This window comes from Phragmites australis, chromosome 2 (assembly GCF_958298935.1).
Source record: "Phragmites australis chromosome 2, lpPhrAust1.1, whole genome shotgun sequence".
Taxonomy (NCBI): domain Eukaryota; kingdom Viridiplantae; phylum Streptophyta; class Magnoliopsida; order Poales; family Poaceae; genus Phragmites; species Phragmites australis.
In genome coordinates this window covers 7158733-7299937 of record NC_084922.1, presented here as the reverse complement: position 1 = coordinate 7299937, position 141205 = coordinate 7158733, and the positions used below count along the sequence as shown (strand labels likewise).

At 43.6% G+C, this 141205-nt stretch overlaps 11 protein-coding genes, 1 non-coding gene and 1 pseudogene across 16 annotated transcripts; 10 read left to right on the top strand and 3 right to left on the bottom strand.

The window, feature by feature from the left end:
- Window positions 1-27043: 27043 nt before the first annotated feature.
- On the top strand, window positions 27044-28085 carry LOC133909812 (transcription factor MYB57-like). The gene is made up of 2 exons (XM_062352361.1): window positions 27044-27265; window positions 27364-28085. The coding sequence occupies exons 1-2, from the start codon at window positions 27103-27105 to the stop codon at window positions 27960-27962; spliced, it is 762 nt and encodes a 253-aa protein (XP_062208345.1). The 5' UTR covers window positions 27044-27102; the 3' UTR covers window positions 27963-28085.
- A 4934-nt stretch (window positions 28086-33019) lies between these two features.
- LOC133897143 (uncharacterized) lies at window positions 33020-35801 on the top strand. 2 transcript variants are annotated; one of them, XM_062337752.1, is made up of 4 exons: window positions 33020-34246; window positions 34860-34949; window positions 35059-35126; window positions 35243-35375. In XM_062337752.1, exons 1-4 carry the CDS (start codon window positions 33563-33565, stop codon window positions 35286-35288), a joined length of 888 nt encoding a protein of 295 aa, XP_062193736.1. In that variant the 5' UTR covers window positions 33020-33562; the 3' UTR covers window positions 35289-35375. The 2 variants fall into 2 exon arrangements, with proteins under 2 accessions (XP_062193736.1, XP_062193727.1); XM_062337743.1 differs by having other exon boundaries at window positions 33038-34246; window positions 35359-35801.
- Window positions 35802-35940: 139 nt separating this feature from the next.
- On the top strand, window positions 35941-36012 carry TRNAC-GCA (transfer RNA cysteine (anticodon GCA)). The gene has a single exon. It is a non-coding gene; the product is annotated as a tRNA-Cys (tRNA).
- A 1177-nt stretch (window positions 36013-37189) lies between these two features.
- Window positions 37190-40701, bottom strand: LOC133897136 (rhamnogalacturonan I rhamnosyltransferase 1-like). The gene is made up of 8 exons (XM_062337729.1): window positions 40248-40701; window positions 39574-39641; window positions 39365-39453; window positions 38957-39119; window positions 38580-38869; window positions 38288-38492; window positions 38051-38208; window positions 37190-37881 (listed from the first exon to the last, which is right to left on the bottom strand). The coding sequence occupies exons 1-8, from the start codon at window positions 40477-40479 to the stop codon at window positions 37635-37637; spliced, it is 1452 nt and encodes a 483-aa protein (XP_062193713.1). The 5' UTR covers window positions 40480-40701; the 3' UTR covers window positions 37190-37634.
- A 2097-nt stretch (window positions 40702-42798) lies between these two features.
- On the bottom strand, window positions 42799-47605 carry LOC133897127 (autophagy-related protein 18c-like). 2 transcript variants are annotated; one of them, XM_062337706.1, is made up of 6 exons: window positions 47379-47605; window positions 46633-46698; window positions 45800-46578; window positions 45361-45619; window positions 44278-44401; window positions 42799-43282 (listed from the first exon to the last, which is right to left on the bottom strand). In XM_062337706.1, exons 3-6 carry the CDS (start codon window positions 46559-46561, stop codon window positions 43171-43173), a joined length of 1257 nt encoding a protein of 418 aa, XP_062193690.1. In that variant the 5' UTR covers window positions 46562-46578; window positions 46633-46698; window positions 47379-47605; the 3' UTR covers window positions 42799-43170. The 2 variants fall into 2 exon arrangements, with proteins under 2 accessions (XP_062193690.1, XP_062193699.1); XM_062337715.1 differs by lacking the exon at window positions 47379-47605 and adding an exon at window positions 46893-47372 and having other exon boundaries at window positions 45800-46698.
- Window positions 47606-49497: 1892 nt separating this feature from the next.
- Window positions 49498-53466, bottom strand: LOC133897119 (uncharacterized). Its single transcript, XM_062337693.1, has 8 exons — window positions 52646-53466; window positions 52416-52492; window positions 51527-51695; window positions 51066-51154; window positions 50763-50927; window positions 50607-50684; window positions 50370-50473; window positions 49498-50003 (listed from the first exon to the last, which is right to left on the bottom strand). Exons 1-8 carry the CDS (start codon window positions 53103-53105, stop codon window positions 49898-49900), a joined length of 1248 nt encoding a protein of 415 aa, XP_062193677.1. The 5' UTR covers window positions 53106-53466; the 3' UTR covers window positions 49498-49897.
- Window positions 53467-66993: 13527 nt separating this feature from the next.
- LOC133897109 (uncharacterized) lies at window positions 66994-70457 on the top strand. Its single transcript, XM_062337686.1, has 3 exons — window positions 66994-68149; window positions 69194-69466; window positions 69956-70457. The coding sequence occupies exons 1-3, from the start codon at window positions 67577-67579 to the stop codon at window positions 70286-70288; spliced, it is 1179 nt and encodes a 392-aa protein (XP_062193670.1). The 5' UTR covers window positions 66994-67576; the 3' UTR covers window positions 70289-70457.
- A 2327-nt stretch (window positions 70458-72784) lies between these two features.
- On the top strand, window positions 72785-77237 carry LOC133897099 (thioredoxin H4-1-like; annotated as a pseudogene).
- A 12398-nt stretch (window positions 77238-89635) lies between these two features.
- Window positions 89636-94938, top strand: LOC133897089 (protein NETWORKED 4B-like). Its single transcript, XM_062337665.1, has 3 exons — window positions 89636-89754; window positions 92636-92781; window positions 92960-94938. The coding sequence occupies exons 2-3, from the start codon at window positions 92679-92681 to the stop codon at window positions 94711-94713; spliced, it is 1857 nt and encodes a 618-aa protein (XP_062193649.1). The 5' UTR covers window positions 89636-89754; window positions 92636-92678; the 3' UTR covers window positions 94714-94938.
- Window positions 94939-100419: 5481 nt separating this feature from the next.
- Window positions 100420-103825, top strand: LOC133897075 (protein NETWORKED 4B-like). 2 transcript variants are annotated; one of them, XM_062337654.1, is made up of 4 exons: window positions 100420-100520; window positions 100759-100861; window positions 101697-101852; window positions 102425-103825. In XM_062337654.1, exons 3-4 carry the CDS (start codon window positions 101747-101749, stop codon window positions 103567-103569), a joined length of 1251 nt encoding a protein of 416 aa, XP_062193638.1. In that variant the 5' UTR covers window positions 100420-100520; window positions 100759-100861; window positions 101697-101746; the 3' UTR covers window positions 103570-103825. The 2 variants fall into 2 exon arrangements, with proteins under 2 accessions (XP_062193638.1, XP_062193632.1); XM_062337648.1 differs by having other exon boundaries at window positions 100476-100590.
- Window positions 103826-104436: 611 nt separating this feature from the next.
- LOC133897064 (uncharacterized) lies at window positions 104437-108331 on the top strand. Its single transcript, XM_062337641.1, has 6 exons — window positions 104437-104561; window positions 105064-105746; window positions 105838-106895; window positions 107023-107320; window positions 107436-107841; window positions 108003-108331. The coding sequence occupies exons 2-5, from the start codon at window positions 105069-105071 to the stop codon at window positions 107829-107831; spliced, it is 2430 nt and encodes an 809-aa protein (XP_062193625.1). The 5' UTR covers window positions 104437-104561; window positions 105064-105068; the 3' UTR covers window positions 107832-107841; window positions 108003-108331.
- A 764-nt stretch (window positions 108332-109095) lies between these two features.
- LOC133897055 (pentatricopeptide repeat-containing protein At5g66631-like) lies at window positions 109096-111912 on the top strand. Its single transcript, XM_062337637.1, has one exon. The coding sequence runs from the start codon at window positions 109636-109638 to the stop codon at window positions 111502-111504; it is 1869 nt and encodes a 622-aa protein (XP_062193621.1). The 5' UTR covers window positions 109096-109635; the 3' UTR covers window positions 111505-111912.
- Window positions 111913-112408: 496 nt separating this feature from the next.
- Window positions 112409-120619, top strand: LOC133897038 (uncharacterized). Of its 2 annotated transcripts, none has more exons than XM_062337632.1 (20): window positions 112409-112741; window positions 112991-113013; window positions 113129-113298; window positions 113470-113574; window positions 114084-114096; window positions 114177-114310; window positions 114621-114716; window positions 115144-115198; window positions 115748-115829; window positions 116199-116397; window positions 116514-116673; window positions 116754-116791; window positions 117669-117750; window positions 117820-117924; window positions 118049-118074; window positions 118209-119352; window positions 119440-119549; window positions 119646-119797; window positions 120071-120131; window positions 120259-120619. In XM_062337632.1, the coding sequence occupies exons 1-19, from the start codon at window positions 112700-112702 to the stop codon at window positions 120125-120127; spliced, it is 2793 nt and encodes a 930-aa protein (XP_062193616.1). In that variant the 5' UTR covers window positions 112409-112699; the 3' UTR covers window positions 120128-120131; window positions 120259-120619. The 2 variants fall into 2 exon arrangements, with proteins under 2 accessions (XP_062193616.1, XP_062193611.1); XM_062337627.1 differs by having other exon boundaries at window positions 120246-120619.
- The last annotated feature ends 20586 nt before the right edge of the window (window positions 120620-141205 follow it).

Sequence of the window (141205 nt, the reverse complement as noted above, 5' to 3'; positions counted from 1 at the left end):
TTTTTGGCGAAATTGAAAGTCAATGCACCGGAAGGTCCGGCGAGTGTGGTGGCTACACTAGAGGGTATCACCGGAGCATTTTTAGTGCTGAAGCAGAAATAAAAGCAAACACCGGATGGTCCGGTGATGGACTTTGAGAGCGTCAGAGTATTTTCTGTAGAAAAGAGATTTTTGGTGGCAAGTTTGATTATGTATGCCGGATAGTCCAGTGTTGAGATTGTGAACATCGGAAAATGCACCAGACCTTTTGTTGCAGAGAGGTTGCAGAAGGGTAGTTCGGTGGATTAGCACACATCGGATTATCCGGTGATAAACATGAGATCATCGGAAGCTTTCACCAGACCTTTTCTTGCATAGAGTAATTTTTTCCTAGAATAGATAGTGTTACACTCATCGGATAGTCCGGTATTTAGGAGCAGAACACACTGAAACAACCGATGTTCACTTTTTCTGTAGGATGTTCTCTGAGTTGAATATTTTGATTTAATACTAACCAGGAGATGTTTTGAAGTTTGGAGAAATGTGTTTGCTTGTTTCAAGGTGTGCAGGTGACGGATGCAACTTGACAGTCGACGACAGGTGATTAGGGCTAAGCGAGTGTTTGGTGCCGAACGATCAAGGAGGCCCGGACGGAGTCAAGGGTAATCCTAGTTATACACATGAAGGTCAAAAAAAAGCATGAAATAGAGAATAAAGATGGCGTATTGACAAAGTCAAGCGAAGGGGATGCCGGTGCAAGTGATAAGGCGGTCTGAGGGATCGAGAACGAGAAAGACTTACCGGCAGTCAAGATTGCAAGACGGACGATACGCGTCATCATCGGAGCACTAGCTTTAGGTGGAAGCAAGTGGCGGCTAGTCAAGCTTTGAGAAGCATGCTAGGGTTTCACAGTTTGGCCTTAAAACCGTGAAAAGACTAGAGGAGTACGTGGAAGCATCGTGAAGCTTGCATCAAGGTAAAGCTATGTCGTAAAGCCGCGGTCGTCCTATGAGTGAAGAAAAAAATAGACTAAAATGCTCTCGATGGTAAATAAAAATGCACTATAAGAGTGAGATATTTTGGGAAAAAGCTAGAAAATTTGAAGATCAAGTTTCCTAGGCCTATAAATAGAGAAATCGGGCTATGGGAGAGGATGAATCAGCCATTTGAGCCTCTTGTGCTACCCATATAAGAGCATTGTGCTAGAGTTTTAGTAGAGAGCAAAATGAGTGCTTAGCCTATATAATAGGTGAGAGTTTTGAGAGGAAAATCTTTGTAATCCGTCTAAAATAAGACCGTACTCTTTGAGTAATGAAGTTTATTTTGTTTCATATACTTGAATTCCCTTCATTCTAGTTTCTCTCTCTTGGTTCCCTTAGCTTGTGTGTAAGTTTTTCTTTTCTTGTTTTATTTTTCATTTTTGTTTTTGGGCTAAAATTTTAGCACATTGTGAGATTATTCTTCTAGTTGCTAGAGGCATAAAATTCACATACACACGCTTATGTGATAGGGTCTTGAATCCCTTGTCTCTAGACAATCAACTTGAAGAGTTTCATTGCTCAGTATTCATCTTTTCTTGTTTCTTTGCCAGTTGTGATCTTTCGAATGCTAAGACATATGAATTGATCTTAAATGGAACATATGGTTCATATACCATTCATGGTGTCGTATTGTCTCGATTATCTTTTGTTAAAATTTCTCTCGATTTTTACTTTCGCTTGAGTTTAGAGGTGCATTGGATGGTCCAAATAGGAGAAAATCATCTATTTCACAAGAAATATGTTAAGACGTCTATTCATCTCCTATAATTATCAATTTTGTTCTTACACCCCTCTAATGATGCTGCTTGGTGAGCTTCTCGATCAGGCTTACGAGACATGTTCCACTATGCATTGCAATATAAAGTGTGCTCTTCTTATTCTTCTTCTCTTTAGATAACGGAAGAACAGCTCCTGGTCTTTGCACCAACAAGGTATGCACACAACCAAAATTTGATTGCTGGTCACATTCTGATTCTGCCATAAAAGAATTTAATATAGGGCAATCTGGTGAGAAATGTCAAATGAAAATCAAAAAGGACGTCTATTTGCAAACCAACAAAAACGACTCTCTAAAATGACATCTATTTTAGACTGCAGGTATAGTTCATGGTAGTATCAGCATGATACTGCTGTGTGATGGCCAGGAAACAATTAAGACTATGATTAGTATGGAATGTGCATGCATGCATCTCCATTAGCTTTAGGTGTGTCATTCCTTGCTGGATTCGATAGCTCACTTTCTTTTGAGGGGTGCTGGATAAATATTCTAAGACGTGCTGCATATATATGCATGGTTGGTTGTGCATGCATGCTGATTGCTGATGTAGGAATTACTGGAAAATCTTGTCTCTTGCGCAGAACGTGTTAAGCCTTTGGAAATGTCTGTAGGGTCGTAAATACGTAATATGTGTAGGGCCGTTATTACCTAACCTCTCCATCACATCGCATCGTGGAATGAAAACTTTTTGCATGCACGCATGTTGATCGATTTGAAGCATCACAACACACTTTTGGCTCGTGATGCTATCATCCACTTGAATTCCGGGAAAGCTACGGGATTCTTAAATATCGATCCTCTCGATTTGTTTTGTTCACATGAACGCGGTCCCATATACTTTGACTATGGGTAGCAAGTTAAAAGTATTTTTTTAGATAATGGAAAAACAATTTCATGTGATGCATACAACCCAAGTCTAAAGTAATTAACATCTATTTCAGATTGGAGGGACGGATGGAATAACTATGAACTATTGATTATAAAGCATTCCATTCATTTCTTATAAAAACTATTTTCGTTAAGCAGAGGAGTTAAGTGGAGTACGAAACCAAGAGAATAAATAGTACAAGAAAATTAAGCGTTGGTATAACGCATGATATTTTTGGAAATAAAAGACCGAATGCTAGCTCGTGTGTGAGTGTTTACTCATAAGTGTTGAAGAGAGATGAAAGATGAGAGGGAGAGAGAATCAATAACATTACATGTACATCTTATAGCCTGAAACAAGATGACGAATACTGTACGTCATACTATATATACAATTTGAATCGGAAGGAGTAATCACCGAGACACAGTAGGTACCATGCATGATGCATATGTGTGCTGTGATCGTGAGTTGACGGAGAGAACTTCAGTCATTAATAATTTCCAATGGATCGTGATGATCTATGGCGGTTGGACATCCAACGGCTAAGGTACTTGTCGTGTGCGTGTGTGTGCGCGCGCGCGCGCGCGCGTTGTTCGATCTGCGGACTGACGTGACTCAAACTAACAAAGCTGTAAGAAGACCTCAGAATCCAACAACATGCTGGCGGCGGTGCCCGGTGACCATGTGCATGCATGGCGACGAAGCCGACCGGCCGGGAAATTTTCCATGCATGCATGGGCCATCGACTCGTATTTAGAAAGCCATCCTTGATAGGTACGCTCTACCGTAATTTCACGTGCCAATGTGCCATGTGGGAGCTAAAATAAAGATAAAGGTGCTGTCCCAGGCGCGCGCGCAGACACACAGAAACATGCGTATGCGTCCATGTCACTTTCTTCGTGAGATTTAGCTACTCCGGTCCATTATTCGATAGTCAAGCACGGTCCCGTGAGCGTTTTCAGATGGCTATGTTGAGCTCAAAGTTACATGCACGAGCCACAAGTACTTCCTGATCAACCAGTTCCGTTGTCACGGAACACTGTCGGGAAATTACCACGGCAGAACACGCTGACCACACAGCCCTTCACCGTCAAGAAATTACAACGACGGAACCTTGAGCACGCGAGCCTGAAGGGGCACGTAACGCCTGACGAAAATTCCTTGGTAGTGGTTCATAGTACACTCTCCTTGGCATGCAGTGCCATATAATGAACCCCACCACTGCTGATCTCAATTGCTCCCCTAGGCAAGATTTTGATCGGATCAGCTAATGACAATTGAGATCAAGTTGATGCGCGCGTTTACCTACTACAAAAGCATCATTAGATTCCAATTAGTAATCCTAATAATCCCGAACCGCAACTTGCCCCTAATCAGTACTCCAATAATTAATTTGCCCCCTAAAAAGTGAGGAGACAATAACAAGATCGATGGAAGAAAAAGCTGCGATCATATATTGCAAGGAATCTGACGCATCTTGATAGACGTTGAAGCTTTTCCTTGGGATGATTCGTGTGGTACTCACATGTGTATGTGCGTACACCCAAATAGCTCGAAGTGCAGTCTAGTGTTCATCCAAACAGCGCGAATACGTGCCTGAGGGAGTGTGATTTGATGGAGGATGAGTATCGCCAATTGGCGCAGATTTTTTTCGAGAACACGCAGGCGCAACAAATCTGGCATTTTGTGACCAAGAAAAAAAGTCAAGAATGGTAGGATTTTCGTCATGAAATATATTGTGGATGAAATAGTGCGAAAAATCTGTTTGGAGCGCACGCTAGGATAACAACTCACGTATGATGTGGATGGCCCAAGTCGCACGTGATGGCCCGAGCGAGACGGCCTAAGCGACGATAGCCAAAGCTTACACGTACGTGCGCTCACGATCAGATCGCCTGTGACGGTTCGTGCGCGTGAGAAAATTTTTGTCTCAATTTGAGTAAAACTTTTTCTCATTGATTTTTTCTCAAAATTTTCCCGTTAATTTTTTCTCAAAACTTTTGAGCAAAATTTTTCTTATGCAAACTGTTTTTTAAAAACTTTTTGAGCCAAACTTTTCTCGTGCAAAATTTTTCAAAAAGGAAAAAATGTGGGAGGAAAAAGTTTCTGAAAAAGGAAAGAGTAGAGGCTGTCGGGAGATATGTGAGGAAGCTTACTCACGCACACTAAATAGCAGGACTTAAAATAGTGGCGTCAGGGTGATAATCACAAAAGCTGTGTCACATAAAAGTATTTTGAGTTGTAAGAAAATGGTTGTATGTACAACACTGCTTAAGGGAGAAAACAGTCAACATAATCAGCTTAACGACTGAACAACCCACAAACAACCAACAACAAAAAATGAAGACACAACGAAATTAAATCCATGCAGCTAATTATCTCTTGCAGTGCCAAAAAACATATTGTATTGTACTCTTACACAATAAGCTCTCAGTGGTTGTCTCACTTAAGAAGAGGGGCTGGAAGGGGGAAAGGAATTGCTATTTGTGTGGCTGGTCTGAGAATGTCAACCATGTTTTTTTTGGGTGTGTGATTGCACAATTTTCGTGGAGTGTTCTCAGAGATGCCTTTGACTAGAATGGGTTCTCTACCTCGGTTACCGACTTATAGGCAAGCTGGTCCTGAAATCCTTTAACATCTCTCAAAACCTAGAGATCTTTCTTTTTGCAGGTATGGCTTGGGCTATGTGGCGGACAAGAAACATCATGGCGAAACGCTACCCCAAGGGGCCTGTCGAAGTTCTGATCCTTGCTATATCATTCCTGCAGAAATGGAACCCCCTCCTTCACAATGACGATAAGATGAAAGTGGATGGTGCCGCGGCTCAAGTCCAGGAGTGGCTTCGGAACTTCTTCCCTGGCCCTGATTCAATGTCTGACATTGCAGATTTATGACCTGGTGCTGTGTGTATCTGATGTAATAGGGTAGTGTTTGTTGTCAGTATGGTCCGGTTGTTGGCCGTTCTGATGTAATAGGGGGAGACTTTTGCGTATGTTCGCTCTAGAACGCTGGTATCCTAGCTTCCTATGTTTGTGCTCTAACACTCCTTATGCTTTTTCTTTTCTATTGTGAACCTGTTATTTGGTTTTCAATAAAAACCGAGTTGATATCTGTTTAAAAAAATATTGTACTGTACTTCGCTATTTGCAATGAGTTGTGTTCCCAATAGCAGGACTCGAAATTAAACATATTGTATTGTACTTGGCTACTTGCTCAAATGCAGGATAATATTCAAGCAGAAAATAATCAATTATCAGCATTAGACGAACGAAGCAGAGATTATTATTAATTAATCAATCAAACAACCCCACCCATGCTATAATTAAACTTCTGTGATGTCTGCAATACGCGTATGCAACAGTAGCATGAAGCAGCGTGAGACAAGGACGAACGCATACGTCACTACGTCAGCCATCGCTGTACAGTGCTTGCTAGTGGCCATTTTGAGCATCTAGTACACATGCTAATTTTTGTCTGCCCATGATTAACTACTGCTCCTGTCAGTTAATCACAGCCTAATCAATCAATAGCACCAGAGATCGGCCAGCACTGCAGCCCATGTTGCTATAGATGCGTATGCATACGTAAGGTGATGTACGCGCAATTTGTTCATGCAACTTGCATTTGTTCTATTTGATCTATAATTTCTTTTAATTCCGGTTGGGTAGCTGTAGCTTGGCTCTTGTGCATTGCAGCACTACAGTAGCATATCTCGAGCATGCAGGCACATAAACAAAGGACTGTTAGCATTATCATATGTTAGATTATTGCAAATACAAACAGAGGCCGCCATAAGTTTGTCGTGTATGCATGCAACCCTATCTCCACACATGCATAATGGAGCCTTATTAATTCACTAAACAACTTAATAATTGAATAACATAGGTCATAACAGCTAGAGTTTCTAATTCGGTAGTTTGGGGCATATTTTATATATCTGTATCCTTCTGGAATAGGACGTTCACCTGAAAATAACACAACTTGCATCATCTTAATATCCATCCACGAACATATAATCTCTACACAGAGTTGTTTTTATATATGTATCTCTTTTTCTTTGATTAGGTTGTAGCTTGAACTCACTACGTGAGAAAACTCAAAAATGACGAGTTACAATTATTATGGGTTCACACCTGTCACTCCAAACGTGTCACTGATGATAAATTATAAGTGACGGGTAAAGACTCATCACTAATGATGTCATTGGTGATATTAAGGTTATAAGTGACGGGTTATAACTGCGACCCCTCACTTATTACAAGTCATAAGTGACGAACCATAGTTGTGACCCGTCACTTATGATTGACGAATGTTTTTCCTATTTTTTGACACAAAAAAATTAAAAAAATATATTTTTTTTCATCCGAGAGCCACCCTAATACAGGGCCCATCGCATATGCCCAATCCACATCATTTTCATACATATTTCGGTCTTTGCATTTCATTGGACTCGAACCCGCGTGCGACTCCCTTACCACCTCAGCTATCACATGCTTGTGATAGAAACTATATATGCTATCATTTTAACATTCATGGGCGAAGGTTATATGCTATCACTTGCATAAGTGACGGATCACAGTTATGACCCGTCACCGATGACGTTTTTTCAGAAATATTGACCCAGAGTGCTTTTAGTAAAAAGGGCATAACTTTTGCTTACAGACTCTGATTTCGATGATTTTTTTTACTCTACGAACATCTATAATGCCGGTTTTGGTGAATTTTTTAGGCAAAAAATGGCTTTAAAGATTGAGTTCTCAGCCCCAGAAGTTTATGCACCATTTTTAAAATGTACGTTTGTGTCCATAGCCATCACCTCTTACATCAAACTTGAGCAAAATTGTACAATAATTCTTTTTCTAGTGCTGCTGAGGTGAGAAAAAATAAAAGAAAAATAAAAAATTTAGCGTCATATACATGAGGTTGTATATTATATATATACACACACCTCTGATGAATAGAGAAAAATAACAGAGAATACACATATATATGAGTATATATTTATACTACTATACATATATACACACACATAGCATAAACCAGGAGTACATGCACTTTTGCACCACATGAAATGATAGCTCTATATATCGGTCATGTATATCTATAAAAACAACCATAAATATTGTGTATATATATCTACAGAAACCTAAGTATATGAATACCTTGGGGTATATATAGACACAATACATGAAATGATAGCTTTATGTATTAATCAAGTCATTGGTGACAGGTAAGTTATGACTCGTCACCAATGACTAGCTGGGATAACCCATTACTTATGACTCGTCATCTATAACTGACTTAGGATGTCTTGTCACTTATGATAAGTTATAAGTGACAGGTCAGAACTATGACCCGCCACTTTTATTATCAGTGATGGCTTATGTTATGACCCGTCACTTATTTCGTGTCTCCTTTATCTATTTTTCACGTAGTGACTGTTAATGAGTTGCAAAATTATATCTCTTGCATATACTTCACCCGTTCAGAAATTGTAGGCGTATTTTATTTTATGAAAGTCAAACTTTGTGTACTTTGACTAACATTGAATCAAATTATAAGAACGTCTAGTGTATAAAAATTATATAGCTAGGTTCATAATTTAAAATAATTTCACACTATATAGATTTTGTAGCTATAAATGATATATTTTGTAAGAAAAACTTAGTCAAAATTCAACTTCAAAAACTGAACCCAAAAGAAGTACGCCTACTATTTCTAAATGGAGGGAGTATATGATTACTTGTATAATTGTGTTGATGCATTGGAGGCTTGAGTTTGGTTAAATTATGCATCAGAGCATATATGTAAGGCTACAGAACAATAGAGGGTCGTCAAGTTTTAACTGTTACCTTGTAGAAATACTAAAGCTCAACCCATCTTCGCGGTCCCCTTTATTTACCGGCTTAGTTATGTGGTTTTGAACTTTAATCATAGTACGTACATAGCTGTACCCTGTAAATCTAATTGAGATTTCATATATACCAGGAACAAGCAAGATTGTTGGCAACTAAATATCTAGTGCTAAAAATGTAGTAACAAGCTATTTTCGTGACGATTGCCTAGTAATTATGCATGGTCTCCTCTTCTGAATGTGCCAAGCCACTTGTCTCTCAGGGGGTATGCTTTTGTCTCTTTCTAGTGCTGCGTGAAGTGGGAATACAAGGAGACGGAATAGTTGGGTGCATAGCTAACATCCAGTGCATTATGACCATGGAATTGATCATCATATTCATTTCACTACTAGAGAAAACATTTATACACTAGTTCAGAACCTTATACAGAATATGTTTTTAACCGTATGTGAAAAATAGTCTATACAAAATTTGTACATATGAATTTTGAACCGTCTGTATAAATATTTATATAGATGGTTCCACTCATGAACCGTCTGTATATGGAATATCACAGATGACTCGAAGACTCTTTTTTGAATTATCTGTGAAAAAATGTCTATATAAATCAGATTTGTACAAACGAGTTTTAAACTATTTATACATACAGCTCCAATCACGAGCCGTCTGTACTATGAAATATCATAGACGGCTCAAAGTTTCAAGCCTTCTGTGATATAGTAATAGTACAGATGACTCCATTAACAAAGCGTCTGTACAATGGTATAATATAGATGGCTCGAAGTTGCGAGCCATTTGTGATATTGTAACAGTACATACGACTCTAATAATGAGCCATCTGTACTATGGTACAATACAGACGGCTTTAGTTTCGAGCCGTCTCTGATATAGGAACATGAGCCGTTTGTTGTGATTTATACAAATGGTTGTAGACCTAGAACAGTATGTACTATCATATATACATGTCGGAGGATGAACTCCTCAAGCGGGAATTCGGAGGGACCCCCTTTGAGATTCGGTCAGGGGGATGATTCTGAATCCGCTTAGTAGGTGAAATAAAATGGGAGTAAATGAGATGCAGGTGGAGGTGGAATGATCGGATGCAGGAAGGAGTAAATGCTCAGGGGATTTTTAGACAAGTTCAGGCCGCACTGAGCGTAACACCCTACTCCTGTGTGTATGCTATAAATGCTCTGAGAATGTCTCTCTGAGGATCTGCTGTGTTACAAGAATATTTGTCTAAGTCTAGAGCTTCGTGCTCCTTGTTCTTCGGCCGATTCAAACTCGTCGATGTGTTCCGTGTCTTCCTCGAGAGCCCTTTTCTCCGGGGAGCTCGCCCCGCTTATATACCCGCCGGGGCGGTAGCGTGCCCAGAAAGGATGGCGCGAGTTTCAAGGCATCATAAATGGAAAGTAACCATCATAGGCTGCTGCGCGAGGTGACAGGGAGGGTTGAAAACGCGCCCCCGTCCGATCTTGTTGGTCATCATTCGGCTTTTCGGCGAGTGCTGCGGGGAGGGCCCACCAGGCAGCCTCCGAGCAGCCCCGTGTGCCCGCCCGGTCATAGCAAGCCTGACACAGCAGGGCGGCAGGTGGTGTGCCTCGAGCCTTGCGACGTTATCCCGAGGTGCGTCGGATGACGCGCGATGGGACTTGTGCATTAAATGGCCCCACGCCTCCCTACCAGACTGTGGCAGGGACTGACAGCAGGCATGGGGGGAGTGGTTAGAAGTGACAGGCCACGCGCCCTCTTAAATGCAGCATCAGGCCTCTCACCGGTTGACACCTCACCGCTGAGCGTCTGTGGGGACCACCGGCGAAGGACTTCTCAGGCCCTCAGGGAACTGTGAGTGCTCGGGGATTACTGTTCACGGCCTCGAGCATTCTCTCCCTGATATGCCCTCTCTGGGTCCTCGGGGAACCAAGTGCTCTGGGGCCACTGTTCACGGCCCCGAGCACTCTCTCCCGGAACTGACTGTTCGGGTCCTGGGGGAACCGAGTGCTTGGGGGCCACTGTTCACGGCCCGAGCACTCTCTCCCGGAACTGACTTCCCTTGGGTCCTCGGGGGACTAGGGTGCTCGGGGGCCACTGCTCGTAGTCCCGAGCACTCTCTCCTGGAACTTGGCTTTCCTTGTCATTGGGAAACTTGGGTGCTCGGGGACCACTATACATGGCCCCGAGCACCCTCTTCCCGGTACTTGGTCTACTCGGGTCATCGGGGAACTCGGGTACTCGGGGACCACTGTTCAGGGCCCCGAGCACCCTCTCCTGGAACTTGGACTTCTCGGACCTCAGGGAGATAACCCCCGAGGGATTGTGCCACATGGTACTCTGCTGTTCTGGCCTCGGGACTCGGGGACCCCCGGTTCTCATGTCACCGATAATACAATACTAAATTTATATATTTCTAAATGTAAACTGACATATCAACAACAGATCATACACACAGTAGGTTATTTACATTCAAACTCCATACACATAGTAGATCGAACATATTCATTCAATGTCACAAAGTCATACAAATATCATGTCACAAAGTCATACAAATAAACAGAAGTAAAATGTCAATATTATAGAGCCTCATAACATTTGCAAAGCATTCTTCATTCTTGAGTCAACCTCGTGTATGACAATATATAAACCAACAAATTAGCTTTAGCACATTGAATTAAAAGGAAGAACTCATTTGCTTCATTTTAGCTTAACACATCAATAGACTGCAAGATGCAAGCATTTTCAATATATTGAATTGACCCGTTTTTGTTGAGATTACAAACCTTGACTCGTAAAGTTCTCTCGATCATGAAATTCTCTGCTCTCCTTTAAGATCTTCGTATTTATGAAATGGATGAGCCGTTTTTTAATATACATGAGATCCACCTTCTCTATACTATTTGTAGGAAATTTATATGTCTGTAGAAGAAAATTTAAATAGTTAGGCACAACGATGAAAAAGTATTTTAATATACCATAATTACACTAACCGACAGATATACTGGTGGACTAGAGCTAACGATTTACAACATATACTGGGCAACATAGTACCCACAAAGGTTGGTACCATGCGGCTACTTATGACACAGCAGAAATTTGTGCACGGTAAATTTAGTTCTATAGAATATATATTATAACCGTAAATTGATTTGTGACGGAGAAATTATTGCCGGAAACTTATGTTAGTGGGTCGCTGAAGATTTATCTCTCCGTACAAGCCCGCCCATTGAAGCATACTACTCTAACGCTCTTGTCAGCAAGTCTGTCAGATCTGAATACCTCTCTGGGTCATAGTACATCAAGTCGAGGTATATGTAGTGTTGTTTGTGTGTATAGATACAAATTAGCATTTAATGGTCTCGGTAGTTGTATGGTAGAAGAACAAGGTCCTTCGATCTATAGAGAGCGACCATGATATCCGTGACGTATTTCTCGACCTCCACCGGAAACCAAGTGATTGTTGATCCACATACGACCTGTGGGTCAAGGAATCCAATTCTCGAATGCACTCTCTTGGCTTCTTGAATCATATGTCTACACATACGAGTAACGTAGATTAATAAGAGTATCAATGAGTTAGATGATTCATTAAGTATAGACCGCGATTAATAACACTTATAGTGTCCAGCATCTCATTAGGCTGATATCCAGCGAATCACAATGGTAGAGGAGGAATAAATCTACGAAGGTGACGACGAAGGTTCTACATAGTTTCAGGAAATATTGCCACTGGTACTTGGCGCTGAAACAAGGAGAAAGATGTTTCTCCTCATGGAACCTCTTCATGTATATGTTGTGTAGAATCATACTTGCTGATCCCAATTGCTCTAATGCTCGCCTCCCACGTAGGTGTTTGACAGAGGTTCTTCTTCTACCTCCTTGTTCTTGCCCTTCTATTTGCTAGCTCTGCACTTTCCGGGAGGTGCCATTTTTGCATACTGTTATCTAGATTTGTTGGACAATTATTGTTGCTTATGTGGTGCAGAAGGAGATTTGACCTTCGACAAAGCACAACGAAAAGAGAAGTCACTGCCATCGCATATTGGAGATAGAGGCCGCGGAGGCGGTGGAGGTGCAACCAATGTTATAAACTTCTTCGACCACTGCATAAGGAGTGGGAGGCCTCCCCAAGTGTCCAAATGTCATCCTCTGGGGGAATAGAAAGTGGGAGGGACGTGCAATTCCTATAGACCATGTCCACTGACACCCTAGCGTAACTAGAGAGGGACTCCATGAATCGTCTATTCCCCACCACATGGGAACACCAAGCCCATGCCGACCTCACTGTTGTTATCAGAGCCAACAATGGTGGGCAGTAAGAGCTTGCACTTGGTGTCCGCCTCTATGTTGTCGATGGGGTATCTCTCGCTAAGGACCTCTTTTGGAATGTCATCAACCGGGGGGGGGGTGGGGTCACCTTCAAGTCCACCGATAGGGAAGTCATGTTGATCGAGCATGTTATCTGGATCATTATCTGGTGCAGATGCACAGCTGCTCCAGTGCCGAGCTGGTGGAGATTAAAGTGTCATGGCTGCATCCTGCTGCCTCATTGCCCGTACTCGCTCCTCGACCCGTTGTTATATCCTTTTTGCAAGCATATCCATCTGTTCTTTCATCCTTACTTCAACCTCAGCGACAATCTCCATTCTCATCCGTTCACGCTCGACTGCTTCACGCTCAGCTTTGTTTCTCCTTTTGCTCCTATATGAATCAGCGTCGTTAGAGAATCCCAACTTCCATGGAACAGAAACACCTATGCCACACATGCGACCCGGGTGCTCTTTGTTCCCCAGAGCTGAGGTTAGTATGTCTTTTTCTTGAAATGATTGGAATGATCCTTGAGTGGATTCTTTCGAAAGTTGCAGGATACTTTGAGCCACTTGCTCGATTTCTGGCTTCCTGAAGGTGACAGAATCATCGACCGAGTGAACGGCCCTTCCTCAGAACCATTTCTGAGCCCTCCTCTCCGGGATATGTGGAAATGGTATGGAGCGGTTCTCCCGAGCTGCCTGCTCATCCTGCTTGTCCCAGTCCAACTCCTTGCATGTGTACCCACTTATGTTGAGCATGTGGGAGTGCATGTTGCGTGACTCACGCGCCTTGTTAGCCTGACTCTGCTACTAAAATTCATCAGACTGGCACCTCACCACAAACTCTACCCATTGATCTGCCAAGTACCCATAAGCAATATTATTGGAGACGAGACCATGGTTCACATATATATTACACAGTTTGCTCTTGAAGGCCTGACATGCCTTGCCCACCTTGGTTATTGCCTGTCTTTCCACGTCCTACAAGGAGCATCCTTCAGGGAAGTCAAATTGGGCTTTAATTGTTTCCCATAAGAAGGTTTCGTAACACCCCGATTTTTCAAATTTTACTAGAATTAACTAGGGTTTAAACAAATAGAATAGATAAAACCTATCTTCTAAAAACCAAATCCAAATTTGACTTAGATTATATTTTGTTTGAATGCATTTATGCTGGAGATAGGCATTTAGGGTTTTTGTTTGGTTTTGTTTGTTTTAATGTTGCTTTAGAAATAGAACAAAAGTTAGAAAAGGGAGTAGAATTGGTTATAGAAAATAACAAAAAACCCTAACCCAAGCCCAAACATTTCTCCCTCTCTTTTTCTTCCCTAGCCTGGCCCACACTTCTCTCCTTTGGCCTTAGTCCGAGCCAGCCTGTCGCCGCTGCCTCCCTCCCGCTCAGCCTAGCTAGCACAAGTGCACCCGCTCAGCCCAGCCAGTCGAGACATAGCTCGCGCCCCGCACGCCTACCGCTTCTCTCCACCGAAGACGCCCGAGCCCAACCAACCTTCACCAAGCCAGTGACATGTGGAGCCCACATGTCAGGCCCATCTCCTAACGCCAGTCAAATTCCTACTTCACCCGAGCCGCATCGGCCATCAAATCCTGCTCGGTTTCATGCTCAAATCAAAGGGGAAAATCTTCTAGAAGCTCATCATGTGATCCCCTCTATCTCTTGCCCCCTTATCCCTAAGAGTATCGCGTTTAAAAAAGAAAAATCAAGCTCAAATTGTGCCTGCCACCGCCGAACCCTAATCAAACTCGTCTCGGCCTACCCGAGCCTCCCCGCCTATATATGCGCACCCCTATGCTCTCCCTAAAGCACCACACAACTTTTTCCCAACTTCTCTATGAGTTCCCGAAGCTGTTGCACCCTCTTAGCAAAGCTCCACCGCCGAAGTCGCTGTCGCCTGTCACCGAGTTTCTCTGGTGCTCTGTCGCACCTGCCGACGCCGTAGCCATGTTGCATAAACCTCCATGCCCCTGTTCCACTGCTCACCGGAGCCCCACACCCATCGGATCCAGATTCTGGTGAGAGTCCGGCCGCCTGCCACCTGCCGCCGTGTCCAAGCTGCCACCACCCTCTAGTCCACGGTGAGCCCCATGAGCTGAGTCCACCTCTCCCCTGTCTACTCTTCTTTGCACCCGTTCGATGAGCCGAGACCGTTTGATCTAGATCCAATGACCCAGATCAATCCGTGAATTATTAATTTGATTTTATTTTAAAAATAATCTTTAATCTTTATTGCGCAATAAACCCTCCGTTGATGCAATAATTCAAGGATTTCAGTAATAAAATAAATTTGTTAAACTCTGAAATTCATGTAATTTTGCACAAAAAAAGCCCTAATTTAGTAAAATCATCATAACTTTTTTGTCGTAGCTCCGTTGTAAGCGATTCTTGTGCCGTTAGATTCGTTTATCTGAGTCTATATTTCTAGATAAGTTATGTCCTATTGTCATTTTTGTTTTGTGATCTGTCCTTAGTGTGTTATGTTTGTGTGCTTTGTCAATAATCGTGTGATTAGACATCAACGCCCTGAATCAATCTGAGAAACATCAAGACCAGGAGATAGAGTACACTGAGAAGCAACAAGGAGAAGGCAAGTGTTCTTGATAATTCTGAACCTATTTTTTAAAATGTTTTGATTTATAAAACTGCATGCAATGTATGTCAACTTGATGGGTAGTCACCTATGTTATGGTTTATGTAGTTCTTCTTTTACATTCCTTGAAGCCTAAGTGATAGTTGGTATGATTCTTTTGGGTAGAATTACTTAGCCATGTTGGGAAGTGTCATTTAATTGATTTGCAACTATGGTGATAAACATGACGTAGCAACATAGAACTTAGGACTTGGGCAAAGAGATGGCTTTGATAATGTTGGTACTTGTGGATACGTTCCAACTATAATGATAGGTTATAGATGTCCTTAACATTTTCTACAGTTATGAATATTCGTTAACATTTGTATAGGTTCTAAATGTCTGTTAACACCTAATGGTTATTACCCAGTTGGATAGTCTTTGCCTAAGTATGAACAAATAAATCATGCGTAACCTGATTAAGGACCAGATCGTGGAGCGACAACCCAAGAAATACCATATAAAACTTGAGGCCGATATGGGTAAGGCTTAGCATATGGATTAAACACATGGCTGGCATTTGTTGGAGTACCAGGACCTAATTGATGGACCATGCTTCGTAGTGATTCTCGTGACGGCACACCACTGGCGTGTGTTAAGTGTCTTGCAAATATAGCAACAAGGATATCATGACTCGTGGCTAAAAGTTGAACAACATTTGCAGAGTGTAAAACTATTATAACAGTCGTACCCATGGTTATGGGAAACTTGGATCCTCGAATGATTAGTTGGTTATGGGTATAATTTTGGTGATGGTTAGCTGGTTATGGTTTGCAAGGTGGTTATTCTCAGATAATAATGGTTTGGATCATACAGGTATAATCACTTAAGAACTGTTTAATGCTTTTCAATTACATTACTATTTTTTTACTCGCATTTATTCAGATATACCATGTATAAGCCTATTCTTGTTATAAGACTGTATATCATTATTTTCTCACACTTGCTGAGTACTCCATGTACTCACCCTTGCTATCTCCCGCGATTCATATCCTTCACAGTTGAGGACTTTCAAGACTTTCAAGATGATGACCTGGTGTTCTAGGTGCACGTTCCCAAGTCAATGCATGTGGAGTTGCTGTGGTCACCGATGCTTTTGTTCCGCTGATGTCATTTAGTTGCTATAGTTTGGTTATTAGAGTTGTTTAGGTGAAGTCTTTGTGTAAGAGTTAAATAGTTGTAAGTTAAAGTATTATTTTTGTTACTTCACCTATAATGTCTTTATGTGTGTTAAATTTTTTGGCCACAAATAAGCCGTACTTAGTTTTATCTATTAAAACTGGGAGTGACAAAGTGGTATCAGAGCAATCCTGATGGTAGGACCGCAAGTCTAGTTAGAATGGTCGTTGCTAAGGTTTCTCCTAGTTCGTAGAAGATTTTCCTAGGTCTTTTTCTCGTCTCTTGGTATCTTTTAAGGCTATCTCTTATATCCTATCTTCACTTTTATAGATGGTTTGTCAACTGCTCACTACTCGCAAGTTAACTAGAGGCCGTCCGCCCATTCTACAACGTGTCCCAACCAAAGAGAAGATTGATGATCCCACTTTCTGCAACATAGATTCCATTCCCGATGTCTATGAGAGTGATGGTCTTCACGCTATATACCTTCCTCGTTTGCTATGGGGAATACTTTCTGGACTTGAACATACGCAGAAGCTGATCTACAAAGGAATCAAGAAGCAACGAGCTAGATATGTGGAATCGATGCTAGAAGTCACTATCTACGACTATGAGTGAAGCGAAGATGAAGGCATGAATGTTCGTCGAATTGTGGGCATTCACTCTGCAATGTCCCCAAGAGCCACCTTCATCTCCAGTGTTCAAGATGCAGTACGTCAAGCCATATTCCGTGTCTATGATCAATACAACAGCAAGATGGTCGATTCACCTTATGCCTACTATCCCCAGAGAACTCGTGAAAGTGATGAACCGTTCATGAAGCACACCTTTTGGGGAAAGTCTCAAGCTACGTGAGAAAGTGGCACTCACTATGGCCTTGGAAGATGAGCTGTATTGCGCCATATGGGAGTTGGTAGATGTTCATGGTCACTTTGCTTTTGTCACTTCACCTCTCAAGGATGAACAACGCACCAACCAAGAAGAACCTGCAGAAGATGAAGAAGCCTTGTCTATCCACTCACCTCTGCACAAGAGAATTTGCCTCAATGCCCTTGCCATAGAAGAAGAAGGATCAACCAATTCTTTGTCAGAATCCCACACTAGAGAGGAGTCCATGTAGAAGAGCCCTTTAGTAGATCGTTTTAGTGTCGCTAGAGTCGAGCGTCGATGTAATCGTTAAGAAAAATAATGATATTGTTATTGTGCTAAGTGTATGATTTGGATCTTTTGTTTGAGTGTCGGTGTGTGATGTGGAATGCTTTTGCACCTTATCCACAGTCGCATCTTTACTATATAATATAGTTGGGTTTTCTTAGTTAAATCTTTTTCAATCTTATATATAATATAGTTGGGTTTCCTTAGTTAAATCTTTTTCAATCTTACTTATCTTCCCTTATCTTTCTTTCCAACCCTGATCAGATGGTTAACACAAGAAGAAGCCTTGGTGGCAACAATAAGGATGATAGTAACATAATCAAAATCCACCCCCGCCTCCTCAAGTGACCCTAGAACAACAGATAGCTATGCAGACTCAAATCTTACAAGCTTTAGCTCAAACTATGGTGCATATGTAGCAGCAACAGCAGCCACCAAATCATGTTCCCCAACACCATCAACCATCAAGATTTGGAGAATTCAAGAGAACTCAGCCCCCAATCTTCAGTCATGCAATACAGCCTATGGCTGCAGATGATTGACTGAAGGACATAGAAAGGAAGCTACAAGTTGCACAGCGCACTGATAAAGAGATGGTTCTTTATGCTTTGTACCAACTCTCCGGTCAAGCTTTGGACTGGTGGGAAGCATACTGTGTCGCGCATGACAACCCCTCAACCATCACCTAGATGGAATTCAAAGCTAGTTTGCGCACTCACCACATGTCATCAGGAGACGTTCGTCTAAAAAAGAAGGAATTCATGAGCTTGAAGCAAAGACCAATGATTGTGAAGGAGTATGTGACTAAGTTCACTCAGTTGTCTAGGTATGCACCAAGTGAAGTGGACACAGATGAGAAGAAGTAGGAACATTTCCTGGAAGGTCTGAATGATGCTATAGAGTATGCCCTGCTACCTCAAGAGTTTGCAATTTCCAAGCTCTGGTGAACAAAGCTTTAGTGGTTGAACACAATTGTCGTCAACTGGATGAAAAGAAAAGGAAGATGTCATTCCAAGGGAAAAGAAGCAACACATGTCCCCATGTGACAACTCAAGCACCTCAGCAAGGTCCTATGTTCAGTTCCAACAATCAGTACAGGACTCAGCCACAAGCACCTGTTTAGCGCTCCAATTTTCAAACACCCTGTCCTACTCCACTAGCCACTCTTCAAGTCAAGAATAGCCCAGCTACTCTCGCCTCAAGCAAAGCATGTTTTCACTGTGGAGAAGAAGGATGTTTTGTGAACAGATGCCCCAAGAAGTTCCCAAATCAAGTCAACACCAACACTACAGAGCTTACTCAGTTTCAATTCCAAGCATGTAATGGAAATCAGACCCACCCCCACCCCCCCCCCCCCCCCCGCTTAGAACAACTGTGGACAGCAGAACTTCACCCATGGGAAGATAAATTATGTCACCGCAGAAGAAGCTCAGGATGCTTAGGACATGGTATACAGTATGTTCTTCATCAACTCTCGGCCTGCATCAGTTTTATTTGATTTTGAGCTTCACATTCCTTCATAACTACTCAGTTTGTTGCAAAGCATGGTTTGCCTATGGTTATGATGAAACACCATATGCTTATTGGTTCTCCTGGAGGTGATTTGAAAGCACAATATATGTGTCATAGGATGAGTCTTAAAATAAGGGGGGGTAGACTTTTCAGCAAATCTTATAGTTATTGAATCTAAAGGCGTCGATGTGATCCTTAGAATGGATTGGTTAACCACGTTCGATGGAGTTATAGAGTGTGCCAGAAGGGTAGTTCACCTAACCTATGGAGATGAAACCAACGTTGAGTTTGTAGCTATTGTCCTAGCAACAGAATAATGTTCTCTCAATTTACTTGAAGGTACACCCATTGAACAGATCAGAGTTTTTTGAGAATTTCCCGATGTCTTTCCCGATGAGTTGCCATGTATGCCTCCAGATCGAGATATTGAGTTTGTTATTGAATTGGTATCTGGTATGACCCCTATAGCTAAAAGGCCATATAGAATGTCCGCTAATGACCTAGTTGAGTTAAAGAAGCAAATCCTAGAACAGTTAGGTAAAGGTATTGTTAGACCAAGTGCGTCACCACGGGGAGCTCCGGTTCTTTTGTGGATAAGAACGATGGTTCTCGAAGAATGTGTGTAGACTACAGAGCACTCAATGATGTGACTATTAAGAACAAGTATCTGTTACCCCATATTGAGGATTTGTTTGATCAGATGAGAGGAGCATGAGTGTTCTCCAAGATTGATCTAATGTCTGGATAATATCAGTTAAAGATTCGATCATCGCATATACCCAAGACTCCCTTCAGTGCTCGATATGGATTATATGAGTATACTGTCATGCCTTTTTGATTGACCAATGCAATAGCCTATTTTATGAATCTCATGAATAAGATGTTTATGGATTATCTAGACAACATTGTTGTGGTGTTCATTGATGATATTCTAGTTTTGTATAAGAGGGAAGAAGAATTCGAAGAACATTTGAGAATAGTGTTACAAACACTCAAAGAGTATCAGTTGTATACCAAGCTTAGCAAGTGTGAGTTTTGGTTGGATCAAGTCGCTTAGTCACATCATAACAACAGGTGGTGTAGCAGTAGACCCAAGCAAAGTGAAGGATGTATTGAATTGGTTACCACCTACAAGTGTGTTAGAGATCATGAGTTTCCTTAGTTTAGCAGGATATTACCGCCGCTTTATAGAAGAATTCTCAAAGATAGCTCAACCTCTTACCTCGTTACTACAGAAAAATATGGTTTTTAGATGGAGCCCGACTTGTCAAGCAAGTTTTGAAGAGTTGAAGAAGAGATTGACCACAAATCCAGTGCTAGTTCTGCCAGACATTAACAAAAACTTCGATATCTACTATGATGCTTCGCGACAAGGACTTGGTTGCGTTTTCATGCAAGAAGATCAAGTTGTGGCTTATGCATCAAGACAATTAAGGAAGCATGATGAATATTATCTTACGCAAGACCTGGAGTTAGCAGCAGTGGTTCATGCATTGAGGATTTTGGAAACACTATCTTATTGGAAAATGGTGTGAGATTTATATGGATCATAAGAGTTTGAAGTTTATATTCACCCAATTGAATTTGAACCTTCATTAGCACTGATGGCCAGTACTAATCAAGGATTATGATGTTGGAATCCAATATCACCCAGGAAAGGCTAATGTAGTAGCTGATGCTTTGAGTGTAAAGAGTTATTGCAACTCGATAATGGTTAAAAAAAAGGTCAACCTAAGTTATGGAAAGAGTTTGAAAAGCTTAACCTTGGATTTGTGGCAGATATGGAAGCAACTACCATGGAAGTTGATCGCACATTAGACCAAGAAATTCCTAAAGGTCGACTTGAAGATGAAAAACTCAAGGAAATCCGGCAACTTATCAAGAATGATAAAACATCAGGCTTTACAGAAGACAGTCAAGGTACTGTGTGGTTCAAGAAGAGAATCTGTGTACCAAATCAGAAGGCCATTAATGAGTTAATCTTGAGAGAAGCTCATGATTCAGCATATTCCATTCACCCTGGAAGCACAAAGATGTATTGAGATCTTAAGGATCGCTAGCTATTGGTGGTATAGAATGAAGAGAGATGTAGCCGAGTATGTAGCTTTATGTGATACTTGCGAGAATGTCAAAATAGAACATCAAAGACCGGCAGGATTTCTACAACCTTTGAAGATACTAGAATGGAAATGGAAAGAAATCGGTATGGATTTCATTGTCGGGTTACCCCGTACACAAGGAGGATATGATTCAATATGGGTTATAGTTGATCGCCTAACTAAAGTTTCCCACTTCATCCTGGTTAAGACCACATATATTGGAGCCACATTAGCAGAGTTGTACATGTCAAGAATAGTGTGTTTGCACGGAGTGCCAAAAAAGATTGTCTCGGATAGAGGAACTCAGTTTACTTCCAAGTTTCAGCAAAAGCTACATGAGTCTATGGACACGAAGCTGAATTTCAGTTCTGCATATCATCCTTAAACAGATAGTCAGATTGAGAGAGTAATTAGATACTCGAGGATATGTTAAGAGTGTGTGCCTTGAAGTATGATAAAAGTTGGGATAAGAGTTTTCCATTTGCAGAATTTTCGTACAACAATAGTTATCAAGCAAGTCTTCAAATGTCTCTGTTTGAAGCCTTATATGGAAGAAAGTGTAGAACATCGTTATTCTGGAATGAAACTGGTGAGAGTCAAGTTTTTGGTCCAGAAGTTTTACGAGATGTAAAAAAGCAAGTTTAAATAATTCAGGAGAATATAAGGATTGCTCAATCAAGACAGAAAAGTTATGTGGATAATCGATGTAGGGAATTGGCATTTGAAGTTGGAGATTATGTCTATCTCAAAATTTCACCCGTAAGAGGTCTTTGTAGGTTTAAGGTCAAGGGAAAGTTATCAGCCAGATTCATTGGACCTTTCAAGATACTGGACAAAAGAGGCGAAGTAGCTTATGAATTGGAGTTACCGCCTCAGCTGTCAGATGTGCACAATATCTTTCATGTGTCTCAGTTGAAGAAGTGCCTACAAGTGCCTGGAGAGCAGTTACCAATGGAAGAATTGGATGTTAAAGAAGTTCCCTCCTATATAGAGTATCCGGTAAGGATTATTAAAAGATCAGAAAGAGTGACCAGAACTAAAGTTATAAAAATGTGCAAGGTGCAATGGAGTCATCACTTAGAGGATGAGGTAACTTGGGAAAGAGAAGAAGATCTGAAGATGGAGTTATCCCATCTCATTTCCAATCTGTCCGAATCTTGAAGGTGAGATTCATTCCAAGGGGTAGGTTTGTGACACTTTGATTTTTTTCAATTTCTCAATTTCTTAAAATTTTCCTAGAATTAACTAGGGTTTAAACAAATAGAATAGGATAAAACCTACCTTCTAAAAACCAAATCCAAATTTGACATAGGTTATATTTTGTTTCAATGCATTCATGCTGGAGATAGGCATGTAGGGTTTTTGTTTGGTTTTATTTGTTTTAATGTTGCTTTAGAAATAGAATAAAAGTTAGAAAAGAGAATAGGATTGGGAATAGAAAAAACCAAAAACCCCTAACCCAAGCCCAACCATTTCTCCCTCTGTTTTCGTCCCTAGCCTGGCCGCACTTTTCTCCTTCAGCCTCAGTCTGAGCTGGCCTATCGCCGCTGCCTCCCTCCCGCTCAGCGCAGCCAACCCAAGTGTGCTCGCTCAGCCTCTCTCGTGCCTCGCACGCCTACCGCTTCTCTCCGCCGAAGACGCCTGCGCCCAACCTGCCTTCATCGAGTCACCAACATGTGGACCCCACATGTTAGGCCCATCTCCTACTACTAGTCGGATTTTGACTTCACCTGAGCCTCACCCGTCATCAAATCCCGCTCAGTTTCACGCTCAAATTGAAGGGAAAAATCTTCTAGAAGCTCATCTCGTGATCCCCTCTATCTCTTGTTGCCTTATCCCTAAGTGTGTCACGTTTAAACAAGGAAAATTGAGCTGGGATTGTGCCCACCACCAAACCCTAATCAAACTCGTCCTAGCGTACCCAAGCCTCCCCGCCTATATATGCGCACCCTATGCCCTCCCCGAAGCACCACGTACCTTTTCCCCAGCTTCCCGATGAGTTCCCAAAGCCGTAGCACCCTATCCGCAAAGCTCCGCCGCCCAAAGTCGCTACCGCACGTAACCGAGTTTCTCCGGTGCTCTGTCGCCCTCGTCGACACTGTAGCCATGTTGTCTGAGCCCCCATGCCCCTGTGCCGCCGCTCGCCGGAGCTTCACACCCGTGGATCCCGATTCTGGCGAGAGTCTGGCCGCCCGTCGCCGTGTCAAAGCTGTCGCCACCCTCTAGTGAATGGTGAGCCCCATGAGTTCAGTCGACCTCTCCCTTGTCTACTCGCCTATGCACCCGGTCCATGAGCTGAGATCGTTGGATCTAGATCAAATGGCCCAAATCAATCCTTGAATTATTAATTTGTTTTTCTTTTAAAAATAATATTTAATCTTTATTGCGCAATAAACCCTCTACCAACACAATAATTCAAAGATTTTAGTAATAAAAATAATCCTTTATACTCTGAAATTCATGTAATTTTGTAGAAAACCCCTTATTTAGTAAAACCATCATAATTTTTTTTCGTAGCTTCTTTTTAAGCGATTCTTGCACCGTTAGATTCATTTCTCTGAGGTCTATCTTTCTAGATAAGTTTTGTCTTGTTGTCCTTTTGTTTTGTACTCTGTTCTTAGTGTGTTATGTTTGTGTGCTTTGCCAATAATCATGCGATTAGACGTCAATGCCTCGGATCAATCTAAGGGACATCAAGACCAGGAGCTAGAGTATACTGAGTAGCAGCAAGGATGAGGCAAGTGTTCTTGATCATTATGAACCTATGTTTTAAAATGTTTTGATTTACAAAATTACATGCAATGTATTTTAACTTGATGGGTAGTCACCTATGTTAGGGTTTACCTAGTTCTTCCTTTACATTCCTTGAAGCCTAAGTGGTAGTTGGTATGAGTTTTTTGGGTAAAATTACTTAGCCATATTGGGAAGTGTCATATAATTGATTAATGGACATATGCAACTATGGTGATAAACATGACGTAGCAACATGGAAGTTAGGACTTAGGCAAAGAGATGGCTTTGATAATGATGGTACTTGTGGATATGTTCCAAGCATAATGATAGGTTATGGATGTCCTTAACATTTGCTATTGTTCTGGATGTTCGTTAACATTTATATATGTTCTGGATGTCCTTTAACATTTGGTGGTTATCACCCGGTTGGATAGTCTTTGCCCAAGTATGAACAAATGAAACATGTGTAACCTGATTAAGAATTAGTTCATAGAGTGACAACCTAAGAAATACCGGACAAAAGATGAGGCTGATATGGGTAAGGCTTAGCATATAGATTAGACACGTAGATGGCATTCGTTGGTGTACCAGGACCTAATTGATGGACCATGCTTCGTAGTGATTCTCCTGGCGGCACACCACTAACGCGTGTTAAATGTCTTACAAACAAGGCAACAAGGATATCACGACTCATAGCTAAAAGTTGGACAACATCCGCAGAATGTAAAACTGTTATAACAGTCGTACCCACGGTTATGGAAGACTTGGATCCTCACACGATTAGTTAGTTATGGGTATCGTTTTGGTGGTGGTGAGCTAGTTATGGTTTGCAAGATAGTTATTCTTGGATAATGATGGTTTGGGTCATACAGGTATAATCACTTAATAATTATTTAATACTTTTCAATTACATTAGTATTTTATTTACTCGCATTTATGCAAATATACAATGTGTCATCCTATTCTTGTTGTAAGCCTACATAGCATTATTTTTCCCACACTTACCGACTACTCCATGTACTCACCCTTGCTATCTCCCACAATTCATATGTTATTCAGTGAAGGACTTTCAAGATGATGACCTGGTGTTATAGAAGCGCTTTCCCCAGTCGGTGCCTGTGGAGATGTTGTGGTTGTTGATGCTTTCGTTTCGCTGCCATCGTTTAGTTGTTATAGTTTGGTTATTAGAGTTGTTTAGGTGAAGTCTTTGTGCAAGAGTCAAATAGTTGTAAGTTGAAGTATTGCTTTTGTTACTTCACCTATGATGTCCTTATGTGTGTTAAACTTCCAGGGCGCACATAAGCCGCACTTAATTTTATCCGTTAAAACCTAGTGTGAAAGCTTTTCTCGCTCCACGGTACGGCCTTCCAGTTTGAGTAGGTTATCCTAACCCTTGTCCGTATAAGTGAGGCACATGCTCTACAGAATGTCGTCTGAGCTTGTTGAGGTTGTGTTGGCACGCCTGCCTCATTGACATGAGTTATGGTGTAGTGATCCGTGGGCATTTAGTTTGTGCCTCGGCCACCTCGCTTTCACTTATGTGCCTGAGTTTCCTCTATTTGCTCCTGAGAAGTGGCCTCCACATCTTGTTGAGTAGTGACCCCTCTTGTTGTTGAGAAGAATAGGCTGGAGACAGTTCAAGTTCATCTCCAGATGTCATCTTCAAAATAGGAATAGTCACATGCTCCCAAATTGATAGTTCAAAAGCTTAGAATATATATATGGCAATAGAATGTGTATCAATCTCAGAAAGTAAATAAAAAGATAATGAGATGTGGATATATAGTATAGGCTTACAATCAACTACCCTTGACAAACATACACCCTTTTTCGAATAAATGGATTCTACAGTCTTTTGTTATGGGTGCTACTTCTAAGAATCTTCCCACAGTTAAGATTGGAACAAAGTTAAAAAAAAACTACAATGTACCATTGTGATATTATGGAGTTGGCTAAATATGCATTTGTAACTGTCATAAATGGTCTCATAGACTATAACCATCCATACCAGATAATGGCTGATGCACTTACTATGATTCAACACATTGGTCGAATTGAAAATACCAATGTAGATCATTCTATGCACCATTGAATAACTTATATGCTCTTTTTGTCATCTTAATTGTGACTGGTGCAAAGACTGTGGAGATTGCCATGAGTGCTAGAATCTGTAAGATTGAAAAATAACTATATTGCCAAGAGTGCAATTGTAGATGGTAAGCTGTAACATCTAGTTTCAAGGAACAAAATAAGGTACAACATATGTATGTTAGGATCAAATTTTATACATGCAATATGCGCAACACATGTACGCTCCGTACATTGCCCTGCCCGCTGCTCAGCACCCTCGAGCCCGACTCCTTCCTCGAGCCAGCGTTCGAGACCGAGCTGGCCACGAGCGCCACCGCCTCCGAATCCCAACCAACCCAACCGAATATGGACTCCAACCTCAGGTGCCGAATACAGATGAGCAGTGCCGTATTCAGCACCTCAGGTGCCGAAAACAGTGGGTCAGTCTTTTTCGGTGTTTCAGGTCTGAAATCGGATTTTCGGATTTTGAGGTGCCGAATACATGTGCTAGATTTACAAATGAGCCGATATGTTGTTTATTTTAGTAAATACACCGACATATATTGTCTACTTTTATGTTTTTGCCGACAACTCATGAGTCATGGACGCGTACCACGCCAAATAGGATATATAGGAAAATTCTTTCTACTACACATATATATAAATTGTACACAAGCGCTGCTTGTCGGATGCACCCTACTTGCTCCTGCAGGAAGGGCAATGTACAGGAGCGTACACATGCTGCTTGTCGGATGCACCCTACTAGCGCCTATAGGAAGGGCAATGTACAGAAGCGTATACATCCTGTCCTGTACTCCTTCGTGTACATATATTTACATATATATAGTGCAGGTGCAGTCACACACGACTAACACCACCTGCAAATCTGAACTTGCCAATACAGAAGTAGTAGCTAGAGCTAGCTAGCTAAGCCACCAGCTAACAATGCTGCGGAAGCCAAGCCATGTCGACGCCGGTGCCGGCGCCAACTGCGCAGATGCGAATGAGGAGAGGAAGGGGCTGTGGTCTCCGGAGGAGGACGAGCGGCTCTTAACCCAGATCACCCGCCACGGCGTCTCCACCTGGAGCTCCGTTGCGCAGCTTGCAGGCAAGATTAATTCTTTCGAATTACTAATGTTACTTTTTGTATCAGTTAAAACTTATAATTAATCTGTTCTCTCCTTGGCACGAATGCTGAATGCGCAGGGCTGAGGAGGAGCGGCAAGAGCTGCCGGTTGCGGTGGATGAACTACCTGCGGCCGGACCTGAAGAAGGAGCCCATCTCCAAGCGAGAGGAGAAAACCATCATCTCCCGGCAGCAATCGCTAGGCAACAGGTGGTCGACGATCGCGGCGATGATGCCGGGCAGGACGGACAATGAGGTCAAGAACTATTGGAACTCCCGCATCAGGAAGCGCCAGAAGGCCGCCGCCAAGGCAGGCTGCTGCACCGGTAACGGTACTGAGCCAGCGCCGGAAGCCGGAGAGAATGAATCAACCAATGCGGCCACGGCGGCGCCTATCCCGGCGCGGTTCCCGGTGTTCGCGTGCCAGCTGTTCGATGGCAGCGCCACGGCTTCTGCAGGCAGCTACGCCAACGGCGGCAGCACCCTATCAACTACTACTGAGCCGCAGAACGCCGATTCGGAGAGCGAGGCGAGCGTCGGCCACGGCGGCGAGGACGCTCATTGCGCCGACAGCGACAGCGATTTCATCCGTTATTTCCTGGATGATCTCGAGTACCCGGCCGATTTGCTCATGGATGTGCCGGGGTTCATGGACGCATTGGAGAGTGAACTGTGTTAGATACATGGCTTTAGTCTAATATATATAGAATTCCAAATAAATCTTAAAGATCTAACTAAGTGAATATGAAGGAAGAACAATTTAAAATGAATTCTTTTCTCTATTCACTTAGTATGTGTGGATAAGGGGACTATGAGAACACGCGTGCATGCTCGTCTCGCTAGGGCGAAGGGTGCACCTGCATGATATCTATGTGAATGTTCACCGAATTCAGATCCAGCTGCTTGCGTAGGTGCGGCCCCTTTTACAGTTTTATTCTTTTTCTGCGTGGCCAAACACACACACACACAGATATATATATATATATATATATATATATATATATATATATATATATATATATATATATATAGGAAAACTAGTATGTACTCCTGGGTGTATGTACTCCCATCTCTCATATACCACTTTTACACATGAGTTATACTTCTTTATCACTTTAAATATACTTCATTAGTAATTATAAGATACTACAATACAAATCCCATGAAAAATTTTATGAAATTCCATGATTTTTATCTTAATTTGCGTATATACTTCTTTTATGTATAAAAAAGAGTATATAGCAAAAATGAAAGGCTAACATTGAATTTTTTTTCATACAACTCATATTGGAGTATCTTAGAATTAGTATTAGAGTATACTAAAAATGATAAAAGAGTATAAAGTGTTTGTTTAGGTGGTATATTGCATGTGGGAGTACATACTCCTAGGAGTATAGAATAGGTGTCCTATATATATATATATATATATATATATATATATATATATATATATATATATATATATATATATATATATATATATATATATATATATATACACACGATTAGGGTTTTACTTATTTTCTCTGTTGCACCACCGCATATAGTCTACTCTATCCCGTTGCATCTGCGTGCAACGACGAATGGGAGAGCAGGTCTCTAGAACTCGTTGTTCTTGGGCTTCTGCACCAGGAAAGGGTGAATAAGGTTTTTGGGAAGCTCTCATCGCGACCGCTCAAGATCTGCTTCCTCTATATCATCGTGATTTGCTTTGTCTACTTCATCTTCATCACCGTCGACTATCAGGCGCAAGACATCAACCTCAGGATGACCCTGTAGCAACGTAAACCAAAAAACCATAACCCAGGAGAAGGCCTGGAGGTGAAAATTCTGAGAAAATATCAAACATAGCAGTTTGATCCGAGCCCTCTCCGACAAAGGGAGATCACACAGTGGGGGAGCACCACGTAGAGGGCCATCTTTCCTCGGAGTGACCATTATTAAGAATTTGACACGCGACTCGATGGCTTCGTTAGGAAGATCTAGGTAGTAGGGATACTTAAGATGTTGCACGATTAAGAACGAACGCAAAGGAAGTGGTTGCGGTATTACCTACGAAGCTCTCCTAGGTAACGTCTTCACTCCTGATGTACGTGTATGACGGATTTGCTCTCCTCCGCAAGGAGAACAACCGGCGTTTGATGAAGTCGTGGACAACGTCTGGTCCCAATAGTCTAGCACCTGTAAGCGTATTGACCCATGCATCAAGGGTCAGCAGCTACGGTATTGTCACAGGGGCGCTCCCCCAATTCTCATTACATACACCGGTGTGCCCGGCACACGAAGGTTATCCAAGGAATCTTCTATCGCGAGGTAGAACCAGTGCTCCCTCCAGCCCGACCACGATGACTTGAGACCCATCTTGAGGTAGGCGCCCGCAACGTTGCGGAGGCGAAACCAGTAGCTTCTGATGGCCGGCCTGGTCTGTAACCTGGCCATGTAGAAAAAACTAAAGAAGTCGAGGCACGGCTCTACCCTGATGAAATTCTCGCACATGTGAGTAAAGACGCTCAGCATGGTAATAAAATTAGGGTTAAAATGGAGATGGCAGATATTGTAGAAGGAGATAATGGTGGTGAACAATTTAGAGAAGGATGGCATAAGTCCGGCCAAGAAGAATGAGATGAACATCACGATCTCCCCCTGGTGGGGAGCAGGCACACTCTCCCCAAGGCAGTACCCAGAAGATAGGCGGTGAGGGAGTAGGTGGTTCTCGTGCATGTGCCTCAGCTTTGCCGTATTGCACTAGAATTTAGGGAAGTTTGGCTTGTTGCCGGTGTGCGGTGCCATCGGAATGTGCAAAGGTTGCGACGGGAGTAAGGACGTTGATGGAGGGTAAAGGCTTTGTAGCAGGAGCATGGGTGAAGATAGAAGGAAAGGGCTTGGAGTCTAGGGGAGGTGATGAAAGAATTTGTGGGGACCCATCGACGCTCCATTTATAGGCCTGTTGTGGTATCTCAACCGCCGTGGGGACCGATCTGTTCAAAATTCAAAAGGCCGTGCATGGGGAACCTAGATTCCCTCGGGTCTGTCGGCAATCAATGTTTCTCTCTCACACATCCTCTCTCTCTCTCTCTCCAGATGTTTAACCTCCCCTCGGGATGCAGTTTCTCGAGCCGACCACGAAAGTGGACCACGTCGACAACCACTCCCCAGGCGAACTTATGTCCCCTTGGGGCCCAAGTGGTGCGACCACACCCAACCATGACTACATGGCAAACCACTCAGTCTCCCACATCCACAAAAGAGCTTAGGGGCTATTGTTGGTGTAAAGAGTAAGGGGTACCCTGTCATGGGGTTTACACGGCAAATCCTACCTAGTAGTTGATATTATTAAGATCATGGCCCCACCACATGACCAGGAGGGCTCGTGCAACCAGTCCCTTGATTGCTAAAGAAAATCTCACTACCAGCCCTTGCTGGTCGCGAGGTAGATACTCACCTAACCCGTCTAATCTCATTTAATGCCATCCACTCAAGTATTTTCCTTCCCCTGCCATCTCCTCTAGGCGAGCAAAGTCATGGCCGACACAGAGGTGCAGTGTGCCATCATGTAGAATTAAATGTTATGGGATAGCCTTGCAGACGAGCGTGCAACGGGCAGTGATGGGACAGCCTCACAAGTGAGCGTGCAGCGCGCGGTGATGGGACAAGGCGTACCGATCGACCAGGGTAGGGCGAACCTTGCCTACCATTTGTCATCATAGGCTAGGAATAGTTGGCTCCATCGGTTTTAGGTTGGTCTCGGGGTTTGGCATGGTCTATTTGATTGTATCTCTCTCTTTCTACTATATAAATGGAGGAGGATCGAGCTTATAGGGGGTAGGACTCATTTGTCTGTAACAAATTCTTCAAGGGCACAAGAAAATATACATTACATAGGAATCTTATCCTATGGAAGTTCTGAACCTAGATAATTCTTCGTGTTCTTGAGTTTCCTTTGGCACACACATCCACCAAAAACATTGATCATGTGCTCGTCATCCGGTACACCACAGAAGCATTGTCAGAGATTAAACCTCGATGGTCCTCCCAGCTCAACCCCTTAGCGCTCTCTCTCTCTCTCTCTCTCTCTCTCTCTCTCTCTCTCTCTCTCTCTCTCTCTCTCTCTCTCTCTGTCTCTCTCTCTCTCTCTCTCTCTATTGGACTTGTTCCACATGGGTTCCAGTCCTACCGATGTGACTTCAGCCTCCAATGGCGAAAGTAGAGAGAGACTCCGAGAGGGAGAGAGCGAGTTTGTAGGGGAGGGAGAGAGAGGGGAGAGATTTTAATAATTTAGTGTTGTTTGTGTAATACAATTCAGATTCTAGATTGTGAAAATCAAAATCTGGATAGTTAGAATCACAATAAAAAACAAATAGGCTCTAAGTCGTAGGTTAAGCTTAGCCAAGGACGAATCTAGGACATGCCCAGCGAGCGCACATGTCCCTGCTCAAATTCATATTTTTGAGTGGACTTGAACATTTCTTAGTAAAATTTCAAAGACCAAGTATCTAATATGGTAAAGATTTTGTTTGCTCACACACCTGCACGCCCGTGCCAACCGTCCAATCCAACTCCTCTGCAACTCTATCTATCTTATCCATCCCCTCCCATATCCAATCCTCTCCTCATCACATAGACTCATCCCCTCTATCTCTGCAACAGACATCGACTCATCCTCTCCCTCATCAATCCCCTCCCCCCCCCCCCTCTCTGCAATAGATCAAGGAGTTTGAGGGCTCGCTGGCCATTCCCCGGGCACGAAGTAGCTGTATCCGGCCACCCTCATGGTGCAGTGCTGCCTGAGCTCTCCCCCCCCCCCCCCCCCAATAGATCCAAACGCATGGGAGCTTGCCGGCCACTCCCTGCATCCAGTTTGCTCAATCTCGCTGCTCTCATGCCTCAGTGCTACCTCAATGCTTCCACCGTCTCATGTGCGCCCTCGACTTGCCCTCTCTCTCTCTCTCCAACAGATCCAGACTCATGGGGGCTCACCGGCCATCCCCCCATCTAGTTCGCTCTCTGAATGTGTATGAATATGCTTGTAAATTAGGAAAAAAAAACTTGCTTTCAAAGTTGATACTGATTTGCTTGTAAAATTATCTAAATTTACTCTTTGTGTCTTATTGATTTTGCTTTTATAAATTATGGCAATTTTCCCTATAAAACAGTGGTAACGTCTTGTAAAGTTGATAGAGGCATCAAGAGAGGGAAGGCAGCTAGTAGAGAATGCACGATGTCTAATTTGGATAGTTTGCCTAATAAAAAATACAACTAATTAAGTATAGTTTTCTAGTTAAAAATATATGGATGGATAAACATTAGCATACACATGTAATATATCCCGCTCAATTTTTAGCCCAAGTCTGCACTGAGCTCAGCACAGCACAGCACAGCACAACCAGTTGGTGCGAGGCTTCGCTTTCGCCAACCGCGAGGTAGGTAGAGACCGCTTGGTAGGAATAGAAGTGGGTGACACCACACGCAGACACTCCGCTTCGTTTTTTCACCCGCCATGCAATCGACGTCCCAACTGACAAACCTTCTAGAAACTTTACTGCACTTCCATGATTCGTGGTGTTGACTGTCGAGCGAGGAAGCCTTGCACAGACAGACGACGTGGGGCACGCTCACGATGGTCAGAGTTGGACCACGCATGGGGCTTCCTTTTTACTCATCACCGGAGAAAATTAAGCTCAACAAAAAGTTGATGCGCGTCCAAGAAAGGAGGAAGCAAAAATGCAGCACCTGCCAAAGGAAACCTATGGAACGAAAGAGAAAGCAGAGTACTCTGCTCTGCTCCGAAGTCTTGCACGGAACCAAATGCGCTACGCGCGTACGCCGACAGAGAAGAGGAATATGGAAGAGGAAGCCCAAGCCACCCTTCAATTTTTGGATATGGAAGATGACAAGAAAGAAGAGAAGATGAAGATGATTTTTCGAACATGAAAGAGGGATAGGAAAAGAAGATGAGTAGGAGAAAGAAGTAGAAGAAGCCCCTTTTACTTGGTGTGTGCTGAATCCGCCGTTGTCTCCACACCCAAATACCCAAACAGTATGATAAAAAAAAAACTAACAAGCCCCACCCACCAAGTTACCAATCTACACTACAAACACGAATTCAGAGACTAATAAACACAAATAAGGCTGATATCTGAGCCCATATATCACCACACCACCATATCACAAAGAAGACACCTGCTCATTAGGCCAAAACCAGTAAAGCTGAGAGGCAGAGCGTGCGGAGAGAAGAGAAGCAGCTGCCGTTCACAGAGAGGTCGAAAGAGCTATAGAGCAATGGGGTTCGGCGTCGTGTCCCTGCTCAACGCGGTGTTCCGCCGCATGTTCACCTCCGCGGGCCTCCGCCCTGGCTCCGCCGCCGTCGACGCCGACACCACCATCCACTTCTGGGCCTGCCCCTCCCTCCTCCCATCCTCTTCCTCCTCAGAGGAGAAGGAGCGGCGGCCGGTGGTGGTGCTGATCCATGGCTTCGGCCCGGACCCGACGTGGCAGTGGGCGGCGCAGGTGGGCCCGCTCTCCCGCCACTTCGACCTGGTGGTCCCCACCCTCCTCTTCTTCGGCGCCTCCGCCACGCGCGCGCCGGCCCGCTCCGACGCCTTCCAGGCCGCCGCCCTGGCTGCGCTCCTTACCGGCGGCGGACACCTCCCCGGCATAGGCCGCCGCCGCACGGTGCACGTGGTGGGCACCAGCTACGGCGGGCTCGTGGCGTACCACCTGGCCCGCGCGCTGCACCTGCACCGCGGCGACGGCGCAATCGAGTTGGGGAAGGTGGTGCTGTGCGACTCGGACGCGACCAAGGGAGCGGAGGACGACCGCGCGCTGGCCGCCAAGGGCGGCGTGACGGAGGTGACCGAGCTGATGGCGCCCGCGGACACCAAGGCGCTGCGGCGGCTGATGGCGCTCTGCGTGCACCGCCCGCCCAAGTACATCCCCGAGTGCCTCCTCCGCGACATGCTCCGGGTACGTACGCGCTCGCCGGCAGTCCATGGCCGACCACCCTGCATGCATACGTACGTATGTATACCGTACAATACTTTCAGAAAAAAATTGTCCTGATATATTCGGTTTATCAGATTTACCGATGAACTCCAATAGAGAAAAAATACCTATTTAACAGTATTTTATTTAAATTTATAAATTATATCGATGATCAAAATTTACCGGTATACATAACCTGACTGCGCTGCAGCTCACATGTAGTAAAGTGTATCGCATCGCATTCACCATCAATCAAAAGCGGAGGCAATCATCATGGCCAAGGTTTGGTGGTGATTAGACATTGTTGTACACTTGTACTCACAACTTATTTGCAACGCAAAGATTTGGAAAAAATTAAAAAACAAAGATTTGGTGGCGAATCACATCCGCGACCACCGACCGCTCAATTATCTCGCGCAAAGCATGATTCGCCACCATGACGCAAGCATCACGTCTTGCGCTGTTGACTTTTTCTCACTACTACTTTCACACAGACGAAGAAAATATATCGACTTATTTTCAGACAGCAAAAGTAAATCAAATTATCATTTGTTTGATCTCAGTAAATTGATCGTGTGATGTGTGATGAATGCAGAAATACTTCGCGGACAAAAGGGAGGATAAGATAGCGCTCATCAAAGGGATCGCCACCGGGGAAGGCTTCCAGCTCACTCCTCTCCCTCAGGTCAAAAACTAATCAACCCATCAATGAACATGTACACTCTGATGAGTTGGTATAGTGATGGACACAAGCACTGACACATCGTCGTACGATTAACGGATCATAATCGCAGGAGGTGTTGATCATCTGGGGAGAGTTCGACCAGATCTTCCCAGTGGAGAAAGCGCAGAAACTGAAAGAGTAAGCTCTTGTTAACCACTTACATTCAGGCATTCAGTTCTTCAGTAGTCAGTCAGTCAGTACTCCTCCTGAACTTTTGTTTGTTCGACACAACTTAACATCAATCGATCTTACAGGCACGAACGATTAGTCTCTTTCCAGGTTGACGGATTGAGCAACTAACAATTAACGCAAACTAATGGATGCCTGATGCTTGATGAGAAGAAGTAAATGAGGTTTCGGATGCATGCAGGAAGCTCGGGGAGAAGGCGACGGTCAAGGTAATCCCGAACACTGGGCACTTGCCGCAGCAGGAGGACCCCAAGCTCTTCAACCGCATCCTCCTCGACTTCTTCCTGCAGCCCGCTTCCACCTACAATGGCGCCACCGCTGCTGCGAAGTAGAGCACAGTGGAATCGAGTTCTTGGATATCCTTCTGTGTTTCTGGCACGAGCTTGCACCTCTGTATACGGTTGATTCTGCTTTGCAGCTGGTTTTGAGACACTCAGAGAGAAGTCATTATTGCTGTAATTGAAGGTTTAAGGATGCATGGAATATTTCAGCTTCAAGCACTCCGCGTCCTTAATTTTTTTGGAAATGGGGATACCCCAGATTCCATTACTATGAAGAAAACAGAACCCATGTTCACGAGATTACTGACATACGAGATAAAGTGAGATTTTGAGTTCAGAATGATATTTTTCTGTCAAATGGAGCTCGTCCAATGTCAGAGAGATGCTGATGCTCTGCACCCTCGTCCATTCGGTTGCAACAAAACGGGGAAGTAAGCCTTGCCAAAAAATGCTCAAAATATTTAATAAATTATGATCAATCCGGGTCCATAGCTCAGTGGTAGAGCATTTGACTGCAGATCAAGAGGTCACCGGTTCGAACCCGGTTGGGCCCTTTTTCTCTTTTAAGAAACCGATCGTGTCAAAAAAAAATCATTTTTTATTTCAACTTCTTTTTTTGTGAGGTTTCAACTGAAATCCTTCGCGATAAAAAAATTATAAAGCTCGAGGTGAACCAGCACAACCTGAAGTTATTCTCCAATGTGTCTAAGCTTTCCGAACTTAAGATGATCTCCACCTCCGTTTTGCCGAAAGTTTGCACAGTTATTACTCATCTAAGGGTTCGCAAAAATATTTACAGACGTGGACGAGTAAAGTCATCAAATCGGGAGCAGTAAAAGATAGCAACTTGCAAATCATATTACTTCCTGCTAAGTAACGAACTCCAAATTGATCTCCATTAGGGATGTGTTTGGTTGGAGTGAGAGGTTAGATGAGATAGGGACATTTCTATTTTTTAATGTGATGATTCAATTTTTTAATTTAGTTGAAATGGATAGGATAAGTTAGTTTTCTGTTTGATGGATGAAATTATAATAAATAGGATGAGCTAGTTTTTTTTTATTAGATGAATTGGATAAGCTGTGTTAGTTATGGTAATTTTTTTTATGAACTTACATCTTGATTGTACAGCATTTAGATGAATTTATGTATGTTTTAATTTATTTGAATTTAAATTGAATAAAAAAAATATCACATGAAATGATACAAATACATATAAATAGAGCATTATAAAGGAACTTATTTTGTTTACAAAATAACTAGGGTTAGAAATATTTTTATAAATTAGTACATCATATGAGAATAATATTAATAAATTTTCTCAGATTTTTTAGAATTTATTTGAAGTTATAAATATAGGTTTTTTTGATAATTTTAATTAAATATTAGCTCAAACTTTTTAAATCAAATCAATTAAAATGAGTTGTTAGTGAGCTCTAGTTTACTTATGAAAACGTTTAAAATTTTTAAACAACTCTTATACTTCTGAATAAAATAGAGAGTTAAATAAAAAAAAAACCCTAAATACACGTACACACCTCTGATCAACAGCAGTCCGCGCAAGTTAGATGCCCGGTCCGACTGTTTTTACCGGTTCCGGCCATTCGGCATCTTAAAAAATATTTCTTTACAGTAACCACCCGATCCATCCAACCAAAACACCTCCAAAACTGATGACATCTCTCGTTCTCCAACCAAATATACTTTTCGCCAGAAAATCTCTGTATCAGCTGGGGAAAAAAAATCTTCCATTGCTTTTGGTGACTGACTAATAATACAAGAAGGTTTCAGGAAACTGAGCTACTAATGCATGATCATTGATCAGAGCTGCTGCCCCTAAAAAATGAAAATAGAAGCATCAAAAGGGGAATGGGGAAAATGGAATGAAAAAACTGACTGGTTAACAAAAGGATCACAACAACTATAACAAAAGGATGCTTGGGCGGTATGTCTTATTTCTGAACCCGGTGGTTTTCAGCTCCTTGTCCGCTTTATTCTGTGAGGAAATCTGGCTGTAATCATTGACTTGTGAACCTGCCTGTGCCTGAAGTAAATGCTCAGTATGCAGAGAGATCTGTGGTCAGCTGTACAAAACTAATGGTGTCACCGAAGGAATATGCTATGCCATCGGGTTAAGGCACCAATACTCATCGGCAATGCTTTCCAGGAAGCACCGTCAGGAAACAGATCTTAACCCCCCATTGGAACCAAGGCATTCTTGAGGATTAGCATAGAAATAGTCCTCTTCCTTGGGCTGGCCAGGGATGATCCTTCTTTCTGTAGGTTGCCCCATGCGGTTCTGGTGTGCCTCCTTCACTGCAGCTGAAAATTCATCCCAGGACAGGACACCTCCTTGGAAAAGGTCCAAGAGTTCAACCAGCTTCTTTCTGTCCAATAAGATGGTCTTGCGAAAGCCCGTATACCTAAAACGAATCAGCAAAGATACGATATTTCATAACCATAATGGTGGTAGTTTCGAAATCATGAAAGCAGAGACAGCTTTTACCCCCAAAGAATTCAAAGTTCTCATTGACTGATACTATAAAAGACAAAAGACAAGTAAATTTCCCATCAGATTTCAAAGAAGCAGACCTGCGGTGACCTTCAACAACCCTTGCCATATTCCCATCATAACTGGGGATGAAAACATCGCTTGCTATAGAAACCATGTAGTCCAGTGCAGCCATCTGGGTTGAATGGTTCTGGTATGGCCGCAATTCATCAGGAGATAATAGTTTCTCCTTCTTTACCTAGTATAATATAAAACTGAGCAAATTAGCACCCCGTAAAAAATCTTCAGGATTATGTAAATGATAGTAAAGTGCTCACTAGTTTAGGATATGCGGCCTTCAGAGAAGCCAAGCGCCTTTCACCCCCATAGATTTCACCAGAAGCAATATATATCAGCGTATCCTTTGTGAATCCTAGAGCTTTAAGCAGTAGGGTAATTTCCTCTGGTGTGAGGGGGCAAAGTCCCTGAAGCCTCTTCTCTTCAGAATTGATCTCCTTTTCTTTCCACCATGGATAAGCGTATCTACAGTACATACTCGATCAGTTTATATCTAGTGAAGCATCGAAGCAGCACAAAGCGTAGCACCAAGTAATAATGCAAAGCATAAACCTCATTCTAGTGAGCTCCTCAGTTTCTTCACCAGAACAGCCATGTGTGCAGCCTGAAAACGAGAGCATATCCATTTCATAACGTAAGTGAAGCACCACAAATTGCCCACTTCTCTGGAGGGTGGAGACAAGTTTTCTGCCAAGGGCCTCAATCTGTGGGGTGAATCTCAAAGCCTCAAAGTTGACACGGCAACGCAGCATCTGGAGCTGAACAGGAAGGCCATTGTTTGCAAGGCGGGCATCTGATTTATTGAAATGGATAACTTTGTGCTTCCTTGCAAGAGGTAATATCTGCAGGAGAACAGCTTTCAGATCAATTGTTATAACTTTTTTCAATGCTGCTAATTGCAGCCTGTAGTATGAAAGAGCGAACATTACCCGCTTTAGGTAGTACGTTTCATTCGACCAGCTGATAGGAGGCATTGAGTAAAGTCTCCGCTTAGTTCTTAACTTGAGTTTCGGTGGAAGTTCTTTAACAATCATCAGCTCATCTCTTAAGGAATTAATGAAGTGATCCACATAAAAAATATCTCCAAAATCACTGCAAATCAAGATAGTCAATCATTTTTTTAAGAAACTATAAATGAAAGAACTGCATCCAAAATAGTAACATTTTCACACACGCAAATCCTAGATTATTGTGAAATATTATATGAGTGTGGTTCACAACAGCACAAGATGATAACTCATGTTCAAGATATTTGCAGGAAGCAACTTAGGATATACAGCTCATCGAACATGTACAATATTGATCTCATTGAAACAATGTTATTTGGGAAATCATACCTAGGATCAGCCCAGAAAGACCTTTTATCCAGTTCAGGGACCACTAATGTTAGATTCAGATGGCGTGCTATGGTCACCATATCACATATCTGCAACATACCATTTCATAGAAATTCAGAATCCAGTGAAGACTGAACAGTAGTGCTCGCTCGCATCACGTACCCAGGTGATACTGACAAGCTACTACAGTTGAGGTACAAAGTACAAACCCCAGCTCGCATTTGATTGAGGCCCCCATTGCAAGTCACTTGTAGATAGCCATTGCTTCTATAAACTCCTACAGAAAATAACAAGGCCCTAATCAGCTATAGTGCCAACAGAAGGGCTGAGAGTCTGAGTCATCAGGATATGCCAATTGCCTTCTAGTGATGCATCTCTAAAAGCAAGCTGCCTGATCGCCGCTTGTCTCAAGGGAGTATATCCAGGGTACCAAGTTGAACTATGGAGCAAAGAAGTCCCCTGATCATTCCACGGTACTAGCAATTACATAGCTCTTTCTAATAAGCGTTGGGCTAACAAGTAACAACTAAATATAGCATATGCTGATACGCAAGATAGAAATCAAGGCATGAACCCGCATTTGGTCAGGTTCACTAAAGACACCTCCTTCGAGCAACCAAAGGCTAAACTGGACTCCTATTAACAATTGCAAATTCAGGACGTTTGCGCTCCAAGTCAAACCCGAGATCCCCAAAAGGGCACGAAATTCGCCATAAAACCGCCAATTCGAGGCCGCGATTGAGCCGAATCGCCAGGAAATGCGCCTCCTTTGACCACGGAACTGCCGCATTTAAGTCGCCCTCCGCCCAAATACGAGAACCCAGAGCTCCCCCGGATCGCCGCAAGGAGGGAAAGCGAGGAGACGTACGGGAGAAGCACTCACTCTTTGGCACGAGCGCCGGCGGCGAGAGCCGCGCCGCGCCGCTTTCCTCTCCGGCGAGCGCAGCGAGCCCGGCGGCGCCACCTCCGCCGCCGCAGTCCGCAAGGACCCGCGGCCGAAACAGCCCGGCGATGGACGCGAGCTGCACCACCGCTGTCCACACGACGGCGCTGGCCGCCGCCCGCATGGCCCACCGCCACGCCCGCCTCCGCCGCCCCCCGCCGACCGTCACCATCCGGTGGCCCCGGCCTCTCCCCCACCTACCTCCCTCCCAACTAATACTAGCACTGCTACTACCACCACCAGCAGCGGTGGGAGGCGAAGGCCGATCAGCGTGGGGGCCGCGACGTTGTTTATGCGAAAGAAATCAGCTGAGCTTTTTGGTGATTAGTTTAATGCGAAATTGGGTTTCGGGCATCGTGGTGCGATGGGACGAAGAAGAAATCGACGAGTGAGACGAGCGGCCGCGTGCGGCGGTAGGCACAACGTCAGCACTCTCCGGTGGGTAGCAAGCCGCAGAGTAACCCGTAATCACGGCGATTAATTAACAAATCTCTACTATACAAAACATAAATAATTCCTATACCACCTCTTTTCTTATTCTTCTCTTATCTAATAAAATTTATTAAAATTCAAATAATTTATTTATTTTTACCGTCCATTCTCGTTATTTAGCTTTCTCGTCTCATTATCGGCTACAAATGTATAACTTATTTTATTAATAAAAATAAATTAATTAATTAAGTGGGAAATTAACTATTCATTTTCGAATCTAATCTGACATCAAACTACGATATCACTCATATGATACATCCACATTTTTATACTTTAAATTTATATTTGATATTGCCATATTCAATATATATATTTTCGTTATAATATATGAGCACTTAGCTAGTTAATTATTAATTAATTGGTTAATCCGACCATAAGCGAGGAGTGACAAAAGTGCTCCCGGTTTCCATACGCTGCTCGTCCCCACTGCTGCACAGGTTATTAAACTAGCATGTGCACAGTGTGCTCTCTCTTGTCAGTGGCCTACGTCTACTCATCGTTGGACCACGTTTACTCGTCGTTTAGATATTGATACTGTGTTCAAATACAATTTTGATGATAACTTAATATATTCATAAAATTGAATGGATTTATGATATTACAAAAGTATTTTTGAGACAAATATTAATATATTGTTTTCATATTTCTGATCTAAATATTAAAATGATATTAACAGTTAAACTTTCAAAAGTTTGAATGTGTCCCAAAACGACGCATATTCGTAATGGAGTATTAAAATTAGATTAGAGTACATTAGTGCGGTAATTACGATGGTTTTATTAGGACTAAGCAGGGGTTTTTTCATGAGTCGGTTCGACCACGGATGTTGCTTCATGTGGTTATGTGCGAATTGAGCGGATCAGGTCGCTAAACAAGTGTCAAGATTGCGTTGAGCTGCAGGCTGGCCGCTATTTTTCTATACGCAGAAGCTTCGGACTGTGTAGGTGTGTGCTTTGCTTGCTTGGTTCTGAATCTTCCCTTTGTTTTTGCCCCAAATTTCAGTGATGAGAAGTTGCATCTACAAGTCACTGTCCTCGTTGATTTCCTAACTGTAACTGATCACTACCTATCAGTAAGGTTCATTTAGAGGGGCGTGGAGCTCGTTTGGTATAGCAGGCCGTCAAGCCGGACGCCACCCCGGACAGAATCCGGTGCCCATCTAATTTTTTTGAATATGCGAGTGCTCCCTCGTCAAGGGCAAATATATCGATACACGTCAACTTGCAAAAAAAAAAATCACGACGAGGGCAAATATATCGGTACACGTCTACTCATGCAATCTCACACAGATTTTTATATGATATGGAGCAGAGAAAGATGTAGTTATTTCATAAAATAATAGTGTCATAAACTAAAATTTAATATTACGAGACTACTCACATGATATTATACGACTTGTCATTATCATGTAATTCATAATATTTATTTGTTTACAAACACAAATCTTTGGGCCTTAATCTAGTGTGTGATCTGGCTTTGGGCCTTAATCTAGTGTGTGATCTGGCATTGATGCGATTAGCACATCGCAAAGAGAGAATGGTAGCGACAGAATATATATTAAACGTAACCACTGGACATGGACACGTCAGAAATAGGCTGCCCGTAAGCGATTATATATCACGTGATGAGGAGAGCAACTGATCAGATGTTCTTTTCACGAAAAAATTGTATCAACAGTACTAGAACATTGTACGGCACCTCGATCAGATGGGGTCAAACCTTAGTCGTGTTGTTACTTTTTAGTTGTGAGATAACCTCATCGAATCATTGTATTTCTCAAAAAAAAAGATCGACCCATTTGCTCAATCAGGTTAACAATCCTCATCAAACAGACAGACAAAAGAATCGCAGACCCACCAGCGAAGCAGTATCACATGACGAATTTTTTCATTTACAAATAGATCTAAATCATAGTCAGTTCTTCAGACTTCAGCATCGCGTATTAAACAATCTATCAAGCAGCAGACATAAATATCGGTGACCTACCAGCAATGCGATATCACAACATGCAGGATCCGAAGTGGTTGCACAATAAGGAATAGTCAAATCAATAAGCTACAGGCAAGAGTACAATAGCAAGTCTCGGAATTGCTACGGCCTTGCAGAGCACAAGGTCAGACTTATATTCATTCCTGAACTTGTGTTTACAAATATATCAAGGGGTGTTCTCGTTGGTAGAAAGAAAAGGCATCAAATAATGATTGCGATTTGGATGGAAGGACTTCTTCAGAGCGGGGATGGAAGTAGGTTGCGACAGCTAGTTCTCCTTATTCTGGCTGCCTATAACTTCACCGGCGAGAAGATGATATGTACAATGGATTGAGCACAAACTTGGATATTTACAGGGTGATATGATTGATCTTCATGCACTTCAGATGCCTGGGGTCCTGAAGGGTGGGCTTGTGTCGGCCTTCAGAAAATGAAAGTATTCCTTCTGCAACATCTGCCCTCCATTAACTTGGTCGAAGCTGCACCTATAGAAGCTGAATATGACAAAAGGTGACGCAATTAGTAAAATCAGCTAAACTTTCAACGAATGGTGGACCAAGATGCTAGGGCAGTCACTCGCTTGAGAGGAACAGAATCTGCCAAATAACTATGTTACCAACTGACATTGTTATATTCCTTTAATCTGCCAACCAATTATATTACCAACTAGAACTGTTCTATGCGTAATGTAAACTGTTGTTACCACTGGCTGGTGTATTTTCCATAGCTAAATATGAGGCAGTTTGTCATGGCTGCTCAGATGGGCCCAAGAAGTACCACGGCAGCAGCAGGCCAAAGGAGCACCACATCCAGGTTACCTTTTTAATTAGGAGATAAGTTTGGTATGTTAGGATTCGAGTTGATTTGTTTAGAGATAAGTTTGGTAGGAGATAAGTTAAGAGTCGGATTGAATTAGGACTGCTTAGAGATAAGTTTAGTAGGAGATAAGTTAGGAGTTGAAATCTCTATACAAAGGGGCACATCATTGTAATCAAGAAAGAAAAGAATTAATCTAAGTCTCCTCCAATATTCTAAGTCCCTCTCATCTATAGTCTAATATCCCCTAGCAGCCAACACCACCCGGCTATCCTTCTGAGGGATGTTTATCCCCCCTATGATCTTAGGATCATAACACAGTTGCTATAACATTCTGAAGTGAAAATCCCACAAGGGTACATAAGTACACCTGCACAATGACTATTGACAGCAAAGGTTGATTGAATGACATGGGCTCCACTTATACCTCAGTGGTTCAGTTTACAACATGCATATTTCACAAACAGGACAACATGCAATGCGACAAGGCCAAAAGTGTCTGGGTCCAAAATAGAAAAGGCTCCTAAGTTTTATATTTTATTTATGTGTTTCTTTTGCAAGATTAAACTCAGATGAAAAAAAAAAAGATCCAGCAACAACAAGCACCATCGAATGTAGTCATTTGCTGAAAGGACAATCTTGAAAATAAAATTCAATCTGTACAGGTGAGTACCTGCCATCCAGGCCAACCATCATTACAGTGTTCTGAGCACCAAAGGCTACTATGTAGCGTGTGACTTCTGGTAAATGGAACTGAGCAAATGACCACTCTGAACTGAAATATTTTGGCAGAATACCTGAAGAAATTTAACTCAGATAAGCCAATGGCATGTGTTCTCTGAGAAGCAAGCTCCAATACTTAATGAGACAAAAGGATATGGCAAACATGTAAATATACGATTCACTAGGTTTAACAAGGATTATGGTTCATGGAGAATGTATAATAATACATGTGCTTTGGCTGCTAGCAAGTAGCTTGTTTTATAGTTTTTCATATTAAAAGCAGAGGAGGAGGTCGCGTGATTTATGTGCGAGTCTTGACATGTCTTGACATCATTCCTTAGTCCTTGCACACTTCACAGAAAATTGCCCATAAAGTTGAAATCTTCTATTCTCAGATACCAGGAAAAGATAGGTTGGATATTCACCAAATATTTGTTTTATATAAGCAGCTCGCGGCATTGCATTTTACAACCAGTGAAACTCTTCTGTTAGCTAACTATGAGAGTATAATGGCTTCCTTATAACGAATGCCGGATGAGTAGGTCATGTCAAGCCTTCTGCTAGCGGACGAATTTCAATGTTTCATTAACTGTGCAAGAGGTGTATAATCCCATGAGTGCATGCATGCAAGTTCTGTAATGATACGACCAAATAACATGAGGTCAATGCTGTTGTCAATGTAACGAAATCACAAACAAGCAGCATATGAATAACAAATTAACAACCATAAAATGACTCCCAGTTCCAAGAAGAGTACCACTGCCTCCAATCAGGTTTAAGAAGTTTACAAGATCATGATGTGACTGCCCACCTCCAAATGACATTTAAACAAATAAGATTACCTAAGATTTCTGTGATTGAAGATAAAGAAAATAGCCACTAATTAAGTTAAAACTAAATTTACAGATTGGCAATCCCAGAGGAATTGCACTGATTCTCATCCAACTTTGCAACAATTGTAAGTTTTTATAATGGGACAACTTCCAGTAATCAGATCCAGACCAGATCAGCGAAGAAGGACTGAAAACCTTACCTCTCATGAAAGACAATGATGAACTCGCATTGGATCCAGTGTTCGTTTGAATAAGAGGATCAATAGAACTGGAAGAGTTCTGGTGATCCATTCGTGGACCTTCAAGAGTGCGTTGCTCATTGCTTGCATCCTCCCCAGCAACTCTGACTCTCAAAGAAAAAATATGAACAGTTCCCTTGTCACTGGACACTGCCAACCACTGCACATTGGGTGATAGTGCAATGCTATAGATTTCTGCCTTGTCAAGCCCTCTGCGTACCTACATTTCGTTTAGATTTTAGACAAATTGATCATTATGGGCTCATGCAAACCATCCGTGAATTATAATATTACAAAGACTTGAGAGGCAACAGAAATAAAGTAGATGCACCTGCCCTTAATTCACAAAAATGGATCACCCAAGATATCATCATGGAAAGCAATAGAAAACATTGCTCACCTCTTGTAAGCGAGTGCCATCCATTGTGTTGAATATTCTGATCAAAGTGCCCTTCATGCTTGCTGTTGCCAGTAGGAGACCATCCATAGTTAAGGACATGCAAGAAATGTGTGAATCATGAGCCGTAATCATCTTTGTCACCTTCAGCCCAAAATGCTCTACACGAACATGCCCCTGGTGCACCCCAGGGCAGGCCAGCACTGAAGTATTGGAATGATGGGAGAGGCAACACAATCCTTTGGGATTTGACAGGGTGTCAATCTGGTGGAGCAACTTCAAATCGGTGAAGTTGTAGACATATATCTTCCGCTCAAGAACAATTACAATATAGTCCTTCCCCAGTTTTACAGCCCGAACATCAGAGCGAAAGGCAAACTCTCCAATGCAACGGCTCTGGTGATCATCCCAGATCATCACCTTGTTAGGCGGATACTGTACATTGGAGCCACCACCAACAAGGGCAAGGATGTTGCAACGGAACAGCATCTCGACAATCCCAAACCCCCCACTCTTGAGATCCCTCCTGAAAGTCTCCTTAAAAGGGTCACAATTGAAGATCCTGAAGCCATTGCTGGTACCAGCAGCAAAGCAACCACAGTCCTGATTCCAAGCAACTGACAACAGCCTGACCTCCTGGTCGTCACCGCGGCCTGCTTCGGGCTGGCTAGTAGGTGCCGACAGCGGCCAGGAGTGAGGGGACTCGAATGTCCCAAGCTTTCCCGGGGGATGCAGACCCCGTGATGTGGAGACTTGTGAGCTCATGAGAACACTGAAGCCAAATCAATCGATTCAAAATGCAATGAGCTCAGCTACACCGAAGGTTGTTGCCTTGGCAGCAAGAAAGATCCGACAGTGAAGTTTCGGAGATCTTTTTTTCTATCAAAAATGTTGAGGGGATCCTGCAGCAAGTAGAAAGCATTATTAGCATGGAATGAATACCTCACAATGAGTGTAATCAACTCATCATCCAAACTGGCCGGGGAAAAAAAGGAAATAGCTGCAGTCCAAAAACGGAAAAAATTACAATTTTTTCATCGGCAACACAATACCAAGGGAAAAAAAATACAATTTGCTCAACATCAGGCTGTCGAACCTCGAGTGCAACGATTCGGTACTCAATTTTACTCCCTAGTGGTTGTGGGGGCATGGGGTCCAGTTGATCCCACAACAATTTCGGTAATTGCATTAACTGCTCCGAATTTGAGGGCTCACAGGAAATAACAGATTTCCGGAGACGAAAGCGAACGATCCATCCAGGAAAGCTAAGGGCTAGGGCTTCCTTATCAACATAAGAGGAAATCAATTCGCGTCCAGACGGATCTCCACTCCCGCGCCAGTCCAGAGGGGACGAGCACGAGGACGCGACGGGAGAGGGACGCGAGGCTCCTCCGCGGCGGAACGACGCCGGGATCTGGGCGGAGCCACCGTGCTCGGCGCGGAGGGCGGCGGCGATCCTATGAGAGCTGGGGAAACGAACGAGCGGGCGGTCGATCGCCGCGGAAGGTTCGAGAAGGCGCGAATCCCCTAGGAATAATCAGAGGAGGATGTCGGGGTGAGGAAGCGACGGAGCGAGTGTTACCTTCCCCTTGGGTCGCGCCCGCGCGGAGGGAGGGAGACGACGGGGACGCGGGAGGAGGTGGGGCGAGCCACGCGAGGCGACGGGGGACGGGAGGAAGGAGGAGTCGGGAAGGCGTCCGCCGGGATGCGTGCGTCGCAATTAATCTCCCCGTGTTAACTTAATCTCGTCGCGAAATCGTCATTACGGAGACCTGTTCTGCTCCCAACAGAGGTTCTTCAGCTTTAACAGTTTAACGGCGGCCTAGGCCTAGGAGCGGGGTACGGGAGACCACAGACCAGGTAGGGCCCGTCGGCAATGGCCGGACGCGCACGGCACGGGACGTATCATATTTCCGAATCGCGGGATGATTTTCTCTAGATAAGAGAACGTTTTATTATTTCGGTTTTTTGCATAAGGTATGCACAGAATCATCATTATTGTAGTCTATTATAAAATCATCGTCTTAGTCATTCATTGTAAATAAAAATCTAATAAATAGTAAATACTATTATAAAATCAATTATAAATATGATAGAAATCTAACTTTAAGAATTGAGGCTCCTAATAAATGTTTACTTATGTTTGGTGAATATCTCTATTATTGTAGTCTACAAGATACAGCATGCCCACTTTATTCAATTTCTTGTCTCCTCTCTTTTCAGTAGGAAGTAATGTCGAATCCAACGCATTCTGCAGGATGATTTGTAGGATGAAATCGGTTCATAAACGACGGGAAAAGACGTAAACCACTTTTAGTTTCATATTTTTTTCTCCGAAACTAAGTCGATAACGATAATACCGAAAATAAATACGATATCGATGATTAGAAAAAATAGAAACAATGTATCAGGACAGAAACATGCTAATATCAATCGGAAATCGATAATCCAAACTTGAAAAACCTGAACCATAGCACTAACGCTAGCTTCAACTATTATCGCACCACGTGACCATACTACATCTACCATGTACAGTTACTCTTCTCTAACTCTGTACGTGAGTTTGTGAAAAAAAATATATATAATGTAGCAAGGTTCTTTGAAACCTAATATTTGAAGGTGTTATTTTTTTACTAAATTAGTGTTGTTTTGCGAAAATTACTTATAAGATCACCTCAAAAGGCAGTCGCATTAATGCTGAATCAGCAGAGTACATTCAAGCTGCCATTGTTATCAAGTATTATTGGCACCATGAATGAGAGAAACATATGGGACTTTGCTGGTAATTAGCTATTCGTACGTGCTAAGCAACCCAATGTAAATTAATCAGGCTGCTCGATTACAATCAGACGCGCTGCAGGCAGCTCTGGTTGCCGATCGACATGTCGGCGACGGCGATCCGTCGCGTTGCAGTTCATCTCCAGCACCACGCCGTCAGGCATGGCCATGGTCACCGCGACGGCACCCGCCGGCACGTCCCCCAGGAACGTCGTCGTCCACCATCACGTTTAGACGCACCGTGCGCGCGTCGTTCCTGGCGGGCCCGCAACCTCCCCCATGTGCCGCGCACGGTAGTACACCGATGTCTCCGTCGGGCCGTACCACAGCGACGCCGAAGAAGATTCAAGAATCCCGATGATAATTTTCGGATTAAAACGGAAGAACTTAAAAATAATCGGAAGTGATGTAAAACATTTTCGTTATCATTTCTTAAAGTTTTATCATTTTCTTTTTTTCAATATATCGTTTTCAACTTCAACGGTAAAAGAATTCGAAAACGATATCGTTTTCATCTCCAATGATTGCAGTCCAGGTACATGGTTCCCTAGATATTAGTGCTCGTGGTAAAACCGTCAATCTGCGTCCAGATTTCCTCGGTTTACAAATAACTGACACTATTCGATGTCTAACTGTTAATCTTTTCCGCAAATATTTGTGCAAACTTTAAGCATGCTTAAAGTACTTTGGATAACAAATCTAGTGATACTTTTTTTTGCTTTACATAACTAAATATTTAAACAAATATTGTTAGTTAAAGTTTAAACCGTTGAAGTTAAAAGTGACAATTATTGATAAGCGGAGAGAGTATCTGTTCTTGGAGTTCCTTTCACGTCACTCTGTTAGTACGAGAGTAACTTCGCCGTAGAAGCAACTCTCCGCAACAGGTGCGTTATCATAGAACAGCCAAAATAGAGGTGCTGTTTGGAAGGGAAATCACATGTTGCCCTTTCAATTCAACCCTGAGTATAAATTAGCATCATTACTATAGTTCATCACTAGATGCATGTCGCAAGCTCAAATTGTACTATACACTCGCCATTTCGATTTATGTAGTAACCCGTATAAGGTCAGGTAATAATTCTCAGGTGCTCCAGCATCACGCCGGAGCCTATACAGGAGATGATAATATGCACATTCAAACACAAACACGTGTACTCCTTCAGCTTCAGCTGGAAGGGACGTGCAGACTCTTTCAGCACCGCATTGGGCCGCTCTGCTCGCAGGCGCGAGCAGCAACACGCGAGCGCTCACCCCTAACATATGCCTTCTTATCTGCACACAGCAGAGAGCTGAAACTCGCAGCTCTTTCGAGATGGTTGTCTAGAATAGCTGGAAAAAGAGGCTTGTCGAACCGTCACCGAACGACCGGAGGTCTGCTGGCTTCACCAATGCCCTGCACAGTGGGCAAGTCCGTTCCCTCTCGAACCTGCCAGCATTGAAATCAAGTTAAGGAGTACAAGATAGTCTAGGCCTGTTTGGATCAAGGAATTTGAACGCAATTCATACTATTTAGTTAGATTTGGACTAGAAGTTTACAAAGCAGTCCCTTTCATTCATACATCCCTAAGGAGTACAAGATAGTCTAGGCCTGTTTGGATCAAGGAATTTGAACGCAATTCATACTATTTAGTTAGATTTGGACTAGAAGTTTACAAAGCAGTCTCTTTCATTCATACATCCCTAAGTGTTAAGGTAAAGAAATCATTGACAGGTCACAGATGTAAAAAGAAAGTAGAAAAGAAAAGGTCATATGGCAGCTAGAAGGGAAGGGGCCAAGATGCATATGGCTTACCATTCGGATACACAATCTTCGCAGAAGATATGCTTACACCGCAAAAGAATGGGAGCATGCATCTTTTCTTGGCATATCGCACACATATCTCCAGCAGCAATAACCTGAACAAACGCATACAAAGTAGTTAAGCGCAGCAATAAATATCCACTGTGGAATGTATAGCCCAAGACAATCCATTAGGTCAGACATTTCATGGCAGTGACAACCGACCACTGCTAAAAACATATTAGCTACCTGCTCACTTGTTGCTAATGAACCATAATGGAAGTCTTTAAGTGATAATGCTCTCAATGCCGTTAAAAATGATTGGACCTGAAAAAGGAACAGTTGAGCGTTAGATGTCATCCACTCAGTATCACTTCTGAAATTGGATAGACAAAGTTATAGCACCTTTTCCACGACAGATGTCAACTTGAAAGTGAGATATAAGCCAGTGGTTAGAGAAGAAAATAAGCTTCCATACTCCTTGTTCAGAAAAAATCGGTACCATACAGGAGCAGGCAATAATGCACGGTACAAAAGTAGAAAATATTCCACAATTGTCAACATTTGACCCTGAACAAAACAAAGAATTAGTTATGTTGCCCCCATATGTGATCATGCAGAAATAACAGCAATACATCAGGAGCTATCAAGGAAAATCACCAAGGTATATCACAGAAAATGTGTGATAACAAATGTAGAGTGGCTTACCTGCCTACGATAGGTACGGCCTCTGCTGTTTTTATAGTACATGAGCAGTACACATTTGATGACCATAGCAGTTTGGCGCACCATTGTATCTGCAGAAGATTAGAGGGAACCCACATGATTACAAACTATACAAGCACCACCTTAAGACAGTATGGATGGTTGCACTATGTCCCTCGGTGAAGATAAAATGGCCATGACATTAAGTGTAAGGGACAGGTTACCCACTTACCACCTAGGAAACGACCTAACTTATGGGGACAGGTTACCCACTTACCACCTAGATCATGACGTAGAAGACAAGTACGCTCGTCAAGTAAAGCCAAGCAAACATTTGAGCCCAGTTGACAAAATGAAGAGACGCCAGTGCCAAAAACTAAATTGTGCTTAGGCAGTATGACTTTGCAACCATGCCCGATATGAAAGCGAAATATGTTCAAGAACCATAGGAGAAAAGAGAATACCATTCACCAAGATGATGAATATTGCATGCCAAAATGGTGGTATTTCCTTTGGAGGAAGCATCACGAGAGGTCTTATAAGGTCCCCATTCTTGTAACACCAATAAAATCCGAATACGTGAACAACAAATAATATTGTAATCCCGACAAGGACTGGAATTCTTCTCTCCCTCTGCATGACATGGGACAAGAAAATCAAAATTAATCAATTGGTAAAAGGATCACCGATAAGCACCATATTGTCAATAACAGAGAACATCTTTATAAAAGGATCGAAAGCAACTAAGTTTGCAGGCTTCTGTAACTTCTGGGCGCACGGCAGCAACATGAAGATACTACAATTTCCCAATACAAATAGAACTCCCAATAAATTTGACAAACTGATTAATTGCTCCAGTAAAGCTCAAATCAATGTTTCCTGCTATTGTATACACACACGTCATTTCTGCCACTTGTTGGGTGTAGGATAGAGGTCGTAAAGCATCCAAGAAATCCACATAATTTATCCTTGAGCAAAAGCACAAGTGCTAAGCAGTGAATTGACAGGATAGCCCTTGTGATTACTTATACACACGCACAGAATTATAATGGAGATAATCCATGGAACTTGTCAATACAATGGCGATGTGACCAAACAACTCAACCTTCACTATCGCATTCATTTGCAGATTTGCTACACTCAAATACTTCCATGTTTAGAAAACTCAAATACTTCCATTGGATAGACAAAATTAATTCTAGGCAGAGCACTGGCAATCAATGAAAACAGAATCCTTTAATGAAACTAAATTAACTCTCAGAAACATAGTGTCATTCAACAAAATGAGTTTCTTTCTACTCAGTACTCTTGCGGCACAGAGATGTAGTAAAATTCGACAAAACAAGGACGAACCTTCAAAGCAGTCTGCTTGCGCAGGATATCATTGGACTTGAACATCACCGCGGCAATCCAAATCGTCACGAAGAAACCTGTGCAAAACAACCAAAAACAAATTTAGGCAACATTCAACATTTCATCTGGACTTCTTAAATTCGCAAATAACAAGACACTATGTTCTAAGCATCAAACATGTGATGTGTATCGACTTGCGGTGTTGATAGGGGAAAACAAGTGAGCACGACCTTGCAAGTGCTGTCTGATGAAGACGACGAGCAGCAGCAGGGAGAAGGGCAGTATCTGCTCCACCCACCTCGCCACCTGCTGTATGTCGTACCTCTGATACGACGACGAGGACTCCCTCCCGCCCTCCCCGCCGCCTGCAGCCGGCGCCGGCTCTGCGGGGTGCGCCCTCGCCGCGTTCCCCTCCTCCTCCTCCACGACCCTGTCCTCCCCCCTCTCGGACGACGTCCCCGCCTCGCCAGGGCGCACAATCTGGATCGACACCTCGCCTCCCCCTGCCCCGGCCCCGGCCTGGTGTGGCCCGCCGCCGGGGTCGGGGCGGAGGATGCCGGAGTACTCGAGCAGAGCGGAGAGCGGCGCCTGGATGAAGCTGGAGGCGGAGAAGTGCACGCCGTACCTCCTCGACGGGGCGGGCGGCTGAGGCGGGGGCGGGGGAGAGGGAGGCCGGGGCGGCGCGTCCATCGGGTGGGGCGCGCGGGGGTAGGGGAGCTTCCAGAGGCGGCGGCGGCGGCGGCGGAGGGCGGGCGGCGCCGGGTCGGAGGGTGAGGGCGGCGGGGACGACGTCGGGGCGGCGCGGAGGCACGCGGCGAGGAGGAGGCGGAGGCGGTGGAGGGGGGCCGTGCTCGTCGCCGTCGTCGTCGTGGCGGTCGCGGGGGAGGAATTCCTGGAGGCTTTTAGGATATTTTTCGGTGCGCTTTTGATCTTTTCTTTTTTCCGCTGCTGGGTTTCGTGCTTGTTGTTTCGTGGGAGTAATAACACTAATAACACTAATGAACGGGCGACGTCCTCCTTTTGCTTTGCTTGCGTCTGCGTTCGGTTTGCTAACTTTGGTAGGTAGCTGTGTTGTTTAAAGTTTAATTAATGAGCAAATTTCAAGGAACACCAATTTTTATTAACACCATTGCAACACAGAACCACGTGTCACAGATTTCTTTCCATAAAAATTAAAACAACGTGTCCTTAGACCATTTAACACAAACCCACAGATTTTAGACCCGCCTTTACTCTATGGCTGCTCTAGCCAGATGATGTGGGGAGCAGCGCCACTACCTGCCGTGGTCGTGGGTTCCTTGCCCGAGAAGCAAATTTTAATGAATCTAGTAGCAAAAAATTCTTACGAGATATTCTCCTATATGTGATATCTTAGCTGTACTGATCTCAATATCTCATCCTGCACTATGTAAGAAAAAACCTATATCAAAAGCAGGATATAATCTATTTGTAAGACTTAATTCTATAAAATTTATTTTCCTGTACCTACAGATTTAGAGGCTGTTTGATTTAAACACAAATTTGGTGGTCAAGTTTTTTTCTAATATTATCCTCTAAAATGAGCTACTCTTTGAAATGAAGGAAATTTATAGGAATTATGGAGGATCCAAATCCTTAGAAATTTTTTCTATATGTGTTGTTTAGAACAGAGAAATGGAACATGTTATATTTTTATGGAATGCATTACTATGCCCCAATTCCATAGGAATTTTAAACTGCCCTCAAACCTCGTGTTTAAGAAGTCCAATGCAATATATCTCTCTACTCTCTCTTCTTTCCTCCAAAATCCCTTCTTGTTTTCCTACGAACTATCCAAATACATTACCTTTAGCATTCCTATGTTTTAAAATCTTAAAGGATTAGAGAGTACGAGGCATTTCATTCCTGAGTTTTTTCAATCTTTTGTTCAAAATGCTCTAAATTTTTACACTCTCCATCTGCTCGCGAATGCGCGAACAGGGCGACAGAGTTCTCACAACCGGGCCTTATACGCGAGCCCGTGGCCACGTCAGTTAGCAGGCGTGACGTTCCTCCCCAAATCATTCGGCTTGGGAAGGGACGGTGCTAATTAGCATACGCGCGCAGTCCTGCTAGCTCACGAGCCGACAGCCTTCAGACGGTAACAGGAACCGCAAGGGGTTGACAGAAAGTTTGGTTTAAAAGTTTTTAAAAAAATAATGAGAAAAATTTTAGTTTAAAAATTATGAAAAAATATGGAGAAAAATTTTAGCTGAGAAAAAATTACCTCTAAGAATTAAAAAAATGGAAAAAAAAAGTTTTAGGTAAAAATCAACTAGAAAAAAATTAGCTTAGAAAATTTGAAAAAAAAAATACCAAGAAAAAATTTGGCTTACAAGTTTTGAGAAAAAATTAACAAGAAAAATTTGGCTCAAAAATTTTAAAACAAGTTGGTCCAATGTATCAAGATGCTAGTGATCTTCTGCAGCAGTCTCACTCGGACAACCCACGTCATGTGTGACTTGAGCTGCTAACGCATGCCCTCATGTTAGAGCATCTCCAGTAGAAAAGTTATTCGGCTTGTTATCGTTAAAATTGGCCAGAAGATCGGAAAGCACGGCTCTAGCAGAAGAGTCAAACTTGGCGTTCGCCTCCCCGCTCGCCGGCCAAACTTGGCTTCGCCCCTCCGCTCGCCAAATTCTTGTAGTGACTCTGTAGAGAGATAAGAGAGAACCCAGCTAGCTTTTGTTTCAAAACACCATTTTTTTCCCTCCTCTTTTATAAATTTAAAAAATAACTTTATTGAACTTTTAAAAATTATACCGATTTTTGTGCTCATAGAATAAAAAACAGAGAATCCATTTTAAATAGTTTCAACTAAAAAACTCTTACAAATTTTAAATAAAAATTTCTCAAATTTAACTACTTTTGAGATGGGATCGTAACTCCGGTTATTATACCTATGGCGGGATCGTAACTTCGGTTATTATGCTTATGGCAGAATCGTAACTGCTTTTGTAGTGAGATCATAACTCTGGTTACGATGCCTGTAACGGAATCGTAACTCCGGTTATCATGTCTATGGCAAGATCGTAACTGCTTTTGTAGTGGGATCGTAACTCCGTTTACCATGCCTGTAGCGGGATCATGACTCGGTTATCATGTCTATGACAATATCGTAACTGCTTTTGTGGTGGGATCGTAACTCCGGTTACCATGCCTGTGGCGGGATCGTAACTCCGATTACCATACCTATGACGAGATTATAATTACGGTTACACTATGGTAGATTCTGTTACCACACAAGCATACGAATTGTAAATTTCTCTACCACCTGTCCACATACATTGCAAGAAACAACCGTTACAAAAAATTAGTTATCTCAAAAAAATAGTTGTTCGAAAAAACTAGTCGTTACGAATAAAGTATAGATAAATGGGATATGAAGAGTGAGATTTAACTAATATGTTGAAGTGTACAGAAATATAGAGAGAAAATCTTTTGTAGTGGATAGCCAAATAAAAATATAAAGAATAAAATTTAACTAGTCTACTGAAGATGCTCTTAGAAGTTGAGCTTGGGAATTCATGTAAGTACAAGTGGGCCCAGACATCAAAGTGAGGGGTGGTGTAAAATATGTGGTTTTACGTTAAATGGTCCAAGTGCACGTGGTTCTGTGGTACAATAGTGCTAATACCTTGTTTCCCTTGAAATTTGCTCTTAGTTGATCCTTAGTGTGCAAAAAGTAGTAGTATTTTCATTCTTTTTCATTCCATGTTATGGCCTTTTGCACATGCAAAAATATAAGAGCGGCCACGATGCAGACGAAGCTAGAAAATCTACGTCACTCATGGATCACACATACGCCAATTTAATTTTTCCCTGCAGAGGTTAGGATCACTTATTTTTCTCCTCCTCCTCTCATTCATTTCACTTACATGTGGTCACCCGCATCTTCCTTGCCGGCTTGCCCCCACCAAGCATCCAAGCAAGGTGTTTGCACCGATGCCGAGAATATTTACATGGCATTTTGTGTTCCAGAGTGAGGTGCACGAAAGCAAAAGGCTAATAATGGATTCGAAGCATTGGTCCTGGGCACCATTGTGGTTGCTCTAGTAAAGACAACCTCGTATTGACATTGTGTTTCTTAGAGCGTGTTTGGTTTTTTTCATGTTAGTCCCCCTCGGCAAGGTTAGCCTTGTCAGCGTTAGAAAGCGAATTTAGCTTTTTTTTACGCTGGCAAGGTGAGCACGGGTATCGAGATAGTTGGTAAGCATCCAAACATGTGATTTCTATCGAAAACATCATTAACAGTATAATTTATAAAGTTCTCATCTAGTTATTAGAACTTAGGTAAAGTTATAAAAAATCAAGCAATATCATCATGAACAATGCTATTGTACCAAATTATAAAGAACACAATTTTGAACAGAACTAGAAATATACTACCGAGACAGGGATAGAAAATGAAAAGCAAGATTCAAAATAAGTATTGACAGTAGCAAACAAGCTGAATCAACTTCTTTATCCATAATCAATTATGGTAAATAATCTCTGAACTAACAACAGCACATATTCCACGAATCAAAATTATAACAGGTAGCCCACTGAAGAGCCAACACATATGAAATGTGTCTCGGTATATAGGTGCAAACTAGTAAGAACTAGCAACAAGTATCACCAGGGGCTACCACAAAAATTAGATAATTAGAGAAGCACATGTCTAAACTATTGTACTCAGTAAATTGTCCTCTCTCAGTGTATCAATTCATCATTAAGAAAATACAAATATATACCAACATTGTCTAGAACATATGAGGAAAAATACTCACAAAGTGATTTGCTAAAAAGGACTGATGACCGAGGTGAGGCACAACTATCCAGCTGTTGTCCCGAAAATCCAATCACTCGCCAGTTAATACCGACGAGAAGGAAAACAAAGATACAATGCCTCAACCGCATTGCCACTGCAAGTGCGGGCGAGCCTTAGCAACCAACACCAACACCCGACCACTTCAAGCACTGAAGCACCACATCCAGAGTCTGAGATTCACTCGGCTCCAGATCAAAGATAGTAATCAAAATCAAAGAGGAAGAAGTGAGCAAAGGAGGGAGGGGGGGGGGTTCTCTGCATTGTTCAGGGAGAAGGAGATGACCTTCAAATAGATACGACGACGATGCCCTCCAGCCCTGCGAATCCAAGGGAATCAGGGGGCGGTTACGCCACCTCCCATCGACTGCCGCCAGCCCTCTCTCTCCCCCTTCACCTGTGATTTTTCTAGCTCTTTCTAGCTTCGCTGACCTAGCCAAGCTGCTGCCTCTTTTGTCCTTCCCATCATGGCCACGCAGAGACTAAAGGGTTAGCAAAACCGAAAAAGGAAGAGCCTATGAAACATTAAAATTCATATATTTCCTAACAAACAATGCAGATGTAGAAAGAAACCTCACCAAAGAGAAGAAAGGATATCAAATGGTTGGAACACTAAGATTTTCTTCAAACGGCAAGCTGAGTGCCAAGCGGGGTGCTACGGCCACTTGCACCATTCCATACAAGTTAGTTAACAAATGTGGCAGCGTGATGTGAGCCGAACAAGCTACTAGTAGCAAATTACGCCGAGTTAACCCCTCCAGCTTGGATCGACAGAGGCTTATTTGGCTGAACTTTAGGTCTAAGATTTTTTTTAAACTAGCTATTACTAGCTTTAAAAATTTATAGAGTTATAGTTATGATTACACTCAAAATATTTAAATAAGTCATTTTACTTTAATTTTAATCTAAAAAGATATTTAAACTATCTTATTTTAACCTATAAATTCAAGATTTAACAGGAAGCTTCTAAGACATAACAAACAGGCCTTAACCGCTTCGGTTTGGTATCGGCACGCGGTCAACATTTCATTTGGACCAGGCAAGCCTAGCTAGCAGAGCTCCCTGTCCAATGGAAACGAACTCAGCACACCCAACAACCTTTTGTAAACATAAAACAAAAGGAACCGACACTGAAAACACTCGCCAACAACCTGATTTGACAGCCGCATGGTTTGTTTGTATTGTCTAATAGGGTTGCATTAAGATACTAGCTAGAAGTACTAGCTCTTAGTCTAATCCAGGTCATCATTTTAGATAGTGTTTGTTGTCTGTACTAAGTGTAAGCTTGTATTAGACGATCTAGGGCGAGACCTCGTCTAAGTGTTTAGATGTCTAAATCATCCATCGTCCAGGATGAGGTCTTGTATAGGTGCCAAAATCAGTCGCACTGCAAGCCGTACAGGACCGAGTCGCCGTGTATAAAAATTTCCCTCGGTTCAAAATGGTGTTCTTTTATTGCTAAAAAATTCTAATTTTTTTATTTTATAATATATGTGCAACCCATTTTAATTAGATTCACTTAAAAATATTATGTTGAATTGAAACTAAAATTTAAAAAACTATTTTTATAACTTCAAACAATTGCTAGGATCTTAAATAAATTCCCAAAAATATAGAAAAAATCACTAATATTCTTCTTATGTAATGGACTAATTTCTAAAATTATTTTTACTTCTAGATTATATGGTGAAAAAGTGAGTTCCTTTATAATACTCTATTTATATGCATTTTTATTATTTAATTTGATAATAACAAATATAAAAAATATTATTTCTGTAAAATAATTAAGTTATACATTGTAAATATGACTTTTAAGTAACTAAACACGTTCTCATATCATCTCGGTGACAAAGAGAAGTTCAGAGTACCGGACGAAAGTGGCATTGGTAGGGTGTGAGTTCGGTGATGACTCCAAGGTGTAGATCATGGGCTTAAGATCTATCCTATTCAGCTGTAAGAATGGCAATCAGTGGCTATTTCAGGAGGTCTACTACATTTCAAGACTGTGCAACAATATCATCAGCCTAGGACAACTTACCGAGGTTGGATACAAGGTGATCATAGATGCTGAACATCTACGCATATATGATAGCAGTCCTGCGCGATTGCTGATGAAAGTGAGGTAAACCGCAAATCGCCTCTACAAGATCAAGGTGCATCAAGCAACGCCGGTGTGTCTCTTAGCCAGTCTTGAAGACCCGGCATGGCTATAGCATACGAAGCTCGGTTATGTCAACTTCACTGCTATGAAGCTGCTCGTTGATAAGGAAATGGTGATAGGAATGCCACCGATCACGTACCCAAACCAACTATTTCAAGGGTGTTTAGTGGCGAAGCAAGCGAGGTAGCCGTTCCCAGGAGTGACAAATTTTAGGGCGGAGAAACCACTTGAGATGCTACATTCTGACCTCTATGAGCCAATCACACCCTCGACTCTCACCGGTAATTGTTATTTTATGTTAATTGTTGATTATTACTCACGGTGGATCTAGGTATATGTGATCAAGTCGAAGGACCAAGCCTGCTCCGTGTTCAGAAGGTTCAAGCTGCAGGCCGAAAACATGAGCGGGCAATGTGCTAAGACGTTGAGGACTGATCGCGGTGGGCTCTGTTGAGTTCACCCGGCTATGCGAGGAGGCAGGGATAGAGCGGCTCCTCACCGCGCCATACACACTCTAGCAAAACGGTTTGGTGAAGCGGAGGAATAGGGCTGTGATGGCGATGGCGAGGTCCCTTCTCAAGAGCATGAACGTGCCTGGAAGATTTTAAAAGAGGCAATGCGGCACGCAGTGTACTTGCTGAACCGCTTGCCAACGAAGGAGCTGGACGATAGCACTTTGTTCGAGGTTTGGAACGTAAGGAAGCCGCATCTAGCACAACTTCGTGTGTTCGGCTGCACGACGCACGTGAAAGTGATAACACCGCATTTGAAGAAGCTCGATGACCGAAGCTAGCCAATGGTGTATCTTGCCATCGAGGATAGGTGCTAGGTGCACCGTCTCTTTGATCCATAGCACGACATGTAAGTCATGATGTCAAATTTGAAGAAAATGTGGAGTGGAGTTGGAGTACAAGTGTAGATGACAAGGATTTATCAGATTTCACCGTCGAGGTGGAGTTTAACACCGAGCCGGGTGTGGGCGTCTCTGTGCCAGCGCTCGTGACACAAGTTGATCCAGCTCCTTCATTAACTCCGCTGGCCAACGAGGTGATGCCGGGAGGACCAGTTACCAGGGCACGGGCTGATGCACGCATGACACTGACTGCTCTGACATCTCCTACCACACAGACGGTGATGTTGACCCCTGAATCACTGGCGGATGATCAGGTTACACTGTTGCCGAGTGGCAGCAACATCACAAATGAAGGGCCTGTTCGTTACAGGCACATCGACGACATCATGAGAGATTCTTAAAGGGTGGACCTTGATGAGGAGAACATGGAAGAAGAGGCTATGCTCGTAGAGACGGAGGAGGCATCTTGCTATCGCGAGGCTGCTAGGTAGCAGGTTTGGGAGGATGCCATAGCTAAGGAGATCGAGTCCATAGAAGAAGAATGACACATGGACTCTCTCGGCGCTGCCGGCTGGTCATAAGTTGATTGGACTCAAATGGGATTACAAACTGAAGAAGAACACTGAAGGAGACGTGATCAAGCACAAGGCGAGGCTGGTCGTAAAAGGATATGTGCAGCGGTAAGGAATTGATTTCTAAGAAGTGTTTGCTCCAGTGGCTAGGCTGGACACCGTGCGTGTCATCCTTGTTGTTGTAGCCAATCGAGGTTGGCAGGTTCATCACCTGAATGTCAAGTATGTATTCTTAAATGGTGAGCTCGAAGAGGAAGTATACGTGGCTTAGCCGGAGGGATTTGCAGTGAAGAACAAAGAACACCTCGTGCTCAAACTCAGAAAGGCATTGTATGGACTCTGGTATGCGCCATGGGCATGGAATATTTGGCTTGACAGGAGCTTGAAACAGATTGATTTCAGGAGATGTTCACAAGAGCAGATCGTATACACAAGAGGATCATGTCTTGCTAGTGCGATAGTTGGAGTATATGTTGATGATCTCATTGTGATAGGAAAAAGTCCAGAGGAGATCATGAGATTCAAGCAGCAGATGATGAGTGAGTTCGAGAAGACCGATCTCAGATTGCTCAATTACTATCTCGGGATTGAGGTAATGCAAAAAGATGGAAGAATTACAATCAAGCAAATAACATATGTGAATAAGGTCCTTGGTCAATTCGGTATGCTAGATTGTAATCCCATAAAACTCCCCATGGAGCAAAGGACTCGGCTGCATAAGGATCTAGATGGGCAGCTGATTGATAAAACTGAATATCGTCACATCATTGGTTATCTAAGTTATTTACTCCATACAAGACCTGACCTTTCATTTGTTGTCGGGGTAGCAAGTAGATTCACGTAGAAGCCCACGGTGATGCATCACAAGGCATTGAAGCAGATTCTTCAATATTTGAAGGGCACCGTTCATTACGGATTTGTGTATTCGAGAGGAGGAAGAGAAGAAGTAATCATCGGTTATATTGATAGTGATCTGGCTGGTGACATAGATGATAGGAAGAACACCAAAGGATAGCTTGGTGTTATGAAATCGCAGAAGCAGAAAATAGTGGCTATGTCTTCGTGCGAGGCTAAATTCATGACAGCAACGGTGGCAGCATGCCAAGCTTTGTGGCTTAGAAGTCTGTTGGAGGAGACAACATGAGAAGAGTCCAAAGCAGTGAAATTCTTGGTTGACAACAAATCGGCAATTGCTTTGATGAAAAATCCAGTGTTTCACGGCCGTAGAAAACATAATGATATCAAGGTTCATTTCATTCATGAGTGTGTTGAAGTATGCCATTTTGAAGTGGAGTTCATTTGCACACAGGAGCAACGAGCCAATGCTCTGACGAAGGCATCGCCAGTGGTGAAGCTGGCGGTCATGCGACATCTACTGGGAATTCGTGGTCTTAGTCCACGTCAGGATTAGAGGGGAGTATGTTGGACTAATCCTAGCATTGGTCTCAGGGACTCATTTCATGCAAAGCGGAAGCAATCAAGTCAGAAACTTTAGTTCGTATATGGTTCTTATACTGGTTGGTTGTCGTATGTGTGAAGGAGTACGTATAGTTAAAGTTTGAGTTGGAATTGATTTAGTTTAGAGTTTGATTAGCAATCACTTTAAATATTGAGTTGTAACCCATGTATTGTAGCGAGTTAATAGAGTATAAATTTTCCTCTAGAGAAGTTTCGATCTGCTCCTGAGTCTTATTTATTCTCGACAAGATTGCAGGAATACGTTCTCATCAAATTTGAGTTATGAGTGTTAGATCTGTCTTTTCATCTTGCCGAGTAGGTCATGACTCGTGTGTAGCTACACGAGCACATATTCGGTGGTCGCATGCTCGAGCGCCCGCGTGGCTGAACGCCTGTGTGATCGAGAGATTATGTGATCGAGCACGCACCGTTGGTCGCTCACGTGGTCGAGTGATCAGGCGTAAGCTAGTCGTGGTCGGGTACGAACTCATCACACACGTACTGATCATGATCAGACATGTTCGTGATCAGACACGAACTAATCACGTGATTATAATCAGACGTGTTCATGATAAAATATAAACTAATCGCACACGTACTAATTATGATCAGGTGCGTATGATTATGAGACAGAAGCCAACACTCGCTTGTCACTTGAATGCCAAGACCTCCTAACCCATGCTTGCAATCAAACGCCATGGCCCAGATTGTACAACCTGAACGTGCAGAAGCATCAACGCCACGCGTACACTAGGTGACGAGGACGCTGAGCAGCGCCTAGCTTTCGTGTTCGGCTAGCTGCTCGTGGTTTCCACTGTACAAGCTAGGCCATCGTTTGGTAATTCGTCAGGATCATGGACATTACATGGAGCGGATGCTGAGCCGAAACAAGCAAGGGTTAGGCAATGCTACGTACGTGCTGATATGGTATGTGGATCAAGAGGGCAATTAGAAGCTCTGATGATCTTTTTCCAATGACCAGCACACTAGGAGCATTCGTTCAGGCTGATGGTCCTGGATCCCTGGTCAGCTGAGCAGGAGGTCTCCGCTTCGTTCTGCTTGGTTGGAGGTCTTCGCCTTTCTTCACCCAGCGCGGCGCCACCTCCGTCGTCGAACAGAGGTGCGATACGGGAGGAAGGAGGCCACGTGAGCTTAATTTTCTTCAAATGGCTTGGGCTGGCCGGCGGCGAGGCCGGAGGTAGGAGAACGAAGATTGCCATTGTTTCGGTGGGTACTTTCGCGCGCGCGGGGACAATGAGAAAATTTCCAGGGATCCTGAAATATGACTGGTACAAGGAGAAACAAAATAGATAAATTTCAAGGCTGAAATTTGTTTCTCATTTTTCATGACTATAAGAGCTAAATGATAACATCATCTACATCATATAAATATTATATAATTTTTAGAATTTTTTTATAACTATTTTAATAGTGTTTTAAATTTTAAGAGTACTAAAATATAATATTTTTATTTTTAGACCTGTTATCCGGCGACATGAGTCTGGATCTTTAATTTTTTAATATATATATTTATAATTTTTATTTAAAAAATATAAATAAAAAAATCGACGGTGGAGAACAATGCCGAGGAGTGAAACCAGCCTGTGCGGTGAACTTGGGCTTTTGATTTCTACGTCTGCTATGCAATTGGACAGGGCCCGTCGAGGATGAGTCATAGAGTCGGTTTGTTTTATTTTTGATTCTGAAAAGCTCCTTTTAAAAGTTAAAGTTAAAACAAATAATTACATTATACAATCTATTTTTTAATATATGATTCTCTTTTTTTATCATAATCTACAAGCTATTTCTCACCAGTTTTTTACAGGTTATGACTATAAAAAAAATAGAAGTGCTCACACAAGCATCATATAATTAATCGCCAATCCATTATTTTTTTCCTGAAACTTTTTTTTTTGCATCCTTCTATTCTAATCGGTACCTCTTCCTAACCATGGCTCTCTCCGGATCTCCCAGCCACCGACAGGGACCTCTTGTTCCAGCATGACTTTTCCGTGAAGGAAATCAACCGGGTTGGAGACTTGGAGCTGAGCTCGTGCACCAGGCCCGGCAGGTCGTCGCAGTCGTCGAGGAGGTAGATGTACATGGAGAATCGCTGCTCACACATGCCAGCATACATCATCCGTAGCCCTTTGAAGCCAGTATAGCAGCCGATGTGCATGTTGTCGTTGAGGTCGCTCCCCTCCATGAAGGGCACGGTGACCTCGTGGTCGGGTGAGACGTAGAAGGTGACATCTTGTGCCATCTCCGGTAAGAAGTGGTCGTACCAGTAGCCTCGGAAGTAAAGCACGTTGGCGAGGGCGACGAGCGTGATGGCACTGTTGGAGCTCTCGATAGGAGCTACCGTAGTAGGGCATGCGCAGGACCATGAAGCTGGGGTGGCAACCAATCTGCATGAATTGGTGGTCCCCCGTCATGAATGGCACGCAAACGGCGTTCTCCGACGAGGTGTCAAGGTAGAACGTGTCTTCCTCGGTGTAGTTCGGGAAGAAGGGGCTGCACCAGTAGCCGTCCAAGTAGACCGAGTCGCTTCCTCGGGCTTATGTCTGAAGTTCATGGATCCAACCTACCCAGAAAAACTAGGGTATTACGAACATTACACAAGCAAAATAAACATCTAACCTGTCGGGGGATTAACTCCAGTCGCAGGGATCCCGAGAGACCCCTTTTTAAAGATTCGGCCAGGGGATGATCTTGAATAAGTTCATCGGAGAAATAAATGGGAATGAATGCAACGGCCGGTGGTGAGGGTGTTGACCTAATGCAAGAAGAAGTAAATGCACCGGAATTTAGACAGGTTCGAGCCGCACAGGGGCGTAATACCCTACTCCTGTATGGATGCTATAACTGTCCTGAGGAAGTCCCTCAAGGATGTTGCTGGTTACAAGAATATTGATCTATCTAAGAGCTTGAGGCTCCTTGTTCTTCGGCTGGGACTGGGCTCAGCCTTCCTCACGGTGCTCTCTTGCGCTGTGTTCTTCGTGTCTTTTCCTTTGTCTCGCTTTCTCTATTTCTCGTCGCCCTTTTTTCGCTCATCGTTGCCGGTTGGTCGGTCCGTTGCTTCTGTGCCGCCGGCTGCTTTAAGTACTCGCCGGTCGTGACATGCCCCGAACGGAAGGAGGGGGGCTCGGATTTCGAGACGTCATAAATGGAAAGGGCGTCATCATTTCCTCTGGGCGAAGTGACCGGGGGTGGAAAATGCGTCGCACGCCCAGTCACCCGTCGCCATAAATGCGCTGGCAACGGGCGCCGTGGAAAGGGCCCACTGGGCAGCCGCAGAGCAACCCGGCGTGCTCGCCCTGTCTTGTTCCCCTGCCACAGCAGTGCGGCAGATGGAACGCCTTGATCCTTACGACGTTATCCCGAGACAAGCCAGATGGCACGGGACGGGACCCGTGCAATTAATGACCCCACGCCTCTCTGCAAAAATATGGCAGGGACTGACGCTGAGCGCGGCGGGAGCAGTTGGAGGCGTCAGGCCACGCACGCTCATTAAATGCGGCCTCGGGTCTTTGACTGGTCGACACCTCACCGGTAGGCCCCTCGGGGGTCTTTCTGGGTCATCGGGGTACCGTTCGCCTCCCCGAGCACTCTCTCCCGAGAATGCCTTTCATTGTCCTCGGGGGACCGAGTGCTCGGGGGCACTGTTCACCTCCCCGAGCACTCTTGTACGGACCTTCGGGGAACCGAGTGCTCGGGGGCTGCCGCACGCAGCCCCGAGCACTCTTGCACGGATCTTCGGGGAACCGAGTGCTCGGAGGCTGCCGCTCGCAACCCCGAACACTCTCTCCCGGAACTTATCTCTTCTGGGCGTCGGAATACTAGGGTGTTCGGGGTGACTTACAATACAACTTTTTAAAATCTATAATTAAAAAGCCACTTTTCTAAATCATAAGCTAAAACAAACTGGCTCTGGCTCGTCATTCTTTTCCCTTCCTCTTTTCTTCGACTGATTTCCTCTATAAATATCGACAGAATTTTTTTGAAGGACTGGACTCAAATAATTCACACATCGAAGTTCAGAGTACAGAGAGGTGGACTGACAACACCGAATTTTCTTGTAGTGGAGTGTTGCGTTTCATACGCTATCAGTTAGGGAAGAGCTAACCACTTTATAACATCTTATTTAAATTTTCTTTTTAACCGTTTTAAAGTGTACAAACCAAATTTTATGAATGCCGACCATAAATTTGTATTTTGCTTTCCTCTGTTCCTCACTTAGTACTTCCTTCGGTTAAAATATTTGACGCTCTGAATATAGCACGGTCTTCGATACATATCTTTGATCACTATTTTAAATTAGAATATATTTCTAAAATACAATAAGTTTATGAAATTACGAAAGTGTTTTAAAGATAAATCCACATATATGATTTTCATATCTTGTAACTAAATATTTTAAAAGTTATTGATAAAGTTTTTAATAATTTGATATGACCTTATATAAAATATAATGTATTTATGATCGAAGGAGATATAACTCGCAAGCCAAGTTCATTTTGCTGGTCTTGTTTCTTAACTTTGGTGTGACATTACTTATTTTCACACCGGGTCTTGTCAGGGACTGCCCCTGCCGGCTGAGCTGGACTGGTGCCCCGTGGTCCAGGCTGGCGCCCTTTCCCCCTCTTGGCGCAACCAACAGTAGAAAAGGAGACTTGAACCGGCTTTCTTCTTCTACCTCAGCTCCACCGGTTTCCTACTGGGCTCCTCCTCCTCCATTCCTCCTCTTCTTCTACCAGATCACCAGACCACCTCTTCTCCTTTGTGATGATTCTCTCATTACCACTTGTATTCCATTGTCCGTGCTTGACTTGGTTGAGGCAATACACATACTGAACTTGAGGAATTCGATGTTTTGTGAGTTGAGTTGGTGTTTGATTGAGGTTCGTGACAGGTTGCTATTGCGGTATTGCCTGGTTACAAAACCAAACAGCCACAGTAGACTAGCACAAACAACAGCCTTGATGATCATTGCTTAAAAAATGAGTATCGCTTTGTCGAGCAGTTTGGTTTGTAGACATAATTTCATCGAATTTTGTATGATTTGCCCCGTTATCATGGTAAAAATAACCCACACAACTTTTTTTACAACCAATTCTTTTCGCACAAACCAGATCAGCACCGCAGAAGCTACGCCGTGCCGATCAAAGCACGACCGGAAAAAGGAAAGGAAAATTCATCACGAGTCCAAGCCGCCGTTCCCTTCGTCGTCGTCTCTCCTCCCCCTGCCCGCAGGCCGACTGCGAACCCGATCTCTATTCGATTGCTCCCATGGCGGCCGCCCTCTCCTCCTCGCGGCGCGCCCTGTACACCCTCCACCACCGCCGCCTCCTCCTCCACCCCTCCCCCTCCCCCGCCGCCGCTCGCCGCCCACTTCCCACTCCCACTCCCACTCCCACTCCCACTCCCATTCCCCGCCACTTCCCCTCCGCCCCGACATCCTCCTCCACCTCTCGCTTCTTCACCACCGCACGCCCCGATGCGAGGCTGCGGCGCGAGCTGCTACCGCCGCCGCCGCAGCGGGTGCAGCGGCTCGTGGGCGGGGTCAGGTCGGTGGCGAGCGGCGGGTCGAAGCTGGCGCCGCTGGGGCAGGGGTTGAAGGGTCTGGAGCGGCCCGTGAAGGCGGCGAGAAGCGCGGCCGCGCGGTACCGGCAGGCCGTGGGGCTTCAGGTCGAGGCCTTTTGGCAGCGCAACTACATGGTGCTCGTCGGTGCGGGGTCCGTCATCGTCTGCGTCGCGTTGTGGAGGATCATGTTCGGCATCGCCAGCACCTTCGTCGGTCTCTCCGAGGGCATGGCCAAGTACGGCTTCCTCACCCTCGCCACCGCCATTGTCGCCTTCGCCGTGAGTTTTCGCTCTTAGCTCTAGGCTGTCTAACAATGGTATAATGTGTATGCGGTGTGAACTTGGCGTTTGCTCTGTGGATGAATTCTGGTTGGTCTAAATTAGGCTGGAACGGTAGTTTGAGTGTAACTGCTTCTGTTCTGATGTTTCAGCTTGCTGCTCATAACGACTGTTGAGCTTATACTCGTCCCAAGCGGCTATATTCACAATATAACTTAATGCAGTACTCTAGGTGACCATTTTGTTGATCATGTGAATGACCTACATGGCTTGATGTCTGGGTCTATGAAGCAACAGATTTTGTCAATAATATGAACGGTCATCATGTCTGAATGTGTCACATACCATGCTAAACATGCTGAGATTGTCTTCTTGGATGTCATTGCATCTGAACTACCGCTAGCCATTACTTTGATCCTGAACCAAAACCTTGGGTTGCGTAAGAAGTAAGAACCTACTACACTAGCTACTGCTGATAGTGCAAATGCACATTTCATTCAACTTTTGGATTGCATGAGAACTAGAATTCTCACTTAATTATGGACATTACAGAACAACCCACAATGTCAACACTAGTAGACCTGTTATGCAGACGGCATTTTACCATGTAGGGAAATGTAAAGAGAGCCCGTATCCCATAAGATGATAGTATCAATAGTACATAACTATGCAGCCAGAGTAGTGGGTAGGTGTGCCGATATTATTGTCCCTTCCTTCATTTTTATGTCATTTTGGGTGCTCGTGTCCTAGGTAATTAAATTTGTTGAAAACTCGCAAAGAGACTGTTGAGCTGCAGCGACAGAATATGAAATGTCTGAGAAGTGTGAGCTTAACTGCAGAATTCTTTTTTAACTGGGAAAATCATCGACAGACTAGTTTACTTTCTGCACATTATGCCTTATTCCAAATTTTTTTGTGTTGTGTTATCATGTTGATTGTTGAGCACTCATAAATAGTGTAATCGACAATCTAAGCATTTGAGTGACAGATTGTGCCTCATTCTTTATGGAGCAAGTGATTCTGATTTATCTATCCTTGTTGTAGGGTATGTATGTCCGTGCAAGGTTGACCATAAATCCTGACAAGGTCTATAGGATGGCTATGACAAAGCTCAATACATCAGCTGCAATCCTTGAAGTCATGGGTGCACCCTTAACTGGTACTGATGTCAGAGCATATGTTATGTCTGGAGGGGGTCCTAAGCTAAAGGACTTCAAGTTTAGGCTTGGTGGCAAGCGTTGCTTCCTCATCTTCCCCATCAAAGGATCAGAAAGAAAGGGTCTTGTAAGTGTTGAGGTCAAGAAGAAAAACGGACAGGTATTTGGATGATCTTTGTCTATTTATAGAGATACTACTTCAGTGCAGTAGTATACTAGCCCGAACAAACTGATGCTTATGTTTGCACAATATGATGGAAGTCTCAGGCCTTTAGTGAATGAACAAAAGTTTGGGAAAATGGTGTGAAAGCAGAGTTATATGAAGTGTCCTTCATTTTCATTCATCTTCCTTGATGATATTAGTAGAGCAAAAAAAATTTCCCTCCAAATGTACTGGTGCTATTTTTTCTTTGTGTAGAATCATCAACAGACCTCCTGTAGAATTGAATGACAATGGAGTAAGGGACAAGTGCATATGGAGTTAGGCATCTGGAAAGCACTATTTTCAGTACTATCTGAAGAAAGCTAACGGATGATCGAAATGGTGTTTACTTTTTTTTTCCCCATGACAGCATTTTTTACCCTTGCCCCCCCCCCCCCCCCAACAAATTGCTGCATGTTTTCTGACCTTGTTCTAATTCTTCTGCAGTATGACATGAAGCTACTAGCTGTTGACATACCAATGGCATCAGGGCCTGACCAGCGTTTATTCCTTGTCGGTGATGAACAAGAGTACAAGGTGGGTGGGGGTTTGATATCTGAGCTGCGAGACCCGATCGTAAAAGTTATGGCTGCAGAGAAGGAGTTTGATTATCTTGATGAAAGAGAGGATGCAGAGGACGAGCGCAGGGGTCGCGAGGAGGCTGAGCAACGGCAACGGGAAGAGGAAGCCGAAGCATTGAGGCACGAGGAGGAAAGATTGCGGGAGGAGGCTGAAGAAAGGAGGCGGAGGGAGGCTGAGAATCTGGAGAAAGCTACTTGACACAGTTAACTGTATCATTTTTTTCACCTTGTGCATTGTTTTGTTTCCCTTCACTCCACAATGTAGCAATCAGCGTTTCCACAGTAAGAGAAGATTGCATCTGAGTTTCCGGTAGGCGATTCGCCGTCACAATTCACAGCGTGTCAAGAAAGTAATAATTTTGGCTGCTCCACAGCGGATTACTGCGGGGTCCACTTGAAGGCTAATCTTTTTTCTGCACATCTGGTGCTCTGAGAACTGAGATGGCTTCAGCAGGTTTACCTGCTTCTAGGCATGTTGCTGTTCTACTTAAGTGGTTAAGCTCTTATAATGGTCTTTGTTTAATGCCTGCAAAAGTTTTTTCCCCTCAATGACATGACGACGAAATAACATTATTTTCATATAGCCCTCTTCAGGCGATGGATCTAACCAGACAAATAGGTTAAATTATTTAACACTTTCAAAACTGAAAGCGAAATATTGACGTCACGCTCCAGTTGCAAAGCATGGAAATGCTCTGATTGCAAATGTCAAATTGTTGGTGTGCTATATACACACAACTCATAATACTTTTATTTTAGAATGAAAGCAAGACATTCAAACATAGAACAATATGCAATCGCCAAAGAGAAAAAGAACCTGCAGAAGAAATGGCATAAAAAATATTAAAATACATCCTTTAGGAAATCTGGAGCAACGTCACTGGCTGGTTTTACTACCCGTCCAAACCACCCAGAAGAAGACTCCACATAGTACCAAGCACCAAACCAGCCACAGCCAGTGAAACGGACAACACTTTTTTTCCTTTTCTTTTAGTTTTAGCGCGAGTTTTAAAGCACGTCATCATCATCTAGGTTAGATTAGGGTGTGTTTGGTTGATGATATATCCTAAGGGGTAATTGTCTTCTTACCCCTATCTTAGAGTGTAACTATGATTTTACCCTTGCTTTTTAGATTTTAAGATTTTGCTTCTCGTTTTTATAAGAACGAAAAAGCCGTTTGTTCCTGATTTAACTTCCATTAGGAGCAGCCGGTTAAATGAATTGTAAAACAAAGAAAATAGTTAAAAAATGACCATAATTCCTTCCCTCCCTACCTTCTATGTCACATGCCCCCCTCTCACTCATCCCTCTCCCGTGCTCCTCTCTCTCTCATGACCTAGGTGCAGGGCGGGGCGGGGCGGCGCGGCACGTGGGCGAGCAGGAAAGGGGCACGGGAGCTCGGCCTGGCCTGGGCGCCTCAGTCGAGCAAGGTGACGCAGCCTCGTGACAGGGCTAGCGCATGGCCTCGGGCGAGCAGTGCTCGAGATCGAGCTCGAGGAGACGAGGCTGAGCAGGGGAAGGCTCAGATCTGGAAAGGACCTTGTGCATTGCTGATCTGGGGAGACACGACGGTGAGGTCCAGGCCGTCCTATCCCCTTGTTCATCGACCCTGAAGACCAAGCCTAATGCTCAGAATGAACGGTGAAGATGGTGGGGGCTCATCAGGAGACCACGATGATCGGTGCAACACCCTCTTGTTGCTGCTATAATACCTCTCCCTCCATTACTGTCAAAAATCGATTTAATAGGTCAACTCATTGCAAATCTAGATATCAATTTTATTCAATTTCTGCTCCGTGAGCACATAAGGAAGACCAAATCGGAGTTGGGGCAAGGAGTGGCAGCTGGGTGGTCGCATTAGTGCTGGGATGAGGGGTTGGCAGCTCGGGGTCGTACCGCACAGACAGCGAAATCTTTATAAATACATTGATTGCTTGTGAAAAGATGACAGGAAAAAATGATGGAAGAGACTATGTGTATGAGTGTAGGAAATTATTGATGGGAGGAATGTTTAAGCTTCTAACTCATCTTCATGTTTAAGCTTCTAACTCATCTTCACACATTCTCGCTATTTTCTTCCTCCTCTGGTCCTTCCACTCATCTTCCTGTCAATACAAACAAGAGCAAATTTGCAAAGGTATACATGCTTTTTTATTGCTAAATTAACATCGTTAAATGTTCTTAACAGAATGAGGCAAACACAATCTTTAGTTTGAAAAAAAAAGATAAAATCATGCAGTCTGAAAAATATGGGTAAAATCAAAATTGACCTCCTAAATAGGGGTAGTAATGCAACTGCCCCGTATTCTAAATATGACATAACTATCCAGCTTTTAAGTGTATTTGTTTGATAAGCAGTCTTAATGAGATGGCTAGTTTAAAAGAAGAATAAATTTTACAAAACTACAATTATTTGTATTTTCGTAACGTAAAACTACAATTTTTAAAATATATTTTACAAAACTATAATTACATATCTATCTTTAGTAACACAAAATTACAAACATATTACTCGTTTCTCCATGCTGAAAATATATGGTTGGCAGGTGAGACTAAATTAAAAATTATTTTTTTATTGCTAAGCGTACAAATAGCTATAGTTTTATTAAATAAATCTTAAACATTATTGTTTTACGTTATAAACCTATAAATAATTGTAGATTTGTAAAATTTAATTAAAAAAATATACCACAAACGTGCTGGATGAGTTGATCCGTGAAAAACCCCGACGAGCTCATCCACGCGACGAGCCATCGAGGCATCGATTCGTCTCACCTCCCCTCCATCCAGCCGCCGCCTCGCTCTCTTCTCCATCCAGGGCCGCCGGCCTCCTCCATCCAGCCGCCGCCTCCCTCCTCCATCCAGGGCCGCCGGCCTCCTCTGACCCCCGCCGGCCTCGGCTCTCGCTGGAGCGCCACCCGGGCAGAGGCTCCCCCGCACAGTCGCCTCACGCCGCTCGCAGGTGCGGTGAAGGGGTGGAGTGCGCCGCTCCGAGGACGATCGATGGGCCTGTGTGCCGTCCCGCCTCGCCGCTCGCCGCCTTTCCAATCCGCTGCGCATGCAGTTACGCTTGCACACACACCTCCTTGCCTCCGTCGATCCTTGCCAACCGGCCCCGGCGGCTCGGAAGTTTGTCCTGCTGCGTTGTGAATCTATATCAGGTTGTCACTTGCGGGCCTGCCTAAACTCGGAGAGGTACTGACCCGGTGACACTAGTCTCCAATTGTTTTCATTATGATCGGCATTTCAAACCTAGTTCTGCAATACACAAATCACCACAAATAAATTTTGCCGTACATGTATCCACTAGTTTTGTTCAGTCACCGGCGACATAGATTTGCTTTGTGCAAGATGTTATGCTAAGGTATTCATCTTATGGCTCTTGTAGATAGCTGGAGGTGAATATGTTTCTGAGTCATTCTAGAGGGGAACATGTGATCCTTTAATTTCGTGCATTCTATTGTAAGATGAAATTTCTAAATTATCTTTATTGGTTGAATGGGTCTTTTGCACTGCTTGTTTACTGTCAGTTTATGTTGTCGTATCGTATACAGCTTCGTCACGTTCAAATATTGCTGAACCACCAGTGATTTCTCTAGGGATAGCAGGAGATTTGCATTTCATTTCTGTGGAACTGTGTAGATACAGGCAAATGCTATATGATTTCTTCCAGTACTATTGATGTACAACAGATAGCCTGTCATATTTCTAGCAAGAAACTGACATGTAGCTGTCCATTTTATTGGAAGTTACAGAAATCTGACGGAGACTTTTGTCATATTTCTAGCAATAGATCGGTAAGCTTCAGCCGAGCAGAAAAACAAGGCGCAAATCAAATCGGAAACGCAAAAAATAAATCGGTAATATTGCATGGAGATAATGACATATCCATCCTTTCTTTTATGTACTTCCGTGGCAATTTCTGTACACATGAAGCCTCATCCTCAAACAAGAACATGACCGCCCCTGAAAAACATGCTAATATCATCGGGAAATTGATTTATGGAGCAGCTTTCAAAATGGGGGTAAGTTCACCGAAAAGTCATCACAAACAAATCAGCTCATTTCATCCATCTAACGAAACAGAAAAATAGTTCATCCTATCCACTCTAATTCATCCAATCAAATAGAAAATTGGATTCTCTCACTAAAAAAAAAGGGATTATCATATCCTATCCAATCTTGCCCTCCAACCAAATATACCCTTAATGTCTGCTAATATGTCCATGTGACGAGCTGAGCTATTCTCGGTTGGTTAGGATTCTTGTAGTGAAAGTTGCTTGAGTTCTAGACTTGGCATGGGTGCTCGTATTTTCGATCAAATCCATACTGCTACTGCACGCGGTTCTTGGGAGTTCTCTTTTAGTCATGTGCAAAATTCATGGATTCATGATGCTTTTGATGCCCCGATTGGTTGGCGTGGTGATTATGTGGATTCTGGGATTCCAGTTTAGTTGAATTATATATCTTGAAGAGTGACTAGGCAGTTAAACTACAAGCAATCTTTATCAGACTGCTTTGGTGTGTCTGTGTAGTGCTGGCCTCCTGGGCTGTGCCTACTGGGTCGACCCGAGGCACGACACTGTAGACATGGCCCAGGCACGGCATGACCTGAGAGGTAGGCGGGTCGGGCCAGCACGGTACTGCTAGCCGGGCCTTGCCTGGGCCTACGCCTCGGCACGACCCAGCCCGGCCACCATCGCCCCGCCGCTCAGCCCCGCTGGGCGCCCCCGCCCTCACCCCGACCGCCCTCGTTTGCGTCGCCTGGCCGCCCCTGCTCTCGCCTCCTCCCGGTCGGTCGTCCCTACCGCCCCTCCCCGTCTGGTCGGCCTGTCGTGCCGCAACTATGCCCGGGTTGGCCCGACATGGCACAGTTAGCCACGGGTTGTGCCGTGGGCCGCACCTCCGACAAGCGGGCCGGCACGGCACGGCCTGTTTGCTTAGCCGGGCATGTCGGGTCGTGCTTTAGCTGGGCCCATGCCGGGCTGGCCGAACAAGCCCATTTGGACAGGTCTGTGTCCATATATAGAGCAGAAAAATAGGGAAGAAAGGGGATAATGACTATGAGATATGAGAGTTGAAATGTCTTGTTCTTGTGATGTGTTGGAGGCGATTAAAATTTTGATCTGGACCAACCGGTACCACCACACCAACTAGGACCTAGGCTCTTTCGGTGGCTGATACGTCAAGCAGTCGAAGGTCTAGAAGTTGGTCCTGTGATCTTTACAGCAACAGATGTTTGGAGGGTGGATGGATCATGGATGTTTGGATGGTATCTTCAACTAGGACTGTTGCTTGAACATGCCATAGTATATATTCTTGGTCGTGAGCATCTTTTTTGCTGGTGGTTGGCGACCTTATATTATGTTGTGTGCACTTCATCCTCACGTGTTGCTGCAGTTCAAAGGTCAGACTTCTTGCAAACAGGCACAATTCTATCTAACCGAGTACTGTGCCATTTGTGCATACATATTTATTTTGTCTGTTTTCAAATCCACGAGGGGTTTCTGATGATTCTCATGTTTCATTAACGGGACAGCAACACACTGATGATGAAGACAAGAATGATTTCGGAGGTGGCAATATTCATGTCGTTACAAGCAACGAGAACTGGGGCCAAAAAATTCAGAGGCAAATAAGGATGGGAAAATTGTGAGTAAAACCTACTCCAGGTCTTAAGAGAAACCGAGAAACCATATGTTAAGTATAGCATACAGCAGATGCTTGAGGATTTTCATGATGTCTGTAATCTGATGCAAGGGTCTAGGTCATCGTTTACATTTGCTCCGTGTTATACTACTACCGATGCTTTTTATTTTTGAAATAAAATCTATCTATACTTTTAACCACAAAATTAGCAATATACTCCATCTATTTGCTCTAGGTTGCCATTTTGTGCAAACAATAATCGATAAAATTTAATCGTGAGTCCTGTTTTGATGAGTCTCCTGACAGTTCAGAATCGGCCAAATCGACCAATATGAACTGCTGTCCATATAATATGCATAAAGCTTCTCACTTCCATGTTTTATAGTTATTTAGTATGTAACTTTCTTCTTGTAAGGAATTAAGATTTAAGAGTACATCACCAAAGCTACTAGTATTTCTAAGGCAAACATGACTAGGTACTTTAGAAAATTGTGGCCACTGTAGTCATTCTATTCATTGTCTTGGTGGAACAGATACATTAACTCTTTAAAATTTTAGGAACAGTTGTACTTACTTTAAATTCCTGATATGATTTTCACAGCTACAAAAACCTTATTTATGGATCTTTTTGTAGGTGGTTGCAAATTTCAGTGCTTCCTGGTGTGACCATGCTGGGTCATTTCGCGTGTTTATGCTGAAATGTCACAGACATACCCCCAGCTCATGTTCTTGACAATAGATGCCGACGAGTTAGTGGTAATTGATGTTTTTCCAAACCTTTATCCTCATTCTCATATGCAAGTGGTGTCAGCTCTGTTGACTTCTTGTTACTATGAATATGCCATCATGCCTTTGGGGACTGACAGTTTTGCATCTAGGTCTATAGGTTATCAAAAAATAAGAAAAAAGAGACGTTTCTCCATAGGTCATTTTAAAATAACCAACAGCTGTGAGTTGACTTTCCATTAATGCGCCAATATTAGCATAGTTCTAGCCCATTTGCTTATCTGTTGTACATCTGAATATGGGCACTGAGTGTACTGTAAGGTGTTCAGACTTTAGATATCTTGTCGTCGTTCTGACACAGTTTTATCACCTAAGAACAATTGATAGACACTAAATTCGAATGCTTATCCGAACTATGTTTTATCCCGCGTTGTTACAGAAGGCTACATTTGAGAGGTGAAACAATTGATCATTTCTCAACTTTTTTTTTCTCTCTTCAGGACTTTAGCTCTTCTTGGGACATCCAAGCGACGCCGACGTTCTTCTTCCTGAAGAACGGGCAGCAGGTGGACAAACTCGTCGGGCCAACAAGCCTGAGCTCGAGAAGAAAGTCACCGCGCTTGCCGAAGGCAACGTCTGACCGACTCGATCTGACTCAAGTGAGTACACAATGTAGGCAAAGGCCATCATCCATCAGCTTGTATCATTCTATTTTGTGTGTTTCTTCTCATTTTGTGCATGCATTCTATTTTGTGTGTTTTTTCTCATTTTGTGCATGCATCTGTCTGCGATGTGCAGACTGTACAGTTCCCCAGTAATGATATCTTAGTTTCTGTGGCAACCATTGTCCATTGGTAATGGTAAGTACACTTAGTAGCTCATGATATGCCATTTCTCTGGTGCTTAGTGAAACAACACATACCGCGAGGTTCTAAGTATGAACTTGTCGGTGAATCAGGAACCAGGGGTCCCCGAATCACGAGGCCAGACCAGCAATCCGCCATGTGGCGCCCTCCCGCGGGGTCATCCTCGCAAAGGTAAAAAAGACTAAGTCCCGGGAGAGGGCGTTCGGGGCCACGGTCAGTGGTCCTCGAATACCCGGGTTCCCCGATGATCTGTGAAGACCGGTACCAAAAAGAAAGTGCTCGGGGAGGTGAACAGTGACCCCCGAGCACCCAAGTCCCCCAAGGACCAGGAGACCCGAGTACCGGGAGGGGTGTGCCCGGGGCTGCGAGCAATGGCCCCCCCAGGCGCCGGAGTGCCCCGAGGACCCAAGGAAGGAAGTTCCGGGAGAGAGTGCTCGAGGTTGCGAGCAGCGGCCCCCAAGCACTCTGTTCCCCGAGGATCCGTACAGTCAAGACCGGGAGAGAGTGCTCGGGCCATGAACAGTAGCCCCCAAGCACTCGGTTCCTCGAAGACCAAGAAAGGGCGTTCTCGGGAGAGTGCTCGGGGAGGTGAACAGTGACCCCCCGAGCACTCGGTTCCCCGACGATCCAGGAAGCCCCCCGTCAGTGGCCCCCACAGGGCCCAACGATGAGGTGTCAGCCAGTGAAAGACCCGATGCCACATTTAAGAGCGCGAGTGGCCTGTCACCTCCAACTGCTCCCGCCACGCTCGGGTGTCAGTTCCTGCCATATTCTGGCAGAAGGGCGTGGGGACATTTAATGCACGGGTCCCATCCCGTGCCATCTGGCGCGTCTCGGGATAGCATCGCGAGGCTCGAGGCGTTCCGTCTGCCGCGCTGCTGTGGCAGGCGAACAAGACCGGGCGGGCACGCTGGGCCGCTCTGCGGCTGCCCGGTGGGTCCTCTCCACGACGCCAGTTGCCAGCGCCATCATGACGACTGAAGACCGGGCGTGGGACGTGTTTTCAACCCCCATCACTTTGCGCAGAGGCTATGATGACGTCCTTTCCATTTATGGCGCCTTGGAACTCGCGCCCTCCTATTCGGGGCACGCTACCGCCGGCGGGTATTTAAAGCGGCCGGCAGCGCGGACGAAGACAGGGTGAATTAATTGATAGGCAACGCTCGAACTCTCAGATAGGCGCACACAGGGTCCAACAGAGATCGAAGAACACATTCGTACGAGCATAGAAGCCGAAGAACAAGGAGCCCAAGGACCTAGGATAGACAGACATTCTTGTAACTAGCACATTCCTGAGAGGCATTCTCAGGGTATTTATAGCATCCATACAGGAATAGGGTGTTACGCGCGGTGCGGCCCGAACCTGTCTAAAAATCCCCCAGCGCATTTACTCTTTTCTACATTGGATCATTCCACCCCACCTGCCATCGCATTTGCATCCATTTATTTCTCCAACAAACATATTCAGAATTATCCCTCCGACCGAATCTCTAAAAAGGGGTCCCTCAGGATCCCTGCGACAGGAGCTAACCCTCCGACAAAATTGGTACACGTTTTTTTTGCTGGATAACAAGATCGAAAGATGCATGAGCTGATGAGCATGGCATATCTTCAGAGATATTGGCCTAGGGACTTCTAGCTACTGTATAGAAATGAGCTCCTGAAGTTGAACATAGAAATTGTGCCAGACACGTATATGCAAACTAGAAGAAGCAATTCAGGAACAAGGAGTGGCAGAAGAGGTGGTGGAAGTGTGTCAAGACACCTTGCACCATATTGTTCAACTTGGCAAGAGCAAAATTGGCTAGAGAAACCAGAGAAGGAGCTGAACACTCACCCTCAACACTAGAGCAGAGTTTGGTTCAGGTCAGGCTCTAACTGTGACTCAGTAGATAACAATGTGTGAGTCATTCAATAATTGGATCATTGAGGCTAGATTATTCCCAATCATCACCATGCTAGAGACAATTAGAAGAAAAGTAATGGTTAGGATCCAAGAGAATAGGAGTAAATCAGAAATATGGACCACACAAATATGCCCCAACATATATAAGAAATTGAATGCCTATATCACAGAGTTAGTCTTCTATCATGCAATTCATAATGGTGTTGGGCAATTTAAAGTTAAGCATCATGAAAATAGGTTCACTGTGAACTTGCACAAAAAAGAGTGTTCATGCAGGTATTGGCAACTCTCAGGGTTGCCATACCCCCATGCAATCTCTGCCGTATTTTTTAGGACTAACACCCTAGATGATTATGTTGCCAACTGTTATTCAGTAGAAGCATTTCTTAACACTTATAGTCACTGTCTACAACCTGTAGAGGTCATAAACAATTAGATAGTGTCTGACAGGAAACCACTCAAAGCTCCTGGGTATGTAAGGATGTCAGGTAGACCTAAGAAAGAGAGGCGAAGGGAACAAAGTGAGGGCACCAAAGCCACTAAAATGTCAACGGTAGGAACAATGATCAGATGTAGAAAATGCAAATATATTGGTCACAATAGATCAACATGTGAGAAGAGAAGTAGTGGTGCTCAGTCAGTTGCTGCTCGAAGTGCCACTTATGTTGAGTCTATTGCTACTCTAAGTGCCCCTCATGTTGAGTCTATTGCTTGTCCAAGTGCTAGACATGGCTAGTATATTGCTTCTGGAAGTTCCACACCAGCTAATTCAATAGTTGCTCCAAATGTCATGATACTTCTATCAAACATACAACAAAGCTCAACCAACACAAGGAAGAGGAAGGCAAGTTCAGCTATAAGCTTGCAATCTGAAAAAACTTGTACTTCTAGGAAACATGTAATTATTGTCACTTGCTTAATTTCTGTCTAACAACTTGTTCATTCTAGTAATTCTTTTTTTTTTTACTATAGCCAACCAAGAAGATGATGTCAAACAGTGCTAAAGCTAAGGTTGCAACAGGATCTGGTGGCTCAGCTTCTATTAGCCTAAATGCTCTTGTGCTCTTGTCACAAGCTAGTTCTAGTATAACCATTAAGATCAATTCCAGCAAAGCAAGTGTTCAAGTTTCAACTCATGAGCCAACTGGGCATCAACCTAACAAGACCAGGATTGGGCCACTCCTTATGCTTCCTCCATCGGAGTCTGCCAAACTGTGAGATGTATTTTAACGCACCCATTTCAATCTATTTATTAACTATGTTGTAATGCCTCACTAAAGGCTATGTGTTTCAATTCATTTACGAACCGTGTTGTAATACCTAACTAAAGGTCTATCTATTTCAATCCATTTATGAACTATGTTGTAATGCCTGACTAAAGGCATATCTATTTCAATCCATTTGTGAATTGACAAGTGCACACTGATCACACATGGTCATGACCTAATTTATTGGAAACAAGTGCACACTCAACATTCATTGTCATGTTCTGGTTCAGATGATACATTGCCACAATTTTATTCATTTGTGCAACATCATGACTACCACAACAACAAAACATGCAACAAACGCAACAATCATCAAACATCTCTCCTGCTTTAACCTATGGATCCTAACTTTGAGTACAACATTTTCTTCTTCCTTCTGCCTAGCAACATTACTGGTTGCATCAACCACTCTTATCTGCTCATCCATTTTTGTCATCGCATCGACCAGAGATTCAGCGAGTCCATCCTTTTCCTTCAGTAGCGTCCACACCGCGTCGCGCAAATCGACTAGCACCTGCCTCAAGATGGGAGTTGTGGCTCCATCGTACCTGCGAAAGAAATTGCAGTCGTCCTCCTGCAATTGCTAAGGCATGAACTCAATCAAACAGATAAGGCACAAAAAAAAAAACAGCAGGAAACACAACTGATTGAACTCGCCGTGTAAGCTAGCACTTAGCTACCTCCGTGCAGGGTTGACATCACTCCATGAGATTCACATCGCCACCTTTCTTCTGCATCTGCACATCATCGGTGGCTCGTACTTCAAGGGATGCTCCCGATATGGGATTAGGGTCGTCAATCTGCATCCCTTAGCGGCACAACGAGAAGAGGCTGACGAGCTGGAGCTCCATGAACTGGGCATCTCCTTTCGCGTCAAGATTCCTCGCTGTTCTCCTCTGTTCCCACCAACACTTACACTATCTGCTCTCTTCCAACCTCCTTTGCTACTTTATAGCCATATGCCACCGCTGAGTTAGCAGGGGGCGAGTGACACGTCACACGAAACTACTCTAAAAACTAGTGTGGTGAGTCGAAACGACTGGTTTCGATAGTTGCAGAGCAAATAAATCTGGTTTTAAAGTTGAGAGGGAAAAAACGGACCGCGGGAAGAGTTAAGGGAGATACATTGGATTTATTACTCTTAGAAGTAGGCCACATCTAGGCCCAAGGCCCTTCCATACAACTTCTTCTCGGTAGCTTCTTTTGCCAGAAAACACTGGAGCAGTCTGCAAAGTTTCCATGCAAATGGATAGATACCGGAGCGATCGATCGAGCGAGCTTGATAGTACGGAAGAGTGCCTCCCCCCTCCTCCTTGTTTAAGGGAGTACATGGGGCGTCGTGTGCCGCATGATAATCTGCTGGAGATAAGTGCCAAGATCCAAGGAAGAGAGGTACAGTAGTACTGGTGCTCTAGTAGTCTAGAGCAGCATGACTGGCTGCACAGCATGGGCGAGGCTGGGATTGGTAGACGATGAATTTGCAGTCCGTCAATCAGGAGGAGCACGGCTGCTCCACGGCCGCGACACGTTCCGTAAACGTGGCAGTCCAGCCATGCTACCACGAGTGTGTCTCTACCTTGTACGATATGTTTTGTACCTACTAATCAACACTATATGTGTATCTGTCCGTTTTCTCCGGAGGCCGATGACCAATGTCACTCCACATTTATCCACATTCAACGATGTCGCTACCTTTCGTGAACTCTTTTGAAGCACACACTTATGTTCACGAACTGCCCGATTGCACTTGCATCATTCTCTATTTCAGTTGCACCTAAGATGGATCCATCTTGTGTCCATAACGTGTACAAGACACCAAATAAATTTTTCGTTTTTAATGACCCATCATATATACGATACTCAAACTGCTAACATCTGATTAGTTTTATTTTAAGCCGTCATTTTGCACCCTTGCTCGGGAACAGACAGATGGAATTCACACAAGCGAAGAACCAAACAAACTACAAGTTTTCTTCTCTCCGTCGAGATAAAAAAAAAAAAAGAAGAAGAAGAAGACCGAGCAGTCTGCACTACTGACCGTGTGTTTGGTTGCAGGTACCGGAGCCCGTCCTGGATCGGCTGGTGCATCTTTAGAGTACGTGCTCTGGTTACTTGAACTGAACCACATCGTTCCGGATGAGTCCATACAGATTCTCCGTATGGATCTTGTTGCACCCGATAACAAACATATTCTTGTTAGATGCTGCATCAAGCGGTACGCTCAAATCGGCCGAATGAAGTTGGACGGAGTAGTATGTGAACAGTACTCGTTTTTAGTGTTGTTTGATGCTTAAAAATCAAAACGGTGATGTTCTGTTGCTCAAAAATTCTAATTTTTTTTACAATTATTATTCTATAATCCATGTGTAATCTATTTAATTGGATCATTAAAAAAACTATGTAGGATTGGAACTAAAATTCTCAAAAAGACTATTTTTATAATTTCTAATAATTGTTAGGTTCTTAAATAAAAATTCAAAATATGAAAAAATCACTAATATTATTCTTATGTGATATACTAATTCTAAAATTATTTTTAACCCTAGATTATATAATGAAAAGTGTGTTTTTTTACAATGCTTCATTTATATGCATTTTTATTCTACTATACAACTCATCCAACATCGATCCATTCAAGCAATCAAACAGAATCTAAATACCAAGTCATATCATTTCATACAACCAATTAAACATATTTCCGTACCATCCTATGCATCTAACCAAATAATCTACTTGTACTACCTTATCCAGTACCATCCCATCCAAAATTATCTCATCTCATTTAACTTTATTCAACCAATCAAATGCTACCTCAATGGTTACTCAAGAAGTAAACGGAGACATGGCCGAACAGTCTACAAATGCCCCCTGGTCGTGGAATTTTTTTACTTCCGGCCCTTTTCAAAAACAAAGAAAATGTTTTGGAGAAAAAGACAAAAAAAAGTATTTTCTCAGCCGTAAATGTTTATTGTTTTGATTGAGATTTGAGTAAACTTTATAAATAATTATCGTTTTGACTAAGATTTGAAGAAACTTTTAAAAAATTTATCATCAATAGTTTTCAGAATATTTAGTTTAGAAACTTAAAAAACATGCGTGTAGGTTTGTCTTAAAAATAATTTTATATTATTACAATTTTATTAAATATTATAATTATATTGTAATAAAAATAATAATTAAAGTTGTATATTGAGGATCGTGAAAAATCAAAAACGTATTTATGACAAAAAAGTAAAATCCACCCCGCGTCGGTCCTACCGTCTCCCGCCACGGATTTCGAACAAACATCCCGCGTGCCGGCCGGCCAGCCACGAGAAATCTGAAAGCTTGCCACCGTGCCGTGGGCCTGGTGCCACCTGCCGCTAGCGACGCTGCATGTGGGCCCCGCCTGCTCGCTCTCCCGCGCCTCGCCAAGGAGTCTTCCCGGCCCACTCCTCGGGCCCTTTCGGCCCCACCACCTGCGCCTGTTTCCAAAATTGCCCCTCACGGAGTAGAAAACGGAGGGAGTACGTTGCCATGGCTGTTGCGCTCTACGTTTTGTCGCGTTCTCCTGCGTTCTGCTTACGCTGCCTGCCTGTCCAGTCACCAATCACCATGTGTTTCGTGTGCTACTTTAAGGTTATGTTTGTTTCAATTTTTTATTTAGGCAAACTTTTTATTTGTCATTAAATTTTTTTACTTTCCCTCTATTTCACTTCAGAAAAGAAGTACTTATCTGCCATTAATTTTAATTTTTTTCCTTCTATACACTCTATTACGTCTAGATCAGTTCTGCTGCCGAATTTCACTGTTCATCGATATTATTCATATGTGTATATAAGTAGAGTATTACAAAGGAACTCATTTTTTCACCTTATAACCTATGTCTATAAATAATTTTAGAAATTAATCTATCACTTAAGAAGAATATTAATAATTTTTTCTATATTTTTAGGATTTCATTTGAGATACAAACAATTGTTAGAAGTTATAAAAATAGATTTTTTTAATAATTTTATTTTAAATTATACACTGGATTTTTATGTGAATCAAATTAAAATGAGTTCTAAGAAATAAAAGTTCTAAGATCAGTTCTGCGTACACGTATAAAAAGTTCTAAGAAAAAATCACTGAGAAATAAAAGATCACTGTATCTGTAAACAGTACTTATAAACAGTGTGTATGAACATTGAATTTCGATGGCAGAACTGATCGAAACGTAAAAGAGTGGCATAGAAGGAATGAAAAATTGAAAGCGATGGCAAATAAGAAAATTTGTTTTTTAAGTGGTGCAGAGAGGAGAGTGAAAAAATTTTATGGCAAATAAGAAATTTGCCTTTTTTATTTTGAATTCTCAGGATCAAAAGCTAAAACATACCTGATGAAGTTAGAAAGCGATTCTAATAATTAAAAGCTGATTTTATAATTAGAATCTAAAAGCCGGTATAAATGTGCTTTTGTGATTCTAAGTGACCATGTTCTGAGACAGAGAACAGGATATCGTATATATTATATATTTCATTCACATCAAAAGTTAATCTCATAATTAATTTTTTGAAAATTATTTTTTAAAAAAAGTCATAATCTAGAATCGGATTTTATAAAAGCTACGACGGAAACAAACAAACACTAAAACACGTGATTGAAAAGCTCATCCGCGACACTTTGTTTGTCCAATCCACGTGGAAAATAAATGATATACTTAGGACCTAGGAGTACCTTTTTGTCAACTCTTTAGCTATCTTATATTCGTCAAGTGTATTACGATTCAAAATCATTGAGATAAACTAATCAAAAATATTCTGGGAGACAAGTAAGAACCAATGGAAAAGCCATATCGTTTAACATCATTTCATATTCAACCTACCTAATCACAGGGCTCAACTTATTAACAGTTATCGCTTAAAAATCACGGTAACCGAGCTTACCGTTTCATATCGATAATAAAAACCGATAGATTTTCGAATTTAAATTCAAAAAAATTTAAAAAATAAAAAAAATCAAAAAAAATCTTTAAAAACTAAGAGACAATTCTAAGACTTCCTGTGAATTTCTTTTTAAAAAAATAATATCATTTGCATCATATTCTATACGGAGGAAGTTTAAAAAAAAAGTTGAAACATGTAGTTCATTTATTAACTTATGTTAAAAAAGCTTAATATATAAATGCATATTTTTCTTTTGTAGGGAGTATCTTAAAAGGATCTACAAAATTAGTTTTACTTCATTTAGAATTTTATTAATTTCTCCATAATTTTTAGAAAGTTTGCAAGCATAAAATGAATATGTTAAGAAACAACACTGTAATTAAACTTTTCATGTCTACCATTATTTTTTCTATATAAAGCATAGTATAAGTAAACTAATAAAAGTGATTTCACTAATTTTGGAGGTGTGATGGGTTAGTTATAAATTAATCTAGTTGCAACACATTTACACAATCTTGTGTGTAACAAGAACTATTTAATGAATTCATATATTTTTAGAAGACATAGGATCATGTAAGAATACTAAAAAATTAGTTTCATGATTTTTGGATTAGCAAAGAGTAAACTATGCATTTAACTAGGTTTAGCCAATACATTTTTTCATAGAAAATATTCAACTATTTTATGAGTATAAATATTTTTATCATGTATATCATGTTACAAAGAAATCAACAAAATTTGTTGAACTTGATTTGAAGCTCAGATAAATTAGTTATTGATTTTACAAGGTTGAACCATTTTTTGGTTTTTTATTAAACCTCACTAAAATTCGAAAAAAATGCTTGATAATTCGCTAAAACCGAACCGTTACTGACGAATTCTAACGGTTACTGTCAGTGACATGGGAACCAGAGGTTCTTGAGTTCCGAGGCTAGGACAACAGAATACCACGTGGCGTCTTCTCTCGGGGACTATCTCTCCGAGGCCCGAGAAGATCCAGTTCCGGGAGGGGTGCTCGGGCCATGAACAGTGGTCCCCGAGTACTCGAGTTCCCCGAGGATCCGAGAAGACCCAATTCCAGGAGAGGACGCTCGGGGCCATGAACAGTGGTCCCTCGAGTACCCGAGTTTCCCGAGGATCTGAGAAGACACAGTTCCGGGAGAGGGCGCTCGGGGCCATGAACAGTGGTCCCCGAGTACCTGAGTTCTCTGAGGACCCGAGAAGACACAGTTCTAGGAGAGGGTGCTCAGGGTCATGAACAGTGGTCCCCGAGTACTCGGAGTTCCCCGAAGATCAAGAAAAGACATATCCGGGAGAGGACGCTCGGGGTTATGGACAGTAGTCCCCGAGCACCCAGAGTTCCCCGAGGACCTGAGAAGCCCCTTGCCGGTGGACCCCACAGGGGCTTATCGGTGAGGTGTCAATTGGTGAGAGGCCCGATGCTGCATTTAAGAGGGAGCGTAGCTTGTCACTTCCAACCACTCCCCCCACGCCTGTTGTCAGTCCCTGCCACCTCTTGACGGGGAGGCGTGTGGGTATTTAATGCGATGGGTCCCATCGCACATCATCCTGCGTGGCTGGGGGATGTCGTCGCTGGGCTCGAGGCTTATCGCCTGCCCTCTGCTGTGTCAGACCCGCTCTGACCGAGCGGGCATGCAGGGTGGTTCGGCGGCTGTCCGGTGGGTCCCCTCCTGCAACTGCTAAAACTATACGCAATAGGCGACAAGACCGACCGGGGACGCACTTTTTAACCCCTGTAACGCCGAGCTGCAGCCCATAATGGTTGCTTTCCATTTATGGCTCATAGGGACTCGTACCCTCTTTTCTGTGCACGCCAAGCCTCCTCAACAGGATAAAAGGGGGTGCACTCCGGAGAAGAACAGACTCAGATAAGCTAACGAGGTCACGACATATGAAGCACGAAGCCAAGTAGAAGCTCAGATAGATCGGCGCTTGAAGACCGAAGCTCTAGATTTAGATAAAAATCCTTGTAACACAAGAGATCCATAGAGAGGTATTCCCAGAGCAATAATAGCATACACACAGGAGTATGGTATTACGCTCCGTGCGTCCCGAACCCGTCTACAATCCCTCGAGCATTTACTCCCACCACTAGCAGTCGATCGTCCGTCCTGTATATATCTCACGTACTCGCATTTAATTCACGTACGAGGTAGATTCAGAATCATCCCCCCAACCGAATCTCAAAGGAGGTCCCCAGGATCCCCGCTTGAGGAGTTCATCCTCCGATAGTTACCGACAATTCAAAAAATACGGAAAAACCGCTCGATAAGTCGCTAAATGCGATAGGTAACTGTAGCAAACCGACCGATTACTGTTTGATTGATTCGGTCCGAATTCTCGTCGAATTTTAAATTTGATCAAATGAATTTTGAGCGAATTCTCATCGAATTTTGCTCGATTATCGCGGTAACCATGATTTTCCAATAACCGAAGTCGAATAGTTTTTAGGATCCAAGCGGTTTTGTGAACCTTGCCTAATTGATGGCAGTTGTGCGTGAGGGTCGGCTCAATCCCGCAGATCTCCAGTTTCTGAATTTTGAAAACCATCCTCCAGCCTCATGAGTCATGACCGACCATGAATTCACACTTGGATATTAACAAGTTGAACATCACTAGCGAACTGAGCTCAGTTTGTTAGAATCTTTTGGTGGAACCGGCTCACCCAAGTTCTAGCTTAGATTTGGTAAATTTCGAGATGAACAGTAAATACATATACGGATACGTTCAGTAATAAAAATACGTGCTCATAGACATATGCTGAGACTCACTCACGTAAATGGATATAGACATAAGTTTGATGTACGTGCCCGTGTATGCGTCCGCCGTGCACGCTGAAAAAAGAAGTTGAGGCATCATGTTACATGAGTTGTTGGTCCACGTGCATATGCCTGCATTGCATTTGTTGGTCAATGACGGACCATGCATCTACAGGTCACCAACATCACGAATTAAAACTTTAGTAAAATTGTTTAATTTTCCTACAATACATAGACGAGCTACACATCATCTGTTAAGCAGTGCAATTGCTAATTTAGCACAGAAAGATACACGCAATTACGAGAGACTATGAAAAAGAATAATTACACACATGCACGATAAAAAATGATCCTGCTAGGCCGGACGCATTCTTGAACTACCCAGTATCATTCTCGTTCTCAAAAGTCAAAATGGACACGAAATTCTTCCGAGTATCGGGGACCGTTAGCCTAAGTCTCCCCTTTCACGTAAACTGGAGACAACTTTTACGAAAACCCTTCAAAATTTCGTATTCGAAGCAAATGCTAACTAATCATCCAATGCATTGTTGCGAGAGGTCAAGACGCGGCACCAGAATTCAAACCCTCCGGCAGTCCAACCAGGGTGGACCTCGCGGCCGCGCCGCGTGGGTCCCGCTCCCATCCCTGGTGTCCACCACCCGGATAAATTAAGCAGCCCATTGACACTAATCACCCTGGTAACCCACCTGCTCCGGGGCCTAAGCGCGTCCAGCTCATCGTCCCGCCCCGTTTCTGGAAACCGAAGGCGCTTCTGGGACACTTTTTTTTTTTTAACTTTTCTGAGAAGCTGGCTTCATGAGAAGCCGCTGTCCGGAAAAACTGATGGTTTGGTAATCCTAATTTTTGATGGAGAGATGGTCTGTTATAAGTGTGTAACTATTAGTATACTCTTGAATCGTATGATAACTTATTCTGATACTGAATAAGCGCAATTAGCTTTATTTTCAATAATTTTTTATATTTTAAGATGGAATTATTCTGAAATTAGTAATATCATATGAGAGGTTATTTATGTAGTGGCAATTGATGGATAATTTTCATCAATTTGAGGGGTAATCTTGTAACCCCTAACCTGTGGAAATTGGTTGCTTTTCCCACTGGTAATTATTAAATTTTGGTTATTAATTTCTATACTAAATTTTTAGTTTCTCAACTTACCAAAAACCAGAAAAGCAATCAGAACCTAATTCTAAGTTTTTAGTTTATTTCGCTTACTTAACCGGCCAAACACCACTAAAAATAAAATCAAAAATCAATCATTTAGATAGCTTCAGACTTAAAAAAAAAAAACTGAAAAAAGGCCGAAGTCTCAGCAGTGAGCAGTTATCACCAGGTCACCCTCTCCAATTCTCCATGCATTTACCCTGCGGAGGGCAAGGTCGTCATTTCGTCCGCACAGGCCATTCTTCTCTGCAGTTTAAAGAGCCCGCTGCTCTGAAGTCTGAACACCCCCGACTTTAAGGCCGTAAGCACTCTCGCAGGGTCTCGCTCCTGAGCGTCCTCTCCAGGCGGGCAAGGGAGACCTGCTTCATCTCCTCTTCGGTAACCTCTCGCATCCTTCGCCCTCTGTGATCTGCTTCCGGTATTGTTCCGTGGCTCTTGGCAAGAAACACCGATTTCTGTTCCTGTGGTTTCGAGCGGAAATGTTTTGGGTTCCAAAAGGAATCGAATCTGTGCTGAAACCCTTTGTATGTTTCGTAGGATTGTACGCTCCTTCAATGATTTTCGTTCAATTTTGAATTTTTCCTCACTTGTGCCATGTGCTACTGTCGCTAATTGTTCACTCCAAGCTCACGATGCCCGGGGAAAGTAGGCGTGATGATTTCTGACTTTTGGTGCGCTTAGTGTGGTTTCTTGATTCATCTGGCTGATTCTGCATGACGCCGAATTTTAAAAAAGAGAGAAAATATTTGGCCGGCTTAAATTTGACCTCTTTAATCCCCATCCCTTTCAGCTGACCATCAAAGAGTAGTTGGTTCGTTGATTATACTGAGCTTTCGTAACCCGTACATGAAGAAAACTTGCTTCGAGTTACTCAGATGTTACCATTAGAGAGCTTCTCTCATGAAGCTGCTAGATTCGCGCATAGCAATTGCTGACTAAGGACCTGATCACCATTTCAACTTCTTCTGACTGTGCTATGATGGGCCTTCCCAGGGGAGAGCAGTCTGGTGTAGTGCAAATATTGATTTTCTTCAAGATTTTTATCCTTTGAAAGATCCTTTAATATTTTTATTTTTGCCAGGTTGGTACCAGAGCATGCATATAGTGACCATCTTATATTAGCCGGTGCATGTACTCATTCACAGCTGTTTGGATTAGGAGACTGCAAATAATTTTATTTTATTACCGTACTGATGTTAGCTCTTTGACGACTGTTAATTCTGGGAAATTGACAACATGGATGAGTCCTCAGAAAAAAAACATGAATGAATTCTTTCCCCCAAATATCTGTGATGCATAATGATAATCCGGCTTCTTGAATTCGTTGCGTGTGCTAAGGTCCACTGGTCGCTCGATATTACAAAATTTTCTTGTGAGTTTTTTTTCTTCACCTGCATGGCTAGCTGTGCTGTGCTCGTCAATTATTGCCATCTCCACATGGATGGCAAAATTGTATACAAGAAATGAATAAACAATGCATTTCCCAGAGATCTAGGATAGGTGTATCCTTCTTGGCACTTCTTGAAAATTGCAGTTGACATGAGAATGTACTTAGATTATTCCTACGGTGATTCCCCCTCGGCCCCTCCTCATCCCCATCCCTGCATGTGTCTATCTAAGTGTAGGCTGGCCCATGTTACGTGGATCAGAAACAATTTATTTTTTGCTAAATTGACTGGTCTCAACTATCATTTCAATTATTGGGTGGATAGGGGTTGACAATAACTGAACAACATCTGGTACTGCAGCTTTCAGTTTGAGTCCTGGGCTTCTGAACATGTGGGGACAGAACAAATTTGCTGTCGATTCATTTTGACTGTGCCAGTTTATTCGAGATCATCGAATTAGGCTCTCTTTCATACCTTACAGGGGAGAGGTAGTTGCCACGTCTTTTTGCGCTGTAGTGTGTGACAACCAAGTCCTAGCCATGTCTGTTACATGAAGAACTTTCCCAACTAATAATCATACCTGAAAGATTTGATCAACTTCACTTTCATTAGTTTTCACAACACATTCTTTTTCTTGATTTTTACCCAAATCACTTTAGTTTACCGTGCGAACGGGTACTAATTTGAGTCAACTACTCCACTTATCTATATGGGAGATATGCAAACTGACAACCTGTGTCAAAAAACATGTATGGTTAATAGCTTTTACATGCCAGCTAAATATTTCTACGTGGGTTGTGGGGACAGCACAAATTTGCTGTCGATTCATTTGGCTGTGTCAGTTTATTCGAGTTCATTTAATTAGGTTCACCCTCCTGCCTAACGAAGGAAAGGTAGTTGCCACATCATTTGTGCCGTGGTGTGTGATAATCAAGTCCTAGCCATGTTTGTTCCGTGAATGAGTTTCCCAACTAAAATTCGTACCTGAAAGATTTGATCAACTTCACTTTCATTAGTTTTCACAACACATTCTTTTTCTTCATTTTTACCAAAATCATATTAGTTTACCTTGAGAAGGGGTACTAATTTGAGTCAACTACTCTACCTATCTATCTGGGAGATATGCAAACTGTGTCATAAATATTTTGTACCATAAATACGAAATGCTCATAATTCATTAGTCTATAGCTGTTATATATCTTTCATAAAAGAAGGTACGTGTGTTCTTTCGTACACCAATGACTTCAGTGAGGTAGGGATGTTTTTCTTTCTATTTGATAGGTTAACCCTTTCACTGCCAGTTGAGCCGATGCTAACTAATCCTTTTCTAGTCATTTCTTTTTTTCCACGAAAAATCAGTTTTGGACTTTTGATTGATTAGCTGATAAGATCATAATTCATGAACGATATGATGGTTTTGCATTTTTTTTTTTGTAAACTACCAATGTTCTGGTCCCTTTTTTTTGGAAGCTGAGATGCTCAGTCCTTTTCATCATCCTCTTTTCCTACTTCACATGCATGGCAAAATTCATGAACTTTTGATTAGTTAGCTGATAAGCTGAGAGGCAGCACAAGACCTACTTCTTTTCCTACATGCTTGCGAGTTTATCTATCGCGGATTAAGCTTGTACCATGCATGGCTTTTCCGCATTCTGTGATGTTACTGGTTGTGGTTTCTTGTTTAATTTGACTCCAGTATTCTGATAGTTCTCTAGTTGCCACATTGTAAGAATTTTCATGTCCTAAATTTTACTGCAAAGGTGTAGATCAAATATTTGTTTCGGAATTGCAGATTACTCTTCATCATAATACTAATACTAATCCACTTGTAGTTTCACATTCTCATATATCATTTATGCCTTCTCTATCAGTCGTGGCCAGGTCTACTTGGAGATTTTCTTATTTTTGGTGAGAATGAAGCGCATGCACAGAATGCCAACGAGGAAGTCCCATTCATGGTGGTGGGACAGCCACATTAGCCCCAAAAACAACAAATGGCTGGCTGAGAATCTGGAAGGTAACAACTCTCCTTGTTTCTTGAACAGCAGTAAGGACTGAAATACTTTTATTGCTTGCAAGGCATAGCAATCTGCAGGACCTTGTTCATTGTTGAAATATGTTGTTTATGTTTCAACCTGCAATGTAATTATACATAGCACATTCTTTTCTGACTACCACTTTTTCTTGACAAACAGAGATGGATAAGCAAGTTAAAGAGATGCTGAGGCTCATCGAGGATGAAGGTGATTCCTTTGCAAAGAAGGCTGAGATGTATTTCCAAAGACGGCCTCTGCTTGTAACTCATGTTGAGAACTTCTATCGGATGTACCGTGCTCTTGCTGAACGCTATGATAATGTGACTGGGGAATTGCGCAAGAATATTCCATCATCACTGCAGTCTCAAGGCTCTGGTATATCTGAAGCTGATTCCGAGACACATTCTACTTCCTCATCTCCAGAGCCTAACACGGAACAGAAGACACCAAAACAGAAGCGCAAAACAAGAGCAGCTGGCTTTGATGTCTTCCTTGGTTCTGGTGGAAGCTCAGACATTTCCAAGAAGGGGAGTGATGGATCATCATCTTCTTCAGATTCTGATTCCGAGGTTGATGAAGAGAGAGAAGAAGATGGCAATGGGATTTCTTATGCACTGAATGAACGGATTATTGAGCTAGAAGAGGAGCTTCAGGAAGCAAGGCAACAACTTGAGGCACTCGAGGAAAAGAACATGCGTTGCCAATGTGAAAAACTTGAGGAGAGTTTCAAACGAGTTAGCAGTGAAAAGGAAGATTTGGTAGCTGTAGTTCTGGCAAACAAGAATGAGATTGAGGGTCTAAAAGGAGATATGACCTCAGCAGCTAAGCATTATGAAGCCCAACTACTGCATCATGACCATGAGATTGAGAAGTGCAAGCAGGAGCTTGAGCAAGTTTCTGAGAAGTATTTCCATGAGAAATCTACTCTTGAGGCTGAAATCAGAAAGCTCCAGGAGGTCGTCATGAATTTTGAAGGGGACCTAGCGAAAGTGTCAGGAGAGAAATTGCAGCTTGAGTCCCAGTTAAAAGAGCTTGAACAAGCTTCTCGCAGCTTAGATGATTCTTCTGCTGAGATGATGAAGCTACAAGAAATAACCAAGGATCTGCAAGCAAGACTAGAAAATGGTTCAAATGAGAAGACTGTTCTTGAGGAACGTGCTATGGAGTTTGAGCAAGTTCATAGGCAGCTGGAGGATTCATGGGCTGAGGCCAGGAAGCTACAAGCTACAATAGATAGCCTGAAAGATGACCTCGACAGAGCTCTGCAAGAGAAGTTAATGCTTCAGGACCGTGCCAAGGATCTGGAACAGGCAACGAGTGACTTAAACGCCTCAGTTGCTCATAATCAGGAGAAATTCTCCATGGAGAAGTCCTCTCTTAGCTCTGAGATCCTAAAACTGTCAGAAGCTAACGCTTCTCTCGAGGGCAAGTTGACATCCACAGAGTCACAGCTCGAACAACTTCACGCTGAGAAGGCAGAAACATCCCTCGAGAGTGAGAAACAAATATCTGAACTGAATCAAGCCATTGCCGATCTTAAGACAAAGCTCGAGCTGCTGTCTTCAGAGAAATCTGCAGTTGATAACAGGGTGTACACTTTGCTGATTGATGTCACTACTCGTGATGAAAAGATGAAGGAGATGGGCAGCCACTTGCATCAGCTGCACCTGGAGCACGCGAAGCTGATTGAAGAGGCGGATGTCGCACGAAAGGCCGTTTCCGACCTGCGTGCACGGGTGTGCGAGCTCGAGGAAGAGGTTGAGAAGCAGAAGCTTATGATCTCCGACAGCGCAGAGGGAAAGCGGGAGGCAATCAGGCAGCTGTGCTTCTCGCTTGATCACTACCGCCATGGGTACCAGCATCTCCGGCAGCTCCTGCAGGGCCACAGGAGGCCTATGGTGATGGCAACTTGAGCGACTGGCTTGCTGGATCCTTCTTCCTGGATTTCCAAAATCGGTCTGTCGATGTAACGCGGATTCTGAATGTAATGTGAACCTCCTTTTTTCTCCTTTCCATTTTTCATGTACCTTCCTTCTACAAAATTTGAGTAAAATTTGTGCTCTGTAGCTACTTGAGCTATCCTAAGGTATGTACTGTGTAATGCACTAAATTTTGGATAATTACGGTATTCCTTTTTTTCTGTTCAGAATGTCCATTGCCTGCTGCTGACGTGAGCTTGTGAACATGAATCCTATCGCTGCTCTTTGGGATAGTGAACTGATGTCAACTTGACACGAACTACTGTAATACCCGGGGACCTCTGCTAGCTTGGAACTTACTAACCTACCTACGGATCCACGGAACAAGAAAAAATTAATAACATCTCTTTTAAAACTAAAGATATAACTGACCAAGTATCATATAAAAAATAAATATCATCATGCTAGCAGCAATAAACATCCTAGTAACGAGAAATAAGCCTCAATCATGAGAAAGTATCACGATAGGTCAACCATACAACAAAAACGTCTAAGATCCCTAAAAAGATAACACGACAAATAAAACAAAAAATGAATGTGTTTGTACAAACGATGTGTATCTACCCATCTCGTATGCTTACCATCAACTCAAGACGCATCTACAAATATAGCAAAAGTGAGATTCGAAAATCTTAGCAAGTGAATTGTTTTAACAAGCTATTTAGCTACAATTGATTAAACATTTATCTTTAATAATGATAATAAACTGAACATGTTAACCATACCTGAAAAATATAATTAAGCCTACCAAATAGCAAGAATCACATACTATCATCCAGCAACAATGATTTACCATATCAGTATCATCCAAAACGGAATGAAAAACTTTCTTACAATATAAGAACAACATCGAAGTGATTAGAGTAAATACATCCATATAAATGCTCATGAATGCATATGCAGTGCTCTTCATCACCCTTACCCTCTTCAGGTAACATAAGGGTGCCCACCGCATCACTTCCCAGGTAACATACGGTGCTGCACCGATACGGTGTGACCATAAAACGGTGACATAACTTCTAATGCATGAGATGCACATATATGACATGCTTAATGCATAGTAAGTAACATAAGATATGTTTAATACTTCAATAATTGCATACTGTGATAACTTCTAAGATATGTTTAATACTTCAAGAATTATATAATGTGATAAAGAACAACTGCAAAACAACGTATCTCACTTCATTCACTTTTTAATTCAAGATTCAAGTGAAATTCAGAAAAATAAATATTAAACAACAAGCTCATGAATAACCGAAAGACACAACTTACAATGTAAGTATATACTTCATACTTCGCATACGAGGAATATGAATAACTGTGAGAAATAAGACATATCCCCTTTTGTTACCTCGTAATCCAGGGTAACATCCAATCTTCATAATGCGGTAAGTAACTAACATGTTCGTATTTTAATTTGATAAATCATTAGTAAGTATGGCAATTAAAAGATAGATGTATTGAATAATAAGTCAAAACGTAGCCATCCATTACATTCACTTGCTTTCACCGGTGATGAAGGTAGGCACTAGCTGTGACCTAAAACGGCACCATCTGAACAAACACACACTTAGCACCACATCACCACAACGGCAAAGTAAAAGAAGGCACACACTTCTACACCAGGTGGGATCGATCACCACCACGATCCCCACCCAGAGCCGTCGACTGTCCCGACGGCTCGCCAACCCGTGCCAAATCCTAGGTGCCGCCGCCCCTGCGTTGCCGACCGTCGCTCGCCATGTCTCCCCAGTCGACCTGGCCCGCTGCTGCTGCCAGCCGGTCGCCTTCTTCCGTGCTGCCCCGGCCACCCGTATGCCTAGCCGCCTGACTGCCTGGTGGAGGCCGACAGTAGGGGGCGAGCAGGAAAGGGTTGGCCGACCAAAAGAAAAGAAGGAAGGAAAAGGAAGGAAAGAAGGAAAAAGAAGAAGAAGTTGTTAACCTGAGCGATGATTACCTTTCGTCGTTCTTCCCCGCATGTACTTCGAGCAAGCTGGACCTCATTTACTTGAGGGATTAAGCACGGCTTACAATATCTGCTCTGCCTAGATTTTGATGTTCTCTATGATTAACAACGAAGAATACCCTGTGAAGTTCCTTTCTCCAAGGCATTTGTAATCTTTCACATTTATGTCCATAATACTCAGCATAAAATGTTAAATTGTACTCATAGAAGAATCATCAACGGTTTGAAAATGTGCATAAGGTAGCAACATCAAAGGTCATCCGATCGCAACATCAAAGCATCATCAACCAGTAACTAATAATTCGATGGGAACATTTGCACCTCATAAAACTAGTTATCTGACCACGTATAAGGACGTGTTTGGATGCCTGCACGCGCGGAGCAACGTATCGGTCTAGCTCCGCGCGTGCAGACACTGGCCGTTTGATTGCCTGTACCTTCACTCGAGCCTGTATTCGTCCGTCTGCCTGCACCTCCCCAGCCTGGCCGGCGGGAAACGCCGGAATGGTCGTTTCTCCCGGACCAGGCCAGCCACATGCAGCGAATTAGCGTTAATAATGGATAATTAGCAAATATTAGCTCATATTATTACATTTTAAATTAGATTAAGTTTTAACATGATAAATTAAGTACTATATAGTGTATTTATGCAAAATAAATATCATGTTAACACTTTTTTTTATTTCAATCTCATGCAACATATACTCATGTGGGCAACCAAACACAATCTCTTCTCAATCAAACTGAGCACATACAGCCAACCAAACAGACTCTACTGCACCTCCCCAGCCTGTCTCAACTCAGCCTGTATGACTCATACGAGTCAGGCTGAGGGCATGCGGGCAACCAAACAAACCCTAAAGTCACGCATACATTCAGAAAGAATCAACCATGGGATCAATGAAACAGCAGAAATCATCTGTTCGATCACAGTTTTACAGTTTCAGCCCCGTGGCCGAGGTGGACTCGTACTCCCTCGGCCTCCGCCGGCCAGGACGGCACCCCGAGATGAAGCAAACACGGACGCACCTTAGTCTCGGGATCAACAGCAGGAAGTAGTTGCCCCTGCGCGTGAGAGGCCAGCCTTCAAGTCACATGTCAGATGTGGCGGGGCGGCCAGTCACCTAGGACGGGCTCGGTCGAGACCGGAGGCATCGCCACGCCAGGCGCTGCGGCATGAGGCGCCGCTCCCGGGCATCGCCGTGGCGCCGTCGCCAGAAGCAAGAGTGGTGGCTTGGCATTCCCTTTGTAAGTTGGAAGGGATCCCCAAGATTCACAGGTATCGCGGCAGCTAATGCTTGCCTCGAAGTTGCTGAAGAAGGCGGCCAGCGTGCGCCACGAGTCGGAGCCTCCGCCGAGGCTTACATTGCTGGAGCACTCGTTGGGGAGGTCCAGTGGGCAGGCGGCGGCCGCCGCAGAGAGAGAGGTTCACGCGATCGAATCGGGGAAGAAGGACTCTGAAGGTAAAACGTGTTAACGCAGGGTCCCAAACGCAAAACCCCATCCGTCGCTCGTTCCGCTAGATCTAGACCGCGAATCCTCCATCGGACGGCCAAAAGGAGACCCCACATTTGGATAATAATCGCGATCCGAATAGAGGAAGGGCTCTAACGGTAAAACCCACTAGTGGAGGGCCTGAAACAAAAAACGCCCCGTCGCTCGTCCTGCCTCGATCTGGACCGCAAACTGCCTCGATCGGGCAGTTAACGGTGTCCCTCAGGATCGTGTTATCCAAACTGGAGAGGCCGCAAACGGTAAACTAGATTAGTGCAGGGTCCTCCTCGTAAAAGATCACATGCCACCCGCCTCGCCTGGGCCCTGGCCCAGGCCCCGGTCCATCCTGGGCCGCACACGCATGTTCAGATGGGCCGTCCATGCTACCAGATTACGAACTGGCCCAGGTCTCAATCAAAGCCCAACTCGTACGTCCCTGGTCCTGAAACCCGTAGTGTCAAGATTAAAATTTCCATAATTTTTCACGAATTTCGAAAAGAGAACGAAATAACTAATTAAAAAATCACTGACGTGTGAGACTCATAGAGTAGAAAAAATAATCAAAATTTTAACGAAATTCTACGAATTTTGGTTTTTCACTGATAAACAGAAAAAAAAATAAAACGAAATTAAAATCCCTGTGTAGAGCGAGGCAAATGCACCGAGGATTGGTTTCGAGATTACGGCTGAAATGATGGGAGGTTTGCAGCGGTGGCCCGCATGCTGTCCCTATCTCTGATTTCTCCATGTCATGAGCTGGCCTCGCAAGTTTCTCCACGATTTGCTCTCTCTCTTTTTTTTTTCACTGATTCATGATTTTTAATGTTACTTGAACACTATTTTTTTTTTATCGAATCGGACACTCTAAATCTGAGTCAGTTTACGACATCCGTATTGGATTCCGAATTGTATTTCACGTTTCCAAATTTTCTTACCGAATCATATACCGAATTCGAGTACACCTGTATTTATGTTCCGCTAACACAGCATGATTTGCACTTTTTTTTAACTGGTCCATGATTTTCTCTTAGATTTGGCCACTTTACATCTCAAAAGAGAAATGATATTTGACTGTTAAGTATTACAACTAAGAACAAACTAGTTATAACAAGGTATTCATAGGTGGAAGCAGGAGGACAGCGCATGTACTAAATTACAAGGAGATGTGTGCAGGGTCTGCGGTATTATTATCAGCGAGATTCATATCGGGTGGTATCAGATGATCGTATTTTTTAATGCCCCGGGGATCACGGACTGATCTGAGACATCACATGGTGAAGCCTTTCACGGGCGTTTCCCTGCTTTCCTGTTCTGCAACTTTTAATCGGTTACACGTTTCAGAGTTCGGACTTCAGTTTCTTGCCCATTCAATTGGCTAACTCTCATCAAAGAAAAATAGAAATGGCTAACTCACCCTCATTGATGCATGCTTAACGTTTGCTAATGCTCCCTTCCAGCAGTTTTTTCCTTTCTTTCTTTCTGGAGCAACGCGTATCAGCCGTCCAATCCAGTATCCAACGGTAACGCTCTCTCGTTACCTTTACTTCGATACTTCCTGCTTAGTGTCGATGCTATATAATGGTCACACGTGGATTTGCTGGTTTCTCACAAGCATTCTGAGTTCTGATAGAGCATTTCGACATTTCCGAATTTTGCTTCTGTTCTGTGTCAACTCCATATCCAGAACCTTTGAGGATGGCATATTTTCAGAAGGTATCAATAACAATAAGCAAAGCTCCTCCACTCCTGCTATAACACGTATTTCCTCTTTTTTACGATTTTGTTTCTTTTTTCTTGTATTTTTTCTGCAAATTCCTTCTTTTACTCACTCATTAATTCGTTTCCACGGCAACAATTCAATGCATGGTTCACATACACCTCATCTCCTGCAGCCCTGCTGCCATCTTGCAGTCTTTTTCCTTTTTATTCAGAACCTATGCAATCCTGGGACTGGGAGCAAAGTCACTGAACTAGCTGTTGGATTGAGAACGGACGATCGAGATTTGTTGGGACAATGATGCTGCAAATTACTATAGCAACACTCACAATTTACTGTTCAAAATACTGTAGTGCAGTGATTTTGCTCTGTAATGATAGAGGATCTCAGTCCGCAATCCTGACCACAACCACAAGGCACAACACATGGCCGGTGACACCATGTGCCAATATTTTTTCCTTTCTCTATTTTGCTCCATCCCTTTGCTTCCACCCTGCCCTTTCCTTCTCTCCTCTGGCCTTACAAGAACACTGCACTTGCACCCAAGTGTGAACAAAAAGGGTCATAGCTCTCTCCCCTTTTCTATCCTTTTTTGTGCTTTAAAAGCAGCAGTAGATCTTGGATGCTTCAGGTAGTAATGAGCATAGTAGCAGGAGTAGGTGGGCAGCAGCCTCTCGTGGCTTGCATGTTCCACGGCTCTTCGGAGGACGCTCTCCCACGCGTTTGCTTCAAGCATTGACCGGAGAACAAATCTAGCTGCCTGTTCTTGACCTCTTCCCTCCCCTGCCTCTCTGTGCAGAGCTTTGAATGCTCGGATTTGGTGGCCGCGAACAGAAGCTGACACTTTCTGTGTGGGAACCGGGATCCCGACCTCCGATTCTCAAGGAGCCTGCTGTTCTCTGGTGAGATTTTGTTACTGATGTTGCGTGCTTATGCAGAATCTGTTCCGTTTCTTTCCAGTCTGTATTTTCCGTCAGTTTCTTGATGCGTGAAGTTATTGTTAGTTCCTAGCTAGATCGCAGCATTTCTGGAGGGATGGTTATCCTTTGATCTGTTATCGGTTCAATGGCGACCTCCATTTCTTTCTGATTGTACTGCAGTTAAATGCCTTCTGCCGATCATTGTGTTCTCTCGTTTCGGCAAAAAGAGAACTTTTGATAATACAATCAGAAAACATCTTGTACAAGATGAGCAACTGTGCTGGTTTCTTTCATATTGCACATGAAAATTCAATCCATTACCCTGATGATCTATTATCTAAAAAAATTAATCTGATGATCTGGCCTGATATATTATTCATTTCTTCCAGTTAGCATTGGTTCCCATGAAACATTAGTATTTAGCCGCATCTTGAGAGACTTTCCTCAAGAATACTCTGATGCCGTTCCATTGCATTTTAGATTCTAACTGCATGGCAATTCGTATGTTTGTCCTAATTCAGAAACATTTTATTATCTAACCAACATGGAGTAGGTACCTTTCGATGAATGGGTACACTAATCTCTGAACTCAGACTTCCTTGAATAAGAGGTTGCTGACATTATTGTCATTTACATGCTGATGCCATACTATTTCAATCTAGATTGGTCCAGATTGAGACTATATACTGTTTCCATTATCGGCAAAAAAATCATGTATGATGTATTCATTTTGCACTGTTATCAGTGCAGCTATGATATTTATGACTGGGATAGTTATCTTTCCTGAGTCCTGACCATGCACATCTTCTCCATTCAGATAGTTCTCCAACCTCTGAAACTTAAGCTTCCCTGGAAGGTTTCTGAGCAATGAAGCCACCATTGGAGAGGAACCCTACCAAAAAGCGACATTCGTGGTGGTGGGACAGCCACATTAGCCCCAAGAACTCAAAATGGCTTGCTGAAAATATCCAAGGTGAGCTGAAACTATACGTGTAAATTTTTCTATATGCATTGCTCTCCTTAGTACTCACTGCTATCATTAATAGAAAATTGCATTTCTCCTGCCGGTTCATTTCGAAAAAGGTACTCACTGCTATCCATAAATATATAGTACAGTACCACTTTCTGATCACGCTGAGATGAGCATGAGAATAATAAACCAAAGGAAGTACAATATCTGTTTTCTTAGTACTTAGATGCTCTTGATGTACATGTTGTATCTATGATACAGTAGCATCATCCGATTGTTCCATTCAAGTATTGAACTAATAACCGAGAATGGGTAGTTAACTGAAGTACTGCTACACATGTTTTGTTCATCTGTTGCTAATTGCTGTTCATATAAGTTAGCAATATAGTCATAGATGTGTAGTTGTCTTTTCGTGATTGTCCATTGTGCTAGGTTTTAACATGATAAAAAAATAGATACCGATATGTTTCCATAGGCAAACGAGGGAAATTCTGTACACAATTCTTCTGTTGCCACAGACTGGCAGTGAAGTGACTGAAATTGCTGCCGATCTTTCCCTGAACTGAAACATGCAGAGATGGATAAACAAGTGAAGGAAATGCTCCAGCTGATAGAGGAGGATGGCGACTCCTTTGCGAAGAAAGCACAGATGTACTACCAGAGGCGTCCAATGCTCATCATCCACGTCGAGAATTTTTACCGGATGTACCGTGCTCTAGCTGAGCGCTATGACAATGTTACCGGTGAATTGCGCAAGAACATCCCTACAAGGTTGCAGTCAACAGGATCTTTAACCGGTTCAGAGTGCGGTTCTGAGCTGCAGAGATCGCCCTCACCATCTCCTGAACCACTACAGAGGTCATGGACAAGGGAGCAGAGTCCTAGAGCTGCTGGCTTCGATTTCTTCCTGAGCAACAAGAATAATGACTCGCCAGCATCAAGGAAGGAGCCTGAGGACTTGGCCTCGCAGTCAGAGTCTGATGCCAAGTCTGAAGATGGTGAGGATGATGGCATTGCCTATACGTTGCATCAGAGAGTTCTTGAGCTAGAGGATGAGCTCAATGTGGCAAACCAGAAGCTGCGTGACGCAAACGGAAAGCTTGAGGTTTTGGAGGAGGAGAACTTGAGGTGCCACTGTGATTATAAAGAGAATGGCAACGGTGCTGATCAAACTACAAAAGTTTCAGACATGGAGGGAGAGCTCACGGCGACAAGGGAGAAGCTGCAATCTTCACTAGAAGAGATTGTCAATATGAAGGAAGAAGTGAATTCAACGCGAAAGAAATTTGAAGATGAACTGTCTGAAAGAGATGCTGAAATCAGCAGGTACAAGGAAGAGCTTGCTGATGCTTCCGAAAAGTTGCTGCAAGAGAAGTCCGCCAACGGTGCACAGATTGCTGAGCTGCAAGAAATGATTGAAGACATCAGGTTCAAACTAGAGAAAGTTTCTGAAGAGAAATTACTAGTTGAGAACCATGTTAAGGAGCTGGAGGAAGCAAATGCTGAAGCTGATAAGTACAGTCAAGAGCTAACCCAAGCTACTGAAACGCTTTCAGAGGAGAAGTTCAGACATGAAGCTGTGATTCTCACAATGCAGCAGAGCATTGAAGATCTGAAATTCGGAATTGAGAGCCTTACTCGAGAGAAATTGTTGATGACATCATGGTTTGCGGACTTGGAGCAAGTTGTGGGGCGAGGAAGGAGCATTTTCACCGAATAACCGAGTTTTATCCGAAATATCAATAGCTATAAGTTAGCAAGTTAGCAACATTTTTTTCCATACATATATCACCATGCAAAGTTAAGAAGTCCCACCATACGTCAGTGTATTTCCGTTCTTTTTGCTGAGCTTTTACTTATGACGTGATGGATGGTGGTGATGTACTGATGCTATATGAGATATTGCACTGAACGTACTACCTGGCAATAAACCTGGTGCATTTGCAAGTTCAGTCCCAATGCACTGATGCATTTTATTGTTGTCTCCCCTGCGAATTCAGTCCAAATTCTGCTACTGTTGATATCCAGCAGGAGTTGGGACTATATGTTCCATATCCAGAAACCAAAAAAATCTTAAAATTCGCACGGCGATCCCTCTCATCTAAACACCCCTTAAATGGTGTATATTATTAGTGCTATGTACTTGAATTCTTTATATTTGTTTTCCTACCGTGGCTATCTTTCGGCAGTTCACCTCTTTCCAGAGAATCACGAACACACACCTCGAATCCCACTAACTACACATTATATATGTTCAATGTAGATCTTCATATCTAATTTAACAATATCTAAATCATTAAGCTTTTGATATAACTATGATAACCACATGCATCTTTCAACAAGAGTATAAACGACCGAAGCTACGCTAGGCGCAACTGTCGTTGCGCTCGTGCCACCTGCTACGCCGGTTCTCATAGATTTCACAGAAGGGTTTCTCTACTGTATTTCTTAAAAAAAAAAAGTATAAACGGCTGTCAAGTACTGACAAATAAACTTTCAAGCGGTGTATAAAAAAGTTTTCCTTGGGCCTCAGTAGTATACGCTGAACGGCGTAGCGTTTTACACCTCTGAAGCAAGAAACGCCAAACACAAATGCGTCTTTCGCCTCGACCCGCCCCCAACCAGAGGTAAGAAGAGGAAATAAACAGCCCATTGCCACTCGCCGCCGCCGTCCCCCGCGCCACCGCTCCCGCCGCGCAATTCCCGCCATCGGTAAGCTCCGCCCTCCCCGAATAAAGAATGCCCTCTTCCTTCTCGCCCTGAAGCTCAGCCACCCTCCCATGCGAGTTGCTCGAGCAAAGACTTGGGAGAAAGCCCCGATTAGAAGATATACCTTTGATCCTTCAGATGTTGCGCCGCGTCGGTGTAGGGTGAGAAGAATGCTAAGCTGTTCGTAGATCATGGTTGTAGTGTGAGTTAGACTGGGGGAAGTCTAGGGTTTCGAGATGTTGGCGGTGCTTAGGAGACTAGGGAGACTAGTACCAAGAAAGCAGCAGGTTCCTTGTCGCGGTTTCTTGCAGAGTTGTAGTGGTTCTTGGAAAAATGTTTACCGATCCTTTGTAGCCATTTCTATTTGGCATGGTACTTTGGAGTGCCACGATTTGCTATCATGAATTCATGAGTGCTAACATGCTTATGCATCATGGTTCTTGTACTGGATTGGTAAATCTAAATGTGGCCTGACCTCCAATTCGGGTGCATTCATGTTTGGCAGGAGCAATGGACAGATTTGTGCGAGTTTACCGTGGCGGGGAACTGGTGAAGGGGCCAAACGGGGTGGAGTTTGGGAACCTCACTGAGGAGGGGATATGGTTTAAGATAGCACCCACATTTGATGAGCTAATTGATGCCGTGCACAAGAAGCTTGGGTGGAAACCTGTGACACATAGCATCCGTGTGCAGGGAAGGATGAATGTTGGCGGGGGTGCTCATCGGCACTTCATTATGGTGCCTATCGACAATGATATGTCCTGGAGTAGCTATGTCAAAGCAGTTTTCAACGGGACTGAGTGGAATTGTCTGGAGATTTATGTTCAAGCAGAAAGGCATTCCTCTACAGAGGCCACTTCCTCAGAGCTGTCTCTAGTTGCTAGTGAACCGGCGGACGTACAACGTCAAAATGCGCAACCACGACATCCAGAACAGGGTTCTTTTGCTATTCCTTCAATGGTGACAGTCAGTCCACCAAATGAGCATTCTCAATCTCAACATGCTCTACTACGAAAACCAAGAAGAAGCACCAGGACCTGTGCAAACAATGGTGGACAGGTTGTAGATGCAGAGGTTCAGTCTGGTCAAGATCAAAATGGAGCTTTGGGGACGGTTGGTACAACTTCCTATCCTTTAATTGGCTTGTATGATGCTGATCATCGTGCTCGTGCTTTAGTATCAGGGCAGGTAGATCAAAGAGAATTCATAGCGTTTATGTTGCAAATTATTTTCATCTAAGAGCAAACCACTGATTTGTAGCTTCCATGGTTTTGCACAGAATCTAACTGAGCTCAATCCTCGTACCCGTGAGCCTCTTCGGTTTGACAAGCGGTATGAACACTACCTTAGGCCAGCTGGGCTGATGGGGCTGGTGAATATTTGTAGGGCTGGACTGCCCTCCATTGATCGTGCACTTGTCTCTGCACTAGTTGATAGGTGGAGACCTGAGACCCACACTTTTCACATGCCCTGTGGCGAGGTCACAATCACACTACAGGATGTTGCGATGATTCTTGGACTTCCTTTTGCTGGTCGTGCTGTCACTGTAAACACAACAGAGTCCCAGAATGAATTGGTTGAGCGATACCTTGGGAGATCACCTCCATCAGATAGTAGGCCCCGCCCTGGGTCGAGGGTTTCATGGGTCAGGGCTGAGTTTAATAACTGTCCAGAAGATGCTGATGAGGAGACTGTTAAGCAGCATGCCAGAGCATACATCCTTAGCTTGATCAGTGGTCTATTATTTCCTGACGCCTCTGGTGATTTGTACCCCTTCCACCCCTTTCCATTGATTGCCGATCTTGAGAATATTGGTTCATACAGTTGGGGTTCCGCTACTCTGGCATACCTCTACAGGGCAATGTGTGATGCTTGCAGGAGGCAATCGGATCAAAGTAATCTGACTGGTTGCCTTTTGCTCCTACAACTTTGGTCATGGGAGCGCTTCCCTATTGGCAGGCCAGAAATGGTAAAGCTAAAATACCCAAATGTGGAGGAGCTTGAGGATGAAAGGGATAGACCCACAGTTGGTCTTCGATGGGTTGTGGGTGTGTGCACGCGTCGAGCAGCTCCGGCACGTTGCTATGAGCACTTCACAAATGAGTTTGACTTGTTAACAGATGACCAGGTTGTATGGTGTCCATATAGGGAAGAACGGGTGAATGAACTACTGCTTGCCCCTATATGTACCCAGGATTCTCATTTATGGTTAACCCAAGCACCTCTAGTTTATTTCTATATGGTGGAGGTTTACATGCCTGAGAGAGTGATGCGCCAATTTGGTCTCCATCAGGTGTGCCCGCCACCATTACGGGACACAAGTGTGGAACTTCATTGGTATGTTCAAAAAAAGAGTTTTTTTTACAAATATTATTGCCTGCATTGTCTGTGCATGGCTGTGTTCTATCAAGTTATCGATCATCTACCAGTATCTGACAACACATTATTTCCAATGATATTGCAGTTGTCGTCGCGGAAGGATTCATAATGATTGGGCACAGAAGCACAAGTCTTTTGTGGATATGTGGGAAGCAAATGCGCAGCATGTTATTGTGGAAGAACGACCATACGATCATGCTTACTACATGAATTATTTGAGGTGGTACAGACGATCGACACGTGTCCGCCTCTGCACACCAATGAGAATAAGTAATGGTCACAAGGGTGGGACACCTGGGAAAAGTGGAATAGCTGATTCTGAAGATCCTTTTCATGCTTCTCAGCTTCGGTATACCCCCAGGGCTCATTTGATCCACTCAGTGGTAAGATGTCCTACTTGTAAGATGTGATTTGGTTCAAGATGTTCGTAAATGATGTTATTATCAGTCAAATGCATAGCTTCATGGATATCTCTGATGCGTCCATCTTTTGTCCCAGACCGACAAACTCACTATCCTGGCAAAGGAGGCAGCTTCTCAAAAAGGCTGCTCCAGAAGTGAATGTCATGCTTTCGTTGAAAGAGTCACTAGAACATGTGTGGAAGTTATCGGTGAACTTGGTGGATCGTCACTTTGCGAGATTGCTAATGTGATTCCATGCTCATCAACAACAGCAACAGCTGTAGCTGAACCGGAGGTAGAGCGCCGGAAGGATAGGGAGGCAGAGATAATTCATTCCATGGTGCCTGATCAGGGTACCGAGTCTGTCCCTGAATATGAGAAGCAATCTCAAAGCCAGGATGGCCACACGCAAGCCAACAACACGCAAGCCAACAGCACATTCCGCTCGAGGTTATCAAGCAAGAGGAAGAGGGGCAGATCAATTCCAAGATGAGTACTGTGCGGTCAGTGGTTTATAATTATGTTTTGCAGCTCTTTTTGATAGTCAATAGTGCATTTCCTTCAGTTTTATCTTGATCCCTGCTGCCTTCCATGTTGTAGTTGAACCATTGTAGTGACTCTTGTACAGTTCTTCTGTGCTCATTGGTTTTCTTCAAAATTGCAGGATCTGTGTTTGTCGTGTAACGTAAGAAGCAGTGGGCTGAAGGAAGGACATGATTGTTAACAAGCTGAACTGTTCATGGTTTGACAAGTTCAACACTTGTGCTCTCAGAAGCGATTTGGATCTCAAATATGTAGTACTAGGAGTATGGTTTTGTTTTTTGCTTTTCTTCTGGGAGATCTAGGATGAGTTCCATATTTTCGTGTACATGTACCATGATGAACCATGGAACTGATGTCAATATCGTACTTCTAACAAAGCTTGCTTCTTCTTGCCTTGCTGTGGTATCAGGCTGGCAGTATAACTAATAGAGCAATGGTGCATTTGCTTAACTTATATTCCAATTTTGCAATGGATGCTAACACAATTCAAGTTTGCATATATGCACGAAGTGAACTCATTGAATCTGACTGGTGGTTATTCCCTGGCAATAGAGATCTTCTTTCCAAGCAGTTCAGGTATGAAAAGCTTGCATCACTACATTGTTAATCAGCTAAGGTGTGAATGATTGCAGCTACATGATGCTTCTGTTCTCTTATTTCTGGTGGTATGGCTATGGCTGCTAAACATGCTTGTTTTTTGGGTCTAAAATGGTTGCTTCTTGTCTAAATATTAAAATTAATTTATTGTGTCGGTCATTATGGTCACAACTTCTTTACTTTGTGTCGTTATCCTTCAAATTATGTATGCTGCTATTGGGTTCTCTTACGTTCTTTTATTTCAGTATACAATGTAAACTTGTTCTTGAGTTCATTCTTATCTGGATTTACCATGATATGTCTTCAACCTTGGTTAAATAGAATAAATTAACAAAATGGAATTTATTATCCTGTCTGTTAGTATGTGCTATGGAGGCCATGGAAATGGGTCCCATTGTTCAAAAAAAATGATTCATGCCAGGAAAAGGAAAAACTAAATAAATTTAATGTAACGGTCACTTTCATGTTCATTTCTAATATCAATTGCTTGCATAGTTCGAAATTATAGAGAAGATAAATGGTTATTTATTGTTATGCATCTTGATTAGTATTTGAGTTGTTGTTGCACTTGCAAAATTCTTCAAACGCTGTCGTTTAATTTAGTGATCAAATGATGATGTGCAGATTATGCAGCATGGCGCGCAAAATCCAAGCCAGCTTGTTTGCTGGTGTATCCTGTGGCTGCCCTTCTTTGTCCTGAATTCCCTGTGCCTACTTCCTTGGGCTCGCAATGCTGATGATGCTCTTCTAGCCGTCTCTCTCTCTCTCTGAGGAACGGCTCATCGTTAGAAAATGACTTCTCTGCGGTAACATCTTTCTGCTACTAGTAGTTTTTGGGCTGACAGTACCGATTGCATCTACGGATCCACCACAGTCATGCTTCTCCCTGTGTACGTTTTCTCTTTTCTTGATTGTATTATGTGCTACAAAATCATCTGAATTTACTGCGAGGAATAGTGGAAGAAACTGAGAAATTTGTGTACGAAATTTGTTGCTAAAAAATGTAATGACTGTGGCCTGTGGGCACGAAATTTGTGCGCCGTCCATCCTCCAAACTTGATGATCGGACGGGTCCCGGGCCCCGTCAACCATCCAGTTCTCCTCGCGGGGTAGCAGTGCTACGCTACAGTCGTTCGCTTGTTTCGGCCGCCGCCGCGATGCCCCCGCCGGCCGCGCCCACCACCCGCGTCGCCCTCTACCTCCGCCGCGCCCTCCTCATCGACTCCCTGCGCCTCCGCCTACGCTCCCCTTCCTCCCGGCCCCAGCCGCCGCCGCCCGACGACCCCGTCGTCGCTCTCCACGCCATCCGCGCCGCGCCCACGCCGTCCTCCGCGCTCTCCCTCTTCCGGGCCCTCCCCTCACCCGCGCCGCTCCCGCTCTTCCACGCGCTCGCCTCCCGCCTCGCCTCCCTCGCCGCGCTCCCCGACCTCCGCGCCCACCTCGACTCCTTCCCGCTGCCCGCGCCGCCGCTCGCGCGCCTCCGCCTCCTCGCCGCCGCGGGGGACCACGCCTCCGCGCTCGACGCCTTCGAGTCCCTCCCGGCTGCCCCGCGCCGCTCCGCCGAGGCGCACAACATCCTCATCAACCTCCACGCCTGCGCCGCCGACCACGCCGCCGCCGTGGAGGCGTTCCGCGGCATGGTCCGCGAGGGCGCGCTCCCTAACGCCCGCACCTACACGGTCGTCATCGCCCACCTCACTTCCGCGGGGTTCGTGGACCAGGCGATCGAGGTGCTCCGCATTCTGCCGTCGCTGCGGGTGCGGCGGACTACCCGGCAGTACAACGTGCTCGCCGAGGCGCTTGCGTCGGCGGGGAGGTTCGACCAGCTCCGGTGGCTCGTCCGCGAGATGGCAGTCGTGGACGGCGTCATGCCCGGGCCGCAGATGCGCGCTGCCATCGCTGCCATGCGGGAAGGGGGGAACATTGATGGTACGGAGGACTTCGTCCACGAGCTTTCACCCAACGCAAGGATCGGGTACGCGGTGGACGACGTCGAGGGTGAGGGAGACAGCGAGGAGGACGGCGACGAAGGTGAGGTCAATATTGAGGACAAGGACAGAGGCAACAGAGATAGGCAGACCCTGAAGCCATGGCTGGACCCGCGCGAGCTCGCCAGGGCGTTGGACGGCTGGGACGCGCGGGAAGTGGCCGAGCTAGAGGCCGTCGGGCTCGTCTGGACGCCGCGGCTGGTGTGCAAGCTCCTGCGCTCGTTCAAGAAGGCCGAGACAGCGTGGGAGTTCTTCTGCTGGGTGGCGTGCCGCCCCGGCGGGTTCGCGCACGACCGCCACACGGTGGCGAGGATGGTGGCCATCCTCGCCCGCGCCGGGCACGTCGAGCTGGTGGAGCGGCTGCTCACCAAGGTGCGGTCGGACGGCATCCTCCTCCCGTTCGCCACCGTGCGGCTTGTCATCGACTTCTACGGCCTCTCCAAGAAGGCCGACGCGGCGGCCAGGGTGTTCCGGGACGCTGAGTCCATCTGCGGCCCCGTGTCTAGGCCCAACCTCGCGCTGCTCTGCTCGTCGTTGCTGCGAACGATGGCCAAGTGCCGGAGAGGCCTCGACGCCATGGAGCTCCTCGAGGAGATGATGGCGCGGGACGTGCTCCCGGACCTGCAGACCTTCTCCGGCCTGATGGAGCACCTGGCCGGAGCCGGCGACCTCAAGGGCGTGCACCGGCTTCTGGGGCTGGTGCGGCAGTGCGAGCTGCAGCCCGACGGGTACATGTACAGCGTGCTGGTCAGGGCCTACTGCAAGCAGGAGCGCGCGGCGCTTGCGCTGAGGGTGTTCGACGAAATGCGCACGGCCGGGATCGCGCCCGACGCGCCCACCAAGGCGCTGCTCGTCAAGAGCCTGTGGCGGGAGGGGAAGCTCCGGGAGGCGGCGCTGGTCGAGGAGAGGTGCGAGGAGGCCGCCGGTGGCCTCCCGGAGGCGTCGCCGGGGCACGTGTGGACGGCCAGCGCCGCGGACTTGAAGAAGGTGCTCGACATCTACTCCGCCTGCTTCGCGCCGCCTGCTGCGCAGACGTGAACGGGATGAATGCGTCGCCCATGCCATTGACGCTTCGTCTCAGAATTCAGATTCCAGGATTACAATTTCCTCGTGGCAGCATGCCGATCGGTTGCTCATCTCGGTGCAACTGCAGAAGAAGCATGGCAACGACGAGGATGATTGCTTTGCAGCGCAATTGGACAGGAGCCTCTTGACTCTTTAATCGCTAGAGCTTGGCATTGCTTTGCTGCTACCTGCTGCAAGGCTGTTGTACAATGTGCTTAGCGTCGTTTTGTTGCCATCTATGGCGATATCGAGTGCAAGGGACCTTTGTAATCACATTATTAGCACGAAGACGCAATCCAACCTACAATTTCTGCTTGTCGCTTGGACCTGAGATTAATTTTTACCAGGAGTTGTTGTTGAATATAGACTCTGTTTGACAAAGTTACTCCAAGTTAGATTTTAAGATTGTAGACTAAAATAAAATAATTTAAATATCGATTTTTAATATAAAATATAAATAAAATAACTCACTAAAATACAATCAATGTATCTATAGCTATAGTTACACAAATTCCTAAGGTATTTCTTAGTGCTAAATCTCTGTCAAACAGACTCTTTCTAGACAAAATCGTGATTTTAAAAATGAGTTGAAGGGTTTGGTTTTATATGGTAGAAAAGAGGATGTAAAAATGGGGGGTTATTTGGACCGTTGTAGCTTCTGAAATAGTACAAAATTTGTAGAATAGATCTTCCCGAGTCTTACAAAATTTGGGCAGACCCATAAGCATTGTGTTGTAAATTGTACTGAAGAATCTCACTTCCATGTACGTACAAGTGTTTGATACATTGTTTCTGCCGTAAAAGGCATTCCATTATAGAAAATTTGAAAATTCATTAGGATTTTAAAATACTGAAAATTTGAATTATTTCAGGCTTGGGGTCTAGATCGATTCGGGCCGACACTAGACCTCAACTCGGTTCACACCACCGTCCTCGTCGGCTCGTCGCCCGCGCCCGCCTCTTTCCACCGCAGCACGCCGGCCACCGAGGAGGAGCGCTTCCCTCGTCGTCGTCGTCCTCCTCCACCGCCCCCAACTCCGCCGCCCCCTTCGTCGTCGTCCTTCCTCCGCGCCGCTCGCCTACTGGTACTGGATTGGCGTGGAGCCGAGACCCGCCCCGACGGGGGATTGATCGATTCCGTTGGGAGATTGCTCATCGCCTGCTCATAATGCTGCAATGGATGGGCGGTTCGAGGAGGAAGGTTTACGCGGTGAGTACTCGAATTTCTACTTTAATCCCCTATGAATTGTGCTCCATCGCACTTAATTTGGGCAATTGACATGATTTCAACTGTTTCGTGCTTCCCTTGTGCAACGGTGGTTTAAGGTTGGCATGGACACACCAGAATAATTACTGAGCGTAGCAGTTTTTATGTTTTGTTATGGTTTGTAACAAGGTGCTAACATTTGGTTATGTTTGGATGGATTTGCGTTCTACTTATTCGGCCTGAAATGAGCAGTCCAGGAAGTCCACTCTGAGCAGGTAACTTTCCTAGTTTACCGATTACAGTTTCTAAAGTTCATTCTGTTTGTGTTAGCCATTTTTTTTTATGATGACTGGACTGACTTCTCCACCCTTGAAATAAAATGCTCGGCAGACAAAGGCAGTACTTCGAACAAAAGAAACGGCAGCAGCAGGGGCAAGGGCTACAGAACCAGAATGACGTAGCAGGAGGTCAAGCTTCCCTTGATCAGGAGCCTCGATCACTTGATGTTCTAAACATCAACAATCTGGCAACTCCAGATAGTCATCATAATGAATCCGCAAGTGAGCTTCCTCAATGTTCTGATTTTTTAGGTCTCAGCGGAGAATTTTATTTTTCTGTGGTTAATCATTTTACCCTTCTAGCATAATTCCTGTAATTTCTGGACAAGTGGAACAACTAATGTCACTTGTTGGCAGACTTTTCTTAGTATGGTTGTTTTACTATCATTTCAGATGCAGATGGTGCTATTCCACAAGTGGATTGCATTCTTTCAGAAGTTTGCCCTACAGAGGCACTAAAGAAGATCACTTCGTTATGCAATAGCAACAATGAAGAAGGTAAGGGTTCAATCTTCAGTACGTCAGTCAAGGGAATTCATTAGGATTTGCTTATTTTCTTGTGACTATGGTATTTCAACTTTTCAACAAAGGCATATTAACAATGTCATATGTATAAAAAAAAACAGTCTAGGTACTCCCTCCAGTTTCTTTTACGTGTTGCTTAGGATTTGATGCGGCCTCCAGAGCATAATTTTGACCATTACTTTGCCCTAATCACATGGTAGCCAAAAGGTACTAAAAAAGTATTAATACAGAAGCATTTCCATCTAACATATCGGAATTTTTCTTATTTATATTCGTGGCCAAAGTTTTAAAAGGTTGGCTGCACACGTTATAGGATGACATCTAACTTGGACTGGAGGTCATAGTAGGTATACGTCTTTCTCTTTTGAATATGTGGCTGCTGAAAGAAGAATGAGATGATATGCTATTAATTTCTGAAGTGTGTAATATGCCTTTTTGTTACAGTAAAGTTTATCAGAAATTAATTTGCTTCTATTCTGCAGGCTCTCAACCAAGGTCAGTATCTCCACACAGTATGGTAAGAGTGTGCCTGCATTTATCTTGTTTTGTGAGATCTCAGCCTTGTACATTGGCAGATTGTCATCACCCTTTGGTCATCAAGATGATGCAGCAGCTGTTAACTCCCATGAAGAATCTCTTGGTTTTAAAATATCCCCATCCATAAACTGTAGCACCAGGCAGCAAAATCAAAATCTGGAATTCCAAAGTGGTGATGTTTCCTTCACTATTACCAATCATTTCTATTGTCCCTACTGATTGAGTTACTGTTCAAAGTATGCGCAACTACATGAAAAAGGAAATTTGTTAAAATAATATGTCCTTATAGAAATGCCTAGTTTGGTTAGCAATTATTTCTTTCAACTAGAGTTCAAAGGAGCAGTTGCAATGTCAGCAGCTGTGTAATTGAAGAATGCAAACATAAACATAAATTTGTATGAATGCATAAGTTGTATAACTGGGATTGATCCACTTGTTATGTATTATTGAAACTCCGGTTTGACTATGATTAGTCCTTGCAGAAATTTCACTTATTGATTTGGTCAGTTACGAGGGATCAAAGAATAAGTCTACCGCACGACCTGCCCGTGAAGCTCATGTTTCATTTTCTGTTAAAGGTGCATGTTTCAACACAATCATTAGTTGTTTAATTTCTTATTTCTTATAATCTGTCAAGGATTTTTTTAGTTGTTTATTATTAGAACTAGTTTTGCAGCAGTTGGGAGAATGAGCAGTTTGCCTGTGCTAACAGGAAGAAATACTGTGCAGACTTGCAGATCACTTCACAGTTGAACTAATGTATTGCTTGTATCTTCCAGAAGGACCTGCACCTAAACTGCATCCTTATGTTGACATTTGTTTCATTTAGGTCTTAGTGATCGTAGCATAGTTTGATAGCAAATGCATTTCGCTGTGAAGTTTGTGTGACCTCTGTGGTCCACCTGTCGCTAATATTGTCCCTGATCAACCTTAGTTCACTGCCTTCTGTTTCCTTTAGTAACATACTATAATGGTTCGTTAGACATCCATCTGCTTCTGTTTCAGGCCTTGGTCATATCAAGATGGAAACACCTCCGCATTCACCAAGATCCATCAAAAGGTTGAATGATAAGCTTAATTGTTAATTAATCTATGTCCCATATGAATATTTCAGCTATAAAGTTAATTTGGTGCGAGGAAGTTTAAATAATAGGTACTGTTTGATTTTACAGAAAATGGTAGTATAAACCCTTCTTTCTGTTTGTGGATATTTCTGAAAAGTAGGTTGGGACTTGCCAAAACGAAGTTCAGAGGTGCAAAAAGTGAGACAATCATAGGACAATCGTCAGTTCTTACTTTATTTGCCTCAAGGGAAAAAATGTTGCATTGAAGAAACTATCTCTAGAGGGTATTTTGTATTGCAACAATCAAATTCATCATATTCGTAATCTTACCCTTGATACGTAGAATAACAATCAACTGGTCCAGTTCACATAGGCTTCGGTCCAAAAGTTCTAGTTTGCCCACCTTGGCTGTAGTTAAGGTAAAGCTCAATGGGTCGAGAACTCCAATCTTTCCTCACATGTGATATAAGTCATGTCTGTCGCTTCCGCACAGGTTAAGTGATACATCCAAATCTCAACTATATTGCATTGATGTGGTGATGCAGGGTTTTACCTTTGCCTCCAAAGGCCACGCGGTTCACACATAAAGCAAAACGGTCTATCCCCTTTGATGTCATGAAGGCATTGGTGAGAATTTCAGACACTTTCCTCTTTGAAATCTAATCTTTTTTCAAAAGATAGGCAGAAAAGAATTTGAAGAGAGGTTTATTCTACAAAAGAAAAAAAAAGTGACTTGGTAATTAAGGTGGATCCAATACTAGGACTGAGAGTTAGTAATTCCATTTTCATTTATTATTTTGTACAGTTTCATAACCTCAGAAATCTTCAGTGAACTCCTTGGAGAAAAGTTCTCCTTATACAACTTATATGATAGGTGTTTTTCATTAGACTACATGACAAATTTACAATAGATTTTCTTATCATATCTAGATGTGTTAATTGAATTTACCGTTTTAAAAGTAAGAATGTAAATGATTTTTGTATCATTTTTAACAGGATTCTATGAAAAGTATCAATGTGCTGAAAGAGCGAAGACCATCAGATAAAATGGATAGTATTTTAGATAAATCAGACTATGAAAGGAGGAAACAATTTAATTCCTATTTTCCAGATTCATTTAAGAACCATAATGCTGACCACTATCCTGAGGATGAAGACATGTTTTATGAACCTCAAGCTGAATTTTTTTGGCAATGTAAGTTCTGCCGTGTCACAACTTATTACTGAGCCTCGCAAGCGACCACTCATGTTTTGTGGCCTAAGAAATTATCACACCATATATTCATGATTCTACTTTTTCGTTCTGAACAGCAAAGCGCAGTGGATCAAATGGCAATCTAGCTGATGAGAATTCTGATAGACTGTGGAGGATAGATCAATTTAATTCAGAGGATTATTTTCCTACTCCAAGAGAGGAACATTTTGATACAATTGACTATGGATTTAAAGACATATACTCTCCAGAGCGAAGGTTACTTCACGTATATTTTGGTTTGACTAATAAACCTAATAAATTCTATTGGCTACAAATAATTCAGTTTCTCCCTGCAGAAACTCAACAAGATCTAGCACAAGATTTGAGAATACAGGTTAGAATTGTGTGTATCTTTTATGTCCCATAGCTTACAGACCAGTGGGCATTCCACGTTATTTCTACTCATCTTTGCCAATTGATTTCTAACTAGGGTGCACTTATACTATGATATGCTGAAGTGATCATGATTTTATATGTTCCAGACTTCCAATACTATTAGAGCATTTCTCATCTAGCAAGTTGCCAAACTTGGTTTGGAGACTTGCTTTACCTTCTCTTAATTCATCAGTGACAGGTCCACCTAGCCGGTCGAAGTAGGCTTGTTGAACGGTGCTCTGCATTCATGCAGTTCTGCTTTTCTTGTGATATCTGGGAACACGACGATAGCGCGTTGGTAGAGCGCCCAGGTGTGGTGCCGCCGACCCGGGCTCGAACCCGGGTACCCGCGAAAAAATCCCTCGCTGTGCTGGTTTACGCGGTCCCTCGTGCGATAGTGCAGTTGCGCCGGCGTTCGGGGGTTTCTCGACCTTAGCTAAAAACCCTCGGGACGTCTCTCCCAGGGGGTCAGAGTTTTTTTTTCTTGTGATATCTATGAGTTGCTTGGAATTTGTGATACAAGGTGCCAAACATGGGTTGGAAACTTGCTTTACCTGTTCCCAGTTCATCAGCAACTGGTCCACCTAGCATTGTTAAAGGAGACTTGCAAAACAGTGTTCTTCATTCATGTAGTTCTGCTTTTTCTTCTGATATCTATGAGATAGTTGGAATTTGTGATGTAATCTTTGTTTTTTCGATTACATTGTCATACTAAGTCAGCCTAGCATGATGCTTGCATTCCATACTTGTCATACTTTGATTAGTTTATTTATGATGACTATCCTGTTTCTGCTCTGAGCCTTTTATGTTTCTTATAATTGCAATTTTTGTTGAAGGAATTCCATCGTCACAGGACCTCTTTTCTGATCATGCATTGATGGATGATGATGAGGTTACTGAACATTTCGAGTGGGAAAGGTAAGCAGAATAAAGCCTCATGCATACTATATTTATACATAATCTTGATCTTTCTGTCATTCTGGTCAGGCACCCACCAAGTAAGAAAGTATCCAACTCAAATAGCATTTTTGGTCCTTCTGCTTGGACCTTTGACATGGAAGATGATTCAGAGAAAAGGAGGAGCCCATTAAGGTACTGGAGAATCAACTTTTAACTGTCTGAGTGGGTTCTATGCTCCTGATTCCTGAATGTTCTTATGTCATGCAAAATTATTATGAGTTTTCTTGCTGATCCTTTCAAAATTATTCTTTTGCAGTGAAGAATCACGCACATCTGCTGCAGGTCAGTCATTTTTACTCTTGACTTCTGCTTTTGTCTTCAGCGAAGACTCTTTACATTGGTATATTTCATTGTAGACTAGGGGTTACATTATACACTCTATATCTTGATATTTCCCCCCTTTTTTCGGTTCGAAGCAATGAAGGATAGAAAGTGCAAGAAACCATCACCGGCAGTAAAGAATGAGATGAACAAGACGGATGAGTTTCATATAAGCTTGGATAAGCCAGATATTCCAAACATGGATGCACATCTTCATGGGATGTCACTATTTAACAATCCAGAAAAGGTGGATCATGAAAGAACAACAGATCAAAAGAAACTTGAAACAAGTTATTGGCCAGAAAGGGTTACTGAGCAACCAAGAACTCGAGAACCAAGCTGCCGTTTATCACTTATGGAGAAATTTGCCAATTGGGGTCCTCCTACCTCCCATCTGAAGGGTAGCTCTGGATTAACTAACCCATTGAGTTGCAGTGTAATGCGCGAGGATAAAGCCTCTTTCAGTTCTGCTCCTGATTTGAGCATGTATCAAACCGTGGAGTCAACTGAAAAGAGACCTACTTCACAAGTTCATTCTGTTTTTCACAGACCTGATAATTCCATTTTTGAAGATGGCATTCACATGCAGTGTCCAGTTTCAGATATCTTTGGTGATAACATTGAATTATCAAACCCATTTGGTGCCAAGGATCTTCAGGGTGACATTTATATGAGTACTTTCTTTGAACAGAAGGCAGACAAGAAGCAAGAAGATAATTTTGCGACTTTCAGCAATCGAAATGCTGATGTTTTTCCTGCAAAGAAAGCATTGAGTTCTTTAAGAAAAACTGTAGGTCCACATATTACGTGTTCACAGCCTTCTGGCAAGGATTCATTGAGGCATGGGTTCAGTCCTGGTTTTAATTTTCAGGAGTCAGAACTAAACACATTTTGGGAGGATAGGCATGTTAGTAATGGCACTTTTCAGGTAGATCTTGAGTTGACTGATCTACTGGCAAGAAAAAACAATGATAAGAATGAAGGCAAGATTGAGGCATCTGAGAAACCAGATACTAAGATGTTAACAGAAACATGTAAACTCTCAGCAGATCACAGAAATGAGATGAGTGGAACTGAAACATGTTCTGATTGCTCAGAAGTGTCCAGTTATCCTGAAGCGCAGAAGGAGACATCAGCAGCAGCAACACAAATTCCTGCAAACTTAAGCTGTCTTCAGGAAACCTCAGCAGAATTATTCCAAGTTCATGCTCATGTTAGACCTGGAACGAGGGAAAAGCTGTAAGTAGTGTTCCCATCAAATGTCTTTCTTCTAAATTGTTGTATGTTCACGGATTTACCGGAGGCTCTCTCATTGTCCATTTCTAGAGATAATCCTGGTGTTGACTTCGAAGCTCCATTGCATTTGAGAAGCACGATTCACAATGTTGGAGATCATTCTAAAAGAAATGATATGCTCCAGTCTCCTTTCGTTGGAGGTTTGTTGCCCATTTCTCTGTAGCTTGTCTTTCTCTCTGTATGTCAACTTAAAAAGCAAAAAGTTTCATCCATGTCAATATGTTGCTGATCTCTAGAGGAAGTGGGAATTGAGAAGAAGATAATAGCAAGCGTGTCACCAAACAACAGTGATGTTCAGTATCAGTTTATGCTTGAACAACGTGTTCTCCGACGGCTCTGTGTTCAGAAGATAGTTGTGGCTACACCAATGAAGGACAAGCTAGATAAGGTAATGTAAACCAGCTAGGTCGTAATTAATAATTCCATATTGCTCTCCTTTTTTCCACTTGTGATTGAATATATGCCGCTGTTATTGGGAATGAATTACACATGTCCTAAGAATGTCATTCTGTGGCATCATTTTGATGTGAGGAAGTTGGTCCAAAAGATACTTTGCTGATGTGCAACTTCGTTTGATGCATAATCCTTGTGGCAAACTTCAAATAGTGTTGTCAGAATAACCTTTTATGAGTATCATATTCTGCTCGCTCTATTTCTACAGGATAAGTGCTTCAGGATGGCAGAGGATGGATCTCATGTCCTTGCAAAAAGCGTCTGAACAGGTAAACAGCATGAATATGAATTCAGTCTTCTTGTGTTCGAGTGACTTGAGTGTGAATCATGAAATCAGAGTTTATGAAGAGTATTTAACATTCATCGATGTTACCTGTTTCAAGCTGTGATTCTCAGGAGAGGAAAGGGCAATGTGGGGCATTTTATCTGCAATCATTTGAAGCCCGTTTAAATGCATGAGCTAAGCACGCACCTACCAACGTAATCAGATCCCCAATGTCTATATGCTCATTTCTGAAGTGCACCTCACTCTTTGGCATTATCTGTTCCAGAAGATCAATGTTTTTTTTCCCTCCATTGGTTTTGTACTGATGGTTTTCACCGTAAGCTCGTGTTACTGTAGACCGTCTGGAAGTCTGGATAGTAACTTCTTTGTTGTTAGTGATTCTGGAAAGAGTTATCTGAATGATAACCCTTTTTTTCTGAGAACGCGGTGCAAACCTATTATATTTCTGAAAATTAAGTTCAGTTCTCCAAAGCTGCAGGATTGAAAGCCATCTGATTGTGCAACCAAAATGTACCAGGTCCTTGTACTCTGAACTTTAGCAGTATAATACTCAAACAGGCAAACTGAGTAACTGACCTATATGTAAAAGTCATTGAATAAGTATTGCAAAAACCATAAATTAGTACCACTACTCTGTAACCCCGAATGTTCTCCATGATCTTCGAAGGACACGTTAACCCCCCTATCATTTATACAGTAATCTGAACATGAATTGACCTAGTGTGCATGTCAGCAGCGGCAGAGCATTGTTGTGGCCAGGGTGGGCCGTGACCCCTCTGGCCCAACAAGTTTTCTATATTTTGTAGTGTATTTTAGGTCTAATCTCTAATATTTCATTGATTCAGTCTCTCTACGGCCTAATTAGAACCCATTTAGCTTCATGGGCCTTCTCTGAATTTCGGTCCAAGCTCCGTCACTCGTGTTAGCACAAACACTTCCTACCCAGTAGCCACTTGGATTCCACTGATCTGGGTGAAATGGTGATGGAAACAACCCAGTAAAATTCTACTTGCTGAAGAGCCACTGCAGCCTCTGCTTGGGCAACTGGAGCAGGCACTTATACTTGTTGAGAGATGGTGGCTCTAAGAGCTCAAAGAATCTTGTCACCATGATGGCAGCGACGGCGACGACAAAGATGACGAGACGATGAACCGCAGCACCGTCGGCTCTGTCAGTTCCCACGCCTTGTAACACTGGACGGGCCTCGGCCATGCTCAATTCTGTTGCAGCCAACACAGACGCAGGCAAGCAAGAAGCCAAGCATTGAAGTGTTAGGCCAAGAAATCGGTTGGATTTGATACAACAATGGTGTGATCGATCATGGACATTAACCTACCCAAAGCAACCGACGTGGGATTGCTGGAGCCCGGGCGCCTAGCACGGTGGCTTCTTGTGTCGCTAGAGGGAAGTGACCCGCGACACCGTGCCCACTTGCTTTGTAGGAAATGGAGGACCTTGCAGGGTTTCCGGGTCTCGCTGGGCGCTGCCGGAGGAGGACGATGGGTGCCGCATTGGGAGGTGACGGCGAGGAGGAGCAGGGACAGGCGCTTCTCGCTGTGGCCCCACCCCGGGAGCACGTTCTCCGCGGTGGCACGAATCTCTAGCCCGCCGTAGTGCCTCAGGCTCACGGCCACCGACCACGTCGGCGGCCCAGATGGCGACGACAGCGACCGGATGATGTGGTTGGTTCGTTCGCTGCTTTGCTTCCTGTGGCAACGGTCGAGAGGTGTGCAGCGCACCTCTGACCGTCTATGTAAATCGTGAGGAATGGATGACGTGTCTAACGAGGCAACAGGCAGGGTCCTTTCTTTGCCAATTTTGGACCCAACATACCAGGTGGGGTTGGTGCCCTCGCAACACGCGTCCAGGTAACATTGGGAAAACCACTAACCATTTTCATTTTCATATTTTCTCAATCGGATGGAAACAAAAAAATCAGGAACAAAAACAAACACATGATTGCCGGTTATTAAAACATGAATGAATTCTCGCACCATTTTCAGCCCTACGTCCACGAGGGGATCGCCCCCTCGCAACGCACGCCAAGAAGGGCTGGTTCGCGCCTCGTCGCTAGCGCGCACGGCCAGGAGGGGCTCACGTATGCCTCACACATGACGCGCCTGAGCCACCTGGGACGGGCCTCTAGTATGCGACTCCACACACAGTCCTCATCGGCCCTGTTGTGGGTGTGCTCGCTCCTACATCGCCAAGCCAAGCGCCTACGACTAGACCCCACCTCATGGTGTGCCTCTTGCAACACAACCAGCTATTGCTGCCCTGGTGTCACGCCCTACAGGTGTGGAACACCCCCCCTATGGTGACTCATGGTGCTTCTGGAATTGTCAAGCCCATCAATCACCTCAACCTGTCCGCGACACACATCTCCATATCTCCCATTTCCTCTAATTATCAGAGTGCGCTCGTCGACACCAATTAGCGTATTGTGATGGCCAACGAATTCTAGACGCTTGTCAACAACTCCACTTAGAAGATTTTCCCACAATCTTTGTAACACCCCGGGGACCACTACAAGCACAGAGTGCCACCAAACCAACCTACAAGACCGTCGAACCTCAAAAAAAAATTTGGCAACACCTCACCTACAAAAAGAGGTAGAACTGACCACTCATCACATAGACAGCTATATATAACATCACACTAGCAGTAATGAACATCATAGCAAAAGGAAAAAAGCTCATTCATAAATTCAAACCATAATAGATCAAACTTACATCATGAGGCTAAGAACCAACTACTGACAACATAACAAGTTTAATCAAAAGATAAAAGTGAAAGTGCAAATGACGCTTAGCTACCCATCCCGCATGATCGCCAACACCTCAAGGTAATTGGAAAGGTAGCAAAGGCGAGGTTCGAAAATCTCAACAAGTGAATTATTTTAACAAACTATTGAGTTACAGATGATTAGACATTCATCTTTAACAATGATAATAAACTGAATAGGTTAACAATATCTGAAAAACATGATTAAGTTTGACAATACAACAATGACCACATGCTACCATCCACTAGCTATGTTTCACTATAGTAGTATCAACCAAAACAATATTAAAGACTTCATTGCAACATAAGGATGATATCAAAGCAAACAAAGTAGAGACATTCATATGAATGCATATGTGTGCATATGTCATGCTCTTCCTCACCTTTACCCCTCCACAGACAACGTAAATACTATGGCATTATATTCCAATTAAATACATCACGCTGAGAGGAACCATCCAGATAGTATTACAATTAATCACCAGGACAATCATTTGCTTAATCATAACCATAATGATTAACTAGAATATCATTTTGGTAGTCTTGGCACGTGTTTTGTGCCTAAAATCGGAACAATATCATTCTAACATATAGCATTACAAGAAAGCTTAAGAAAGAATGAGTAATTAAGTTATATTACAAGTTCTTAATCAATCAACCATTTACGATAATTTACATCAAAAGAAAGCTAGGATGATGAAAAACAGGTCACCTCCTAACCAAAACTAGAAACTACTCAGCGAAAGATTAACATCTATGAACTAACAAAAGTTAGGTAAAGCCATATGCCTTTAGGCTCCACCCAAAAGCCTCACCACACGAGTAGTTTGCACTACTCATTCCCTCCACCTACATTGGCGGACGTGAAGTAGCCAAACATGAGCTCCTACTTACCTGTAGAACATGAAAGAGCAGTGTGAGTGCGAAGGTACTTGCAAGATTTAATCCATAATGGGTACATATAATAGCCTGACTCCAAGGAGAATGCATTGATGTATTAGTAAGGGTTAAGTAACTTTCATAAGCGAAATGCAATTTGATATACACATGTGAGCATCTATACATAACCACATGTACCATTCTATTCCATAATCACCACAAGAACATATGTAATTGGAACCATAATAAGCATATCTGTAAATAAAATCAGCTCACCCATAACCCAACATGCCATACCATAACATCCCACATTCGCGACTCTACGACCGATGCGGATGGATAGAAGCATGCTCATGACTGAGAGCACAGCAATTCGAATTATTCTTAAACCCAGCAGGGGGTACAACTTTGTCCACACGACCTGGGTCTATCCTCTTGACCCCTGAGACAACCTTTCTCATACCCAGAACTACCCACTTGCACATACCCCTATGGCACCGAGGTTATCGTGAGCATGTCCCGAACACCTCCGGCTTCCCGTCACCTTGCTTCTCCTTTATTTTTCTTACGCGTCATACGGCCACAAGGCAAGCGTCAGCACGGCGTATGATACTCAGTTCATTCACCTATTATTTGAATATATGGTTGTATGGAAAGTGCTAAAACTAACGGCACCGACAAACGGTGCTTAAACGATGCAAGCAATCTATGATATCTGGGCTCCTCTCCCGATCTACCCCTAGCACCGTCCACATCTCGCATCATCCTCACATCTCATACAACCCACATCAGTGTCATTGTGTTTGTAAACAATAAGTAATCCCTAAGCTCGCGAACAACGGTTGAACCATTGCTCGACTTCTACCGAGGACATATGCATTGCTAAGCATTTTGAATAACTCTTAAGTTAGACATCAACAATGTTATCCAGACTACAAAGATATGGATCATCAACAACTTAAGGTAGAAGTATTGCAATTCATTAATATAGGTTCTACCCACAAAAATCCGACAATTGACTCACTACTCATGCAAGCATACATAAAATGTAATTTATGAAGTTATACAATATAAGATCCAAAGTAGTATGTTGAGTATACTTAGATGCTTGTCTTACTGCTTTGGCGGTTGCCTGATACTCCTGGCATAACACTCACATAACTCAGGTAGCTCGGCGATGCTTTCACTCGCTTTCTTTCACTCGCTTGAACCGTCGGCATAACACTATCTAAACGAATCAAGAATGCATTGCAAAAATAATCAAACGATGGAAAAGTGTGCATATGATGCATGCTTGAAAATTAATAGTGTTGTGTTTTGAAAACCTTTGCAAAAAACCACCAAATAATTAAGGTTTCAAAGTTTGAAACCCCAGACAAAGTACCTAAGTACATATAGCCTTGAAGGGCTGGCGGTCAGACCGACGTGGAGGTGGCGGTCTGACCGTCGGTCTGTAGAAAGTTTGATCCTTGGCGGTCAGAACGATGGTATGTCGGCGATCAGATCGGCCCTAGTGGCGGTCTGACCGTGAGACCCTGCCATCGCCACTTTGCAAGGCCGCCGCCAAAGGCACCGGTGAAATCTTCGACTACGAAGGGTACCAAAATACTCTATGGGACTAGTGGAGTGCTTCTAAAGTGATTTGGACAACATTCACAGAGCTAAACTCATGATACCCCATGGATAAGCCCTAGGCTAGGGTTAAGCTTGGGTCTAAATGGAATGGGGATCGATTAGAGCTTGAGAATGACGGGAAAATGGTAGGGTACGCCTCACCTTAGTGTAGGGAAGTTTTCTATTGGAGAGGATCACTCTGGGGAAGCTCTGATTTGGAAATCGGGCTCCAGGGTGGTGTAAGGCTTGAGGTGGATAAACTCGTGTGGAAACTTCACTGACAACGAGGTTAAAGGGGATGAGCTCGAGGAAGTCCCCTCCGTCGATCTCCGGTCATCTTGGACATTGAGGTGGTCTCTCCCTCTCTCTTGGTGTGGGTGAAGGAGTGAGAGTGAGTGAGTGAGTGTGTGTGAGAGAGAGAGAGAGAGAGTTGGCCGATTTCCTTAAGTGAAGCATTTGTGCTATGACAGTCAGATCATGGGATGGGTCGATCAGACCGCGGGAAGCCCAAGTGGCAAGCCTACGTGGCTTCCCTCTAATGGTCAGATTGCGGGGAGCCCCAGTCAGACCGAGAGAGCGATCTTGTGCTGAAAACTTGATTCTATTCCTCTTTTCTATTTTTCTTCATCTCCAAGGCATTTAGGATTTTCCTAAAAGGCTCTAAACTACCTCTAAGTACTTTTGAAATATGTTTAAACTCAAATTATAATGTCATGATGCTTATGAATGCTTAATCACGTGATTAGCATTTTGGGACGTGACACTAAACGACGAAGAAACTTCTACTGCTTGACTACCGTGACAAAGGGCGAGATCCTACTCTAGATAGGTCAAGGTCCAAAGAACCAAAAAACAAAACACCACGCGAACTAACTTTCGACTGATGACATCATCGATTTAACAAATACTCCTAAACCACTCATCCAACACAAACAAGGCTAGCACCATCGAAAGATAATGATCAGACCTACAACCTTCATTTTAAGCTTATGGTCGTGTTTGACAACGATTGGAACTCAAACATCAGAATTATATTGTTGCATGCTAGGCGGATCATAGAACACTAAAACGACATTGAAAACGCCCTTTCCCAAGTATGCACAATCATATAAGGACTAATTAGAAGTCATCTTCGTGACGAGGAACTTGAATCGACGACGGATTCGGCGATTTCCCGCAAAAGCTCCTCCTTTTTCCTTCTTTTCTTTTCCCCTCTTATTTTCTTCTTCCTTCTTCTTCTTCTTTCTTCTTTCTTTTCTTTTCTTCTTTCATTTCTCTCCTAGTCAGTCGACTCCTCTGCCTTAGGCTGACACCCCTCCTCTCTACCCCCTCATGCCCCCACCTGCCCACACCGGTTGGCGGTGTACAGGCAGCGCTCTGGCTAGCGACAAGGCCGAGCGGGCCATGGCGGCATGATGGCAAGGCCAGACTAGCGATGACAGACGACGATGATGGTGATGGCGGCCAAGCGAACAGCGGCCGATGGTGGTGGTCATGGTAGCGGCGGTTGGCGAGTGGCCAGGGCGATACTGCGACAGCCTAGGGAGGCGGTGGCTGGGTGTAGAGATAGCGGTCGGACGGTGACGGCTGGACGATGGCCGGATGACGATGACTGAGATGGAGGCGGCTATATCTAGGGTTAGGGAGGACGGTTGGGAGCAGCATCGAGCAAATAGGTGGGATCAGGTTAAGGACCGATCCCCCTAATTTTATCTTTCTTTCTTTTATTTTTTTCTCATCCAACAGCCTAGATTTATTGAGCTCGCTACAACTTCACCGAGAGTCTAGATGGGACATTTGATAGCAAAACGGAATCATCTCGATGAGATCTATGCATCCACGGTCTCCAATCATCCATTCGAGCAACGATTCAAAATGTCAAAGTTTGCACCTCTAGTGGGTCTCGCGATCAACTTTTAACGTAGCAAATTTTCAAGTATTACAACCTCGCGGTGCAAAATTGTGTCTGCCAAGTGTATTTCCAAGCATAAATTTCATTCCGATGGAACACTTGCTTGCCACAAAGCTCGTGGGTTGTTCGTGGCTACTCCCAGGAGCCATGTGTGGACTTGAATGACACTTTCAATTTGGTAGTCAAACTGTCCACAATTCATGTCATCCTATCGCGACTTCTCACTTGTGGACGATACATCAACTCAACGTCAAGAATGCCTTTCTGCATGGCACCCTCGACAAGATGGCTCTCTATTCGATGAATGAATCAAATGGAGAGTAGAGCATAACCATCAAAAAATGTGCTATGTAGCCCTCGGCTTTCTAGTCGATATGATAATCAAGACAGAAAAAAGAGCGTAAGAATCAACACATTACTCTTGACCACACTCTCGAGAGCACTAGCCTCCAAGCTTATGGTGGTGACTATTCCACGATCATCGAGTAAATTCAAATAGGTAGGTAGGTGAGCCTTAAAAACCCATTCCCTCTCGTGCACGTTTTCACCGCAACCGTTGATTTGACGCATAATCACGACTGTGTGCTCCTCTTTACAGAGATTAGACAGGTCATAATACCGCATCGATGTGTCAACTTTCGCTAGACGCGCTACGTGACCTAGGCTGCCTCATTATCACGCCTAGCTATATCGGATCTTGATGGCTCCATGTGTACACTGAGACCCGTTCCCACCTCTATAAATAGAGGGGACTTGAGACCATTTGTTTTCCCCCTTGTTTTCCTCCTTTCTCCCTATACGCCTAGTAGAACTCGTAGAGCTTAAAGCCATGGCCTCCACTTCACAGTCGTCTCCCAAGCTCGGTCCAAAAAGTGAAGAGATAGAATCTCTCACCCCAAGGCCCATCGCCATGGTTCCTCCGGGAATCATCATTGTTTCTTTCGATGAGGAGGAATCGATTGAGAGACCTAAGAGGAGAAAGAACAGAACATCCGTCAGAGGTCTCTGACCCTTCACATGCCACCTCTGGTATCTCCTTGAAGTGGACGCCGCAAAATGATTGACACAAGAGCCGGCGACCGAGTCATGCAGGAGGGAGATGAAGATGGTGGTGATCTGGATGAAATCATCGACCAGGTAACCAACAAGGTCTTCGGTGATGAAGCCCCCGATCTTCGGTGGTAGAGAGAGTACGGTTGTCTTCTCCATCGACAACTCGGTATCCTGCAAAGGACCACTCGGTATCATCAGCACTGGTCAACAGCTCCGATAGGGTTCGCCTCGGCCACTCTCCCTAGCCCTTACACTAGCCAACGTCCAATCCCCGACGCGATCAGCTATCGTCCGAGGGATGAGTATAGACAGTTCCTTGACTCGTTCAAGGGGAAGTAGAAACCGCAATGTTTGCAAGAGTTGTAGTTTACCTATTTAAGAATGAAACTTCCAGAGTTGGTCGATATTGCATGAGTGCTCGAGTATCTCACCATTTGGAGTAGATAATTGTACTGATCTTGGTCGAGTAACTTTGACTACTATGTAGGGTCCTTCCCACTTAGGTGATAACTTATGGTGCTAAGTCTATTTCTGCACCTTTTGCAAGACAAGATCCCCAACAACGAGTTTCCTGGGCTGGATTTTATGACTATGGTATCTATGCAACATTTGTTGATACGTAGCTGCTCGAGTAGACACTCGATCGTGATACTCCTCGAGTAAATTGATGTCATTTGCTTGTGACTGCTCTTGCCCCTCCACCAACTAACTTTCCACTCGCGGTGATCCAAAGTACAAATCAGTCGGGAGCACTGCCTCTGAAACTAAGAAGAACGAAGTTTCACCAGTGGCCGTGTTAGTCGAAGTGTGAACGACCCATAGTACCGAGGGAAGTTCTTTCACCCAGCGTTTCGAGTAAGCCTTTAGCCTGTCAAAGACCCGAGTTTTGATGCCCTGCAAAACTATACCGTTAGCACATTCAATGATTGTTACTTTGTGGGTGTGCTACTGAGGCGAAACATGTTTTGATGCCAGATTCTTCACATAACGCAGTGAAGGTCCCACTTCTGAACTAGCTACCGTTATCTGTAATTATCCGATGCGGAATACCAAATCGAATAATTATGCTCCTCACAAACTTCTTAGCCGCTTATGCGGTTATCTTTCCTATGGGTTCGACCTCGATTCACTTAGTGAATTTATCGATAGCCACCAATAGGAATTTATAACCACCTTTCACCCTTGAGAATGGTCCTAGGATATCCAAGCCCCAGATGGTGAAAGACTAAGAAAGAGGAATTGCTTGTAGAGTTTGGGCTGGTCGAGTGGTCTGCCTTTCAAAAAATTGGCAGCTCTCGCACTTTTTGACCAGCTCGGAAGCATCTTAGAGAGTAGTAGACCAATATAATCTTTGGCGGAATGCTTTTTCGACCAAGGTGCGGCAAGACACATGATTAATACACATGCCTCCATGGCTTCATGTGTGATGAACTTCATCCAGATTTCGTACTCCCCTTTCGGTAGAGCTTGTCATTTATCAAAGTGTAGAGCTTGGACTTACGAGTAATTTTCTATGTAGACGCATCATCATCAGGGATGTCTCAACCTTTAAGATAGGCTTGGTACGGAGTCATCCAATTCGGTTCGCGTTCAAGTAGTGTAGCATCCATGTCTGCGGGTTCTGCCTCACTGACTGGACTAGACCGCTAGTCGAGTTGGGCAGTATCTGTTCGTTGAACTGTCGGGACATATAGTTTGATGAGTTTCTCAACGAAGACTCATACGGGTATCAGAACTCGGGAAGAAGCGAGTCTAGCAAGTTCATCCGTACCAGAGTTGTCACCCCTCCTGATGTGCGTTACTTCTAGCCCTTCTAACTTTTCCTCGAGCTTTCACACCTCGCTCAAGTAAGCCACCATGTTGTCATCTGAGCACTGGTACTCTTTTTGAACTTGGTTTACGACTAGCTGTGAGTCCCCTTTCATGAGAAGTTGCCTGATTCCAAGTGATGCAGCTATGCTGAGCATGTTTACCAGTCATTCGTATTCTGAAATATTATTGGAAGCTTTAAAATCTAATTGAACAACGTACATGAGTTCATCGCCCGTTGGAGATTTGAGCACAATGCCAACCCCTGAGCCCTGAAGCGTGAGCGACCCTAAAAAAAACATCCAGTGGTCGTCGACCACACTCGACCTTGTTTCTTCAATGCTTGTCCATTCGGCGATGAATTCTGCTAGCATCCCTGACTTCACGCTTATGTGTGGTATATATCTGACGTCAAATTCATTGAGCTCGACTGCCATTGCGCGATTTGTCCAGTGGCCTCCTAATTGCATATGACATCCTTCAGTGGGTACATCGTCATGACGCTGATCCTATACGCTTGGAAATAGTATCACAGCTTCCGGAAAGACATCAAGACTGCATATAGCAACTTCTGCACTTGCGGATATTGTAACTTAGAGTCGTGTAGGTCTTCGCTCACGTAGTAAAGAGGTTTCTGAATATTGGACTTTTTCTCAAGGCATTCCAGTTCGACCACCAGGACCGTGCTTACCACTTGTGTGGGGTAGCTCCAATGTACAAAAAGTTTCTCTTTTTAGTTAGGCTGTGTAAGAATTAACAAAGACAACAAATATTTTTTTAAGTCCTGGAAGGTGTGCTCTGCTTCTTCCATCCACTCAAATTGGTCTACTTCTTCAATAACTTGAAAAAGACATCTCTTGCTTGCCCATCCTAGAAATAAATCGACTAAGAGCTGAAATGCATCATATTAATTTTTGAACCTCCTTCAGTGTTCGAGGTGATCGCATCTGGTCGAGAGCCTCGATTTTGCGTGGATTGGCCTCAATGCCTTGACTCGACACCAGGAAGCCGAGAAGCTTGACGGATGGAACACCAAACGTGCACTTCTTCAAATTGAGCATCATACGATACTTCCTGAGGTTGTCGAATGTCTCCTTGAGATAATCAATCAAAGCATCCCCGATTCTCGACTTGACTACAATATCATCAACATAAGCTTCCACATTAAGCCCAATTTGGGTCTGTAGACAATTTTAAATACACCGTTGATAAGTAGCACCAGCGTTCTTTAAACCTAAGGGCATCTTTACATAGCAAAATACACCAAAAGGAATAGTAAAAGTAGTTTTCTCCTCATCCTCTATCCTCATGTTAATTTGGTGATACTCCGAATAGGCATCTAGAAAACAAAGCAAGTACAACCTGTTGTAGAGTCGACGATTTGGTTGATGCTTGGAAGAGAAAAAGGATCTTTTGGATAGGCTTTGTCGGTGAAGTCAACGCACATTCTCCATCTACCATTAGCTTTCTTGACAAGGACGGAATTCGTGAGCCATGTAGATTAACGAACTTCTCGAATAAAACCCACCTTAAGGTGTTTGTCAACCTCCTCCTGGATAGCTTGCTTTCTATTCTCCACAAATCTTCACTACTTCTACACCACAGGTTTGGGGTCAGGCTTAACAACTAGTTCATGCTTGATCACTTCCCTAGGGACTCCAGGTATATCGGATAGTTACCACACGAACACGTCTTGGTTTGCTTGATGGAAAGTGATGAGCTCGAATTCCTATTTAGGGTTGAGGTTAGCCCCAACCTTAACCGTCTTGGTCGGTTCAGACGGGTCGCGGGGCATCGCCTTGATGCCACCATCAGTCTTTTTGTCGCTAGTGCCATTGTTGGTCTCACCCTTGGCGGCATCGTTAGACTTGGAGGTGTCAGGAAGACTTAAAAGCTTGGAGTCCTTGATCTCAACAGTGGTTTGATGCTTCTAACGCTTGGAATTCACGTCTTCAGAAGTGGTTGTCACTTGACTGAAGTGTTCAACCATGTCCAGGCTCTGCTTGTCTCATTTTGCCTCCGTGCGTTGGTCTCCCTGACAGTTATGACCCCTTTGGGATCCAAGATCTTGAGTGTCTGGTATGCATAGTGCACCACAGCCATAAACTTGCCCAGCATTGGTCTCCGCTTTTGTCTCCTTTGATAGTTATGACCCCTTTGGGACTCGAGATCTTGAGTGTCTAGTATGCATAGTACACTCCGGCCATGAACTTGCCTAGCATTAGGCGGCATAGGATCATGTTGTACGCTGTCTCGAAGTCTACGACATCGAAGGTAAGCTTCTCTGTTCAAAAGTTGTCAGACATGCCAAACGTAACTGGCAACTCGATCTGGCCTAGGGACATGATCGATGAGTTAGGGGTTATGCCATGGAAAGGCTCGACTCCCGCCTTAAGCTCCGACTTCTGAACTCTCATCTTGTCTAGGGTCTTAGCGAAGATGAGGTTAAGTGAACTACCCATGTCGACCTAAGTTTGGGCAACTTTGATGTTGAGGATAGTTGGTTGGACCATAATCGGGTATCAACCAAGGTGTGAAACCGCAGCTAGGTGGTCAACTTGATTGAAGGTGATCGGAATCTCCAACCACTTAAGGTATTGAATAGGCCTAGTCAGAGCTAAATTGACCTCTCGTTCGATCGCCTTGTACTACCTTTTAGATTCATACGCAGGGGATACTCCAAAGATATGTGCTAGACTTTGGTCAACCTCATGGAATTCAGACTCATCACTGTTAACATTCGGCTTGGCCTATTTGCTGTTATGCTAAGCAACATCATCCTTGAGCTTTTCGTCGACCTTCTTTCTAATGATATGAACTTCGTCGAAGTCGTGTTGGCTGGTCTCAAGGACAGGACACCACTTCCCACCACCTCGACTTAGACCTTTGGTGTCCCCAGTGTTGCGCGACTTGCTCCTGTCGACCACAGCTATAGTTGTATCTGGACCCTTGCGCTTGCTGTCGGGTTTGTTCTTTGAGGACTTTGACTTGTCCCTACTAGATTGAGGATGTTTGGTGTGTACCTGGGCTTCCGCTCACTTTGCACACTTATCGGCCAACTCGAAGAGCTCTTTGATTGTGTGAATCTTTCAAGTAGCCATTTTCTCGAGCAAATCCGTGTCCCGGATGCCTCGCTTGAAGGCGATGATGACTGACTCGTCGAAGATGTCTGTGATCATATTACGCCTGTCACTGAACCGATGAATGAAATCTCAAAGTGATTCATCCTCACATTGGTTCAGCTAATGGAGATCGTTCTCCGTTCCTGGCCGCTCGAATGTGTCTTAGAAGTTGGCTATGAACTGAGCCTTCAACTCGGTCCACAATCTGATCGAGTTAAGAGGTAGGTTCAACAACTAGGACCTGGCAGGTCTATTGAGCGCGATCAACAAATAATCAGTCATTACCTTGTTGTCGTCGCCCGCTGCTCGAATAATCATGGTATTGATCTGTAACCACTCGTTGGGGTTGATCTTCCTATCATACTTCTGGATTGGGTCTACCTTGAACTTCTCGAGCTATCGTATCAACCTAAGCTCATGTACGAAAGCTTCGCAGCCTGTATCAAATTCTTCAGGAGGAGGTGGGGGTGACTATCACACTTGTTACTTTGAGCAAGGGAGTCATGTCAACCATCTCGTCCTGAAGATTTGCGATCGTAATGACGACGGTCATCCTCACGGCGCTCCTCACGACAATCATCTATCATTGTACATAGATCATGTCTATTGTAGGGAATGTGATTCCTCATGTCTCCCTAGTTCCTACGCATGTGGATAGTGCAGTTGCAGTTAGGTTCGTAAAGTGGCGCTCGAGCTCGATCACCTGAGCTTTGTGCCTGGGATCCCTTAACTTGGGGATACTCGCGTTTGTGGCTCCTTGAGCCGGTGTCTTGCCAGCTGGGGCGCCTAGAGTTGCTAGGATGTTCGCTTGAGCAGCTTGGATCTAGGCCGTATCAATTAGGATCCTAACCTGATTAACCATAGGGGTTAAAGGATTAGCTGGATCTAACTCTGGAAGAGATCTCAGAATCAGATGGGCTCCCTGGACATTAGCATTTAGAGTGTTGAAAACATCGTTGTCCAAACTTAGCTGTGGTCAAGACGATGCTGCTTCGCAGTTGCTGTTTTGAGGGAGCTCGTCCCTTGATGTTTGAGCCACTGGCGGTGGAGGTATGCCCAACGGAAGTCATCGTTGAAAACCAGGAGATACCTGACCTCTACGGTCCGTCGATGGAGAGTTGTGTCAAGGACACATAAGGCTCCAGCTGCAGATATCTCTAGTGGCATATCACTAGCAACGCTAGTACCATGGGAGGCAGCTACCGCTACTGGATCCTTAGGAATCTCTGTGCCATTGTGCACCACGGCATTTGGATATAACGTCATTGGGTCAACAGGTGGGATTCCAGCTCCCCTGGCCATGAACACGAATTGATCTATTCGGTTGCTCTAGCTAGCGGCGGAGTCATCGTCACCACCTTGGTTGTTGTCGGTGTCCAGCACTGGAGAATATTGAGCTCACTAGGATCCCGCTCGAGATGTCCCACCTCGCAGTAAGCGTCCAATGGTCTGGATTCGATAATATCGGTGTGGATCATTTCACCTTGATGGTCCTAGCAGAAGATCATAGTTCCGAATGTGATCTCTGATCTGGCTAGAGGCGATTCGAGGGTGATCACCGCTGGCCCTAAGTGGTCGTAGAAGCCGTCGTCGGAGAATCCGATGCCAATGTGCACTCAGGACATAGTCGATCCTGAAAAGCAGAAGACCCCTACCTAGCGCGCCAACTATCGAGGATTTGTTCTTGATAATGTGTCTGAAAAATAACAGGGTTACCTTCGTGAATTAGAGATCGAACATGAAGCGAGGCATACGCGATGTATATAGGTTTGGGTCTCCGGTTGGAGTAATACCCTACATTCTATGTGGATGATTATGTATATGTATTCACTCGAGTACATGCAATGTGACTGACCTATTACAAGGAATATATTGGATCTAGTCTAACCTTAGGGATAAAGTCGTCGAGTTCCTTTCATGTCAAGATCATGATGCTTGCCTCGAGTAGCCGGAAAAAAATAGTCTCTCTTGGGGGATCTAGGTCCTTGCCTTATATAAGGTTGATGTATCGCCTCCTATCCATCCGTAGAGTCGATAGGAAGTTCTTCTTATCGTCCAAGTAGATAATTTGTTATGGATACTGGTCTTGTCAAATTGAGTAAGCAATTGAGGCATTCTAGATTCTGGAAGTATCATGTACCACAGATTCGGTTTCGTAATATCTAGAGTTATCAAGTATACACACGGCATACCTCGTCCCTATATGGTATTTTCCTTATGCATATATACCCCATAATTAGATATTCAGCAGGTGGAGACATGATTGCATGACTATTCATCAGGGTTCAATTTCTGGTGTTTACTATTTATGCACACATAAGTGCTTTTAGCGATATTATTATCTCTAGACGTGTGATAGAGACGTACTCACGAGTGTGTGAGTGTGTTATGCGTGCGTATTAGTGTGTATGTTTATTCGTCACCTTGTCATCATAAAAAAAGAGTAGAGTGGAGCCATAACAAGACCGCCTGACCACTCCATGGCGTCAGTGTCAACCTCGTGCCAGGATCTCCTGACATCAACATCACCGTGACTTTGTCACTGATATGTGGGCTAGCAATTGATGTTGAAGTCAGGGTACCCGATCCCGGTCCTGATCCGTCAACCTCCACTCAAGGAACAACGAATGTGCATATGGAATCATGGACTTTGAGAGACGAGTGTCACTAGGTTCGGTGTCATGCCCGATCTCCCCCTTCCTCTCCTTCTCTCTGCCTCTCTCTGTTGTGTGGGACCCAGCCGTCAGCTCCATCCTCTTCCGCCGCTCTTTCCTCCTCTTCCACCCGCCCGTTTCAATTCCGCCGAGCCCGCGTGCAATCAAGCCGATTCATTGCCAAGTAATGCTACCAAAAAGAAACCATCAACCCTCCATCAAGACAAGATCATTGTGGCGAAGGAAATCAACGGGAGAAAAGGAAACTGAGCCGTATTTTTTGCCGCCTCGTCAAGACTCCGCCGATCGATTCAATTCATCCTTCCACCTCTATAAAACATCAATTGACCCCTCAGCCGAGCGTCTTTGGACTCCACCGCGCCCAATTCCGCAAACCTCGTCGAGTTTCCTCAAATCGCGAGCTCTAGCGCCATCGTCGAACCTTTTCTGGACCCCACCACCGTCGCCGACTCGCTCAGCGCCTCCCTGACGCCGTCGAGCTTTGACCATCGCACGCAGCTCCATAGGCCACAGAAGCTCGCCGTTGAAGCCTCGCCGTCGCCGAGCCTCCCCAGTCTTCCCCGACGCCCAATAAGCTGTCAAACGGAGTCGCCACAACCTCTGCTTCCTCTTCCACTGCTCGTCGACGTTGTCTGACCACCGTAGCATCATCTCCGTCCATCTCCGGCCATCCTCCACCGTCTCGAGCTCGTCGCCGTCGCCATCCCGCCGGAGCCGAGGTAGCCCTGATTTTCCCCCGTCCGATCCTTGATGTGCGGCATAGATTAGAAGTAGCGTACCCCTTCGCATTGGATGATCTCGGTCGTCCGATTGAAATCGTGCGCGTAGGATTTAATGAGTCTCGCGCCGAGTCAACCTAACCTAGTCAGCAGCCACGTGTGCACCCGTGTCCGACGTGGCTAGTCCAGTCAACACTTCTAAGCCGAGCCAGCAGCCCGATCAGCGATGACATTAGCGATTGCGCAATAAACTCGATTTTCCTTTAGAAAATTAATTCATGATAATTCAAATATTCCGAAAATAGGTTTTATTTATTAGAAAAATTCCAAAAAATAGTAAATGCTTTATATAATTGTTTTATTAGGTTTTCAATTCTGTTTTAATTCTTAAAAAATAGTTTTAGGGATAGAATAACGTTTTTATTTGGAAAAATAGTTTAATATATATATATTAATTATGATAATTTTTAGAAATGAATTCTTTGATAGAATAAATGCTTTAAATTTGTTTTTATTCATAAAAATTAGTTTATTTCCAAAAAAATGCAAATAAATTTCATAAAATTGTTTTAATCATTTTTGTGCTATGAAATAATTCTACAAAATTTTAAACAAATGTTTTAGGCCTTTTAAAAATTAGGTTCAATTCCAAAAAATAGTTTTTTTGTCATTTTTAGTCGCTTAGAATTTCGCTTAGTCGTAGTTTTCGCTTCGTTGCTCCGATTTGGGTGGTTCTTACGCCCAAATCTTCCTGAATTTGTGTCCTAGCTTGTTCTAGTGTTCCCTTTATGTGTTTGTTTTGTTTAGTGTCTATTCTTAGTAGTGCTTGTTTGCTCGCTTGTAGAGGAGTTTGTTCCGGAAGAGTTCAAGAATATCCAGGATGAAGACTTCGGAGATTTCGAGCAACTCATCAAAAAAGGCAAGTGTCCTTGAACATTTTACGCCTACTTTTATAAAACTTTGTTTTACATATTGCATGCTCGTCAAACATGATATCCCATTGTTAGGGTTTACTAGTTTTTCCTCAATCTTCCTTGTAACCGTATATTGGTTTTCATGTTGGGTAGAATGTGCTTAGTTATGCTTACTCATGGGTAGCATAGACGAATTATGTTAATAATGATGGACTTTGGTAAAAGTGCTTAGCCTAAGATAGTAGGGTCTGGGCAAGTTGGCATGTTGGTTAGCATGTGGATGTATTCCAGGCAGAATTGTTTAGCTTTCGGATAATTAGTTATTACCTTGTTGTTGGGTTGATGGCAGACCATGTTAAGGACCGATTCGTGGAGCGATCACCCATAAAAATAGTATAACCATAAACCTAGCATGGGGCGGGCCTAGCTCAGTAATTCGCTTTTCTCTCAGCATTGTGAAGATCATTTGGTGGTACGGGGGTGGAAGGGTGTACTTTCTGGAACTGTAAGGCGCAAAAGGGGGCTTTTGGGGTGGAGGGTGTACTCTACTTATGTACAGCGGTGAAACCTCAGCGGGTCAACACGTGCTGAGAGAGGCGTTGGAAAGGCTTTACAGTGGAATTCTGGCCGTACACCTCGGAAGTGTGTAAGTGTTTGATCGACATGGGCAAAAAAGATGACACATATTGTGGGTAAAGTGTATGACCTATGTAGAGTGAAAACTGATATATCAGTCATGCTCATGGTCGTGAGCGGTATGGACTCCTCACATGATTAGTCGGGTGGTTTTTCGGGTTGGTCTTGGGTTGGATTTGGTGGATCACAGTGGTGGGAACTGTGACCCCAGTTAGCTTTGTTAGAGGTGGTTGGAACCTCGGTTGTGAAGCAAGGTGGTGGGAACCTTGGCTCTTGTCTTAGAGAAATCATTCACACAGAAGTAGTTTGCCTTTATAACTGTTTTACAAATAAAATAGCGTTTATGCCAATAAACCTTTAAGTTAAGCTTATCTTGATTTTGGCCCCATGTCATAATTTTTTCACACTTGCTGAGTATTCTATATACTCACGCTTGCTCTCTCCTCCGTAATCTTGTTGCTGCTCAGAAGCTGAAGACTACGAGGACTTCCCAGAAGATAGAGCTGAGTTTTAGACAGGCGGCTTTTTGGTCGACTACTATTTGAGTTGGGCGTTGTGCTAAGTTTAATTCCCGATGCTTTATAATTTTCTTTTAGACCCTTGGGTTACTGATGTAATAAAGTACGTTGTATTAATGGATATTGTGTCTGCTACTCACTTATGACGTCACTACGTGTATGTAACTTGATCCTGTCATATATATAGTTTACATTCGGTTTGGTCTTAAAACCAGGTGTGACATTCGGCTGCGAATGCGACCTTTTCTTTTTGTTCAGAAAAAGAAAGAAAGAATGAGATGTTTTTCCGGCAACAGATGAGACGATGAGGGGAGGAAGGTGGAGGCCATCCAAACGCAACCAACAACTTGGCTCCATGCTGCTTAACTAACAAATGCCAAAGTAATTCGGTTCATGGCGCAACGACAATGGTGTGCCACCGAACCAACCCTCTTCCAACGCCAGCATCAGCATGCACCAGCGAACACCCTCTCCTTTTCCTTCATCCCCTCCTCCTTATCCACATGGTCGACCTAACCCTAACACAAGAAGGACAGAAGAAAATGAAAAATAAATCTTTGTTTGCAAGCAACAACACATGGGTAGAAGAAGATCATGGCAACTGTTTGTGGGGCCTGTCCTTGCGTTATTTTTTAATTTTTTTACTATGGATGAGAGAGAAAAAAGAAGAGAAAAAGATGAACCAAGAAGAGGGAGAGAGAGGGGTGGATGAGCTCTCCATCCGGCTTTTCTAAATCCGCCTCTGGTCAAGATTCTATTGTCCAAGATTCGACACTAGATTCCCCACTAGCATCTCAATTCCAGTTACGGTGCCAAGGTTATATTTACATCTATCATAACCTTTGACCTAAAGTTTGTTTAGAATATAGAGAATTCCTCAATAATTTTACAAGACATGGAGGCAATTATAAACATATTTTGCTGAAATGCTACATTCACACACCTGTCCAACAACTGATTATCCACTGTACAACTTTCGATTCTTTGCAAACAGGCAAGTCAAAACTGAAACTACGAAATCTATTCTATTGAGTTGCTCATGAACAACGCCTTTTACTCCCTCATGAAATCTAAATTCCCCCAATAAAATTCGATTTCGTTTATATAAGTGGTTTATTTTAGTGTATTAAGAACTCCTTAGGACTAGTACTCTTATTCTATTAGTGTACAGACTATTCCTAAGGAGTTCTTTCACGGACGAGAATATATTTGTGAAGGGATTCTTATTCTCTTTAGCGTTTTAATAGTTTTTTTTTCACGGTTCTCGTCACAAAGATATTTCCAAGATTATTCTCTCTAGCACGAGATGCTCTTTTTTCTCTTTACGAATCCCTTCGAAAGGAAACTATTAGAGATTAAGAAAAAATAATAATAGAGAGAAAAATAAAAAAATACAATAAAGAGAATATAATTAGGATGGTCCAATAAGAACAAACGTATTGATCCGGACGTTGGCTAGTAATTGTATTTCGAGGGTAAGATCAACTCCAACGGAAGCTTCAAAATGCATTAATCGAGCGCTACAGTAATTTATGGTGCACTGTAGCGCTTGTTTTCCTCTCCAACGGAAGCGGCATTGCTCCCTACAATGATACGGTCTGCCGAGCACAAGGAAACGGGAGAGGCAAATTTGCCACATACTATACCGATCCGTAACACTGTGTATTGAGTATGCTTATGGGTTTGAGGAGAGGAGGAGAGTAATGGAAGATAGGAAATATGATCTCTGTTGGAGATAAAAAAAATAGAGGATGCTGTAATAGTGTTAGAGTATTCTGTAATAATGTTAAGGAATTCTGTAATAATATTATAGAGCATAAAATTTTAATATCTCTGTTAGAGATAGTCTAAAATAGCTTTCTCCAACTCAATATGCACATCATTCTGGAGCTATAGTTGTCCATGAATTCATTTTGGCTGTAGCACTGCATTCAACAGCCCAGTGCGTGCACTGACACTCTTGTACGGATCACTGCGTCGAGATACCCGCAAACATGCAAGATTCCAGTGCAATTAGCTGTCAGAGCCTTGACCGCTGGATTTCATCCATACTATACTTGACGGCAATTGACTGTGCCATTGGAAAAAAGGATAGGGGAGCAACAAACAAGGACACCCTTCTCTGTGCTCCATAAATCCATGCACGTATAGCTAGCAGTACCAAAAATATTGCAAGTTTTCTTTTGAACAAAATATTTGAAGGTTTCGAACAAACAAGGACACCCTTCTCTCTGTGCCATTTGAAGTTTTGACAGATGACTAGACCAGTACAATCCGGTCCCAAGATTGAGCTGGTAAATTTCAGCAACAGTAAACGTGAGAACCAGCGGCCCTGAAGATCCGCCCCTAATTAAATGAAACCTAAAATTGCTGATTTTTTCAACAGTATCACCCTTATCCCTAATGATTTTTCCCTGCTAGA

What these genes read in the sequence shown, in the direction of transcription:
- LOC133909812 (XM_062352361.1), top strand. Translation starts at nt 27,103, where the DNA reads ATGCTGCGGAAGCCAAGCCATGTCGACGCCGGTGCCGGCGCCAACTGC. An exon ending in CTCCGTTGCGCAGCTTGCAG is followed by an intron (nt 27,266 to 27,363) that starts GCAAGATTAATT and finishes CTGAATGCGCAG; the next exon opens with GGCTGAGGAGGAGCGGCAAG.
- LOC133897143 (XM_062337743.1), top strand. Translation starts at nt 33,563, where the DNA reads ATGGGGTTCGGCGTCGTGTCCCTGCTCAACGCGGTGTTCCGCCGCATG. An exon ending in TCCTCCGCGACATGCTCCGG is followed by an intron (nt 34,247 to 34,859) that starts GTACGTACGCGC and finishes TGATGAATGCAG; the next exon opens with AAATACTTCGCGGACAAAAG. An exon ending in AGCTCACTCCTCTCCCTCAG is followed by an intron (nt 34,950 to 35,058) that starts GTCAAAAACTAA and finishes TCATAATCGCAG; the next exon opens with GAGGTGTTGATCATCTGGGG.
- LOC133897136 (XM_062337729.1), bottom strand. Translation starts at nt 40,479, where the DNA reads ATGGTGACGGTCGGCGGGGGGCGGCGGAGGCGGGCGTGGCGGTGGGCC. An exon ending in GAGGAGCTCACTAGAATGAG is followed by an intron (nt 38,493 to 38,579) that starts GTTTATGCTTTG and finishes TATGTACTGTAG; the next exon opens with ATACGCTTATCCATGGTGGA. An exon ending in GTTGTTGAAGGTCACCGCAG is followed by an intron (nt 37,882 to 38,050) that starts GTCTGCTTCTTT and finishes GATTCGTTTTAG; the next exon opens with GTATACGGGCTTTCGCAAGA.
- LOC133897127 (XM_062337706.1), bottom strand. Translation starts at nt 46,561, where the DNA reads ATGAGCTCACAAGTCTCCACATCACGGGGTCTGCATCCCCCGGGAAAG. An exon ending in ATGGCACTCGCTTACAAGAG is followed by an intron (nt 45,620 to 45,799) that starts GTGAGCAATGTT and finishes AACGAAATGTAG; the next exon opens with GTACGCAGAGGGCTTGACAA. An exon ending in ATGGTTGGCCTGGATGGCAG is followed by an intron (nt 43,283 to 44,277) that starts GTACTCACCTGT and finishes TGTCATATTCAG; the next exon opens with CTTCTATAGGTGCAGCTTCG.
- LOC133897119 (XM_062337693.1), bottom strand. Translation starts at nt 53,105, where the DNA reads ATGGACGCGCCGCCCCGGCCTCCCTCTCCCCCGCCCCCGCCTCAGCCG. An exon ending in ATTCATCATCTTGGTGAATG is followed by an intron (nt 51,155 to 51,526) that starts GTATTCTCTTTT and finishes AATCTTCTGCAG; the next exon opens with ATACAATGGTGCGCCAAACT. An exon ending in GAAGATTGTGTATCCGAATG is followed by an intron (nt 50,004 to 50,369) that starts GTAAGCCATATG and finishes CAATGCTGGCAG; the next exon opens with GTTCGAGAGGGAACGGACTT.
- LOC133897109 (XM_062337686.1), top strand. Translation starts at nt 67,577, where the DNA reads ATGGCGGCCGCCCTCTCCTCCTCGCGGCGCGCCCTGTACACCCTCCAC. An exon ending in CCGCCATTGTCGCCTTCGCC is followed by an intron (nt 68,150 to 69,193) that starts GTGAGTTTTCGC and finishes TCCTTGTTGTAG; the next exon opens with GGTATGTATGTCCGTGCAAG. An exon ending in TCAAGAAGAAAAACGGACAG is followed by an intron (nt 69,467 to 69,955) that starts GTATTTGGATGA and finishes ATTCTTCTGCAG; the next exon opens with TATGACATGAAGCTACTAGC.
- LOC133897089 (XM_062337665.1), top strand. Translation starts at nt 92,679, where the DNA reads ATGAAGCGCATGCACAGAATGCCAACGAGGAAGTCCCATTCATGGTGG. An exon ending in GCTGGCTGAGAATCTGGAAG is followed by an intron (nt 92,782 to 92,959) that starts GTAACAACTCTC and finishes CTTGACAAACAG; the next exon opens with AGATGGATAAGCAAGTTAAA.
- LOC133897075 (XM_062337654.1), top strand. Translation starts at nt 101,747, where the DNA reads ATGAAGCCACCATTGGAGAGGAACCCTACCAAAAAGCGACATTCGTGG. An exon ending in GCTTGCTGAAAATATCCAAG is followed by an intron (nt 101,853 to 102,424) that starts GTGAGCTGAAAC and finishes TGAAACATGCAG; the next exon opens with AGATGGATAAACAAGTGAAG.
- LOC133897064 (XM_062337641.1), top strand. Translation starts at nt 105,069, where the DNA reads ATGGACAGATTTGTGCGAGTTTACCGTGGCGGGGAACTGGTGAAGGGG. An exon ending in GTGCTTTAGTATCAGGGCAG is followed by an intron (nt 105,747 to 105,837) that starts GTAGATCAAAGA and finishes GGTTTTGCACAG; the next exon opens with AATCTAACTGAGCTCAATCC. An exon ending in CTCATTTGATCCACTCAGTG is followed by an intron (nt 107,321 to 107,435) that starts GTAAGATGTCCT and finishes CTTTTGTCCCAG; the next exon opens with ACCGACAAACTCACTATCCT.
- LOC133897055 (XM_062337637.1), top strand. Translation starts at nt 109,636, where the DNA reads ATGCCCCCGCCGGCCGCGCCCACCACCCGCGTCGCCCTCTACCTCCGC.
- LOC133897038 (XM_062337632.1), top strand. Translation starts at nt 112,700, where the DNA reads ATGCTGCAATGGATGGGCGGTTCGAGGAGGAAGGTTTACGCG. An exon ending in TCATCATAATGAATCCGCAA is followed by an intron (nt 113,299 to 113,469) that starts GTGAGCTTCCTC and finishes CTATCATTTCAG; the next exon opens with ATGCAGATGGTGCTATTCCA. An exon ending in CACAAGATTTGAGAATACAG is followed by an intron (nt 116,792 to 117,668) that starts GTTAGAATTGTG and finishes TTTTTGTTGAAG; the next exon opens with GAATTCCATCGTCACAGGAC.